This window comes from Xyrauchen texanus, chromosome 17 (genome assembly GCF_025860055.1).
Source record: "Xyrauchen texanus isolate HMW12.3.18 chromosome 17, RBS_HiC_50CHRs, whole genome shotgun sequence".
Lineage (NCBI taxonomy): Eukaryota > Metazoa > Chordata > Actinopteri > Cypriniformes > Catostomidae > Xyrauchen > Xyrauchen texanus.
Window position 1 is genome coordinate 30140502 of NC_068292.1, and position 134672 is coordinate 30275173.

Genomic DNA, 134672 nt, shown 5'->3' on the forward strand with positions numbered 1-134672 from the left:
GCCTTTGGCCCAATCGTTCCTTAACTACTTTTTCGGTCATACAGTCATTCAGAAAAGATGAAGAAAAAATTGGATGTAGTTGTTTTTGGTTTTCTGTTAGATGGCATCTAATTAGAACATTGAAAAAAGACATACTGTAAGTGTCCAAAATGAGCACATCCTTAAATGAACAGCACAGTTCACACAGTAGATTTTAATGACTGCTTTATACATGTGCTTCTTATGAAACAACCTTTCCCCAGCCTTAGCTGAGACTTGGCTGTTGGTACTGATGTGTCTGAAAAGTCTTTGTGGTGCCTTTGCTATTTTAGGAAAACATGGCCCTAAAAGTTACAGAAGCATTGTTTTATTGCATTTGATTTAAGAAATTGAAAGCAAAATCGATATATTTTTTTTTTTACAGATTAGTATTAATGGTATTAGTTTACACAATCTATTCAATGATATCCTTATTAAATATTTATATTTGAGTATTTGTGTAGTCATGTAAGTAAATGAATACGTAGTAAAAGGGAGGGGTAGATTCTCCAACAATTGCATCTCTGTCTAACATTGACAAACAAATGATAAATGATGAAGATGCTAGTCAATTCAATACATGAAATCAACAATTTTTTTTGTTAATATTCAACGGGATAATTAAAATGTTAGTTTACCAAAGGTTATTTTAACACCCTTGCCCTCCTTCCCACCTTTTCTTCTTCACAGATGACTCTTCTAAAACAAACGACCAAATCGAGGTACAAAATCAAGTATGGCACCTTTCCCTCTGACCCAGTAATCCTGCAAATACAAGAATCTTTTTCAATATTTCAATAATCCAGTCCCTTTCCTAAAATAGAACCCTCCCTCCAAGGGTGTAGATTTTGCTTGAATATTGGGGGGTTGCAGCGTGAAGCATCTACATGTTTCCATTGATCATGGTGTAAATATTGGAGGGGTTGTACTTGCTTGCTTTGATAATTGTGGGGGACACCCATCTCTCCCGGAAACTACGCCCTGCCTCCCTCAAACAAAACTCCAAATACCTTCCCTATTTCTTCAATAATAATAAGTACAAGAATGCCTTGTATGATGATTCTCTGGCTTCTCTCCTTTGCTTCCTTTAAACCTAAACTCTCAAACCCCTTCCTTAACCCAACCTTAAGGTGATCTTTTCTGATTTCCTCTGCTTTTCTCTGTATTTTCACCCTTTGTGCAATGAAAATTCTTCATTGGATTCCTGTACTATATTCTGAATGTAACTCTGCCCTTTTAAAATAGTATTCCTTTTAGAAATATATACTGGTTCCCTCTCTCTCTCTCTCTCAATCAGATCAATCTTTTGACTTGTCAGGATGGATATGTGATTGAAACTATCCACCAACTCTTCTTCTTTTTTTTTTTTCTCAGTCTCTCTATCCCGGGACGGCTCTCTCTCTCCTCCCCCTTATGTGATTATTCTCATCTCCTGCTCTGGACTGGTCTCTTTTGTTCTGTTGCTTCTCACCTGCCTTTGTTGCAAAAGAGGAGGTGTGGGATTCAATGTAAGTCTCTTTAAAGTGTGTGAGTATATGTATTCCAAAGCCCTGTCTTATTAGAAGCACTGCTGAGAAGCACTGCTGGGTTTGAATACATTTGCATTGTGAGAGTTACTGATTTAAAAATACGTTTTTTTTATTCTGAACAGAATTTCAATAATTATATTGTTAGCTAAAAATAACTCTTTGATATATTGCCGCCTTCCCACCTCCCCCACTTTCCTTCAGGAGTTTGATAATGCAGAAGGGGAAGAATGCTCTGGGGCTTCCAGTCCTCTTCCTGAAGACAGTTTGTCCTCCTGTTCATCACTACCAGAGGTCTACACTCTCCCTCTGCGGGAGAAGGCCTGCCCCACCCTACCTAATGGCACAGGTAAGCCCACTAACCACAGGCAAGATGTACACCTTGCTAGATCACCTCTTCCTAGTAAACTCAATATACAGACATTTCTGCAAACTCGCACAGGGGTGTCAGGAAACACCTAATGTCATATCTTGTACTATCCCACAGACGGATGCCAATATTTCCTAAGGCACACCCTCAACCACTTACAGGAGATTGGAAATGGCTGGTTTGGGAAGGTAATCCATTTAAATGATCAGATTTGTATCTCCTTTACAGCTTGAATTGTACAGAGACCAATGGTGGATGTTAAACATATACAGCAGAAACTGAAAAGTGGTGTGTTATGACTATGTGCAATCAAACCAAAACCAAAGGAAGTCACATCACTATATTGTCACTACACCATCTACCTAAGTATAACAAATAAGACAATATTTAAGATATAAACAAAATACCGGTACTCATTATTCACAATATACACGTAATACAAAATTATACCTACACAAATATTACAGAATATACAAGATATGGATGTACACAGTAGTGCTTCCAGCTTGTTTATTCCAGACAATTATGGGTTTTGGTCTTGTTTTCACCATCTTGAAAACCTCTCTCTAAAATCACACTGAGCTGAATTTCTACTCAGTTTGGTGTGTGTAGGTCTGTTTGTAGTCAGTATGTCCTCACTGCACACACAGGATGTAGAATTTTCTCTTCAATTTAATCCCAGACTGCCGACATTCTCTCTCTTTTAGTCTTTTTCCTTTAAGAACACTTAGTGTAGTGTAGTAACTGTTTGATCTCACCCATCTCTCTCTTTCTATCTGTTAGGTAATCCTGGCTGAGGTGCTTTGTGACTGCAGTTCCTATCAGGCTGTGGTGAAGGAGCTGAGAGTCAGTGCCAGTCCTTTAGAGCAGCGCAAGTTCTTGGCAGAAGCAGAGCCTTACAGGTCAGAAAAACTGGGCTGCTCTACCTGCCATTTTGTTATTCCCCACTTACCTAACATATAAAGACTTGTGATGGGCTTTGTCACAGTTCAAATAGAACATTGTGGGATCTTTAAACTTGCTGTCCCTGAACAAGTTGAAAATGAGTCCTGGAATGCTACAAAAGATTGGAACCAGGATTTTAGTTAATTACATTTGCCATCTCCCCCTCTCTTTTTCCCCTTTCTCTCTTTTCAAGTTTACAACAACATTGACAAAAACAACTATGCTTTACTGATTACTTTCTTACCTCACAGAAGCCTTCAGCATCCAAATATCCTCCAGTGTTTGGGCCAGTGCAGTGAGAGCATCCCTTTTCTCCTGGTTATGGAGTTCTGTCAACTGGTGAGAACCCAAAACAATATCAAGACAATAACTCATATACTGATTCTGATGCTTTGAAATAATTTTTTTAATATAAAAAAGCACAATTACTGTCTTGGATAGAGTGTTTGTCTCTTATCAGAAATTTAAGGAAATGCAGTCAATGGGTTCTTAAGGCAATTTCTTCAAAAGACAGAAATATAATTATTTATACCAATGCATTATGAGGTCATGAATTGTGTTACATTTTCTCATCACTTCTAAAAGGAATAAAACTATAAGGACGAAGCATTTGTGTAACACGGTTCTTAAAATGGGCAAGGAGGAGGCGGGAACTAGCTGAACAGTCAATGTAAAACTTTAATAACAAACTGAACTCAAACATAACATAAAATGCAAAACAAACAAAGACGCACACACACAGCTTCGAGCGTTTATCCATCGAACTGGTGTCTCCAGCCCCCCCTTATCTTTCACCCACTGATTACGGCCCGGCTACGCCCCCACTCCCTGTCACACTCCTCCACCACCAGATTCAGGCCAGGGAGATCTCTGGAGGAGAGGTGTTGCCCATTCAGCAATCCTTTCTCCTGCCGGCCTTCCCCGCCTCCTGGGAAACTGAGAGAGGGGAGGGGAGGGAGAGGGAAGAGAGAAATAGTGAGTGGGAGAGACAGAACGAGAAAGGAAGAGAGAGAGAGAGAGCGAGAGAGAAAAAGTGGGTTGCCGGTCCCCGGACACACTGTTGCCTGGTCTTCAGTCAGCTGGGCAGCGATTCTCTGTGACGCCGGGCAATGGCACTGGACCTTGCCTCCTGGTGGACTGCAGCATGCTCCCCTGGAGGACAGCAGTGGCTCCTCCATCCCCAGACGGATGACAGCGGCTCCTCTGACTCCTGGCGATCTCCTGGGCGTTGCGAAACTCCCACTGCGGCGAGGGCTCTCCGACAGCACATCCCTCCTCCCTTCTGAGTTTTGGCACCAATGTAACAAGGTTCTTAAGATGGGCAAGGAGGAGACGGGAACCAGCTGAACAGTCAATGTAAAACTTTAATATCAAACTGAACTCAAACATAACATAAACTGCAAAACAAACAAAGATGCACACACACAGCTTCGTGTACCCCCCCCATCTCCCTCCCGCTGATTATTCAACTCAGCACCAGGCATGCATCATCACGGCCCTGCTACGCCCCCAATTTTTTTATTTTTTTTCTGTTAATAATTTACAGGGTGACCTGAAGAGATATTTAAGAGCTCAGAGGAAGTCTGATGGGATGACCCCTGACCTTTTAAACCGAGACCTTTTGACCTTACAGCGAATGGCATATGAGATCACCTCAGGTCTCTTGCATCTCCATGAGAACAATTACATCCACAGGTCAGATTGATGAAATATCCTGTCAGCATGATGTTACTGTAGCAATATGCTGTTCACACAAAATCAGACTTTTAAAGCTATCAGGACAATGTGACTCACTTAGACATAAGGGCATTAGTCAAAATGAATTGTATATGATATATAGAAAAATTATGGTTCAGTCTTTCTCTTTTTCGCTAGTGATTTGGCACTGAGGAACTGCCTCCTAACCTCAGATCTTACTGTTCGGATCGGAGACTATGGCCTCTCGCACAACCAATATAAGGTACTTGTTTTAACACCTTGCTCTCCTAAACTTGAGACCCAAGAAACTTCATAGAAACTTCATAGAGTAAGCCTATTGTCCTCATTCAATCAGTGAAGAAGAATTTTTTTTATTATTGTTCACCCTATAAGACTCAAAAATACAGTAATTGATATATTGACATATTGCTTAATCAGCATTTAGCTGTGTAATGGTTTTGAGAAGCCTAACTTCCCAAGGAAACACTTTTATGCAATGTGTTTTTTAATATATATCACACACATAGGAGGATTACTATCTAACCCCAGACAAACTGTGGATTCCTCTCCGCTGGATCGCCCCTGAACTTCTGGAGGACTTTCATGGGAATCTGATTGTTACTGATCAAACCAAAACCAGCAATTTATGGTATGGACATATAATGGACAACAATACAATAAAAACCCATAAAAGACAATATTTTTGCATTCACTGAAACAAATAGCACTATTTTGTGACTAAAAACATAATACATCTAAGAAGGGAACATTATTCTATGTTTAATAATATTTTAGATCTTCTTTGTAATATGTGTGGATTTTAAGATGCATACTAATATCACAGTCAAATTTCATGATGTTATAACTACAGATGAGATTTAAAATGTTTATGACTAATAACACTGGGCAAAAATACAGTTGTATTATATTTAAACATTCTGAGGTGCCAGTGTTGTTAAATGGATGAATTAGATTTCAGTATAACGTCAGTGCTTTTCTTGGTTTTTCCTAAATTTCAAACTATGTCTCTTCCTGCAATTGATTTACAGGTCTCTGGGTGTGGTGATATGGGAGCTTTTTGAATTTGGAGCCCAGCCATACAGACACCTAAGTGATGAAGAGGTTTTCACTTTCGTTATCAGTGAACGACAGATAACTCTGGCTCAACCTCGCCTCAAACTCGCTCATGCAGACTATTGGTCAGTTTTGTTAATGGTTTTATCAGCTTCATTTACTTAGGAACACAAAATATATATTTTCACTTACAAGAATAATAAATAATGATAATAATTTTTATTTAATACAGCGCCTTTTTAGTTTACATTTATGCATTTGGCAGACGCTTTTATCCAAAGCGACTTACAGTGCACTTATTACAGGGACAATCCCCCCGGAGCAACCTGGAGTTAAGTGCCTAGCTCAAGGACGCAATGGTGGTGGCTGTGGGGATCGAATCAGCGACCTTCTGATTAACAGTTATGTGCTTTAGCCCACAAGCCACCACTCGAATACCACCACTGCCTTTAAAGAAACCTCTCAAAGCGCTTTAAATAGAAAGGAAAAATAAAAATAGAAAAATACAGAGCTTGATACAAATGGATAAAACATGCATCTCAAAACAACTATTGATAAAACACTGTAAATATTACACACAGTGATAGTATTAAATTAATTAAATACAATAGTATCAATTAAAAGCCTCTGAAAAAATAAGTATTAAGACATGACATACACACTAAAAGACTGAACTACTCTTAGTTCTGAGGGTAGAGAGTTCCATTGCTTCGCAGCATAAAAAGAGAATGCCCCGTCACACATAGAGCTTAAACGTGTCTGAGGAACAGTTTAAAAAACAGATATAGAGGAGCGGAGATTGCACTTTGGTGTGTGCGGGGTTAAAAGCTCAGACAAATATTGGGGAACAAAACCATGCAAAGCCTTGTAGGTCAGCATAAGAATTCTAAAAACAACACAAAACCTGACAGGGAGCCAGTGCAAGGATTCCAAGATAGGAGTGATGTGGTCACTTGCCCTGGCCCCTGTCAGGATTCTGGCAGCTGAGTTTTGCACATATTGCAAATTATTTAAAGTAGATTTTGAGACTCCAGCAGGGAGAGCATTGCAATAGTCAACGTGAGAGAAAACGTTTCTAAGATGATAAAATTATTTTTTAGCAGTATTGTTTACAGGTGGATCAAATTACAAATTTGGGTAAAATATAATACCCAGATTTTTGTTTGAAGCTCTAAAACTGAACCCTCAATGGGCTAAGGAGCAAGCCTTCCGAAGCTGGTGAGGAGATCCAATAAGCATAACCTCTGTCTTATTACTGTTAAGACAAAGAGCATTTTGTGCCATCCAAGTTTTTATTTCAGAAATGCAGTTTGAAAAAAGGTTTTCACCAGGTTTAGAATGAATATATATAACTGTGTGTCATCTGCATAAAAATTCTAATTATAAATTAGTGATCTTAAAAGCTGACCAAGAGGAAAAATATAAATACGGTACTAAAATGTAAAGGGCCCAAAATTGAACCTACACCAGAGTAGACTGAAACAATCTCAGACCTGTAACCACCTAGAGAGACAAACTGCCTTTGATCAGAGAGGTAGGACCTGAACCAGTTTAATGCAGTGCCGGAGACACCAAAAACAGATTCAAGACAGGTGAGTAAAACAGTGTGATCCACAGTGTCGAAAGCAGCACTGAGATCAAGAAAGATGAGAATAGAAAAAGAGCTTGAGTCTGAAGCCTTTAACAAGTCATTAGTGACATCGATTAGAGCCGTTTCTGTACAATGACATTTCCGAAAACCAGACTGAAATGGCTCCAAGGGATCATTGACAATGAGGTGATTGTATAATTGAGAGGCAACAGCTTGCTCTAAGATTTTTGCAAGGAAGGGAAGATTTGAAATGGGATGGAGGTTGCTCAAATTGTCCAAATCCATTTTAGGCTTTTTTGGAACTGGAGTTACAGCAGCAATTTTAAATGCTAACGGCACAACACCAGTACGCAAGGAGTCATTTATTATATCCAAAACAATGGGACACAGAGAGGAAAAACAGGATTTGAATAGATTAGTCCGTATGTTAGTGGTAGCTTTCATATGTCATACCTCATTACTTAGAGTAACATGGTCGAGTTGAGAGAAATTTGAGAGGTGTGCCAGAGAAACAGGACTGGCTGAGAAAAAAAACGAAAAGACAGATGTGGTAGCAAGAATATTTTTCCGAACAGTGTCTATCAGTGAAAGTGATGCAGGCAAGGTGGTAGAACAATTACATTTGAGCAATCTATTAATGGTATTGAATAGATGTCTCAGATTATTTTATTATTTCAGAAAAATAACAGGTTCTGGCTGATCTGATTTCTTCTTTATAATCATGCAAGTTGTCTTTCCATGCCTGGTAATATACATTCCCCTTCTGTCACTCACTCGACGTTTTGTCGATTGTAGTGAAACAAGGGGCTTCTTTCGGGAGCCTCGGATAACTCTGAATATGAAAAAGGCCAATGCCAAATTGGCAAACAGAAAGGTGGGATGTGCCTTTGTTCAGTCAGATTCAGAGCGGTTGTGTGTGTTCAGCGAGCTGAAACCTCACTCTGTTCCACTCACCTCTAAAAGAGAGCTTTCCTGTTGGATCTACGGTGCATTGCCAGCGCCATTCTCCCTCTTCTGCACACCAGTTCAGTCCACGCCCCTGGGCGCTTCGACAGTTGTCCTCTAAAAGAGCAAAACTCCTCTAAAAGAGATAAAAAATAAATAAAAGAGTTAACGCTTGGCGTCGAACGTCTTTTTAAAGACGCGTCTTTTTCAAGATGCCCTTCTGCCTTTGCGTTGTTCCTGAATGCGGCAGATGTCTCTCTGCTTCTGATGGCCATAGGCGCTGCCTTGTTTGTCTGGGTCGTGATCACACTGAGGCAGTGTTTGTGGATGGCTCATGTACTCATTGCGAGAACCTGACCATAGCATCGTTGCGGTCGCGGCTTTCCTTTCTCAACCGAAACGCCACTCCAAGTGGCAACCTGGACGTAGAAACTTCACGTCCACGTCCGTACAGCATTCACAACCCCTGCCGGCTGGTTCTGTCCAGAGAATGCCTCACTAGGACCTCCTCCTCAGTCGCTAAGCCGCCCCCCTGGAGCAAGGTAAGTCTCTCAGCACACATGCCTCAGGACGCAACCTTGCCTCCTGACGCAACACTATCTGCTCCCCACAGCTGCGAAGCCCAACGGGTATGTAAAATCATTGATCATCCCCTTAGTGCCCCTCGCACAGAGCTTGGACGCATGGCTTATGCTTTCCAACCCGTCGCGCTGGCTGGCCAGGACCATCCGACTGGGCTATGCGATTCAGTTTGCCAGGTGTCCGCCCCGTTTCAGCGACATCCGGTCCACCTCTTGCAAAAGGATCCTGGAGCCTGTCCCTCCAGCCGAGATGAAGGGTTTCTACAGCCCTTCAATGTACCCAAAAAAGGAGGTGGGTTGAGGCCAGTCTTGGACCTGCGAGTTCTCAACCGGGCTCTGCACAAACTCCTGTTCAAGATGCTCGCTCAAAAACGTCCGGCATCAAGATTGGTTCGCAGCATTAGAACAGGACGACTGACTGGGTGTTTTTACCCCCAGGTGAGTCCACAAAAGCATGCACTCCCTGGATGTTTTTCCTCCTTAGCCCTCTGGTCTCCAAATTCAGTGGAGCAATTCCCGACAAGACCCACTACGGGTACTAACTACTCTGTACTGGAACAGGTGCTCCACAGGGTTTGGCCATCATCATAATCATGGATTAATCCCTGTGTGTATTTTCCGTGGTATGGTTCACCCGCCGGCAGACCCACGTCTCACTTGGGCAGTTCCCTCTGCCCCCCGGTCACCGTGTTTGTAGCAACTCCTCTCTTGCTAGGTAGGATCTACCACTGTGCCTCTTCCACATGTGGCCTGAAAACCCATGTGACGTAACCCATTTTTTACCTCCCCCCCCAGACTGGGCAGGATGTGGTCTCTGCAGGGTCTTTTCCCCTTGAAAGAATAAGACTGGAAAAGAACGCATTCCCTGATGCGTATTATAGCTTGATGGCCCTAGCCGCATCTAACTCTCTGTGAGGAGAAATCTTGTCTTCAAGAAGATCAGAAGAAGGAAAACATCTTAAAGAAGATACAATAGCGTTCATAAAAGCTGACAAATCAATAGATTTCCATTTCTGATATTATACAGTGTGAGAAGAAGAAATAATGTTTGGCATTTCCAAATGAAAAATGATGGCTAAATGGTCAGAAAGACTTAAATCAACAGAAGAAACCTCAGACACAAGTGTGACCTTTGTTATGTGTAGAACAGTCAAAAAACTGGATCAAATCAAAATACTCCAATAAAGACAAAAAGTCCTTTGTCGATAGTCTTTTGAGTCAATGTGAATGTTAAAGTCCCCCAAAATAAGAATTATCTTGAAATTGAGGCACAGCAGAGACAACAAATCAGCAAACTCTGACAAAAAGGCTTCATTAGTCTTTGAAGGTCTGTACACTGTAGCAATGATGGTTGTATGAGGGGCAGAGAAGCTCAGAACGAGGCACTCAAAGGAAGTGAACTTTGGTACAGACACAGGAGGTTGTATTTTAGGTTGTGAAGCACCATAATACCCCCACCTCTGCCAGAGAGTTGTGGGAGATCAAACAACCCATAGCCCATGGGAGTAATTTGATTAAAGAGGAAACCATCACTCTGTTTATGCCATGTTTCTGTTAAGCATAAAAAGTCTAGTTTTTTTCTGTTGTAATGTCCGATAACAGCAGAGCATTGTTATTCACAGAGCTTGCATTAAATAATGCTGTTTTAACCAGACTCGAAGACAGGAAAGCCTCCAGACATGGAAGCGATGACAAATTGTTAAAGTCAGTGCCAGTATAAATCAGTCTTTTGGCTTTCCGGCAAAACAGTGGAATGGAGATGGCAGTCGAAGAAGGAGAGACAAAACTGCGTCTTGAACTGCGATGTCTGTAGCGCTTTGGACGCAATATTCCATTATTTTGACAAAGTTCACAAGTTTCTTTTGGCAAAAAATAGTTCTATTTTAAATTCAGAACCTGCCCTGCAGTGTACCTTAAAGCCATGATGGGACCCATACACATAGTAGCCTCAAAGTGATGTAAAACCTGGGCAAGGCGACAGCAGCGTTGACTCCACCATAGGACATTCACAGATAATAACAGCAGTCCAAAGTTTAAAAGGTAATCCCACATCGCAACGAAGAATAAATAAAATAGTGCTCTGATATAAAACTTTGAGGCTCTGAAAATCCATGCTACCAGTAAAATAAATAAATAAACATTTAAAAGTTGAGAGAAGCGGCAGCCAAACTTGACAGCGTTCCCTATCAACCCGAAATTCCGGAAAAAGAGAAGTATTTCCACCTAAAGAAATTGATGGTACTTTTGAATTTTGTTTTTGAAATTATGTTAATTAACATAAGATGAAGGCCCTAGCCATATAAGTGGTTCTGGAAAAAGCTATTTCATGATCTCAAATCCCCCCTGGTTGCGATCACATGACCAACCAAATACTTATTACTTTATCTCTAACCCCCTGTAATGACAAATATGCCTGTTAATAGAGTAGGCTATTTCTATGATGGCTATGATTCTATCAGTAATCGAAAACTTTTGCTTTCGTGTGATGCTGCATCCACGCTGGTAGTTCTCAGTAAAGTCCAAGACCTCAGTTATTCGGAAAGATGAATAAGCTCAGCTTAAAAAAGGAACTTTCCATTTATTTAATAACTAGTGCACAAGTGAGCAATGTAAACTAATAAAGTGAAATAGAACAGTGTAATTTTATTAAAGTATGTGATTCTTTTAATAATATCTTTATAAGTTATTATCTTTAACAAAATCTGTGACAGAATACAAATGTTATTAAGAAAATCTTTGAATATTTTCTTAGGTATGAGGTCATGCAGTCATGCTGGTTACCTCAATCCCAGCGGCCGACGGTCAGTGAAGTCTTCCTCCTCCTCTCCTCTCTTCTTGCCGCAGAACAAGGAAGTCAAAAAAGTACTAGAAGCGATGGTGATGAGGAGGATTATGAGGAAGACGATGGACAAGGAAGGAGAGGAGAGAGCGAAGAGTCATTTGAGAGGCGATGGGATGAACTTCGGCCCCCTGCTTTCCAGTCAGCAGCAAACAAACTATTGAGAGAGAGAGAGTATGGGAGGGAAGATGGCTGCCTCAGGGGCAACGGAAGCTCCTTTCCTCTTTTGGACCCTGTGGACAATATGATCACTCCTACATCTGAACTCGATGACATCCTTACAGTAACAGAGACAAGCAAAGGCTTAAACTTTGAATACTTCTGGGAAAAGGCTCATGGCAGGAGGGGTTACAAACCACTTCCTCCACCTCAACCAATTCCAACACCCAATTCTGCCCACAGGCAAACTTTGGACACACCCACTGTTGTCCCTGTGATCAGCGCCCGCAGCCCTTCATTGGCCAGTGAGTATTTCATCCGCCTAGAAGAGCATACTCCGCAGGATAAGTCTCCAAGTTTACATGGAAAATGTCACGCATTAAGAACAAATTCAATGTGCCCTGGAGACTTGGAGCTGGTTGAGCTTCAGACAGGGACTGCTGGAAAAGACAGACAAACCTTCAGTCAGCATGATGGCCTTGCAAGAGGAACCTATCATTCTGTCAGATCCAGCGAGGTACAGGGTTTGGTTCCAAAAACTGGTTTGGTTGAGTTTAGTAAGGAGAGCTGTAACAGAGAAACATATTTAGCTGTAAAAGACATTGGAGAACCAAACCAAAGTTTCTCTAGATCCCTTGGCTCCCAAGCACCCATCCTTCCACCTAAACCACGTTCAATGTCCACATCTTCTGGCAGCCATATACACTCACACCCCCTGCCTGCTCCTCCATTAGGATACTCAAGAACATATGGTTTAGATGTCTACCCTGGATCCTCATACCCAATGGGCAAAGTTGAGACCTCCGATTCTTTGTTAATAAGTAGCTCCTCACTGTCAAAAGCCAATTTTGACCATTTGGGCTTTAATCGCACTCACCTGAAACTGCCCCCATCTCCATCTCTCTCTCCTTCCATTCCACCTTCCTCTGGGGGTCATTCTGTATTCCCTCCACCCCAAAACTGTCCTCCACCTCTTCCACCCCACTACAGACTCCAAAAGGGTCACAATTACTCATCAGAGGCATGTACCAGATACAGTGTGTTGCACTTGCAAAGAGACCCACTGAGCTGTGACCACACTGTTGAGCAAAATGCTGACAGAGGCATTATGCGATCTCAGTCTTTGTACAATTCGAGGGATGGTCCAGATACATACACTCAAGACAATGAGTTGTCAACTGGCCTCCATTCATCTTTTTCCAAATTTACCCATTTCCAATCCACAATTCCAAAAATTGAGAGAACATCATCTTCTAGTCCATCAATCTCAAAGGATGATGATGATGATGATGATGATGATTTAGTTGATGACTCCCCGTTTATGTCACCAGACAGTTTCACCTGTGGCACAACCACTGATCACATCAGCCTGGTTGATGAGTCAGACCCTGCTACATCTGAGCTTTTCTTAAAGGGGATGAAGCGAACCCAGTCACGCCTTGCCACTATCCTCCCAGCCATATGGAGAGAAGATGCAGTCATGCAAAGGGAATGTGTTGCCACGGCTAGTAAATCCCCAAAACACCTGTTTCTGACTGAGATCTCTAATGACTCCATGGACATAAAAGAGGGCGAAAGTTTATCGGCAAAAGAAAGTAATGGAAGAAAAGACAAAGAAAGTGGATTCAAAGAAATGCCACGATCCCAGTCTCTTGTCACAGAACTTGACTCATCCTCACAGTCTTGGGGCCCAAACAAAGACTTCCTGACTGGATATGAAGGCTGTGCCAAAAAAAGAGATTTGTTCCTCACAGAGATTGAGATGTCAGTTTCAGATTGTGAGGATGCATATGATGGTGAAGGTGGAACCCCAGTTTCCAGATTTGGAACCACACCTCATCCATACGCACATCCTCCACACCTGCCTTCATATGCAGAGGCTGAAGAGGCTTTCTCACAGGGGATGAAGAAGTCTCATTCCTTGCTCTCTGAATTATCCAATGAGGGTGTACAACCTGAGCCTAAGAAAGGGGAAATGACTAAAGAGGAATTCTTTAAGGAGATTCAATCTGCTGAAACATTTTTAACTGAAACCATTACTAGGCAACATAAAAAGGAAGAGAGTGTGTCACCTATTCCATTGTCTCCTGAGTATGAGACAATATGCATTGACCCAGAATCGGCTCAGACAATACAGTTTGAATCAGACAGAGCAAGATTGGAAAAGTCAACAATTGACTCAAAAGAAGCAATTTATGCTCAAGTCACCAAGCGGGCAATAAGGAGTGAAATAAAGGTTGCCATGTGTCCAGAAATTCCAGTACTTCAAATAGCATCAGAGTTACAAAATATTGAGTTAGGCCCGAAAATAACTCCAGGCAGTTACTTTAAACCTGAAATACAGCCTGAGTCATTCCCAAAGAATTCCCCAAATAACATTGCCCCCTCAGAGGTAATGCCTAAAAATGGGCTTCTACTGGACCAGATATCTTCTGTTATTAAAAAGGCTCAAGATATTGAAACAAAGCACAACACTGATGTGCCACTCTGTGTTATAAAATATAAACAGAGAGAAGAGCTAAACAGGCAGCATCAGGATCAATATTTATCACATGACTATTTAAGTGAAGCTCCAATAAAAAGCAGGAATTTGTACAATGTTCACGGTTCCCACAAAGAGGATAAAATTCAAATCACTGCTGATACCCAGAGCAGAAGTGTAGCTGAAACGGATTTGATTGGCACACTTGCTCTGGCAAATCAGCAAAAACACAGCAAACATCACAGTGATTTACCTAGTGTAGAGGTGATGACATCAAATGCAACATTTAAAGAAGAATTTGAACATATAAACCAGAGCCCAAATGAATCATCCTCTCTAGATTGGTCAGAAAACAGAAATTCAGCAAGTGAAACAACATCTACAAAGGAGAGGGGAGACAGTTCAGACATGTCCCCTTCAGTTACTCAAAACAGCATGAGTCAAGACTCCTCCACCTTCAACGGACAGATCTCAAAAATAAAAACATCTTCTAAATCCTTTGATCAAACCATTCTAAATGACAGAGGGATCAATGGGACCATCTGCCAAGAAAAAGACGCAAAAATGACACAGGAGAAAATACTTCTGAGTGACTCATTACTATCTTTAAGTGAATCGAGCACAGATGTATTCCCATCACTGATGGTACATGAACCTGACTCAGATCAGTCAATCTCCACCATGACCCTCACAGATTCAGTCTTGTCCCCTTTAACCTCTTGTTCTCTAGACTGCCTCACACCTGCAGACTCCTGGGTGGGTGGAGAAAGCAGTGGATGGAGGGCCCTGGGAAGTGAAACTCCATTTCGGGACTCTGCTTACTTTTCTGACAGTGACTTGGATGGTGGAGAAGGTTTAGGCAGAAGAGGCACTGATGGGCTTGGCTCTTCCCATCCAGGTGCTGTTCGAGTGGTAGAACGAGGAATGTTGATGGGAATTGAGGAAAAGATGGAGATCGAGGATGATGGACCACTGGAGCTTGAAGATTTTGGAAAGGAGGGGAAAATTAAATTGGACATCCAGGAATTTTTGGTTTCAAATGAAGCAGCTGATGTTGGGACAGATGATATAAGAGTTTTAGAGAGTACTGTAGTAGAGAAGGGTCTCAAAAAAGGTGCTGTTAAAACAATTTTCTCAGGAGACTCTCAGAGTGATGGCAATGCTGAGTTTATTTCCAGGTTGTTCTCCAATGGAGAGGATGAGCCAATTAACGGATTTTCATTTAGTGACAGCTCCATTAACTTCCAAAACTCCTCACTTGTTAAAAATAATGAGCTGGTTATGTCCCACCCACTTTTAAAAGAGACAATGTTTCATGATTCAGATGCTACAGACCTTGAACTGCTTTCCCGAACAGCCTCAGAGCCCCCAAAAAGGGAAGCACTCATTGAACATTGTGCATATTTACAAACTACCAACTGTAAAGGGGCAGGTTGTACATCACCTGAATTCCCTAATACTGGAAGTGACCATGAACAGCCATCAGACAAAACAAAATCCAGGTTATCAAAGTTTTATAGCTTAAAGTCTGATTATTCTAAATGCACCAGCAGCATTGATATAAACACAGACCTCAGCAATGATGACACAAAATGCAGCCAAAGCTATAATGAAACAAAAGCTGAACAACTCAAGGGAGAGGATAAGAGCAAGCTTGATATCCAAGACTCTGATGCAAATGAACTTGGCTTGAGAAACCTCTCTTATTTAGAGGATGAGCAGACAAAAGAGAGGTCTGAAAGTCAGTTAACTGCAGGTGAACTCTGCTTTACTATCAAGCAAGCCTCTCAAAATGCTAAAGATGAGCAAGTCAGCTGCGTGGAGCCCTCAAAAGTTAAAAGTTCTGATGAGTTCAAAAGCGGTGCCTCTATGGGACTTGAACTTAAGGAAAAAGAGTTGTGGAGTGCCCTTGAGGAAGATTACGGTACAGAGGAGACTGATAGTAGTAAAATCAAGTGCCACAGATTTCAGCAGGGTGAGCAACACCTTTGGCCTGTGGAAAATGTTCAGTGGGCTGCAGCTGAAACCCGGGCACTAGAAGCAGGGCTCGGATCGGAGCTCTTCCCAAGTTTTGAGAAAAAAGCCTGGGCAGAGGAAGAACACTTATTGGTGAGCCATGAATTCTGGGAATCTGAAGCAAACAACGAACTATCATCATCTCAGACAATATGTGAAGATACTTTTAATGATGAGAGCCATGGACAGGTTAGCGATCCACCATCTGAACATTTTAAACTGATCCTTTCTGGAGGGTTTAAAGAAACTTGTACATCTCAGCAGACACCAGTAGATGTGTTGGACTTCCAGCAAGAGGAGAACATGGAAAATCCAGACATGGAAAATGGAGAACCAGAGCTGGATACTAACAATATTAAGATAGATGTTGAAATTTTTGAGAACTCAGAGGAGGAGATGCCTGTACAACACAGACCTGTTGAGATGATGATTCATGATAATTCTGAGGCATGTTTACAAAATTATGTGGGAGATGAATTCATTGGGGATGAAGATAATAAAGAATTCAGCAGGCAAGATGATGACGAAAACATGATAGTTGTTAGAGGTTGCATGACTCACTCTTCCTCACTTTCCACTTCAGACCATGCTCAAACTGATGAGTTGGAACCCGTAAGATACCTGAAAGAAACTCTTTTTAGTCACAGCAACAATGTGGACCAAATTGATGCCAAATGGGCACCCATAACTGAAGCAAGCAAAGTGCTGGTCACAGGTCTTGAGGAACATCAAACCTACATGGTAGATATGTCAAACTTAACCACTGCAACTAAACTGGTTGATAGTTCTCCCCTCATTCACTGTACCTACAATACTGAAACTAGTAGACAAGATGCTGAAATAAATCATTGTCCTACCACGAACAGTAAAGGACAAGATGATATTTCTCCTGAAAAAAAGAGTTCAGAATCTCTATCTTGCCCAAGTCTAACCAAAAGTACTGATCCAGAGCCATGTAAAATCCACAGTAGCAATGTTCAGTGTTCAGCACCAGCACTGATTTCAACGGAGCTGTCAGAATGTGTTGCCTCCCCACATGCAGAAGTGGGGAAATGCCAAAATCCAAGTAGTTTCCAAAATACTGTACACCACATAGAAATAAAGACCAGCACAAATATATTCTGTGCCACAGACCAAGCTTCTACTAAAGGATGTGAAGAGCATTCAGACTGTTCTGATAATACCAATTGCTTAATTCAGCCTCTTGAAGAAATTACCACCAGTACTATTACCCACAACAAAGGTATCACTGCAAATTTAGGTAAAAAAAATTACACATCTCTCATAAAAGAAATCTACATCCACCCGGAATCTAACAGTTTACGGGAGGATGACAGAAATAGCCTGTCCCAGAAAACACCCCATCCACCTCTCTCACAATGCTCTCTAAACACCATTCCGGAGTTGTTGGTCTCTGAGTGGAAGGATTTGGATGAGGAGCCTCTAGAGGATTTTGAAAAACTGGAGCAGCTGTGCTGCATTTCTGGGGATGAAGATACCTTTGGAGATCTGTTTTTAGGCAACTTAGATTTGCTTGAATCTTTGAAGAAACATCCAGAGCAAAGAATGGGTGGTGCTAGTGGCATAGAAAACCAAGATGAATCAGCTGTTTCAGAGGGGAAGACGAGAGTATATTTAAAAGAGGAAGTCGATGGGATATCGAAAAGTTCCACTGCTGTCTTGCAGAACTCAGAGCAATACGAAAACATGTCTCCAAATTTCCTAGGAGAAGCTAAGCTGTCACTGGAGAAGAGAACAGGGCAACATGGGCCAACAGCTCTCTCTCCGTGCCATTGTACAGATGGTTCCAAAGGGCAGAGGTCACTCTCCAAAATGCAGACAAAGAATGGACTGATGATGCAGGTGTGTAGAAACTACAACTATTTTGTAAGAACAATATATTTAGGTTGTCTGGTCTGCAGTTTCTGAAACCTTTTGCATTTGTATCCAAACATTTGTTTAGGTTTGTGAGGAGAGGCTTCAGTACTCTCTCAGTGAAAATGTTACAACCAATGTTCTGTGGGGGGCTACGGTTAGTGACAGTGTGATTTTACACCCTTGGGGAGCCACTACCCCTTTGTCCCCTGAAGAGAGTGTTGCAAGCAAAGAAGAAAAGGAGAGGTATAGTTATGGATCCTACAAAAAATATTTATAATGATGGAAAAAAACAGCATATAATTGCATTAATGGTCTGAATGTTAAAGGAATAGTGCACTCAAAAATTTAAATTCTATCACCTTCGTGTTGTTCCAGACCTGTATGAATTGCTTGGAAAACAATTTTTTATCTTCAAACAACTTTTTGCCAAATATTGCAAATGATTAGTGTCAAGCTCCAAAAAGGAAAAGAAAAAACATACCATAACACCACAGTAAAAGTAGTCGATGCCATAGTCTTCTGAAGCCATAAGATCAATCAACTTGAAAAGACCAAAGTCAATATTCACTCTCAAATCAAATCAAAGGAAATTAAATCATTGATCATGTCCAATATACAGTGCACAAGTCAAACATGGCACGTCAATAACATTTAGCCTCATTACGAGATTAGGGCGAGTATACAATGACAGAATTTTCATTTTTGAGTGAACTATTCCTTTTTATACCATTTGCATTTAATGTTTTGTAACACCAACATTTCCATGTAATCAACCCTTTACTAAATGATCCCCCATGGATCAGTAAAAAATGCCAGTCTATCTAAAGATGGCTTCATCACACTAAAGTGATCACTAATAAATTAGAGAGAATTGTTCTTTTTGAAATGGGATTTGAATTAATGCTGTTTTCATTGTCTGATGGAAAAACCCTGGTCAGATCTTTTTTTTTTCGGTTTGATGGTCATTTAGATACATATTAACTCCAGAGTATGTAATCTTAGCCTTTACAGTCTTAATTTGACATTCAATACAATCACAGGCTCTGATTTCAAACTATTATACATAATTGCATTTCATGATAAGGGAGGTAAAACCCTGACTTCTCAGTGTAAATGGTTTATCTTAGCAGTGAAGAGGCGACCTCTCCCATGTCTCTCTCTGTGTCTGTGAGTGAACCTGCTGAACCACAGACAGAAGCGCTGACTGTGCTTGAACAGCCTGAGGTTACTCCCACTCTGCCAGCTGCAAACCAAGCAATGAAAGGTACTATGAACCAAAAGACAATAGCGCTTAAACCAATTTAACAAACACTGTGGATTTGTGCTGATTTAATGTCAGTTGTGCATGTTTTTATGCTGTCTTGAAATGTTTTACATTTTGAAATATTACAGGAATATTCCAGATTCAACTCAAGTTAAGCTCAATCGACAGCATTTGTGGCGTAATGTTGATTCCCACAAAATATTATTTCAATTTGTCCCTCCTTTTAAAAAAAAAGCAACAATCGAGGTTACATTGAGGCACTTACAATAGAATTGAATGTGGCCAATTATTACTTTTATAATAACTTAAAATACAATGATTATTTCCCCAAAAGTGGGGTACACATGTCCCCCATGTTATAATGGTTGCTACACAACTGCAGAAACTACACCTTGAGAGCTTAACTACGGGAGCAGTTTCATTTGTAATATAATGACACAACTGAATTAAAGGTGCAAATATTATTATTTATGTTATAGTATATGTTATTTGGTACCTGATGCTCACAATTGTGTTTTGATATTACACTGTATTCATCACTCCCTCTCCACCATTACTTTCAGCTAAGCTGGCCCGTCTCTCCCTATCCCTCCCTCCACTTGCTCTCTCTCTTCCTCTTTCACCGAACCTTAAAGGAGGATTCTGGGAAGGGCAAGAGCACAGAGCAGGGAGGAGGAGGGGAGCATCAACAGACAGTGATCCAGATGAAGATGAAGAAGAGGAACAGGAGAATGAGTCTCCCAGACGTGTTATTGTTGTCACGGAAACAGATGTTGACAAGCGAGTGGGCTTGCGTAGCTTGTTGAAATCGCCAAAGGAGCCAGTGGATGAAGAGAACCGTGATCGTGGCAGGAATGTGTCATTTTTTGATGACGTCACAGTCTATCTTTTTGATCAGGTATGTCAGGGGAAAGGGCAACAAGTAACTTGAAGGGATAGTTCACCCTAAAATGAGAACTACATGTTAAACATTGTTTAATGAAAACATATAAACTTAAAAAAATAACTATATAAAGTACATTGTTACCATAAAGTAATCTAATGCATTTTCTTGTCATGTTACTTTTTCTTATCTGTCATGTTACTTTTTCTGATCCTAAAACTCTTTATGGCAGGAAACTCCAACCAATGAACTGAGTTCTGGATCTGGTAGTTCATCTCCCCACGAAAAGCCCCCGGACACTGATAGTTTTGGTAATTGTGTTAATCAGAAGATGTCATAACCTGGGTCTGATTTGCTAATCTTTTCATAAATGCCATGCTCCAATGATGTCACTGTCACAAAAATAGCATGTTTATAAAACATTATCTATCTGCCATATCACCCTGTAGCTCAAGACTGGTTAACCATTAAAGCCAAGCAAGGTTGAGCTTGGTCAGTCCTCCATGGGAGACCTGGGAAAACTAATGTTGCTGCTGGAAGAGGTGTTAGGGTGGCCAGCAGTCACGCTCACCCTGCGGTTTGAGTGGGTCCTAATGCCCCAGTATAGTGATGGGGACACTATACGAAAAAAGGCACCGTCTTTCAGATGAGACTTTAAACCGAGGTCCTGACTCTCTGTCATCATTAACAATCCCAGTGGTTTTCTCGTAAAGAGTAGGAGTATAACCCCATTGTCCTGGCCAAATTCCCCATTGGTCCTTATCAATCACGGCCTCCTAATAATCCCCATCCATTAATTGGCTCTATAACTCTATTCTCTCCTCTCCACCAATAGCTGGTGTGTGGTGAGCATACTGGTGGACTATAGCTGCCGTCGCATCATCCAGCACTTTGAGTGTGGTGTCAGGAAAAGCGCTATATAAATCTAACATTCATCTTTCTATCTGTCTGTCTTAGTTAGTACTGATATTAGGAAATAATGCAAGCATATCCTTATGCTGTAATTATAACAGGAGTGCATCATGAACATCTACAGTGTAGGCCAATACCCTGTCAGTCATCGGCACATCCCTGTATAAAGAGTTCACAAGCACTTATGATCATAAGATTGTTTCATTATAACACATTAAACAGTGCATAAACAGTTCAAATGAATGCACACACAGTATAAATAGAAAATCATATTTATAGCAGACTGCTAAATATTTTGCTCTGTGTATCATATCAAACATTCAGAAAACGTTTTCATTCAGTAACATTAACCCTTCCAGAAAATTAAAATTCTTACCTGCTCATCTGAAATTCCTGCCAGTCTACTTTCCTTACCCAGAAAACAACAAATTATCATTTCTATGGCATTAACATCTCTACTGACTCCACATATGAGTCATGTGATATATTTCATGTTTTCAAAATGTATATGATAGTTTTGTGTGAGGAACAGGCCTACAGACCGAAATTGCATGTTGTCAGCCACTGACTGTCTAATGAGACACAACGTTTTATTCCTGCATGGGCCACTTGACGCTCTGAAAGCAGAATCCTCCCTGCAAACGCATTTAAATCTCAGATTGTTTAATAACTCATAGCAGTCATTTTACACTGGATAGTTATTTTTAATAAAAACTGATCATTTCAAGGATTCATACCTGTGAATGGAAATCCACCTTAGCAGTATTTACAGAACTATTTAAAAAATCCTCATCCAGTAATAATAAACGACTGTGATTGGCCCATTCTAGCCAGCACTGAGAAAAGTAACAGGTATTGTACCATGTGTCAGCACTGTCAACGTGCTGTTTTGCATTTTAATCTCAGAATGTTTTATATCATATATAAGCCATTTTACACTGGATAGTACTTTTTTTTATAAAGAATGAGAATTGCAAGGATTCATACTCGTGAATGTATCATCCACTTCAGCATTATCTACATTACTATACTAATTTTTTTTCAGCATTGATAATAACATATAAACATATACACCAATGGTCAGAGTACATTTATTAGAGTTTTAAGATTAATCAGAATGTTTTTAAATCTTGCCAATCTCGCCATTTTATTTCCAGGAATGGGCAGCTACAAGGCAGCAAAGATTAAAGACCACGAAGTGAAGTCAAGATCCCCAACTGGAGTCACTTCTGGCTCATCATCAAGGTTTACAGTAAGCCCTGCCGATGACCCACATTTAGTGTGAGGTACTACTGTTCCCCAAACACCTGAACTAAATTTACTCCCCTTGGAACGAATGAGTGACCCCTGTTGTCATCGGTATCTATGATGACTCCTGGAGTTTTTTTTTATTGCTATTATTTCAAGAAAAGGAAGAACTCCTGTTTCTAAAGGCTGGAGGCAGTCCAGGTTTTACCTACTGCAGTAGCTGGATTGGTGAATCCATGTCACACATAGGAAGTACCTTTCAAACAGACAAAAACCTTGGAATTAAGTAACATCTGACATGTACTTTTCGGCTATGCAATGGGGGTCTAATTATGTACCAGCTTAACTGTTCTGTTTTCATGGCTTCTTGAAGTACATTTGTATTTTATTCCCCTTAAATGTAGGGGTGCACTTTCTCTGACCAGTACCTGTCTAATTGTGAGCTTAGAAATATTGACATTGTAAATTTGTTCTCATTGCAGTCATTATTGTAGTTTTGACTGAGGGGGAAATTATCTCTCAAAATCATAACAGTGCAGTTCTCATTTAGCATTTGTAAAAACTAAAAATTAAATTTCAACAGAATAAAAACTCATTTTAAAGCCATTTATTTTAAATGTATTCTTCAGAATGCTCAAAAATGGCTGTTTATATGCAGAAGTTTTATTGCAAGATGTTATTTATTTATTTATCTCATTTGTTTACTTATTCTGCATATGCTTTTATTATTTAAATATTTGTTTGTATGTTGGCCAAATTCACTTATTATATACTTATCACTTATATCACTTATTATATATTATATACATTTACTTTTTGCATCAAATTATTTTGGATTTATGGCATTTGCCAATTAATCATTTTAACAACAGCCTCAAACATAACCTTGCATAAAACACTTTGAAATGTTTTCTCTTATTTTGCTATTTAGATGTCAGTTGAGTGTATCTATAATGTGTCTTTTGCAGGTGTTATTTTTTAATAATGTATCTGACGTTAGCTTTTCTTTGCTCATGTATTAAGCAGTCATTGTTGCTTGGCATGAAAAAAAGAAAGAAAGAAGCATACATGACTATTAGTTTACTTATTTATTCATTTTTATTTGTTGACCTCATCATTCATGCAAATGTCTGAGGTACTCATGTTCAGCATCTGTTTCATTTTGAAGTTTCTTATTCTGTAAGAGGGAGTGAAAATAACATGGAAACTGTGAAACATTTATTGAACTGTTTGATGACAATAAATTGTTCTGTCTTATAATATATTTTTCTGTGATTTTTAATTTCTTGCAGTATTCATGATTTTGTTTTTCAACTTTTTAACGCGTTTTTCGATAAATAACGAGCGAGGTCAAATAAAAAAATGGAATTTGAACGCACTGCGACGTTCATAAAGACTACATTTCCCATAAGCCTTTAATGCAAAAGAAATGACGCGCTCAATCTGCAACTTCAGCGATATCAGTGAGTGGTCTGGTAGGCACATGATAGAACACCGTTGGTTCTATTTGTAATTTATTGACCATTTCTTTTGAGGTGTGAAGAAAAAGGACTCTTTTCTCTGAAAATGTAAGAATGCCGGATGGATTTTATTTTGCTCTGAAAAATAGTTTCAAGACATTTTATCCAAAAAAATAACAAAAATAGAACAAATGTGTCTTATCTCATCTATTTAGTGCATTGAAATAAATATAAATTGCATAATTTTGCACATACCTACATTTTCTTTTCGTTTTCTTAATCTTGTATTTGTGGCGTTAGTTGTTGTTTCATGCTGCGTTGCTATTACTCGTTCGTTTGTAAGCTTGTGTTTGTTTATAGCCGTGACGTCCTCTTGGTTCTAAAGAGTCACTCTAAATTCATAGATGTCTTTAGTAGACGAGCTGGAGATGAAGACGGGCTGTATGCCAGTGAGGAAGGCGATGAGAGTGATGGGGAACCCGGTGAGAGTCAAACAGACCGGGGACTGGAGGACATAACGGAGGAGATGGAGGTGGGTTACAGTGGGACGATAGCGTCACATCCATAGCGAAACTAAAACACAGCAAACCAGTTGCTGATGGCAGAGGCAGACTAAATACATACAAATTGTGTCATTGTGATTTAATGTGGTGAGTAACGTAATTTTACCCACCGTGTCCGATATTAAAATCAGTGTGACACACTTTGCAAAAGGCGTGGGCATTGTCGATATGGCTTCGAGATATGAAATGAAATTCTTCCATCCAGCTGTTGTTAAATTTACATGTATATATAGCTTTTTTTCGCCGGAGCACCAGCTGAGTCTTTTCCTCCCATCTACCAGTGATTCTTGATTTAACTTCCCGCGTCTACTGCCTGTGCAGATATCAACAGCGCAATGGGTTGTAGGTTGCCAGGTTGAGGTCACAAATGGGTTGATATGATGTGTCGATTGTGTGAGTAGGATGCATTTCATACAAGATCTGGCAACTGGACAACCTTGGAATAATATATTGATGTGATTATTCATATAACGAGGATTGAGCCATACAAATTACGGGAGTTTCCCGGGAGAAATAACAAAACGGGAGGAGATGGGTGTGAAATGCGGGAGACTCCCGGGAAAAACGGGAGTGTTGACACAACACATCAAAGCCTACTTTACCTTATCACTTCAGTAGGCCCACCCAGTAATGGTGAGCAGTGAGATAGCAAGGAGAGAGCAGGTCAGTCAACAGCAGAAAGCCAATCAGAACATTGGGCGTTAACGGTAAAACTTAAAGGAGAAGCGGCACCAAAACCCCCGTGTTTCTGACAAAGGGTCAGAATGAGGGTGGAAAATATGGAATGATTTTCCGGACATTATTCAAAAGGAATTGCAAATTGTATTTGCAATTGCGTTTTCAATTTGTGGACGCATAAAATGTGACATAATCCAAACGCAATTGCAAATCGCGCATTACCGTTTGCATTTTCGTTTAAGTGAACGCACAGTGACTGCCAGATTTCAAATGGAAAAGCAAAGTCCGTTTGCAACTGTGTTTCCCATATCTTACGAGTTTTGGCCCTGTCATATTTAAATAGCAATTTCAATTACCACGTCTGCTTTTTCACTTTCTTACTGTCGCGTATGTAGCCAGCCAAAACTCAAATGGAATACTAATTCCCTTAGTATTTCCATTGATGCCTTACACGGAAACCTGTCAATCAGGGTCAAGGGTGGGATTATGCTATGGGCGTGTTTGTCTTGGGAAGAGACGTCACTCACAGTCGACGGTCAAGATCAAATAAACCGGCGTCTGTTCAGGGCATCACCTCTTTATTTATTTTGTATTTATTTTAATGTTTATTTGACAGGGACAAATGCATAGAACATTGCTTTATAAAGAATACAAAGTAGATGCCACGCATACATGTTTCTAGCCATGACTAATTTGCAACCCCTGTCCCTGGTTAGGCTTATAAGTTTAAAACAAAAATTACAGAGTATTGAGTTTAAGATTTATAATTAATAAAATACATACAACAAATACATCCCTTATATGAAATAAGATATGGGCTTAAGTAGATGTGGAAGTCACTATAAAACAAAGTCTAGACACATTTATCAATACAAGAACACAAAAGTGTGCATATGTCTGTGCGTGCTCACATATGCAACATTATGTTTGTATGCATTGTGTTATGTCCTGTACAGTCAGTGTTCACAAAGTTGTTTCAGTTTCAGCCATTGCTTTAAATGTGTATTAAAAACCTTGAAGTCTGTCAATGTTTTAATTTCAGATGCATTCCACAAATGTATGCCTCTTACTGAAAATGATGTCTGACCAAATGTTGTTCTACGTTTTGCAGCTATAGTTTCCACTTATTGTGCCTCTAGTTCTTATTCCGCTCTTTTGTTTATGTACTAGTTGACAGAATATTTCTGGTGCAACGTTGTTCACACACTTAAATATTAGTTTTAAAAAAGAAAAATTTACAAAACTGTCAAAACTCAAGATATTATGCTTCCTTAGAATGATGCAGTGATGCCATCTTACAGATTTCTGGTCCATTACTTTTAATGCTTGTTTATATAATGACTCTTGACCGTCGACTGTGAGTGACGTCACTTCCCAAGACAAACACGCCCCATAGCATAATCCCACCCTTGACCCTGATTGACAGGTTTCCGTGTAAGGCATCAATGGAAATACTAAGGGAATTAGTATTCCATTTGAGTTTTGGCTGGCTACATACGCGACGCTGAGAAAGTGAAAAAGCAGACGTGGTAATTGAAATTGCTATTTATATATGACAGGGCCAAAACTCGTAAGATATGGGAAACACAGTTGCAAATGGACTTTGCTTTTCCATTTGAAATCTGGCAGTCACTGTGCGTTCACTTAAATGAAAATGCAAACGGTAATGCGCGATTTGCAATTGCGTTTGGATTATGTCACATTTTATGCGTCCACAAATTGAAAACGCAATTGCAAATACAATCTGCAATTCCTTTTGAATGATGTCCGGAAAATCATTCCATAGGAAAAGGATCATGTTTTGCAAATATGACTGTTTTTAGTGCATCAAAAACTTTACTAATATTATAAATTAACCTTAATGAACATATTAAAATAAAAAAGCATGTCATGGCCCCTTTAATGTTATATTGCAAGATTTCAGTGATTCCTTATCAAGCACTGGAACAATACTTCCTTTTTTATTTCCTCAGATATCATTCACAAATTTGTTTGTAACAAGTACTCCAAAAGGTTTCCAGAACTGGAGTCTCTGGTGCCAAATGCACTAGACTATATCAGAAGAGATACAGTATGTAGAAACTCATAGTAGCTACAGGTGTTGAACGATGAGTTCGGCTGAAACTTCGAGAGTGATCTGCTCTGAATGTATGAGAAAATTATAGTTTACAGAGGTTTAATGATATTGCCATATTAATCTACTATATATAATGCTATGGGGGAATATAATTCTAATGTGTAATGTCATGTCTGATTTTATCGGTAAATTATTATTATTTATATATAACTGGATAAGCATGCACTTCCATTAAATATGTAATTTTGAAAAGAATATTTAGATGTGAACGGAGACAATGTTATTTTAGAAAAATACAATTTTAGTTAAAATATTTTGAATGTGTATATAATCAGTGACAATCATCTCACATAATTTTGTATTTTCTGCAAAGCATAATTTTAGGTCACAGTTCATTTCTGATTAATCATTAAGCAATTTTAAAAACTGTACTTTTTGCTACATTTTAATGGAATCAAGCTGTTTTGCATTTGACTTTAAAGTAAATAAAAAAATAAAACTTAACTTTTCTTGATTCAGGCTTATTTTAAATAATTGTGAACCGAAACGTGAGTTCAGTATCATGAACTGAATCTTGAGATGAGTGAATCGTAACCTAGTAACTTGTTCTGCAAAATTCTCACAAGGTTCACATTTTCTGCTACTGAGGTTGAGGCATGAGTAGGGTTAAGAGTAGGGGTAGGGTTAGTGTTGGGGGTTGGTATTGTTTTTGGAGGTAGGGATAAGTTTAACAGTCTAAATTCACATGTAATTAAATGCAATAATTTAAAGGGATAGCTCACCCAAAAATATAAATCCCAGATGTGTATGACTTTCTTTTTTCTGAACACAAATTAAGATTTTTTTAGAAGAATATCTCGGCTCTGTAGGTCCATACAATGCAAGTGAATGGGTACCAAAACTTTGAAACTCCAAAATTCACATTCACATAAAGGTGGTTAAACCTCTATCTTCAGAAGTGATATTAAAGGTGTGGATGAGAAACAGATAAATATTTAAGCTTTTACTGTAAATTCTCCTTGCTGCCCAGTAGGTGGTGATATGCACAACGAATGCGAATTGCCAAAAACAAAAGAACAAAAAGAACATGAAAGTGGACATTGATAGTAAAAAAGGACTTGAATATTGATCTGCTGTTGACCCATTCAGATTACTGATGCAAAAGCAAATTGTTTGTCTATGCAAAATTCAATAAAAATATTTTGGGGAAAAAATATTTATCTGTTTCTCACCCACACATGCTTGAGAAGACATAGATTTAACTACTGGAGTCTTATGGATTACTTTTATGCTGCCTTGTGCTTTTGGAGCTTCACAATTTTGGTACCTATTCACTTGTATTGTATGGACCTACAGAGCTGAAATATTCTTCTAAAAATCTTCGTTTGTATTCAGCAGAATTCATACACATCTTGGATGGCATGAGGTTGAGTGAGTGATGAGAGAATTTGTATTTTTGGGTGAACTATAAGTGTAAGTACAAAACAAATACATGTATGACCGTAAATAAGTACATTGTATCAAATGCTTAAGTAAAAGGTAGTTAAAGACACTTAATATAAAGTGTGTCCCAGTGTCCTTATGCTTGATCAAATGCACTTATTTTCAGTACAGTAGTTTGCTTCATCTGTCTCAGTAAAATTATTGTCTATTTTTCACAACCACATTTAAACTTCCTCTCTCTGTCATTTTAGGTATTGCTGGTGGGTCCAAGATGTCCAAGATGCCTGCATGTAATCTGATGTTGCTGGGAGCTCTGGATTCAGCAGGTTTTCCCTGCTGTCCCACACCGGTTACATCTACCACTGTGACATAGTATAGTCTCTGCCTTAGTCTTTTTATTATTAACAGTTTTTATTGATTCCATTCAACAATTTAAATAAACATAACAGAAAATTTGGAATCAAATTATATCAAATTAAACCCTTCCCCACCCGAACACACCTATCCCCTATGTTAATGACCAGCTATCGTCTAAAATATTTTTTACAGTCTGGGGCAATATGAAATTTGAGTGCCCAATATGTAATGCATAAAACTCTGAACCCTCAACCAAAATTCTTAGATCTTAACACACCACTAAAAAAAACATGGGTTGTGTCCCCATTTTCTGATTGGCATTTCCAGCAGGTGGGTGTGTCTAAGGCCAAGTCTATACAATCTAGCCTGCCCACATCACTCAAAAACCTTTTATTGATGGATCAAATTTAACTCTAAATCACACATTTTCTGGGAATAAAATACCCAAATACTTAATGTCCTGTTTGGGCCACTGGAAGGCCCCCGGCTGAAAAGCTGTTACAGTATGCTGTCAGAGCCAAAGCTTCGGATTTACACCAATTAACTCTGTATCCTGAGAATTTCGAAAAGGAATTAATATATCTGTTGAGGCAAGGCATAGATCTAGTTGGGTCGAAGACAAATAATAAAATATCATCTGCGTAAAGCAAAAGCTTATGTCCCACCACCCCTGGAAAATGCTAATTGTTCCAGGACAAGACAGAACAATAAAGGGGAAAGAGGGCAACACTGCCGGGTAGGGCTGAAACGATTAGTCAACATTATCGACAACGTCGACTATAAAAAAAACTGTTGACAAAAATGTTCATTGTCAAATAGTCGTTTAATCTCATTTAAAGTAATATGAGATCACATTAAACTGTAATGATGACATGCGAGAGTAGCACTGCAGCTCGTGTCTGACTGAGTAGAGGAACAGCTCACATTCCAGATGCACTCTAAACTTTCCAAACAGCTTCAGCTTATGTAGATGGCATACTACAAGTATGAGGGAATTATTATCCAAAAATACCAAATGAGTAAATACAGAAGCACTCTCGTTGTGGAATAAGCAGAGCTGGAGCTCTTTAAAGGAAACACCCAGGGGTTACATCTTAAATGCAGTTTTAATGCCTTATAGCTTTATTAAAGTACAAATAATACGGAAGCAGGTCATGTAATTAACTACAAACTCCGAAACTGGCATTTTTCTGTGCGGTTAGCACAGGGGAGATTGAAACTGCACCCGGCCGATTCACACTATGACGCGGTGATGCTCATCCATCTCACGCATGCTTGCTGCAGCTAAATTATAATGTGATGACTCGCGACTTGTTGAATCATATATAATATATGTCACTGTGCATTTCTTAACATGAAGAAAATATGGATTAAAGTGAACAGAAAGGTGAGAGAGGGTAGTTTTCGCCCCATCATACACTGCAACAAAAAAAAAATTATGATTTGTTTTGGCTTGATTTCCAATAAAAATATCTAAAACTAATTTAAAACAATGTACATTTACTTTAGGAACTATACTGCAGAAGAAAACGTTGTTATCTGAGAATGTTGAATATAATTAAAAAAATATTTATTTTTTTATCAAATCTAAAAATCCTTTAAAAAAAGATGCTGTGGCAGCGGGGCGTGGTCAAGCGCCCGTCCAGGAGAGAAAAGCGGTAAGGGCGCTTACACCTGAGCTAAATTATGTCTAACACCTGTGTCTAATTTCAGTAAGCATGGGGAGAGCGGCATAAAAAGGCAGCAGCCACAGAGCCTCGAGAAAGAGTATCGTACACCAAGGCCAACAGAACAAGCCAACAAATCTTTGTATTGTTTACGATATAACTTATATCATATAAGTGTGAAAATTAAAAGTCTCACCTTGAACTTGAAGAGGCTGTTCACGTGTTATCCTTGGGCAGACTCTTACAGATGCATTCACCTGAGAAGCAGCATATAAGATATTTAGACTTGCTTTTAGAGAAAAGATCTTGAATATAAGTATATTTTGTTCTGCACTCGCATATATACTCGCACTAGTATAACCAAGTGAAAAAAATACACGTATATACAAAATACACTTACATTTAAGATACATCCTCTTAAAGCAAATCTAAATATCTTATATATTGCTTCTCAAGTAAATGTGTCTTGTTTTAAGGATTTTTGTGACCATTTTAAATGGAAAACCAGACAAAAACACTTGATAACAATAGGATGTTTTGCAATAATTTTTTTTACTGAATTAAAATTAGTTAACCAAAAAATGAAAATGATCCCATAATTTACTCACCCTCAAGCCAACCTAGGTGTATATGACTTTCTTCTTTCAGCCTAACACAGTCGGAGTTATATATAAAAAAATATCCTTCCATGCTTTCTAATGGGAGTGTATGGTACCTTAGATTTTGAAGCCCAAAATAGCCAAAAGTAATCCATACAGATCCAGGGTGTTAATAAAGGTCTTCTGAAGCAAAGCGATGCGTTTTTGAAAGAAAAATATCCATATATATAACTTTATAAACTATAATCACTGGCTTCCGGTAATGGCCGTCCTTGCGTTCATGAGAGAGTCGAGTTCGGGCGTATGACGTAGGCGTAGCGTAAACTCCAGTGAGAAGTGATGAACTAACCCTTTAATAAAAAGTATTTTTTCCTTTAATTCAGTGAATGTCATTTAGAGGTATTTTTAAAAGATGATTTTGTCCTCTTTATTGTTATAAGCACGTTTAATACAACCTTTTGATTGATTATCAAAATAATCGTTAGTTGCAGCCCTACTGCCCTTATCCAGAGTAAAATAATATTACATTAATCCATTCGTTGGAACCACTGCTACAGGGTGTCTATAAAGTAACTTAATCCACCCAATAAAAGTATTCACGAACCTGTACATTTCCAAATCTTAAGAAGATATTCCCATTCTACTAGGGCTGCACAATATGGGGAAAATGTCATATTGCGATTGCGATATAATAAAGAAATGGTATCATGAGTGAACTTGATTGGTTATCAAGGAAAATGCACACACAGATTACTGATAATGCTGAAATGTCTATTTCTCAACTCAAACATACAAACTAGCAACAACAACAACTAGAAATGCACAGTGTTTTTAAATTAAAATCATATTTTTTACAAAATTAAATAACAATAACATCTTTGCATTACTGCAAACTTGTTATTTTCTCAGTAGTACAGCCAAATAAAATAAATGGGAACATAAAAATGTTCATGAAAATATGATTGTCCAAACAAACAGGGACATTTAAGGAGGATGTAACATATACTTTGTATAAACTCTTTTGAAATAGAAACTGGAAATAAAAGTGTGGTTCACTCAAACCCCTAAAACTGTTGTTGTTGTTTTTTAAATGACCAGCTGGTACTTCCAAATCCTCTTTCGAAAGTTCAACTTCTCACTTGAGAGGTTCTTTGCCAAAAAAACAAGCATATCCACCATGTCTGGTTTCAGACAGGAGCGACGATTCAATACAAAATTACAACTTGTGCTAAAAGCTCTCTCTGATGCAGAGGTTGTTGCTTGTATGAACAGATATTTCTGTGCTAGTTTGCATATCCTAGGGAAGTTTATTTTGTGAAACTTCCACCATTTCAGTGGATCTTCTCCATGGTCTGAGTGGTGGTGGTGTAGTGGTCTAAGCATGTAACTGGTAATCTGGTAATCAGAAGGATGCTGGTTCGAGCCCCACAGTCACCACCATTGTGTCCTTGAGCAAGGCACTTAACTCCAGGTTGCTCCGGGGGGATTGTCCCTGTAATAAGGGCTCTGTAAGTCGCTTTGGATAAAAGCATCTGCCAAATGCATAAATGTAAATGCACACATGGCATGTAAATGTAAGCATTGAGTTCAGCAGCCACTGCTTCCCTAAACTGAACTATGGGATCAAATGTGGTTGACAGTGATGCCTTTGCCGTTGTGCGTGTGGTTTCCTTGAAGAAACTGGCCAGAGTTTTCTTTTTGGTTTTAGCAGCAGGTGGATTTTCCACATCCAGGCTATCCTTCTCCATCGATGCAGTGCTTTGGGCTACAGACTGCTGCTGGTGAATTTCCTGAAACAAATAAGAAATGCACATATTTTTGAAATCTGTTACATGGAATTCTTACCAGTTAAGTAAACACTGTGGTTTCACTCAATATCAACTCAGAGATGACTTGTTCCTTTAAGGTCTGGGTCTCAGAACCTTGGGTCTAGGAAAATGGACATATTTAGCAGGTACTGATATTTCTCGTTGAGGTAGTTCAGAATGTTTTAAGTGATTTGGTGAGGTCAGTATCCTCTTCAGCCAGCACTGAGGTGTTCAGAAGCTGCAGAGCAGGCTTCACGCAAGTTATGCTCACATAACGTTCACCTGACAGGGCATCTGTGAAGTCCTGGATTGGGCTGATTGCCTTGTTCACAGATTCCAGGACCTCCAGGTCCTGCCTTGAGGGCATTATGTGTCGCACTTTGCGGTCTGTAGAGAGAACCTTGGACAAAGCCATTTGCTGCTCCAGTACTCTTGCTATCATTTTCTGAGTGGAACCCCATCGTGTTGAGCAGTCTGTCACCATGGCATGCTCTAGGTGGTTGAGCTCCACCGCTTTGACAATGTTAGTGCCTTTGTCTGTTGTGATAGTGACCTGACGCTCCTCACAGAGCTCCCATGCAGCCAGTGCCTCTCTCAAGCCCAAGGCTATGTTCTCTCCCGTGTGGTTGTCGGGAAAATAGGATGTTTGCATGTAGCGGCTTTTCAGTTCAAACTCCTCATCCACAAAGTGCACAGTTAGGCTAATATATGGTTCAGACCTTCTGCTTGACCACAGGTCTGTGGTTGAAAAGTGGTTGAAAAGTACGTCACCATAGCCATTTCCAGTTGAACCTCGCCACGGCATTTGCTGTAAAGCTCAGGGATTGCAACTTGAGAGAAATAGTTTTGCGAGGGCAGCTGGTACCTCTTTTCCAATGTGTGGATAATTTTCTGAAATCCCACTTTGCAAACAGTGTATAGGGCATCATGTCTCTTGCCAACCAGTGCGTTATGGAGTCTGTGATTTCTTTATATCTCTGTGAAGACTTGTCATATGATGTGACACTCGCAAACACATCTGTAATTGTGCTTTGTTTTGTTCGACTTACAGGTTGTTCTTTGTTTTGTTCAGCTGTCTCTTTACTAATCTGGGCTTTCACCGTAATTCATTCATCATACTTTTCTCTGTGCTGTTTCAGGTGCTGATATAAATTTGTCATGTTGCCACATGTAGCAACTTTAATTTAGCAAATTTTGCACAGTACCTCTCTCTGCTCCGTGTCTGTTATCTTAAAGCCAAAATATCGCCATATAACAGAGGTTGCATTTTTTCTGGCCACATGGTTCAGTGTCAGTCTGCTCGGCATCCATCTTCACCTGATCTCCATGCTGCACACCGGAAAGTCACATGACATGACCATACGTGCCACTCCCTAAACTGTGACTGACTGGTCATCTTTTTATTAGTGGCGTAGAAAATGGGCAAACAGCTCTCAGAGAGAATGGGTTGTCACGTCCACACATGCACTTATTTATTTAATAAAATCGCAGAATTTTGCCATCATATAATCGCACAGACTGACATCGCGATTGCGATATGATTAATCATGCAGCACTACATTCTACCATATCAAACGCCTCTCTGGAGTCAAGTGAGATGGCAGGGACCAGAGACTGATCATTCTCCACTAATCACATGATATTGATGAAATGCCTAATGTTATCAGAAGATTTATGGCCCCGAATAAAACCCACCTGATCTATATGTATAAGAGATGTCATAAATGTACTTAGTCAGTTAGCCAAAATATTTGACAATATTTTAACATCTAGCTGGATCAGTGAAATTGGATGATAGCTCTTACACTCACTTGGATCTTTGTCCTTTTTAAGAATCAGACCGATCCGGGCTTGTGTCATGGTTGGCAGAAGATTTCAATTATTTAATGATTCCGTATAAACTTCTAGCAAAAGTGAAGTCAGGTTTGTAGCATAAGATCTAAAAAAACTCAGCAGGAAAGCCATCTGCCCACGGAGCCTAAGGTCTTAATTACTCCGCCAAGCTCCTCCAAGGTTATCTCAGAATAAAGATAATTTTTTGCTCAATTGTCAGTTTACAAATTTTCTAATATCCTCTTCAGTAGATGAAGACGTGGAACTATAGAGATCAAGATAAAATCCTTTAAAAGCATGATTAATATCAATGGCAAATATTTCACCACCAACAGATTTCACTGAGGAAAGGGTTGAAAAAGACAGAAAAACATCTGATTCCACACCAGAATGTGAAAGTGAAAGTATAGATTTACAGTTAAAACAGGACTTAAATGCTCCTCGGTAGACCTATGGATTACATTTATGCTGTGTTTGTCCTTTTTGGACCTGAGTTCTAGCCACAATTCACTTGCATTGTATGGACCTACAGATCTGAGATTTTCTTTTAAAAAGTTTCATGTGTTCAGCAGATGAAAGAAAGTCATACACATCTGGGAGAGTAAATGATGAGAGAATATTCATTTTTGGGTGAACTATTCTTTTGATTGTCATTCAAATAATGTCTTAATTTTCTTCGTGCACAATATAATGTTGAAATGCATGTTTAATGATATTCACCAGCATATGTGTTTGAGCGGTTTTGATTAAATCTTGCATTGATTGATCGTAAGATGGAGAGGCTAGGTCTGACAGAAATTAGGAAACATGCCAACAGAATGACATTTGCAGAGTTTAGAGTTGACATGAGTCAGTATTTTTGCTTTTGTATGCTTGCTTTGTTTGGAAACTTCATGGTTTTTTTCCTACATGATTATAAACTGCCTGTCTCCCTGCCTGTCTCCATCCTCGACTAAGATCGAGGATGATGCCTATCAGTAGGATCTGGGCTTTAGTCTCGTCAGCTGTGAAAGTCAGGCAGCGGCAGGGTGAGACAAGCTCAGGTCAAGGACTCCACCGAGGCCAAAATATCCAAGTCCCTCCAGGTATGGCTGTAGTGTGAATTTAGAATTCATTGGGGAGTAGTAAGAGAAATGTTTGGTGTAGTGAGAACAGAATGAAGGATTTTGCTGAAGGCTTAAATCCATTTCTTCATTGTTCAATGCAAAATTGTATAGAATATCTATTGAATTTAATGATAAATTTCTTTTGTTTAATGATCATTTCCATGCATGAAGATGTATGTTTTGTTACTGCAGTGGACATTGCAGAGGCAAAGTATGACGCATGGTGGAAGTCCACTGTCAGAGACTGATCATCTGGGACCAGTTCCAGTGTAGTGTTCACTCCATTACAGGTACAAAAAAAGCTAATCACAGACATATAAATACATTTATATAATTAAAAAAAAGTGTAATTTCTGTACCAGTAAATTACATAATTATATACTATAATAAATACTAGCATTTAAAAAATAAAATAATAAAAAATTTAAACTGATTTCCAGGCCTGAAAAAGTAATTGATATTAATAAAAAGTTGTGTAAAACATGCTTGTAAGCCATAGTGATGTCTGATTTGTGAGTTGTTCTATTGAATCAATAATAAAAAAAAATTTATGAATCTGTTGAACAAATCGGTCTGAATAAAAAATATATATTTTTTAAATCCTTATACAAAAATATGAAAAGAATGGAAAAAGTCATGACAGTTATGGAAATTAATTGTTCAAAAAGTATCGAAAGGTGTAGAAAACTTGTGCAATTCGGTTTGGTGGCACGGAAATTACACACTAACTTAAAAGGATTTTCACACAATCATGTAACCCAGCTGTGAGTTAGTTGATTTAGTGTTCTGTACTGCTCTCTTTCAGGGGCTGGAGATTGTGAACCCACTGGCTGCAGAGAAGGTGGCTGAATCCAATCAGAAATATTTCTCCAACATCGAGAGAAAGACGACAAGGTGTGAGGTGGTGTGTTAGATGCTGCCCGTACTGCCCGACAGCCTGAACAGATTCACACTTTAACTGCTAATTTATACTTTTGTCACACACCCACTCTGTGGGACATCAGTGGGGATGTTGACATCATGAGGACAGCACAAGGATAGATCCTCTTTCTGTGCAGAGGAATAGAAGAGGGAGAACAACATGTTCCATTGAACATCTTGTTTTTCATATATATGTATATTTTAAATGCATACAAAGAAATTGTGCACATTAAGCGTAGGTTGTTTTCATTTGTTGTAACCAATACTTTTTTATTTTTTACAACTATGTACAACTTCTTAAAATGCTTGAAATTATATGTTGATTGAAGTCGGTCATCTCGTTCAGTACCAGGATTGTATTCAATCCTTTTTCATTCAGTTTGGTGTGCCTTTTTCTGTTCATAAGGAAACTTACTTCATGTTGTAATTAAAATATGGATTGATATTGAATCCTAAGGGGATTTAGTTTTAAGTGTAGGTGTATATTGACACAATGTAATGCAAATCTTGGAATATAGGCATTTTAATCAGGTTCCTAGCAGAGATGTTAGGTGCTATTTGTTATGCTACTTTTTGAAATGCTGTCATCTAAAAAAATAGTTTATCTAAATCTAATAACTTTACAACAAGGTTCCATTAGTTAACATGAACGAACAATAAACAATTGTAATTTTATTAACAAAGATTAGTAAATGCTGTATTAGTTCATGATACCTAATGCATTAACTAATGTAACCTTATTTTAAATTGTTACCCTAGTAAGATCTAAAACTTTTCTAAGTATCTTACTAGGGATCTATTACATTCTCTTTTGTTTTTTTCTTTAGGGTGTTTTCTGCCCTTTATATAAAACATAAGCGTAAACATAATAAAAAGCAGCTCAAAACTATATAGCTGCAAGAAGGCATTTCAAAAGATAATCTGCTGTAATTTCCACTTAGTTTGCCTGCAAATCCTGCTATGCCAAATTTCCCTATTACATAATACTGTATATGAAACATAATTTAGTTTTTTGTTTAAAAACAAAACATTGAACCAAATGACACCTTTCATTTTACTTTTTTTGTATTTTTTAAGATATACTGTATTTTAGATTTTTTTTTAAATGTACACACTATCATTTGCATGTCCCTAACAGGGAGGAAATACCTCATAATTAATTTGACACATAGCTGATGCATCTCCTGATGCAATGTTTAAATCTGATCCAGAAAACTTTTTTCAGTTCAAGGCACTTTATACAAAGATTGACTATGTTTTTGTTGAGCTGTTGGTCAAACTAATCAACCCTATTCTTTTTTTAGCTATTGAAGTATAGTTCGATTAAGGCTGAAAGTAATAGATCAGGTTTCGCTTACATTTTTAAATGTTGGGGTACCACTCCATTTAATACAATTCCCAATTCTGAAACTGATGTAAAGCTTTGGGGTGAGCGCAGAACACACAGGCCCTAGCTGACTGGTTCAACAGGTGATCAACCTGCTCTTCAATCAATCACCAATCTGCCAGTCAGCATTTGCTTATCCCAAAATGATTCCTATTCTTATCAAAAGAACAAGGAGTACATCTGAAATGAAAGTCCAAGCTGAATTCCGTACAACACTGTTGATTGGATCTGGGGCTCTACTCATTTTTTTGCCCTAAATCTTGACCTTTAAGATACATAATTTTTGTCAATATGTGATCATTTTGTAGATTTTATATATATAAATAAATAAATATATATATATGTTCACACTGTTTGCGGAGACAACGAGTACACTGACACAGCATCACAAAAGTATTTTATTGAAATTTTACAACTGTTTTTTTTCTTCTTTTTCCTCTCAACCTACTAAGCGACATTTAGTAATCGCATGCTGTCCTGTCCAAGTCAAAAGACAAGGATGATGGGTTTTTTTTTTGTTGTTGAGAGAAATGCAATTACAAATGCAATCAGCTGCCCTTCTGTGCATAAAAAATATTCTTGTTTTCCATCTCATCATAATTATGACACTTTGTGCGTTGTTTGAGCACACCATTCTCCCCAAACAATAGAGGAATATGAAATGAATGGAAACTCACATTGGATCGGGTCACAATGTGGGGTTTTTCAAACAACTTTGCAACCCCGCCCCCCTCCCCCAAAAAATGAGTAACAGAACAATGACTCTTTTAGTAAGGGAAACTGTCCAGCAGAATAGGAGGATAGTTTTTGAAATGGAACTTAAAAAAATATTGATCAAAGTTTGGGGAAGGTTTTTTTTTTTTTTACATGCATACTTCCACACAACAAAAATATTCAGCCATGAAAAACCTAAAGGACACCTAGAGGAAAAAAAAGAAGGTTTTAACTTGTACTTATTTTAATCTTTGTCTTTTTATTAGATATTTTTGAAGTGAGATCACTCATGCCATGTTTAACAAATAAATCACAGGCCACTTTGCTGACTGACAACTTCAACCCACCTTGCTTGTGAACTTATGTAATATAGATGCTACAGAACATTACCCTATCAACGGCAACATGGTGGTCTAGTAAAACCACATTTCGGTAATGATAAAAGGTAGGGAGGTCGAGAGGAATTCAATTGCATAGCAATTTAATTGTCGACACATTATCTCGCAAGGCAAAGTCACAGTGCCTAAACACTCCCAGAGGGGCTCAATGAACTAAGAACAACCAATCAAATGCATTAGACTCGGGATCTCGCATAGTGCCTGTACATCATAGTCAGTATAATATGTCATCTAAGAGGATAAGACTTGCTAATGCAGCACTCCACCAAACACAAACTACAAGCAAAATATTTTGTCTGTGGCATCCTAAACCAAATCGTTCCTTTTATTTCAGCCGCTTGGCTAGGTGGGGGTTTCAGTTAGAACAGAAATGAAGGTGATAAATACTCTACATTAAAGGAGGTTCAAATGTTTGCATGTAAACAGGCACTCAACCCCCCTCCTCATCCTCCCCCTTTAAAGAAATAAGCCAACTTCACATCCAATTTTAACCACGACATGGAGTTCATCTCGGAATGTCAACAGCAGCATTTTCTCTGTCGTAGCAATCACTCTCTCGGTCTCTTCCTTTGTCAGTCACTGCAGATCTCTGTCCTCCAGGTATCTGTACTCAAACGTAAATCCTTCCTTTTTTCTCTGGCCCCACTTTTCGTAGTCAAAGTAAATGTACGTGCCCTACAGGCAGAAAAATCCCCCACATTAAATCATGTTCATCTTTATGTTCATATTCAGGGATGATGATGAGAACAGTGATGTGTTCTTACCTGTTCAAATTCATCAGTGATGGTCTTGGGTTCCTCATGTCGTTGGAACCACATCATGTACTTGGTGTGAAACCTCCATGATTGCTTCTTCAGTGCTTTAGCTGACAGGTATTGCGCTTTTGTGCCCTAAGACAAAAAGAAGAAAAAACCCAGAGAAAGAGTTGGAGGACTCAAGTCTGCTGAAATATCCAATAGACACTTCTCTCTTATAAAAATAACACACCTCCAGATAGTAGAATATGAAAAAGAGAGTTTCAGTGGACAATCTCTGGTAGAACTCAATAGAGTCCGAATGATGTGGGGGCATCTGATGGTGGAATGGCGGTGTAGGACAAGGGTTTCTCATCAGGTATTGCCTACAACAGATGGACAGTGCATCAGATTTATGCCATACATCTAAGGCTTGAGGAGAGTATAACAGTAAATATGCAGGAGCTGCTGCTTGCTTTTTAATGTCTTGACCTGGGTGCAAAATAGTATGCACTGGTTTGTATACCCTACATACAGTGGAATGTGTACCTGATTCTTTCCGAATCAGATGGGTGGGGCATATGTGTCCATGCTGATTCTTGCATGGCTTGCTGGTAGAGCTGCTCTTTTGTGAGGGGGGTGGGGCCTAGTGGACACGCCCCTAAAGAAGGTGGGAGGTTGACCTCTGAAACAGCAGGCTGGGGGGCTGTTGTGGGAGCAGTTGGGGCCGAGGATCCTGAGAACAGATCTACAGGAAATACATTTTTATTGTCTGTGATGACTATACTAGCTCTGTATTTTGAAATGAAAAGAACAAGAGGTGTGAACAGCCCAACAGGTCTAGGATACATCTAGTTGGCACAATATTCTGTTGCATGTGGTTGGGCTGTCAGACAGGGTGTGCTGTGTGTGGTTGAGGCATTTTGATCATGAACTGGTGCCATGTGGACACTGAGGTTTGGCAGTGAACTATGCATCTCAGTCATATAGATACCGAAATGAAATTAGCTTGAACTACAGGGCAAAATTTGGCATATTGGTTCTCAACTGGTGGTTTGCAACCCAAAAATGGGTCACAGGTTTTCAGGGATCACACAATGCTAAATGCGAATAATACTGTAAAATGGAAAGTTAGAATAGCAAAATAAATGTGAAAGAAAATATGGAAATATTGAATATATACATTCACTGACCACTTAATAAGGTACACATGTACACCTACATATTAATGTGATTATCTAATCAGCCAATCGTGTGGCAGCAGTGCAATGTATAAAATCAAGCAGATAAAGGTCAGGAACAACAGTTAATATTCATATCAAACATAGGATGGGAAAATTTTTTGATTTCAGTGATTTAGACTGTGGCATGATTGTTGGTACAATACAGGCTGGTTTGACTATTTCTGTAACTGATGATTCATATGTAACAGTCTCTAGAATTTACCCAGAATGGTGTGAAAAACAAAAAACATCCAGCAAGAGGCAGTTCTGTGGGCTTAAATGGCTTTTTAATGACAGAGGCTAGAGGAGAATGGCCAGACTGGTCCAATCTGACAGGAAGGTGACCCAAATAACCACACATAACAACAGTGCTATGCAGAAAAGCATTTGTGAACATACAACACATCGAGCATTAAGGTGGATGGGCTACAGCAGCAGAAAACCCCTCAGGGTACCACTACTGTCAGCTAAGAACAGGAAACTGAGGCTGCACATTAACTGGAGCTCCTGACCCGTATCTGCTTGCTTTTATGCACGTGCTGTCACACGATTGGCTGATTAGATAATCGCATGAATAAGTAGGTGTACTGTGCTGTTGTACACTATATATATATATATATATATATATATATATATATATATATATATATATATATGCACGCCGATCAGCCACAACAGTAAAATCACCTGCCTAATATTGTGTAGGTCCCCCTCGTGCCGCCAAAACAGCGTCAACCTGCATCTCAGAATAGCAATCTGAGATGCTATTCTTCTCACCACCATTGTACTGGGCGGTTATCTGAGTTACCATAGACTTTGTCAGTTCAAACCATTCTCTGTTGACCTCTCTCATCAACCAGGCCAGACTGGTTAGAATTGTCAAAAGTCTATGGAAACTCAGATAAATGATCTGTACAATTGTGGTGAGAAGAATAGCATCTCAGAATTATTTTACAGGTGGTTTTACTGTTGTGGCTGATCGGTGTGTATATATATATATATATATATATATATATATATATATATAGATTAGTATAAATTACATTACTGGATCTATGCTTTTTACTGTGATGGGTGGTTTGATGTCCAATGCAAATCTAGGTCATGAAGCAAAACAAGTTGAGAACCACTGGTTTAGAGTGCTGTGTTCAGTTGTTCCTTATGGTTAGTAAAGTGCAGCTCTGTATTGAACAGGCCAGTGTGTAATGTACCTCGATCTGTGAGGTGTAGTGATGGGATTTCTCCATCTAGAGCTAATCCAAGTGCAGCTCTCTCTGCCATTGCTTTCAAAGAGCTCGGTGGTTCAGGGGCCTGCAAGAGAACAACATAACATTACATAGAATAAAAAATATAAACATTAACCGAATTTGAGGAAGGTTATTTTTTTGAAAATCTTTGTGCTGAACTAAGGTGAACAAATCTCAATGTAATCTAATCAGAATGAAAAAAACCACACCTTGATGGCTTCTGTGTTGGGTGCATAGGAGTGTGGGCCATTTAGCAGACTCCCACCACCAGGTGTGCTGTCAGTGAAAGCAGGTGATGGAGAGGAGGGGGGTAGAGTGATTGAACTCAATAAACTGGGGCCATTATCTAGACTTTAATATAGAGGAAGTTGAAGAAAGACAGAGGCATCAGTCAATAATAACACTGTTGTATTAAAAACATGATAGTCAAGGGTGTGAATATAAATGCACACTCACGTTTGATTTGTCGATGAGCTTGAGGAAGAGGAATGGCTGTTTTGTGATTGGCTGGCACTGCTGAGGGAGGAGTCTGGTGCGTTGTCTGCAACCACAGCACTATAACCTGGAGAAAGGCATGAAGAAAATCAAATATAAAAATTCCAGCTAGCATAAATTTGACTGGCTGTTCTTTATCAATTAAAATAAATCTGAAAAGAGGTCAGATATTAAGCAAAACATTTCTAGTCACAAAATCTCAAGATTTGGTCTAAAGTGTGTTATAACCTAAATCGATTTCTTAAGACTATTATCTGTCCTGTGAGAGACGGGTTTGGCTCAACTATGCTCAGATCCAGAGAAAACAGAGTAAGACTAATTTATAATCCACAACAGATAAGACAACTTAAATACTTCAAAACCATTTTTCAAAGTTTCAGTGATAAGAGTAGTTACTGCATTTTGGCTTTGTAAGGCAAATAGACAATGGATGGACAGACTCAACAGCACTCACTGGTTGCCCCATTTAGTTTGAGGCCGCTGGGGGGTCTAGTAGGTAATCTGCTCATTCCCACACCTCCACTTCCCACTGCACTGCTCCCGTTGCCCCCCAATCCACCCTCGCCAGTTCCTCCACCAGGTGCTGTCCCCACAGGACTCACGGGTACCTGTACAGACCCCTGAAGAGCTGTCTGCACGGGTACCAGGTTCAGAATACCTCCGCTTAGAGTTCCATGACCCGGACTGGACCCTAGTAGACCCATACTTGCCCCTGTACCCGTACCGTTACTGGTTGCACTTGTGCCCACTCCCCCGGCACCTCCACCTGTTGCAGATATGATAGAACTACTGCTGCTACTCCCCACCGGACCACTAGAGGCACTACTTGTTGTTCCACCAGCAGCCGCCTGGGCATAAGGGGCAGGGGTAGAGCCTGAGAGAAGTCCTGCCATGGTATTGAGAGAACCAGATAACCCCGTCAGACCTAGACCTGGTATCTGACCCACAATACTGCTGCTAGTCACCGTCACACCTCCTTTCCCCAGGCCTAAACACAGTCCGTGGCTGGAGACCCCAGCACCAGGCCCCGTTGAAGCCTGGGACTGGGAATTGGAAGTAACCGGACCAGGTGCGCTGGAAATGGGCATAAAGGAAGAAGTGGAGGCAGGTAGTATGGGGTGGCTAGGTGGGCTCGGTGTGTTGTTGGAAGGTGCAGATGTGGAGGAGAGTTTGACTTGTGCTTGCTGTTGAGACTGAGGTGGATGCTGCTGTACTGCGCTGCTAAAGCTTCCCAGCAGATTGCTGCCCCCGGAGACAGCTGTGCAGCCTCCGACAACAGTAGCCATGGAGACCAGAGAAGAGGAGGAGGAGGAGGAAGAGGAGGAGGAGGAGCCTGACGAGGCGGATGAGGAGAAGGATGAGAGAGATGGGTTTCCATTCTTCACAGGAGACTAAGAGCAACAAAGCCACAAGGGGGTTTAGTTCATTAAGAGACACAAATAATGTATAATATTACAAATTTCAACACACATGTAGTTTAAGTGATAGTGAAGTCTCACCTGACTGACTTCACTGTCTGTTGATCGACCTCTTTTTTCGTCTGAATTCTCCTGAGTAAAACACATTCACACACAGTTGATAAAGAAATTAAAGCATTGGCTACTGGATTTGAGAGTTGATGTGTGATGGAAATACTAGGGGAAAAGAAAGATGATCAGAAAGATGATCTGTAGACTAGAAAGTGAGGGACGAAAGAGTGGAAGAACCAGGAAAAGACAGTAGCTTACCATGAGGCCTGTAGCAGGAGATGGAGGGATGGGGGAGGAGGAAGTGGTGGAGGTTGGGGTGCTGCTGGACTGAAGGAACATCTCATCTTCAGTATGGCCCTGAGGAGATGTTGCCATCAAGGCAGTTGCTAGAGAGTAAAAATGACAAGGAATTTGTTTAGTTTGTAACATATTTCAATGGGCAAATAACGAATAGCATTTCTGCACCCTTTTAGGGCACTACAGGAAGGTGACACTACTTGTAGGGTCTTTCCAAATGAAGTGAGCAACTGAACCTCTTCATGAAGGGTCCTTGCACATGACTGTAAGCAAAGTATCCATACATTGGTCACTTCAAGGAAGTAACTTTGGAATTCCTTTTCACGAATCCTTTTGAAACCTTAGGTAATGTAAGAGAACACTTGGGATTTCCTGCTCCCTTAAGGGGGACCATTCAGACTGAAAGCCATCTTGCTCTAAAAATAAAATCTAGATAATGTGCAATAAAAAGAACCAAACATGTTTTTAAACGTTATATTTAACATAAAACAGCATCTATAAATGCTACATGTGGGAAAAAAGTAAGATGTGGTGCGGTCAATGGCATTTGTTTAGCACATGTTTACGTGGAAAAACTCCCTTTAAGTACTCTGCCCTTTGGAGTTATTAGAGCAAAGTGATACTCACTTTCAAATGGAATTCGTCCAATAACATAGTTATAATACAGCATGTAAAGTTTCATGGCGAGAAACTTCGACCAGAAATGTATACATTTCTATGACAATCAATGACAAATGCATATTATTTAGCCTATATTCTAACCACTGTATATGAGAATGTGTCAAGCCATTTTATTTAACAAAACACATCACTTGCTTTTCACAAAAAAACACGAGCAGACTTACGTATGTCCTCCAAGTCCAGGTCATCATAGAGGAACTCATTCTCCTCAAAGTCTGGGTCTTGCGAAGAGTCAATGTAGTACTCCACATCATCTTTGATCTTATGGATAGAATCCACCTGGATTGAATCATTGTCCAGCATCCTCAAGATGGTCTCTAGCATACGAATATGGTACCGATGCCTCTCTATTAACCTTTTGAGCTCTTCAATCCGATCCTGCTTCTGTAGACCGAGACCGCATTTTATAGGTCAGAATAGTATGAGACAATGAGTTCAGAAACAGGAACATCAGGAGAGTAATGCAATCATTCCTGTTTTTCAATATTTACACCCAAAAAATATAGGGAAGAAGGAGAAGGTTTTTTTATCAATACAAAGTGAGTGAAAGCACAAAAAAGGAAAGCAATAAAAAGACTCAAGCTATAATAAAACGAGAGAGAGGAAGGGGAAGGGAAAAAGTGAAATGCAGACCTCCTTGTCTCCTTTTTTCTTTCGTGTTTGAACAGAGAGAGACTCAACTTCACTCTCAAACTGGTCCACCTGCATGTTCAAAGTGTCTATTGTATTCTGCAAGAGACAAGAGTCATCTAATTACTGCACTGCTTATATCCTGTCAATAGTTTTTGACCCCCCCCCCCATCTGTGCGCCATTGGTACCGTGAGCCACTGTTCTGTTTCCTCCTTCTCCTTCTGTGCTGGGTCCACCTTCTGAGCCAAGCCCAGCCCCTCTTTCGAGTAGGCCTTTGTCTTGGTCTCTCTTTCAACAACCTTAAAGCGTTCCATTTGCTAAGGAAAAAGAGATAGAGAAACAGGCAGGTTTGAGGGCTGCAATCTCTACGGATCTAAATACTTAACTCTTCCATGAGCATTTGAATCTCAACTATTAATGCACCGATTCTTAAAACACTGAAAAAAACATGGACTTTCCTTCAGTCTTGTTTTACTCTCTCAGTTATTTGGAACTTAGCATTGCGTCACCTTTCATGTTACAGTATGCATTGGATGAATTGCTCATTTTGTTAAAATCCTAATTTAAAATCCACATTCAAATCCTTGAGTCACTTTGCATTAAATCATCTGTTAAATTAATAAATGTAAAAGTAGACCTGGGCATTTCTTGTAAGAATTCATCAGGTATCGAAGTATGATGACATCATCTAAATGTAATGTCTGTTTTTGTCTTAAAATAAGAGAGCCATAAGAAATATGGGAACGCGCATCTACCGTTTCAATAAGCTTGCGGTTCTCCACTAGCTGCCGTTTGTCTTTGATCTCACTGGATGCCACCCATGTCTTAATCTGGTCTCGTAGCCGCTAAGGAGAAATAAGAGGATATATTTTTCCTTAAATCCTACAGAAAGTGTTAAAAAAAGATTGTGTTTGTTTTGCTTTAATGCCAGAATCACTCCCTACTTTAGTTTTAAGGAAGAATTATGCTGCCTTCATGTGCTCTCGGAATTATAGTAAATATGAGTTTCCCACTAGGAAGTTGCACATGGACGACCCCTCAAGTCATAATTACGACTGGGAAACTCAGAGATAATTTTGATTACCGAGTTTCCGAGTTGGGAGGAGACGTAAAACTTGTAGGAAGAGGGGACTGTTTCTGTAGAGAATGACAGGTTTTATTCATTTGTTAACACTTGCCATTTCAGACATACATATTTATATACATAAGCAAACATTAAATTCCATTTTCGTCAGCAAGCTAATGGAGTGATGTGTATTATGGTGTTAAAATAAAAGTTCCTCAAGAAATATGCATGACTGAACCTGCCGTTGTCCATGTTTCCTGTTCTTTCTGACAACAAAGCACTTGAACACAACGTACTCGTATTTACCACTTCAGAAGTGAGAAGTAGGATAATCCGACAGCACATGAAGGCAGCATTAACAGATGAATAGTTTAATGCAGCATTAAAGCCTACAATCACACTCTACTATAAAATAATGACGAGAACATGTCTACTTGTTAGACAGAATTGTGTAAAATGTATTGTCTCACCTGGAGCTTTTTAATCTCTTTCTTAAGATCTGCCTCATATTTCTCCTTCTGATTGGCATTTGCAGCATTGTGAAGCTGTGCATTAAATGAAATAGACTAATAAAATATTAATTACAGCAGATGCATGATCCTTATTTTTATAATCGCTTTTAGGTATTGGTTGTTGAGATCTCAAAAAAAATCTCACCTTTTTCCAAATGTCTTCAAATTGTTCCACGCCTTCAGCAACTTTTTTCAAACATCGATCTATTTCACCTGGTTGAGTAAAGCAGGAGATTAAGCATAAATAGAGATCATGGGATGATTGAGAGACACATCTAGACTGAAACTACTCTATACAAACAGTTATGGCAGTCAAGCTATCCATGTACATGTTAGCTCCTCCAACATAATGCAATCTTACCTTGAAGTTTTCTCTTATCAGCCATGGCTTCGCTATGATACTGTCTTCATACCTTCTGTCACTGCAAGGGTTGGAAAAACAACACATAATAGACTTAATCAATATGCACTGCATTCTGTGTGAGACAGATGATAGGTGGTTCTACTGCCTCTGACAGGTAGAGCTCATCTCAATACAAAAATCAGACATCAACGCATACGAATACCTACTTGACTGACGTTACACTTTTACCGTACAAATGTTCCTGAATCCAGATACCAATTAACAGCTACCAAGTTCTGTTTAACTAGCTTGCTTTCTTAGCCAACAAATAAACCGCAGGTATCAAATTTTCAACCTCATGAATATCAGAAACTGTATAGAATTGTATTTAACAGCACGCCATAAGCTTTTCCTAAAGTTCAAAATACATATAGCGTAACGCCAACACATCCTCACTGTTTACGCAGATTTACGCAGCCTCTGATCACTGTCCACTAGCGACCAATCTGCTAACGCGTTAGATCAGCAGCATATCATCTCCATCTCTCCGCTGCACGGATAAGATGTTATCCTGGCTGTTCATATAGACTTCATACTGTATATTTTTGCAGCTAACATGGATTAAACTGCTGCTGTTGTGATGTCGAGCATCGCTGACGGCTAACGCTCAGCTAGCAGACACACATAGTTTTTCCAACAGACGATGCGGGGGGATTTAGACTCTTTAATGTAATGCACTTTGGTCGTATACCTTTTTCAAACGTGTGTAATATTCGTCGGTATCTCTGTATGACAACCACGAGCAAAATCTCCAATAATTCCTTAATTCAAACTTGGTAATGTTTTCAGATCGTCAATCCCCCTTCTGTCCAGTACATTAAAGATGGACGGCAGGCTCCGCCCAACGCTCGCTTTCGAAGTTCCCGCCCCTGATATTTTTTCGTCTTTACGATTCATTAAAAATGCCTGTCGATCATTTCTCACATCGTGACGGCTTCCGCTGAAGCCGTTACCCCATTGGTTGAAATACTGGGTGAAAGGTTATATTTACGGAAAATCACCTACTTTTCACAAAATTAATGTCTCGCACCAAAAATAAAATCGCAATTGTTATATAGTAAACAAGATATCTAGCACTAAATAGAATATTTCGTAGTATGGAACAATGTGTTTCTTTTAATGTTACAAAGATATGGGCTGGTCAGACAACCATTCTTTTTAATGATTTGAAGTTTATCACGTCAATCATTTAGTTGCCTCCGCCTGCCGCGTGAACAGACTTCCTCAAAACGCTCGTGCCTCTCCTACAGCCCAGAAAGGCTGTAAAACTCGCCATGTAGTGGGTCAAAAAAGATGAGGGAAAAAGAGAAGGTAAGTTCATTGGTATTAGTGTCGCTTTGTCGTATTTTGTCATTCTTTTAGTCGTCACACCCCGCCACACAGACATTGCTGGTCGGCCCGTCTTAATAAATTGTTTAAATAGAAACAGATCCGTTAGTTAGGTTGCTCGCTCTGATCTCGCGTCAGCTTGATAATTTCAAATGATGTTAACACGTTTGCTGGTAACACGATTCTGTTCATGGTTAAACCCTCTTTTTCTTCTAACCTCCAAGGATTTAATTGTCAACGTTAACTAGTAAACCAACAAGTCCACTTATACATATAAAGTATACTAGTTTCTAATGTTAGCCTGTCATCGGCTAGCTGTGTTTATCTATGGGTTTCGCTCGGAGTTGTAAGGAACTGCAGTTGTACTGTTAATGTTTTTTGTCGTTCGTTTTTCTGATGTTTTAAAGTCAGGTTTTGCCAACCAATGACTGCTTTTAGTTTTACGGTTTCATTGGTAGGTTCACAAGATGGCAGTTTAAGCTGACAGTCCTGATCATGCTGTAGACTTCCCAAAAATAACAAAGCAGTGGGCTCATACAGAAAACCTTATCACACATTTACTACGATGGCAACGTTATTATAAAACCCAGTTCATGGCTTGTATGGATCACATACTACTAAAATGAACTTGTGACTTTGACAGCTGACTGACCACCTGCCACATTTAGAGATGCTTTGTAATTATATGTGGTCGCGCGTTCATGAGATCTACCCATCTTTAGTTGAATTTATTGGTAAAATTATAAATGAAATAAATATTTTGATATGAGTTTATTGATTTCATATCACTTCTGCGAGAGTGAGAGTGATCTGCGCAAAGGTCACCTCTGGTTTTATTTTATGATTTTTGAGATAACGCCTGACTAAATCTTTGTTTAATTGGAAGAGGAAAAAACTATTATGTCACTGATGCAATAAAAAATGTTTGTTATAAATTGGACACGGTGCACCTGTGCGATACTCCCAGATCATCAGTAGTGCTATTTTGCAGAGGAATGCCCTCTTGGGCTTTTGTTGGTGTTGTAAAAGAGTGACTTTCTTGACTGTGTCCCTGCCCAGCCTTTCAAAGATGCGTAGGGGAGAAGTGGCCTCCAAATTCGTTTTACTCTTTTAACTGTTATGGAAATCTGTCTTAACAAGTGGCTTAGAAGAAAATGTACATTCATGATAAGAGTTGCATATTTGTGCGTTCAGCATTTCTTACCGGCTGCCAGATCAAATTCCAACACAAAGTGTACAGATATTGAATTGTCTACTAAAGACAGATACTTAAACATCCCACTGTCGACTGTCTTGTCTCAGACGTTTCTAGTCTGTGAATATTTTATTAGTAAATCATCTTAATGGCCAGCCTATACTTGATAAACTTGTTCTAAGAGGATGTTTTGAATCCTGCTACACTACAAACTTAAATTTTCTTAAAGGAATTGTTGACCCAAGAATAGAAGTTTCTCTCATCATATTCTCACCCTCATGCCATCCCACATGTGTATGACTTACTTTTTTATGCAGATCACAAAGATTTTTAGAAGAATATCTCAGCTCTGTTTGTCCATTCAGTGCAAATGAATGGTGGCCTGAACTTTGAAGCTCCAAAAATCACAAAGGCATTATAAAAGTAATCCATATGACTCCAGTGGTTAGATCCATGACTTTAAAAGCTATATGATAGGTGTGTGTGTGTGAGAAACAGATAAATATTTAAGTCCTTTAGGTGAAATCATCACACATAGACCACGAGTCAAAATTCTTATAGAGATTACTTTTCAAGTCTAGTTTTCATCCACTGTACTGTATTCGTATGCGTTGAGTGTCAGACGAAATTGCGGAATTTCAAAATGTGGTGTCCTCCAAGATTTATGTCAGACAGGTGTGATTCAGCCACTCTAGACAAAATAATCTGCTTTGTTTGCATTAAAATACCAATGTTTTTGCGACATATTTGTGTTGGCTAATGCTGTCAAACCACAAGCACTTGGATGTTTTGAGCAATGAACTTTGTATCTACACTGTAAATCCATCCATGCACATTTCCCCAACTAATGGTTGCCACACTCCCTTAGTTGAGAAACAGAGTACTATTGTTCATAATATTCCACCGTTTTGCTGATGTTAGACCTTTGAAGATATTGCATCTGCATCTTGCGTGATAAAATAAGTATGTTAAGGTTTGGTGTAGATCAAAGACCATTTTAACTTTGCGTTGCTTTAGATTGGCATTAAAGATGATGGTGAACTTTAATAAATATTACATGAATAATAAATGTGATATCTTTTATGACAGTAGATTTTGAAGTTCTAAGAATAAAATGTGATTTTCTGGGCTTTCATTTGCTTTCCAGGATATTTAACATTGTGTTTATTGTACGAAAGTTGATCTCTGTCTCTCCCACTCTCCCAACTCTCCAACTCTCTCCTTTTCTCTATGTGCAGGGCACCTATAACAGCATGCATACAAGAGTGCTCAAAAGAGAATAACATTGACGTGACACACTGCTCCAGCACTTCTCCTCATGTGTTCTGTGGCGTTTTATTTATTTCCCATTTTGAAAACTATCCTGCAAGGATTGAAGAATAGGATTCAAGGTTAATGGATATCAAATACTGATTTTTCTGGCATTTGTTATTGGATGTGCTAGAGTACAAGTGTTCATGTCACCACTACAATCTCTGACACTATTTTGGACCAAGATTAGAAGTGACATCTCTTTGTTGTTTTCATGCTCATCCTATTTTTTTTTATTATTATTTTATTGGAGAGAAATTGTATTTGTAGTCTGCCTTGACAGAGTTTAAATGTACTTTTCTTGGCTGGACCATTACCTCTGTTATTTGAGCTTGTTTGTACTGGAATATTTTTTTTTAAAAAAAATGTGTTTATTATAATCATACTTTTGTGCTTATTTTGATTAAGTTGTACATTTTATGGTCTCTGACATGAAGGCAGTGCAAATTGTCATTTAAATTGTGCTTATATTTTTATTTATTTAAAAACCTGAAAATTGTTGATCAAGTTATTTATGAAATTTCTTTAGATGAACATTTATGTAGATGCACACAGAATTCAGTTTTGTCTGACTCTGACAAGAGACATTTGCTAATTCTCATTGTGTTTTCTTAGCCACTGCATTCAGGCACAGTTGAGAAAAAAGCTAATTATCTAATTAAATCCACATAGGCAAAAATATAAAAATGCTATATTTTTGTTGACACATTAGCAGTGCTTAACTGGAAGTCTGTCTCTTAGATGATAGAATCACAAGTTAATGTGGTTTCATTATATTCTGCTTTTATCATATGTTAGTATCGTGATTGGGCATTGTTTCACACAAAAAGCACTGATGTGAGGGAGATGTAACACTATCAGGGATAGAAAAGCCTGCTGAAGTTTCTTTCTAAATTTGAATATACACCTATTGAAACACTGTCATCATTTAAGATTGACACATTGAAAAGCCCATGATTTGGGTTTAAAGCTGACATATAAATAAATAAACTCAATCACTATCTTCATCAACTATTTTAAACATCTAGTTCTTCCATCCAGAACAAGTAATTGCACTACAGTGTAAAAAAAAAAAAAAGTGTTTGAAAGGTCAAGAACAGAACTCCGCATGAAGTGCTCGAGCAGTCCACTCCAAACACACCCTCCATTACCCTGAGGTGACTCCACTGAGCCTTGGCACTGAACATGCGCTCACCAGGTCCCCAGAGTCCATCCATAACTGGGGAGGCCCTCCTTCACGGACAGTTTGGCAGTTGGAGCAGTGGAGGGGGAAGTGGAAGTAACAATAATAGCTGCCCCAACAGCCCTGGGGGTGTCTCTTTACCTTCTAGCCCTACTTCCACCAGCTATGCCCTGACCTTAACCCACACACACATCCATGTCCAGCGGCTGTCTTCTCACACAGGAAAGCAGTCCAGGCTAATACTGCCACTGGCTGAGCTGACTGGATGCAGCTGTCCACGGTCACCAGCCCCTCCTTTGCTGGTGCTTTACTGGTACCCTCCGGGTAAACGGCGGAAGGGTGTCTCCAGACACAGGCAGGTGAGGGCGTACTTGGCGGAGAGCAGAGCTGAGGCGGAGAAATGGAATGCCGCCATACATTGCTTGCTGAGGGGGATGGATGTCTGCTCCACCACAGGTGTGTGTATTTTGGACTTCTCTGTTGCAGTTAGTGTTTATTTTATCGATAATTTAATTGTGACCGTGAAGATGATGTACTGACAGCCAGTTTTTTACATGGCAAAATAAACTTCAACAGGTTTGATCAGTAGGGTTGCCACCTTGACTATGGAATTGGTCACCTGATCAATAACTGAAAAACATATTGCTGGCAATCATACCATATTTATAGAAATAAAACCATATTTATGATTGTTTACTCCTTGTTTGATATAAAAATGATAGCATACATGTCAAATAATTAAATCAAACAATAGCATTAATACACAATATTTTAGCCTATTTTAAAGTGCATTTTTACAACAAAATTCCACCAAAGTGAAATATGTAATTAATATTAACTCAATTTAATTTGATGTAATTTTGTTATGAATTTGAAGTGTGTAAAACATAAATATATTTTTTATTGTGCGTACAGGTTGAACATGTTATTGACTTATTCTGGCCCCAAGAAGTTTTCTTAAGTTTAAATGTTTTAAAATGTATAAATATATATCTTAAAAAAAAATGTATGTACAGTTTTAAAAAAGCATTTTTACATTTATATCTAAGGAAATCAAATAAATATACATAAACATTCACTCAAAGATTAACATGTTTCAATTTCATAAAATAAATCCATCAAATTGAATTGAGTAATCTTGAACAAAATTCAGTAAAAAAGAAAAAACTGATCACACAATTTATTTTAAAATTTGTTATGAAATTGAAACATGTAAATATTAAAAATGAAAGCATGCTCATTGTATACAAGTGCCTTGAATTGTTTCTGTCAGGCTTAACATCTCGAGGCACCTTTCTCGCATCACGTGAATATGGTATTCAAATTCTGGGAGATTTTTCTAGGATGGACGGCAAAAAACTGGGATGATCCTGGGAAATACTGGGCAGGTGGCAACCCTAATGATCAGGACTTGCATCACCATGAAGGGGTTTATTTCGCAATAATGACTGGCTAGCTATACATTATTCAGCTTATTACACTGTTACGGAGTTGAAATTATGCTGTTATGTGAGAAGACAAAATCTGCTTCGGGGTCAGAAGATGGAGAGGTGCTAGTTTTGGGTCTCTCGTCAGCTTTATATGGGAAATGAGTTGCCTGGCGCAGCAATTTTACAAAAATGTAACAATCCAAAATATTAAAACAGAATGCTGAAACTGACCAGTCAGAATCAAGTTTCACTATTGAATGTTTCATAAGTTGTAACGCTGTCTTATTGTGACTATAACATAATAGATGCTTCTTCAAGTAAGCTGGCATGTGTTGGCATGTTTTTTTGTGTGGATGAAGTAGCCTCTTGAGTTGCTTTTATTGGAAACTGTCTTCAGTATTTGGAAAAACATGAATCCTCTAGAATAAATTCTACAAGACATCAATATGTCTTGTAAAAAGCCACTTTAATTGATTTTTTTCTGTTCAAAATGTGTGTGCGAGTGTTCATCGTCTGTGTTTCATACTGTTTATTTGTGTAAGAATTTGTTTAAATTTGTCCATCTGTCTCTGAAATGCCACCATGAACTTCCAGACGATTATAATATGGTGATGTAGAGTTTGCATTAAGTAACCTGTTAGGAGTTCAGATTACTCTCCTTTTACACACCAGTGGTGTAAAGTATTCAACTTTAAAAGTTATAATGTTTACTTGGTTTATTTAAAAAAAAAAAAAAAAAAAGTATTTAAGATTTTTGGATTAAGAAAAAATGGTAAATTGATTTTAGATAAACATTCCATTAGTCTTACCTAGTTTTAAAGTGCATGAGTCAACTGTTAGAAAGATGCTAAACTACATTGCCCTAAATTGTTAGTTGATTATGAAGAGGCATTTGATAAAAATAAAAAAAACTATATACAGGTGAAACTCGAAAAATTAGAATATCGTGCAAAAGTTCATTAATTTCAGTAATTCAACTTAAAAGGTGAAACTAATATATTATATAGACTCATTACAAGCAAAGATATTTCAAGCCTTTATTTGATATAATTTTGATGGTTATGGCTTACAGCTTATGAAAACCCCAAATTCAGAATCTCAGAAAATAAGAATATTATATGAAATCAATAAAAAAAAAGGATTTTAAATACAGAAATGTCGGCCCTCTGAAAAGTATAATCATGCATATGTACTCAGTACTTGGTTTGGGCCCCTTTTGCATTAATTACTGCCTCAATGCGGCGTGGCATGGATGCTATCAGCCTGTGGCACTGCTGAGGTTTTATGGAAGACCAAGATGCTTCAGTAGCGGCCTTCAGCTCTTCTGCATTGTTTGGTCTCATGTCTCTCATCTTTCTCTTGGCAATGCCCCATAGATTCTCTATGGGGTTCAGGTCAGGCGAGTTTGCTGGCCAATCAAGCACAGTAATACCATGGTCATTGAACCAGGTTTTGGTACTTTTGGCAGTGTGGGCAGGTGCCAAGTCCTGCTGGAAAATGAAGTCAGCATCTCCATAAAGCTTGTCTGCTGAAGGAAGCATGAAGTGCTCTAAAATGTCCCGGTAGACGGCTGCGTTGACTCTGGACTTAATAAAGCACAGTGGACCAACACCAGCCGATGACATGGTTCCCCAAACCAACACACTGTGGAAACTTCACACTGGACTTCAAGCATCTTGGATTGTGTGCCTCTCCATTCTTCCTCCAGACTCTGGGACCTTGGTTTCCAAATGAGATGCAAAATTTGCTCTCATCAGAAAAGAGGACTTTGGACCACTGAGCAACAGACCAGTTCTTTTTTCTTTAGCCCAGGTAAGACGCTTCTGACGTTGTTTGTTGTTCAGGAGCGTCTTGACAAGAGGAATACGACATTTGAAGCCCATGTCCAGGACCAGTCTGTGTGTGGTGGCTCTTGATGCAGTAACTCCAGCCTCAGTCCACTCCTTGTGAAGCTCCCCCACACATTTGAATGGCCTTTTCCTGACAATCCTCTCCAGGCTACGGTCATCCCTGCTGCTTGTGCACCTTTTTCTTCCACACTTTTCCCTTCCACTTAACTTTCTATTAATGTGCTTTGATACAGCACTTTGAGAACATCCAACTTCTTTTGCAACTAACTTTTGAGGCTTTCCCTCCTTGTGGAGGGTGTCAATGATGGTTTTCTGCACAACTGTCAGGTCAGCAGTCTTCCCCATTATTGTGAATTCAACTGAACCAGACTGAGAGACCATTTAAAGGCTCAGGAACCCTTTGCAGGTGTTTAGCTGATTAGAGTGGGACACTTTGAGCCTACAATACTGAACCTTTTCACAATATTCTAATTTTCTGAGATTCTGAATTTGGGGTTTTCATAAGCTGTAAGCCATAATCATAAAAATTATATCAAATAAAGGCTTGAAATATCTTACTTTGCTTGTAATGAGTCTATATAATATATTAGTTTCACCTTTTAAGTTGAATTACTGAAATTAATGAACTTTTGCACGATATTCTAATTTTTCGAGTTTCACCTGTAATTTCTTGACTGAAGTTTGCCAGACAACATCTAGGTGAGGATCAGGACTGTGGAGGAAGTGTTGTCTGGATGGATGAGACAGATGGACATTGCTTGACCTCAATGGCTAAATTTTATATGGCCATTATATATAAGTATTTGACCAAAATGACGTCATACCAACTATAAAGTATACTTGTGGAAGGATTATTGTATAGGGCCTGTTTTTCTGCTTTCGGTATTGGCCAGCTTGCCATCATAGTCTGCCATTTATTACCTTTTTAATCAGTGTTTTTGAAACAAAGGTCAAATAATACAGTATGTGATCTTGTCATGAGGTGTACATATTTGCACAGCATTGTTTACTAATTACTTCCGCAAAACGGATCCCTGATTGGCAAGGCTTCTTTCAGATGGTTTGTTAGTTTAAGAACTAAAGTATGGAAAAATTCACAAGTTAGCCTCCGAGTCAATGTCTTATCGTTGATTGCTGATTCCTTTTTCTTTGTTTCTTATTGATAAGAATTTAGCAAAAGCATGTTGCCTCGTCCCCGTCGACTGTTGCTGCTGGTAAATCCATTCAGTGGACGCGGGCAAGCAATGCAGTGGTGTCAAATGCACATACTTCCAATGATAAGAGAAGCCAACGTCAGCTACAACCTTATACAGACAGGTACGATCAACACACACACATGGTATTGGTTTGCAAACTTGGCAGTAGTGATTCAGGCTCACTCATAGTAAAGTTCTAAATCAGTTCTAAAACTCCCACACAAAAACTACATTTTCCATTGAATGGATGCGTTGCATGTTCTTTTTTTTTTTTCTTTTCTTTTTTTTGTGCAGAGCGTCAGAATCATGCACGTGAGGTGATCAGAGAGATCTCTCTACTAGAATGGGATGGAATCATCATTGTATCTGGAGATGGACTCTTGCATGAGGTGATTATCTTAATCATATTACTAAAATTATTACTGTGTTAAAATATGTGTATTACAACATTATATATTTTTTACTGTACGTTTCAGGCAATTGTTGAATGAGGGAAGCCACATTGACATTTTGCATATGGTGTCACTTTTATTAGAGGGCTTTGTCAGCATATTTTAACTGTCAAAGTATGATTTTTTTTTTTAAAGATTATTTTTACAAAATAGAGCTTTGTGGTTTCAAACACTACCTGACTTCCTCAATTATTGCATGTACAGTCAAAGATTTGAGAGAAAATCAATTATGTTTATATTATTTGCGTACATAAACAAGATATATGTGTCCTGACTCTGCAGGTGATAAATGGCCTTATGGAAAGGCCAGACTGGGAACAAGCAATAAAAACCCCTGTGGGAATTCTGCCGTGTGGCTCTGGGAATGCACTTGCTGGTTCAATCAACCACTATGCAGGGTGAGAAAGGCACATTAGCTCACCTGGTATATACTTACCTGATGCTCTCCAGTTCTTCAGAGAGGCTCGTTAATTTTTTAAATCTTAGTCCTCATGCATGTTAAAAAACCCCTGATGGAAACCTGCATTAAATGGCCTTTATAGCCTTTACATATTGTTCATACTAACTGTTATCTTTTAGTTCTGAAGAACTAAAATATATTTTATTCATTATATGATTATTTATTTGAAATCTAATATAAAATATTCATAGGTCTTGACAAGAGGCTTTCTGATGTTTGGTGTTTTTGTTTTTTTTGAATCTCTAAGATATGACATGTGCCTTCGGGAGTTTCTCCTCCTCAACTGCTGTTTTCTGCTTTGCCGGGGTGGGGTTAAACCGATGGACCTAGTCTCTATTACAACCAGCCCGATTGCTTCATCCTCCTCATCCAATCTGAACGGGCACCCACCTGCTCCCAGGAGGCTTTTCTCTTTCCTCTCTGTGGCATGGGGTTTTGTGTCTGATGTGGACATTGAAAGTGAGCGCTACAGAGGGCTGGGCTCTGCACGGTTTACACTAGGAACACTGGTTAGATTGGCTTCTCTGCGCTCTTATAAAGGGCGTCTTTCCTACTTGCCACCTGCTATGTTCAATCTGTCCCCAGATACCACACCTCAGCCTCCCCGCCGGCCTCTTTCACGCAGCATTACGGAGGGTCTGGAGGGGTTTTGTCGCACACCCATCCACCGTACCTGCTCCGACATGGGCCTGAGTGAACAGAGAAGCCTCCGAAAGGGAGAAGGGGAGAGAGAGAGGGAGCGAGAGAGGGAGAGGCAGGAGAGAGAGAGAGAGAGGGAAAGGAGGAGACAGAGGGCAAGGGGCATAGGAGTAGTGAGAGCTAGCAGTCTAGCAGAGGACAGAGAGAGGGAGATGGAAGCAGAAGAAAAAATGGAAGAGACATCAGGTACCAGCTCGGAATATAACAAAAGGGACGAGTGTGAAAACATAGCCAGTAATGATGAAGGAAATAAAAGGGAAACAAGAGAACTTGGAGAGAATGAGTTGGGGGAGAAAAATGGGGTGAATGAAGGAAAGGAGTTTAACGAGTGTGAAGGGAGTTATGAGACCATGCCACCTGAACTGCAACACGCAATACATAAAAACTCTACCCCCTCGAGCCAGATAATTAATGCATTTTTTAGCCAGCCAATTAGTGCAGATACTGACCAAGACTTGGAGCTGGCAGCCCATGGGAAGGAGGATGAAGATCTAAATGGCTCCTACTTTCAGAGAGAGGCGAATCCACTGGACAAGTCTCGGGAGCGAGCCCTCACCATCTCTTCCTCTCCGTTCCGTCGGTCTCCTTTCAAACCTAAATTTTTGGACCAGAACCAGAACCCCTCACGGCCACGTCCCCTTTCCCTTCACCAACAATCTCATTCAAACTCTCTTCCACCAAAATTCCCATCCCTTTCTCTTTCCCTTTCTCCGACACCTCCTTCATCTCCATCTAGTTCTTCTCCCTGTTCTTCTTATCACGCCCCTCGTCTCAACACCCCCAGCTCCTCTTCCCCATCACCTTCCTTTTACTCACCAACTCCATCCTTCAACTTTGACCTCGCTGAGCCTGCAGGGCCCTTGAAGAACTGCCCCAACACAACCTCCTCCATCCACCTGCCAGAGGATGACCTGCTACCTCCTCTGGACCAGCCTCTACCTACACGAGACTGGGTCACCATTGAGGGTGACTTTGTCCTGGTTCTTGCCATCTACCAGTCTCACCTGGGAGCAGATCTTTTTGCTGCTCCTCAGTCCCGATTTGACGACGGGTTGATCCATCTAACATTTGTGCGGGCTGGTATCTCCCGGGCAACCCTGTTAAGACTATTCCTAGCAATGGAGCGAGGAGCCCATTTGTCTCTTAGCTCTCCCTATGTTAGTCATGTTTCTGCTCGGGCTTTCCGTCTTCAGCCACTTTCGCATCGAGGAACCCTCACTGTGGATGGGGAGCTGGTGCCCTATGGACCTCTGCAGGCACAGGTAACATTAAGAGACCATTACTGGAAAAATTGTTTAACCAAAGATTTAACCAGTCTGCTAGTTCTGCAACTGTTGATCCTACTGCTTCACAATAGTTAGACACACAGGAAAATTGTCTAAACAGTTGCGTCTTTTTTGCACATGGTATTTCAGTACAAAAACCTGCATCTTATTCACTAACCATCAGCAATCTAGTTTAAGCAGACACAATTGCGTCTTGATTATTAACATTGTCATATTTTTCCGCACAAACATGCCTCCTTCCTATGTAAATTGGTTTCATTATAGATTGAGCTTTATTCACACACCTCTGTGCTGTTTGCTAGGTGCCATAAAAATGGCATTATTGCCACCTGAGTAAAGCAGGCAGATACAGAAACATATTTAAAAGAGATGCTTGTGTATGGGGTCAGAAATTAAGGGAGGTTTGGTAAAAAAAAAGAAAAAAAAAAAAGCCACCAATGCTCCTGAAATTCAAAATATGGTGGCAAAAATGCTCTCGTAATAAATTCTTCTGTTATTTTATTTGTAACATTAAGAATAGTTCTTAATATTAATAAAGTGCTAGTTATACTGTACATTTTATGGCATAAATATGGGTTGATGTTGATTTGAATTCTTAGGGTAAGAGGAAGTAAATTCTCAATTTTGAAGCAAATATCGCTCCCTAATGTAAAACCTAATTTCTGTCACTGCTTGTGTATGGCCTACTTTTTGTATTGATCATGGCCGTAGGAATTCATAAAATAATGATCAAATGATGGAGAAGAGCATCATGACCTGGCAGATGTGTGGTATAGTCAAGCACACTTTTGCCATGTTGAAGTAATATTTCAGGTGTCTGGATCTCAGTAGTGGAGTGTTGCTGTACAGTTCCGGCCAGATGTTGGTGGTCTGCTGCATTCCTGTGCAAATTGTGAGCGGCATAGCTCTGTTGCCTGATCTGCATAATTCCTTTAGTGAATCAGGTGCTAAACCAGCGCAGACCGGGATCCTAACTAAACAACAATTTTAATGGTTACAGTTCACAGTATAGAGTCAGGCCCATAAATATTGGGACATCGAAACAATTCTAATCTTTTTGGCTCTATACACAATGGATTTGAAATGAAACGAACAAGATGTGCTTTAACTGCAGACTTTCAGCTTTAATTTGAGGGTATTTACATCCAAATCAGGTGAACGGTGTAGGAATTACAACAGTTTGTATATGTGCCTCCCACTTTTTAAGGGACCAAAAGTAATGGGACAGATTAACAATCATAAATCAAACTTTCACTTTTCAATACTTGGTTGCAAATCCTTTCCAGTCAATTACAGCCTGAAGTCTGGAACGCATAGACATCACCAGACGCTGGTTTTCATCCCTGGTGATGCTCTGCCAGGCCTCTACTGCAACAGTCTTCAGTTCCTGCTTGTTCTTGGGGCATTTTCCCTTCAGTTTTGTCTTCAGCAAGTGAAATGCATACTCAATCGGATTCAGGTCAGGTGATTGACTTGGCCATTCCATAACATTCCACTTCTTTCCCTTAAAAAACTCTTTGGTTGCCTTCGTAATATACTTCGGGTCATTGCCATCTGTACTGTGAAGCGCCATCCAATGAGTTCTGAAGCATTTGGCTGAATATGAGCAGATAATATTGCCGAAACACTTCATCCAGAATTCATCCTGCTGCTTGTGTCAGCAGTCACATCATCAATAAATACAAGAGAACCAGTACCATTGGCAGCCATACATGCCCACGCCATGATACTACCACCACCATGCTTCACTGATGAGGTGGTATGCTTTGGATCATGAGCAGTTCCTTTCCTTCTCCATACTCTTCTCTTCCCATCACTCTGGTACAAGTTGATCTTTGTCTCATCTGTCCATAGGATGTTGTTCCAGAACTGTGAAGGCTTTTTTAGATGTTGTTTGGTAAACTCTAATCTGGCCTTCCTGTTTTTGAGGCTCACCAATTATTTACATCTTGTGGTGAACCCTCTGTGTTCACTCTGGTGAAGTCTTCTCTTGATTGTTGACTTTGACACACATACACCTACCTCCTGGAGAGTGTTCTTGATCTGGTCAACTGTTGTGAAGGGTGTTTTCTTCACCAGGGAAAGAATTCTTCGGTCATCCACCACAGTTGTTTTTCGTGGTCTTCCGGGTCTTTTGGTGTTGCTAAACTCACCGGTGCGTTCTTTCTTTTTAAGAATGTTCCAAACAGTTGATTTGGCCACACCTAATGTTTTTGCTATTCTCTGATGGGTTTGTTTTGATTTTTCTGCCTATTGATGGCTTGCTTCACTGATGGGGACAGCTCTTTGGATCTCATATTGAGAGTTGACAGCAACAGATTCCAAATGTAAATAGCACACCTGAAATGAACTCTGGACCTTTTATCTGCTCCTTGTAAATGGGATAATGAGGGAATAACACACACCTGGCCATGGAACAGCTGAGCAGCCAATTGTCCCATTACTTTTGGTCCCTTAAAAAGTGGGAGGCACATATACAAACCTTTGTGATTCCTACACCGTTCACCTGATTTGGATGTAAATACCCTTTTATTTGACACCAAAAAGTATGAATTTAAGAAAGCTCTTCACATTTGAGATTTCTGTACCTTCTTTTTTTCTCAGGTTCATCCCTCCATGGCCCGTTTGATTGTTGGGGACACTGGAGTAAAGATTACAAGATTCTGACCTGTTTGGATTTGCCCAGGCAGGGATTAACCTCACGCTCTGGGTGATATAACATTTTTCCATCCACATATTGGGGGAGAGACAAACGGCAAGCCAGTTTTTGCAATCACTGCTTTTACTAGGATTAACCAAGGGATTGGTTTTTCAAGCTGCATATGCAAGGAGTTTTATTTAAATGTATGACCTATTGCATGACTGTAGGATTACCACTTGGATTTCCCTCAATTTAGCCTTAGGGAGAGAAAGCAGCAATGTCTGGATAAACATGGACATGTTTAAACTGAATGTGTAAAACTGGGGTATACATTTTAGTATTCATTTTTCATGGATTGTCAACATTACTCCTGCCTTATTTCAGTGAGAGATTAAAACGTCACAGACAGAACACTAAAATAATGCAGCCTTTTGGGTTGCCACGCATTGATCCAAATATGACATCAACCATGTCACGTAATCGGTACCCTTGGAATGCCTTATCCATCTCTGAAATTAAAGTGTAATCCCCTTTAATTTACCAACCCACTTAGTATCACAATTAATCCTGAGACCTCATTTATAGTGGTCGACCGATATGGGATTTTTAATGGCCGATGCCGATATTGAGAAATCAATCTGGCCGATTGGCCGATATGAGGCCGATACAATACATGTGAATACAGTAAATGAGAGACAAAGAATACCAATCTAAACAATATTCAAATTAATGACAAAATAGTATGTGCAATTCCAATTCCATCTCATAAATGTACATTTATTTACACTATTAAGTTTAAACAGGTTGTTTACTTTTAAGTATATTTAAATGCTGCTGTTCCGAGAATCTTTAGTTTCAGTTTCTGTGTTAGCACCCCCCCCACCTACACAATGGTTGTCTATGTGCACTGGAACAATCATTCATAAAACGCATTAAACTTTAGTTTACAAAGACGTGAAACTCACCGAGTGGTCTGGGGTGTTCACTGATATGCTCACACAAAAATCGCTGCAAAAGATGCTTTCCAACAGGTTTTAACGTAGTTTTTGTACCAAGTCAAGTCAATGGAGTCGGACAAAAACTACGATAAAACCTGTTGGAAAGCATCTTTTGCAGCGATTTTTGTGTGAGCATATCAGTGAACACCCCAGACCACTCGGTGAGTTTCACGTCTTTGTAAACTAAAGTACTAACACAGAAACTGCAAATTCTCGGAACAGCAGTATTTGTCCAAATTTCAATCTTAACCGTTCTATTTCATCAGAAACGATCTTAAAACAGGGCTTTAAGTGTAAAATACCGAACTAACCCTTTAAATAATAATGATTTATGTCTGTTTAGTTTTGCTTGTTTGTTTCTTTGAAACTTTGTAAGCGTCACATGTATTTGCATGCTCGATTAGCATCAAATCCGACCGGAACATATGAAAAGGTATACTACACACAATATTACGCCAATCATGGATAATACAGCAGACGGAGATAGTGAATAACTTAATTCAGATTAAGGAATATTTTTTTTCTCAAACGTATTATTACTTACCAGACAGTGTTCTCTTCTCATCCACCTCACGCGATCACTGATCCGTAGTGCACGCGACCCAGCTTTTCAGTCCGTGGGAAAACAGCGTCTAGTTTAAACGTAATCGAGAACAGCGCGCGCGCATCTGAGGAACAGCCAATCACGGGATTTTTGACTGTTTGTGAGGTTAAATGTTTTCTGTTTTGTTTAAATTTATTTGTCACATCTGTGACCCCCACTGGAGCTACCGCTGGGCTGCGGATCTGACATATCACAGTACTGTTTGAATAGACTTCGCTGCACACCGGAGTGTTTTTGTGTGTAACACAATGTAGCGTCAAGTTAGAAAGCGAATGCTGATTGGTCATTTACTGTGTCTGTCAGATGTCTGCTTCACTTCTGAGTGGCTTGTCTTACGGTGCTGTGCGGAGCAGAGCGAGCATATTCAGTTCATTCATGCTCGCTCTGCTCGCGCCAGTGGAAAAAAGCGCTAATGCACTATCACAGACAGTTTTGAAATATATCGGCCAAACGGAAATATTTATCGGCCGATGCCGATATCTAAAACATTCCCAATATCGGTCGATATATCGGCCTCGGCGATATATCGTTTGACCACTACTCATTTAGCAAAGATTTATCTACATTCTCTGTCCGGCTCTATGGAAACCGTCCATTGTTTCATGGAACTAATCAGAAATGCAATCAGTTCTGCCTTGGGTCCTTGCAAACCTTCTTGCTTTGAGCAGAATTATGTCAACAATGGCATGTTTGTGGGTATTTTTAGGACACAATCATTGTGTAGATTGAGTGGAGCAGTTAAATGTGGAGTTATATGGTGTACTGTACATTGCATTACTAGTTTGTGTAAGAAAAGCATATGATATTGTTAGGTTACTAGCTATATGCATTGCAATGAACACTGAAAGAAAACTTTTAGTTCAGGGTTTTTAGTTTTTCACAATTTGCATTAAATTTGCTCTCAGAAATCTGTCTTTAGAACCCTCACATACATGTTTTGGTGGTGCTTTGAGAAATCTGTCAATTTCTAATTGCTTAACAGTCAATCATGGTTTAAATACAAGTTAGGGGGCCTGGTAGTGGGTTTCAGTCTCTTGGTAATGTGATTTGCATAGGCAAATCTGCTTAAAGTTTACTAAATTTCATGCAGATGTAAGTAAAAAAACTTTAATGTTTTAGGACTGGCGATTGCTTCTATATACAGTGTAACGCTCAGTTTTCTCACAGTCAACTGGTAAAGCACCTTCTAAAACCTGTCCTCTTAAAAAGTATATAAAATATTAGGCAAGGAGTATTTCATAATAATCAGTAACTTAAAATATTTATCCTATTTCTTTCCAACCATATTTTAAGAGTCACTAGAGACTTTTGAAAGTACAGCTGTGGAGCTGACCATGATTGTAAAGGAGCTCTTGCTTGGTGGCCTTTCCTGCACTCTTGAATTTTATCTACATTTACTGGAGAAATGCCCTATTTACTACTATCATTTTCCTGTGGACCATATTTTGTCAGTTGCAGACTTTTGCTTTAATTTCAGAATTTGAAATTATTATTATTAAATTACTCCAATGTCTCGGCTTGAATTACCGAACAACTGTTTATTTCTGTCTCGTGCAATAATTTCTACTTCTGTTGATCATTGCTGTACTTGTTTTTTTGTGTTCACTCAAAATAATTAAACATTCTGTTAATAAAAGTTATACAGATTTTTACAGTAAATGATAACAAAACTTACATTTTTTGTGAAACTATCTCTTTAAGCATGTATGTATGTGTAATGCTAGTTGTTTTGTTACTAGTCTTCATGCTCAACTGATTTGAGCTGCAGTCAAAGGCCATTTCTTTGTTTTTGGTTTAACCCCCCTGAAAATACTGAAAATATCAGTTTAAGATGTCTCCTCATTCTATGATGCTTGTAATAAGATTGCAATTACTATTAATATAATATTGTATTAAACATATATATTGAAAATGTTGCGCTTTTCACTTTCTATAGAAGCATCTAAATGAGAAAAAAAATTGTATGAGGTATTCCTGCCAATAAGGCTCAGGATTGAGAATAGTGGTGGCTCAGTGGTTGAGGATCAGGGTTACTGACCAGAAGGTTGGGGGTTCAAGTCCCAGCACCACCAAGATGCCACTGTTGTGTCCTTGAGCAAGGCACTTAACTCCAGGTTGCTCCGGGGGGGATTGTCCCTGTAATAAGTGCACTGTAAGTCGCTTTGGATAAAAGCGTCTGCCAAATGCATAAATGTAAATGTCTGCTTCTGGTTTGATGTAGTAAATGCCAGCTCAGGAATGATTTCTTCTTCAGTTTTCATATCTCCCCATCCTCAAGGGGAGATATGAAAAAAATGAGCCTCTGAACAATGAAAAACGTGACATAATTACTAAAGCGATTGTGTGCAAATAATACAAAACTGATTCATAGGTGGAAAACAAAGCTTGTTCTCTTTGGACAAGATGAGGAAGGCACCAGTGGTCAGGTAGTACAGTATGTTTCACATTTCTCTGTCTCATGTTTGTTATCTGGTTTGCACAAAATGGTAAACAGGAAGCCGTCGTCTCGGACTCTCATCTCTCACTTCCTTTTTATAATCTCTGTGAACCATTGCACTGTTCAGCCACTTTCTTGCTTTCTTGTTGTGTCTGCACCTTCCTATCAGTTTCTTGAGCAGTTTATTTCCCCCTTGCTTTCCCCATTAGCAAGCAGTGATGGATTCTTTAATCCATTAAAGAACCAACGACCATGGCGGACAGATTACGAATCGTTCACCGTGGCTCTGCGTGATGCCGTCACACTGTTCTCTCCCTTTTGTTCTCTCGCTCTCTCTCTCTCTCTCTCTCTCTCTCTCTCTCTCTCTCTCTCGTCGTTTTCATTGAAAAAGTGAAGGGATTACTCAAGTTTTCAACAATTTAATTACCATTACTTCTGATGTAATTGTGTTAAATACTGAATAGACTCTAGAACAATTCCATATAAAACAATAGTGAATTTAAAATTGAAATGTAATGTCTATTGTTGAAATGTATTTATTGCAGCCCCCTTAAATTCTTTGGCCAGTTCATAAATAATTAATTTAATTTTAGAGTGATTTGTTTGAAAGAATTTAAAGAACCGTTTCATGTCTATCCTTGTATGTTTCATCTGGTCGAGGTTGATAAGGGTTTTAGAAAGTAATAAGTAATGCAATTACTTTTCAGACAGAGTAATTAGTACAGTAATCTCATTACACTATAGAAGATGTAATTAATCACTTTTTTAGAGTAACTTTCCAACACTGGAAGCAAGCCAATTAGATATATTATAACCTACTTTTGTATGATTATTCATGATTCATTTTTAAGGTGGCAGCAGTTCAGCAAGCTTGTTGCAGAGAGAGAGAGAGAGAGCGAGAGAGAGAGAGAGAGAGAGAGCGCAATTGCATCACAACGTAAAGATTGTTTAATGTTGAGATGCTGGTCAAACTGTCTGCACTGTTAAGTTGGGTTACACTAGGACAATGCCTTCAAATTGAAGACATTTCAGATGCCTTGTAACTGTGAAACTGCATTTAATATGATGTATATTTATCAACTAGATGTTTAAATGATGTGTAATGATTTCATTGATAAATGACATAACATGAATTTTGTTTTGTATTCAAAAGCTCCAGAATGAGTTCCACATCATAGATGCATCATCTCTGATAACTATGTGCAAATGCTGTCCAACATCCACAATTTCCATTCTAAAAACAAACCTTATGAAACCTATCTTGTTTTGGAGGATCCAGCACTGTCAAGAGAAGTGCTGCTAGTAACCTCTGCCTGATCAATCTAAACTGATTACGCTGAAAGCAGCTCATAAATTAGATCAGCCAGCCAGAAGAGCTGCTATCTTGTAGGTTCCTACCATTGCTACCAATGTGATCTGTTCTCAACCTCCACCTTAACCTTCTGACCATCGTATGTTGATTCTGTACTGACCGGAATGATAGAATTCAACAAACATGATGCCAAGGAACACTATTAATCCGTAATATCTTAAGATCCAGCATCATGGCGTGAAGCCTTCTTGTCTTGACACTTTGATAGTATTTGCATTGATCACAACAGAACCTAGCACATGCTGTGACCACAAGAGGGCATGCACAATCCAATTTTAATAAATGCTTTAACCAATACAGCCACCCACAAGCTGTTACAGGAATGAGATATGTTCTAGCTTACTACTATGAAAAAAGTTGTTTAAATACTATGGAAGCTATAAATTAGGCCCTTCAGTACATGGGGAAAAAAGTGCTACACATTCTAGATGTCACACAAACACCCCCAAAAATGTATGTTTACAAATTTTAATAGAGATTTTCTAATAGAATGAACCATTATCAACAATATTCTCTTATAGATTTTAGCTACATTTTCCTTGCTCTATTTTTCTCAGCTTTCAGTGTGATTTTGAGTGCCCATATCATCTTGAATTTAACTGTAGTAAAAGATTGGTAAATTGGACCAGCTTTAGTCGTACAGTAATTCTTCATTCAGAGTTCCACAGTTGTATTGCAATAAACTGCTGTTCTAATGCACTAAAATTACAGATTCTTTAGCTTTGAATAAATTCATATGGACAGGAATAGCGCTATGAAGACCATGATGCACCTGTTGTTCTTTATACATACTTTGACCTCAAAATTTCTGCTATATTGGAAACAATCTAGACCATAAGATAGCAACAATTTATTGTCAGACATTGATTAAATATAAATTAGTATGAACATTTGACAATAATTCTTCACTGGCAAATCATTGGTTGCATATAAAGATTAATGTTAATCAAGGGCGAATCTAGCCCCTTTTTAGGGGTGCTTCAGCACCCCTAAGAAGGAGCTCAGCACCCCTAAATGTTGTAAGAAATGTTGTTATTCTAAAAATTTTGTTCGTCTTTGACAAGGTTAAATAATGTCCAAAACATACTCCGTAGTTTGTGGTTTAAAATGTATGTGTTAAGGATGAAAATGAAAACACCCCCGCTTAGCAAATGGTATCATCCTCTTCGCTTCTTCTACTTTTTTTTTTTATTATTTATTTATTTTTTTTATTATTATTTATTTTTTTTTTATTGAGAAAACGTTAAAGGGAAATACAGAGACATTTGAATCCGTGAAACAAAAAAAAAAAAAAAAAAAATCACAATTCTGCATCTTATTTCACATATCAATCATCTTTCTAATACATTAAGTATCCTTTTCAACAGTTTTGATGTCTTTAGAGCTTTGCGGTTGTTTTGTATTGAAGTTAGAGAGTTATAAAACATCTTCAAATCAGTGGAAAATAGTCTAACATTTGGTACAGTGGACATACATTTTGCTTTATGTATATGATATTTTCCAAATAAAATGAGAAGTTTCGTTATATTATTCATTTCCAATAAATCAGAGTTACAATCCATAAACAAGACCATTACCTCAGTTATTGTGACAAATTTATAAAATAACTCAAAAAGAAACCAAGAAACTTGGGACCAAAATAAATTAGTATAATTACAACTAAAAAATAAGTGTATTATTGTTTCATTTTCTTCATTACAGAAACTGCATAGTGGTGAAAACGTATCGGTTACCTAACGTAACCTCGGTTCTCTCTAGATGAGGGAACGAGTATTGCGTAAGCTAGCTTACGCTACGGGAAAGATTCATCTTTTCTGAGATATTGAAGCCAAAAAATTATCCTTAATTTTTGTATCCATTGTCAACGCAGTGTGGCAGCTGCAGACCTTGAGCGGGCTAGCTAGCGAGCTCATAGGTTGCTCTGTGGCAACTGCTGCAGCCTATAGACGAGCTTGGGCTTAACTCACGATCCAATGAGAGGCGCCCCAGCCACTGCATCAAAGCCCGCCAAAATGGGCGTGACTAGAGTGCATATAAGCGTAGTTCGTGAGGCTGGAACCCTGGTTTTCATTGACTGAAGCTTAAAAGTCGCCGTGGGCGCTGAAAGCACGCCGGTTACGCAATACTGCTCCTCATCTAGAGAGAACCGAGGTTACGCTAGGTAACCGACACGCTCTCTTACGAGAGGTTCTCTCAGATATGTAAGCTAGCTTACGCTACGGAACCCATTGTCAACGCCGCAGCGCCAAGCATCCACTGTATGAGCCCCAGGGAATTAAGGGGGACCCGGGGAGCCCTTATGAGTGGGGAAATAATATTTGGCCGGCAAGAATGCGGTCATTGATTGTGTAATACATAAGCACATAGTGGGAAGGAATCGACAGAGCGGCGGTGCCGGTCTGTGTGGAATGTGTCCCATCAGTGCAGCTCACCAGGGGAGCTGTAGCGTATTAAACCGCTAGTAGTTTTGCCTGCAGAGCGGGCACTTCCATATTGTAAAATCTGACAAAGGTGGAGGGGAAGTCCATCCCGCTGCCACACATATGTCGTGAATGGAAATCCCGCTGGACCATGCCCACGAGGATGCCATGCCTCTAGTGGAGTGAGCCCTAATGCCCAACGGGCATGGCAGGTCTTTTGACGCCGTATGCAGCAGCAATAGCGCCCACTATCCATCTAGATAGTGTCTGTTTCGAGGCGGCGAGACCTTTGGTGCGCCCCGAATCTAAACGAAAAGCTGCTCAGAGCGCCTGAAAGCAGCGGAGCGCTGCAGTATACAATCTCAGTGCTCTGACCGGGCAAAGGAGATTGGCGCCGCTCAGCTATCGGATGCTGGCAGCGCCGATAGGGAAATGACCTGTGCTCTGAAAGGAGTACCGATCACCTTGGGAACATAGCCGTGTCTAGGCTTTAAAATGACCTTGGAGTCACTTGGTCCAAACTCAAGACACGCAGCCTGACAGACAGCTGCGGAAGGTCTCCCACACGCTTGACTGATGACAGGGCAGTCAGAAAAACGGTTTTGAGTGAAAGGTATTTCAAATCCACGGATTGAAGTGGTTCGAAGGGGGGCTTTCATAGTTTCGAGAACTATAGAAAGATCCCAGATAGGAACCGATGGGGGCGCTGGGGTTCATCCTTCTAGCTCCCCTGAGGAAGCCGGATGACCAGCTCGCTTTTACCCCATGACTGGCCGCGCAGGGGTTCAGCTAACGCCAACGGCCGCCACATACACTTTGAGCGTGGATGGGGATCTGCCCTTATCCAGCAGCTCTTGTAGAAATACGAGCAGCTTACCTACACCCCACATGTCCGCGGGTCCAGGTCTCTGTCGGTGCACCATTTTGAGAACACAGACCATTTTGACGATAGAGTCTTCTCGTGGAAGGGGCTCTAGCGCGTATGATGGTGTTTATTACTCCTTCTGGCAGAGCGACGGTAGTCGCTGATCACCCACGCATGCAGCTCCAGCTCTGGGTGGGGATGCCAGATTGTGCCGCGAGCTTGAGAGAGGAGATCTGCTCTCACTGGGATGGGCCACGGCGCTGTCAGTGACAGCTGCGTAAGCTCCGGAACCATGTCTGATTCTCCCAACGCTGGGCTATGAGGAGCACCGAGTGACGCTGCTTCCTGATCCTCTGCATTACCTGTGGCAATAGCGCAGACGGAGGGAAGGCGTAAGCGGGCGCCTGGGCCAGTCCTGGGCCAGCTGGCCCTCGCTGAGAAAAATATTGGGCAGTGAGAGTTGTCTTTGGACGCAAAGAGGTCTATCTCTGCTCTGCCGAATAGGTGCCATAACGCCTGGACTGTTTGAGCGCGCAGGACCATTCCCTGGGGGAATATTGTCTCTGGACAGTCTGTCCGGCCGCCGCTCAGGTGGCCTGGCACGCGCGCCGCCTCAGCGAAGCGCAGGTGGCACTGGGACCAACTCAGTATGCTTTGCCAGATGGAAGAGGTTCCTGGATCTGACACCGCCCTGACGGTTTAGGTAGGATACCACAGATCTGTTGTCCCGAACGACCAGGACGCGGTGACCCTGAATGACCGGGAGAAAGCGCACGCAGCGCGCATCGACCGCTATCATTTCCAGACAATTTATGTGAAGGAGCTTTTCCTGAACTGACCATAGGCCTAAAACCGAGAGCTCTCGCGAGACCGCGCTCCAACCCGTGTTGGACGCTGCCTGTCGAGATGACTTTTCGGCGCAGATACAGCTCCCATTGTCACTCCCCGCTGATACCATTCGCCACTGTCCAGGGCTGCAGAGCTGATATACAGGTCTGAGTCACCTTGATGGGCTGGCGCCTGTGGCCCAAGCCCGGCGAGACGCGCTGGTGTTTAGCCAATGCTGAAGCGGGCGATGTGCAGTAAACCCAGCTGAAGTACTGCTGCGGCTGAGGCCATGTAACCTAGCACTCTCTGGAATTTCTTCAGAGGCGGAGGCTGTTCATCTGAAAAGATGCGGCTAGTCGCTGAACACGGCGCGCGCGCTGTGTAGATAAGCGCAGCCGCCATTGCCACGGAGTCTAGTTCTATTCCCAGGAAGGAAATGGTCTGACTGGGCTGTAGTGAGCTCTTGGTCCAATTGACTGCAAGACCCAAACTGTTCAGATGGCTGAGGAGAACTGATTCTGTGAGACAGAAGCTCCATATGTGACTGAGCCATAATCAGCCAGTCGCCCAAATAGTTCAGAATTCGCGAAACCCTGACTCACGAGGGGTGCGAAGCCGCGATCCATGCACTTCGTGAAAGTACGGGTGCTAAGGACAGGCCGAACGGAAGGACGGTGTATTGATAAACCTGGCCGCCAGGCTTAATCTCAAGAATGGCCTGTGACGGGATTTATCTGAATCTGAAAGTATGCATCTTTCAGATCGAGAGAAATAAACCAGTCCCCTGGCGCATTACGCGCCAGGAGTTTCCTGATTGTAAGCATTTTGAACGGTCTTTTGCAAGCACCTTGTTCAAAACCCTGAGATCTAATATGGGTCTGAGGTCCGCCTTTCTTGGGAACAAGAAAATAACGGCTGTAAAGCCCCGACTCGCTCAGAGAGGGTGGCACTTTTTCTATGGCCCTTTGCACAGAAGGCTTGTTATTTCTGAACGAAGCATGCACGCTAAGCTTCCGTGTTCACAGTGGTTTCGAGCCAGCTCTGAAGCGAGGAGGGCGGCGATCGAACTGTAGCAAATAGCCCTGTTGTATTGTGCTTAACACCCACTTGATATCCCTGGAATAGCTTCCCACGCTTTGAAGCTGTAACGCTAGAGGGTGAATGGCCAATTCGCTCTGATTGCCGCGACACAGAGCTGAACAAAATGTGTGAGCGCTGCTTAGTGTGTTCATGCATGATTGCTCGCAGACAGCATGAACAGGCTGTTTTGTGAGTGACTTCCGATTGGAATGAATGGGGAAAGAGTCACATCTGTTACGCGGATGCGCAAGCATAGTCATGGGCACGGACTTACACACAGAGGAATGTTTGCTGGCCGTGTAACAGAGCCGGCAGAGAATGGGCGCCACGACGCATTTGTGGGCTTTTCATTGATTCTGACGCCGAGCTGTTCGTGAATCGCTTTATGTGAGCGTGCTCTGGTGGGGACACGAGACATGCAGTGCTTGTGTGCAGAAGTGAACACTGGATTGTGGGCACATTTTCTACACATAGGGCTGGTCGTGGTGACAGAGCCGGCAGAGAATGGGCGCACAAGACGCATTTGTGGGCGCTTTCATTGACTCTGACGCCGAGCGTTCGTAGAATCGCTTATGAGAGCGCGCTCTGATAGGGGCACGGATGTGTTATGCTTGTGTGTAGGGGCTAACACTGGGTTGTGGGCACTTTTTCTACACATAAGACATGTTTGCTCTTTACAAGATTTATTTGGGTCGCCGTGAAAACGGCGCTTGAGTGCAGGCAAGCGGGCAGTGTCACCGCTTGTTGGCTGCTAAATTCACCACTGTAGTAGCCTGAGAGAAGGGGACTGACAGGGGGCAAAGCTTTGACGGTGGTCCGCCACGGGCGGACTGAGCCGCCGCTTGTTCAACAAAGTTAGGAAGACTTCGTTGCTCTGGTTTCAGCGCTACCTTAAATCGAGGCCCGCTGGGGCGGCGGTCTGCGGCGGCTGTCTGAACGCTGATCGAGGGCGGCCGCCCTGTCGACGCTGAGAAGTCTGGAGTTTGTTGAACTGGGCGCTGTGAAGAGGCTCGTGCAGGAGGCTGATCACGCGAGCGCCTGCAGAGGAGCTTAGCGACGCGGCAGGAAGAGGTTCATGGCTTGGGTGGCTTTCTGGACTTCTGAGAAGCGGTCAACAATGCCACTCACCGCGGAGCCGAAGAGACCGGTCGGAGAGAGCGGTGCGTTGAGGAACGTGGAGCTTCTGCTTCTCCCATGTCGGCTAGTGTTAGCCATAAGTGTCTCTCGGTCACAGTCAGCGAGGCCATGCACTTCCCTAGAGCTTGGGCTGCAGCTTTGGTAGCGCGAGGGCGCAGGTCTGTCGCGCCAGAGATCAGTAACAGCCTCTGGGTGCCTGCCTTTCTCATCCCACTCCGGAAGAAGGTCTGCTTGTAGGATCTGTAAAACGCCATTGAGTGCAGAGCAGATGCGCTTGGCCGGGCGGCGGAATAGGCGCGCCAACATAGGCGGAAGTCGCTCTGCAGGCCTTAGACGGAGCACAGGCTTGGAACGCCATCTCGCGGAGGGCGGACAAAGGTGTGCTGCTACCGAAGTCCTCGACCGGGAATGGATGAGTAGCTCTCTCAGTGGCGCCGCCCACCGACGCGAGAGAGGTGGAGACGGGGAACGGGTCCTGGCTGAAAAGGAGCATTCCACCGACTTTGCAAGCTCTGTATGTAATTCCGCAGGAAGGGAGCGCCCGGCCGCTGGGTGTAGAGCGGCGATGGCTTTGAAGAAAGCAGCCGCCGAGTCTGTTGGGTGCCTGCTCAGGGGCGGTGACCACTGAGCCCGAGGCGGTCGACGGCCTGTGTGAGGAGGCGCAGTTAACTCCCCTTCGACCGGCGCTGGTCCTGCTGGATTCCTGGGCCGAGGAGGAGGCTTGGGAGCCTGACCACTCGCTGTCCGAGCCATGATGGAACAGCTGCCCTTATCCTCCACCTCGCCATCCGAGATGGCAGCAGTGCGGCCGCCGGCGGCAACTGCGCGTCCCGGGGCGGGAGGGTGAAAGCGATGCTCGAGGGAGAGGCTCCGGCGAGGCAGTCGCCTCAACCACAGTTTCCGCAGCCTTTGTGAGCGGCGCTTCTTCCTGCGCTGCTGAAGGTAAGGCGGCGGGCGGTTTCTGCTTTGAGCGCTTCGAAGTCGAGCCCGCAGGGTCGACATCGGTAGCTCCTCACAGAATCGCGATCCGCCTCAGTGAGGGCGTAGCTCTGCGTGCCCCAGTCCCAGGCAGAGAGCGCAGATGATGTGGCGGTCTCCTGTGCTGAGAAGGGCGCGACATGAGGCGCAAGTGGAGCGAGGCATCTTGAAAAAGACGCCAGACTTTTTGTGAATAGTTCGTGAGAACTAGCTTGCTGAATAAAAGGATACGCCGCCGGATGGCGAGCTCGCAGGATGGCTGAAGGTGGCTGAGACGGCCGGCTTCTTCTAGCGCTGTCCACGCTTGCTTGATGCCCCTCGAACGGCGACGCTGCTTCCAGGTCAGCGATGCGAAGAGCTTCGCTGAAGAGATGAAAATCAGGGTTCCAGCCTACTAACTACGCTTATATGCACTCTAGTCACGCCCATTTTGGCGGGCTTTGATGCAGTGAGCGCCGGACGCTTCCTCATTGGATGCGAAGTTCGCCAAGCTCGTCTATAGGCTGCAGCAGTTGCCGCAGAGCAACCTATGAGCTCGCTAGCTAGCCCGCCAAGGTCTGCAGCTGCCGCGACTGCGCTGATAATGGATACAAAAATTAAGGATAATTTTTTGGCTTCAATATCTCAGAAAAGATTAATCTTTCCGTGAAGCGTAAGCTAGCTTACGCAATACGAGAGAACCTCTCGTAAGAGAACCCTTCTTTAAATTTACTAATAAAGTCATTACAAGGATAGTATCTGTTTATTATTTTAAAGTGAGTTTCTTTAACTTTATTAGGGAGTACATATTTATTTATATCAGACCACAAATTTTTAAAAACCAGAAAGTGGTAATCCTGTTTCCACTTTCTTCTACTTCTCCTCTGTACCTGCACCGCTCAGCACGACCGTCATCCAGCGCGAAACACATGCAGCGTGAGAACCCGTTATGTAGTGTTGTGAATCAACTAAGTTGCTCCAAAGCTGTGTCTCACACTTCTTTCCTTTTACCTAGAGTTGTTCCGATTCCGAAACCATATCGGTGAGTACTGGAGTCAGTATCCTGAATCACCATGGTACACCTATAATAAGTGTTTATTTTCGGACTATTTTAGTCCAGCGGGTCGCCGCCGCTGTGGAGTAGCACAGGACCTGGGTGACTCGTCCATAGTCATAAACGGAGAGAAGTAGCGCCGGTTACAATGTTCTTCCGCAAGACGCATGCAGTTCTGTTTATTAACTGCTAGAGCGTGAAACAAAAACAGCAGCGCGACAAATAAACTGCGTACCTGTGTAGTGCGTACGTGTGTCTCTGTTGGTAAAGTTTATCGTTAATTTGATACTCATTTTAACAATCGGGAGTCATGTAAACATGACATCACGTGCGTCTTTTCTGGTCAGTCGTCATGGAAACATGAAGCCCTGGCGTTTGGACCAGAGTAAAACAAACATATCACTGTATACCACCAGTATGTGTGAAAACACTCACTGTGGCTTTTTAAATGAATTGTTATTCATTCCTAGATTTATATCTGTTATTTTTCAGTTGTGGCTGACTATCAAACTAGACAATAAAAGACAGTTTAATGTTTTTCTTTTGCTGTATTTATTCATTCCTCTCACACAGAGGATTTAACCTGAACCAGGCTTAACTCCTGAACTCCTAGCATTACTCTCTCTTTCTCTGTGTGTGTGTGTGTGTGTGTGTGGCCTGCCAGTGAGCAATGGACATACAACAGTTCTTTAAAAGAAAAAAGACAGATTCAGGTGAGAGACTAGTCCATAATGACCTCTGTCTTGTTTTTTTTGTTTGTTTTTTTTGTTCTTCTGAAAAGTGTTAAGCTAAAGTAACAGATAATGCAAACCAGCTATCTGTTGTTGTATCAAATTACTTATCTAGGCAATGGTCCCCTGCTTTTATTTTTTTTTATTTATTTCAAACCCTCAATGGAGAATACAGCTTCTCTTGTGAAAGGAATTTGTGATTTAAAAAAGTTTCTAAGCCCAATAATAATAATAGTAAAGACATTGAAAATGGCAGGCCTCTGTGTGCCTTTTGATCATATCCTTAGAATCTGTAAATGGTCTCCATGACATTTTTGTGACATGACAAACTGACCTCATCTCTCCTGCCTACAATATATTTGTGTATGATTGCCAGTGCCAAGTCAGGGAGATGGAGAAGGAGAAAGGGAAAGGGAGAGCATGCAGGAAGAACCAGGTGAGGAAACAACAACAATAAATTGACATATAGTGAATAGTGGCAAGCAAAAGAGTAACTACTCATACTCCTATACTAACTTATTGGCATTAAGTAACAATAAACAATCATTTCTGCACCACTGATTTATATTGGTTAATGTCATTTGCAGCATATACTAATACTTTTGTTTTTTTAATATGTTATATTTGCTAACATTAGTTAATACATTATGAAATAACACAAAACAATTATGGTTTTAAGATTTAACATTAAGTAAAGTGTTACCATATTGTTAGATTATAGCTTGCAACATTTTCTATGGTATTTTTCATATTTGTTATGCCTAAGATTTTTCTATTTAGACCAGAATTGATTCAGTACAATGGAACACCATTGAAGTTAGTTCTGATTACTTTGCTTTCCTTGAGGAAACAATCACCATAACACCATTTGTTAAGATGATTGTTGTCATTGGTTTTATTTCACCTGGATTTACAACCTCATTTACATCCCTAGTCAGGGGGGTGAGGGAAGGGACTTGGGGAAGTTGCAGGAGGTGTGGATGTGTGCATTAACATTCCTGAAGTCATGCAAGAAGGAAGCAATGTTTGCATTATAAATGAAGATGTGCGAGAGAACCTGTCAGTGTGTCAGGTGAACTCTAGTACAAACAGCCTAAAGCAGTGATGCCTCATTGGGTTTTGAGAAGCCTCATCCTCTTGTTTTCCAGGTTGGAAGAAATGACAGAAGCATCGTTGATATGATATAGTCCTCCAGGAGCCTTGAATGTGTTCATGTAGTGGATTCAAGTTCATGAAGACAAAAGGAAATTGTACTGAACTGTGTTTGTTCAATGTTTATTTTTTCTGATTAGAAGTGTTCTAGGCTTCTTGCGGCATTAGATATTTTATTATTATAAGTTGAAGAATCCAGGCAGAGTCACATCTGCGAGTTTGAGGTATGACTTTACAATAAGGTTGTTAACATTAATTATGAACTACAATGCACAATACTTTTACAGTTGGTTCATTTTCATTTCAACAGACACTCACATTTGTTTTACATTAAAAGTGGTATGCATTAACATTAATGCTTTGTGCACTGCAAAAATAAATGCATTCAGTATTTTTGTCTTGTTTTCCAGTAAAATAGCTAAACATTATTTAAATAAGATACATTTACTTAGGAAGCACATTTGCATTAGATATCAAGTCTGGTTTTCAGAGAAATCTAACTAAATGTATTGAGGTTTATGCTTAAAACAAGGAAAAAAACTATAGTAGATAACTATAGTAGTAACATATAGTACTTTATTGTCAAGTGTTACCGATTTTATTCCTGTTTTACACAAGAGATCTAAGTCAGGCTAAATATTTAAAGATGTTCTTAAAGATGAACTAATCTCAGATATTGGTAATAGACTGGGCTTCACCTTCAAGGGTGGGAATGTTTCGTCGTTCCATCAATACCTCAATGATCTACAGTTTGGAAGTGATGCTGAGAAGAAAAACTAATTCCTCAAGGAATTTTTTACAGCAGCCTGATATAGGAAATACTGGAAAAGCCATACAGGAACTGATAAAAAAAACATGACTTCGGACATGCATGGTCTTCAGCATTCAGATGGCTGTCAGTGCTATTGCTGAACCTGTGGCTGAGCTATGTGTAAAACAAAACTATAAAAGCCCTACAGCTCTCCAGCCCTGGGTGGTACAACACCACACTATCTGTCATCTGCTGCCAAATTCACATCTGCAGATTTTTTGTGTTAACAGCTGACAAAATGGCTGAACATCCATCCAAAAACAATTTCAGTTTCAATTATAGCAAGAATCAAAGTGTTATTGAGGTAATGCATGCTCTTTAATAGTCGTATTATGTGATTGAATAGAATAATATCTTACTAAATAAAGAGTTTGTACAAAGAATTGTCTATACTGTATTACCACCCCCTTATTAATCAATCATTTATTCATCACCACCTCAGAATGTGGTATCAAAGTGCTCCAACAGCTGTCAGGAGAGTTTAAAAAGACAGCAGAGGGTTAGCACACATGCTGTTATGAGTGCATTAGCTGCCCTGAAACCACTACTCCATCCACACAGGCAAGTGTCTTGCCTACACACATCTCTCCACCCAAGAGAATCCATGTTATGATCTTAATTCCATGTTTATGGAATACTTCACCCAAAAATTAAATCTGTCATCATTTACCCTCATGTTGTTCCAAAACCATATGGCTTCCTTTCTTCTGCAGAACACAAAAGGAGGAATTTTAAAGGATGCTGATTTCAAAATAAAGGCAGTTGAAAGTGACCAGTTTTGGGTGTAGTCTGATATATCCTTATAATCAGATTGAAGTTTCTGGCTTTTAGTTCATTTAATTACTTTTAAGTACATTACTTGGGTTTAACATATTTCTAAAATAATATTATTTAGAATACATTTAAACATAATTTATGCATGTCTGTTTTGCATTTCTGGGACAGTTGAATGGCTTGCGTCCTCTTACAAGCCATTGTATTGTAGAAATGCATGGTACTGAGTGTATGACAACAGAGGAAATGTAGGCATTATTTTTAATTCATTAAGTGGAAAAAAAACTTCCTGTGAAAAGTGTTGTAGAAAGTAACTTAAAAGAAAAGTAATTTGTAATATGATTACATTTTAGATGAAGTAATCAGCAAGGTAATCATTTGTAGTGGATTACTTTTTAATTAACATACCCAACACTGATAGTAATGTGTTCTTCAATTGGAGTAGGAAATATTATAATTATGAGTTTCGAGCTCATGAATAACCCAGGGAAGTCGTATTTACATGGGAAACTCTGAATTCTAGATGATTCCCATCTTCCGTATTTTGTTTCCAACTTAAATGTGTGACATGTCATTGTAATGAATGCCCAACTCGGAAGTAGAAGCTTCCCAGGTCCACGTGAAGGCTTCATGAATTAAAAGCTTTAAGAAAAAAGGACCCAAAACTATCATAACAATAGTCTGTGATTCATGCTTTATATTTCAAGTCTTCTGAAGGTGTACGATGAGAAACAAGCCAAATTTAAGTTATTTTGCCATGAAAACTAGACTTCCACCATAGCTGTCTTTTTGCCCTTTCTTGTGTGGAACTCAAGATTTCACAGTAAAATAACTTACATCATATGACTTCAAAAGACTTGGTATATAATGCATGGACTTCTTTGATGATACATTTGAGTCCTTTTACTACCTGCTTCCGCCGTTGCTGTCAAAGAAGCTCAACTGGCAGCCCAACAGCTCCCAGTCGCCAACCTCCTGGGGTATCCGGATTTGAAAAGAGCCATCTTGAAACGAGTCGACAGGAGTCCTGAATAACATCGCCAACATTTCCGCTCACTGACACTTGACGAGCATGGCCGCCCGTTCGCATTTGCCCAACAGCTCCGTGACGCCTGCTGGCTGAAGAACGCAATGCCAAGGAGGTGCTCGATCTGGTGGTACTGGAAAAGATCATTGCCAGGCTACCGAAAGGAACAGCAGAGTTGGTCCAGTGCCACTGAAGGGCGTCACTGGATGAGGCAGTCCAGCTGGCTGAGTACCATATGGCAGCATTTCCGGGGGCCAGTGAACCCTCTCCTTCTGTCTCTCTCTCTCTCTCTCTCTCTCTCTCTCTCCCCCTCTACTTTCTCCCCCTGTCCTGTTCCTATTCCCCGTAATCGGGGAATTATGACCCCAAAGCCGATTCCCACATCTCTCTCTACTGTCACCCACAGGCTGGTTAATCTGCTTCCGTGGGTGTGGGCATGAACTGGTCGGGCCATTGTAATGGACGACACATGGGCATTGGTTTGTGACTGTTAATGGAACAGGGGAAAGGTCTTCTCGGGTGTCCTGACAAAAATAACCCCCGAAGTAACGTCATCTATTTTTATGTTATTTACACACGCATTTGCAACAACACCAACGGAGGATGCCGGGATCGGAGCTACACTTTGGTTTGTTTAGGGCTGTTTTATTCTAACTGTGGCTGTGTTGGAAAACGTAGGCAGCTGCCTTATGGAGGCAACTTTACATTTTGTATATCTCCCTTTTCTGACATACCCAATTCAGGTCTTGGAGTCTCCACTAACGAGCTGATGAGTTGAATCAGGTGTTTGATTAGGGAGATATCCAAAATGTGTAGTGTTGGGGGACCTCCAGGAACAGGGTTGGGAACCACCAAGTTAATCGTTTAAACAACAGTGTTTTTGGAAGAATGGAACTATCTGAACAGTTTAAAAAGGTGCTCGGTGCTGCAGCCGGATAGTGATTGGAAGATCTGATCATTTTACTGACTTGAATCTTTGAGTCTCCTTCAACAAAATTAAGACTCTTTCTTCAAGTAATTTGTTCATTTGAGCAGAATTAAATTAAAATGTTACATTTTCAATAGCCAAATCCCCCAACACGTCTAATTACGCAAACTTTGATTATAGTCCCAATAAGAAAAAATGTATAATGCAGTCAAGGACAAATTATGAGAAGGAGAAATGATTAGTTCAACTCTGGAATCTTCTTGTCCGAGTCGTTCTTTTGTCACGTGACTGAACAGCGTATACAGCGCGTGATGAAAGAACGATTATTCAAGAGGTGAAATATAGGCGCATCACTAGACCCCTTTTACTGGGGCACGTGCCCCAGTATAAATTTGCTGTGCCCCAGTAAAAGCTCAAGTTTGATTTTTAACAATTTACTTTATTTGTCAGTGCATTCATTTAGATTGATAATCCCGGAAAAAAGAAATGGATCTATCTAAATGCAACGCAGTAACCCACCCAATCAATGCTTGTAAAAGCAACGCAGTTTAACCGAAAACACAAATATGATGCATGCTCGCAGAAATCCATGTCGTATAAACTAAATATTTATGGAAGCCTCCGACCAGGAGTAATGGTTGGAATAAAAAAGCAGACTCATTTAATGACATCAATGTGCTCATGTTTTGCTTTATTTTCATTAATAATTTCGACATATATAATGATGTTGGCATTTACACTCGTTTACATTTACAAGAGAGAGAGAAAAAAACTTTCTTTTAAGTGGCTCTTCAGCATGAACCCGTTCAAACGGTGCAGTGTGTGTCGTCCGGTGTCAAGTGTCATATACAAAATATATAAGATATTAAAATTAATAAATGTCTATTTTTCCAGCCTGTTGTATTAGCATTTATTTATCACCCCTTATTTATTTTAGATACAGTTCCTATATATTGTTATTTACACAGGGCAAATAGTTATTAAATCTACTTTTATTACATCATATTTTAATGGGGATATAATTTATTACAGCTGACAATTACATGAGCAGACAAGGTTTGAACATTAACCGTAGCAAGATAACTTCAATTCACGGCTTTTTAACACTTCTGTGTATAAATTTGATGGCTTTTTATTGGATCAATACAGGTAAACGTCATATTATGCAACTATGCATTACTTTATGGAGAGTTTACGACCTACTAGTTAATTCTTGCCTTAAGAAGAGGTGGTGCAACCAAATTAAGCACTGATTTAGTTACAAACTATCTAGTAAGCCCTTAATGTGAACTTTACCTCCTAACTTACGTGAGAACTTATGCACAGCTGGCGCAACCCTGACCAGGTGTCGGCACACATGTCAGAATTGAGGTAGGCAATGAAAACATAATGAAACTAAGTTTCTAAATAATACTGATGGTCTTATTTTGACATATATTATTTGCTCCTGTATACAGATGGACATCAGAAAATTATTTGGATGAAGCAGGGATAGGAAACAGAAAGGAGAGATGAGTTTGTGGGAGGTAAACAAACTAGGGCCTACATGATAAACAAACTACACCCTCAGCCATCAGGTTTCAGACATCAGATGAAAAAGCATCAAGTCTCAGGAAAACCTCTGTCAAGTCTGTGGAATTGCAGAGAAAATAAACAAAATGTCTTTGATTATGAAAACATTGAATAAATCTTTTGGATATTAAATTAATCATATAATTCACTAGCGCTAGTTTAGGACACTACATAAGCAGTTGTCAGTAACTATGGCTGCTGTGTGCTAAAAAGGACTAGGCCTATAGTTTGGCTTGTTTTGAGTTGTTGTTGCAAGTAAAATTAATGAGTTTCAAACACCTGTTTAAACTTACACTAATTATGTTAGCTAGCTAGTTATTAATTTATAGAAACGACACTTCTGCATTTATAAAGTTAGAGATATCTCAGCTAGTTTCACAAGCTAGCAACTAAACTCAGCCAGTTTAGCTACCAACTCTGCCTAGCGACCAACTCTCTGCTCATTCTGATACCTTTTTGTCTAAAGCTGTTTCGCCTGAGGCCGTTTTGCCAGACATTGGATAATGCAATTTCATATACTTACTTGACAGAGGTTTTCCAGATGTGTAATGTAAAAGCAAGTTTTGTTATCTGCATATACAGTGTATGCATTTTATGCCATACAACATGTTGAGAATGTTCATGTACAGTATGTTGAAGATACTTAAATATTTTCATAAAGTTTAATATCTCTACATGTTTACCTTTCCCAGTACTTGTTGCAGTTTAGGAATAGTGGGTTCAGTCTTCTTGCACGCAGCAGGCTTTCAAGAAAGAAAAAAATAAAGTGATATGAGTATGGCGGGGAGGGGGGGAGGGGCTGTGCCCCTGTAGACTTTTATGTCTAGCAACGCCCCTGTAGATCAGTGTTAACTAATAATTGATTTTTCCTGTATGAGCAATGCATAGTGTCAAAGACAAAATAACGAACGACTCCGACCAGAAGACTGGAGAGGTGAACTAACCATTTCTGTTTCCTGTACAGCGCCTATGGCTGTCTCGTTTGGAAGGCTGCGTGCTAGGTAGGTCACGTCCTAAGAAGGCTGCAGTATACCGAGTGTCTTCCTTTTAAACACGTCTCTTTTAAACGATTCTGCCTTCCTAGGACAAACAGAAACGGAACGAAACATGACAGCACGCCACGCTTTAACAAGTGCGATCGCTTTGAGTGAGGTGAGAAGGGAATGCATGAGGTACATTTTCAATGTGCGAGTTATAATGATGTAAAGACAACATATATTTTACAGGTGTACATTTAGCCTAATTCTTTATTTGAATTATATTAATATATAATTAAAATATACATAATATATGCTCTGCACCAGTCTACTGAGGTACTTCTACTTGGGAATTGACATTCCTTGCGTTTGAACATCATATTCAAGGGCAAATTGGCATCTTTTGTTCAGACATTTCCGTTGAAGCAAAGAATTGTGGGTTGTGAGTGCCCACGAAGGTTACACCTCATGCGTCCTCCGAATTCCCGTGAAAGAAGGTCGCATTAGTAGGCTGCGGACAACTCAATCACCACAGCCGGAGGGAGAGGACAGACAGAGGACAGGTGAAAGTGCTGTTTAAGCACGGAAAACACGCTGAACTCAGCGCAGCGAACAACATGTTGGAAAAACACTATTAACCTATTTATCAACATGATCTTTTACAATAAATGCTTTTCTTACTCAACATAAAATATTTTACTTAAATACTCACTCATTGACTGAAAAATGACATCTTGGTCCCCAGGCAGTAACAGGCATGCACACACGAAATACTTACTCGTGTAAACTAGATTTAAAGGTTTAGTGTATAATAATTTGTTCAATTACCCACTCTGACCTGATTATTTATATCAGTCATTCCAGGAAAAGTTGTAGTAATCCAGAAATCACCACATTTCCTGTAGACACACAATACAGATGCATGTCTCCTGTTGAAGTCTCACACACACACAAGCGCATATGAGACGGGTTATTCTCTTTGGATACTTTGTTATTTCTGTTAAGAGAATTCTAAAATGAGCACATCCTCCGAATAACCGATTAGCAGCAACATTGTCATGCTGGCCTTTCTGAAACTGTCACAAAGTTGGAAGCACACAATTCTTTAGAATGTCCGCATGGAAATAAGATTCATATTCACTTGAATAGTCAAACCTGTTAATTTTAACAGGTGTCCTAAGACTTTTTACCATGTAGTGTACCTGAGAATTTGTCAAAGGGAAATTTTATTCTTTGAACCAAAGTGCTTTTAAATCACAGGGCACTTGTTATTTTAATGTGAAACACAACATTTTATTTGTTTGACTGTCTACATTTCACAATAGCATTAAATTTTTCTTTGAGGAAAGCAATGATCTCCTCTATACTTTAGGTTTGTACCAATGTTATCTAAAAGCACTTTTTTCTAATGCAGAGAAAACATTGTACAAACAAGAGATATATTACAAAAATATACACAACTGAATGTGCTTGATAAAGTTTCATTGTACAATCTCCAAGTTTTTGTAAAGATACTGACTTCCCATTAATGTTTTTATTTGGATCAAACTTGTTTTAAAAGAAAACAATTGGTGCAAGTCATTGGACAGAACGTAATGAGGTGGTAAATAATCACACTAAAAATGGAGAACCAAGAGACACTTCCTGCCAAACAAGCCTTTTGAATGTAATTTCAATTCAGGAATAATAATAATAAAAAAGTAAATAGAGCTGCAAGAACTAGATAAGTTCCTTAAAAGGAAATTTGAGCACTAGAAGGGGCCACATGAGGAAAAAGCTCCAACATTTGACAGAAGGTAACGTTTCCCACCATTTAATTTATTTCACTGCATACCAATCTCTGCAATATCATTTCATTGAGAAACTGTTCCTTGAATCCTCAATGTGAAAATATATATATATATATATAATATATATATATATATATATATATATATATATATATATATATAATATATATTATATATAATATATATATATATATATATATATATATATATATATATATATATATATATATATATATATATATATATATATATATATATATATATATATATATATATATATATATATATAAAATATATATATATATATAAATATATATATATATATATATATATATATATACACACACACACACACACACACATTTATTTTTAACATGTGAAAATTAACAAATCAAAGCCAGTCAGCGGCAAAAATGTTAGGTGAGGAACAGCCCATTGAAAAGAATCTATGGCAACAAACTGCATCTTGGTGATCACGAGACCACACTTAAATAATTGCATACAACAGTTTCCAGAATGCTTGAACAGCATTAACAAAGTGGGTGCCGAGGTGGCGCTGTGCCTTAGTCTCCGAACAACCGGAACCTTTACACCAGTTCCTCCAAACAGCACAATAAATACGGCTCTGAATCTCTCAGGCTCTGTGCATCACCACAATTCTAGTTAACATAACATTAAAATAAATAGTGTACTAGGCTAGACATACCCTCAGGATATACGCATGTTTGTGAACAAACATGGCATGACATAAACGGTGAGTGTGGTGCCACACAAAGTAAGGGAATTTGTCCAATGCAAACCTATCAACGCAAATACATTAGTTTCACTGTCTGGCCAAACACTACATTACACATTGTGAATTTTGACACACCAAAAATACATATCCATTTGCATAGAAGCATTTACTTCACAAGAGAAGAGAACTGCCAGAGCTAAAGGCTGGGTGTTTTTCACACACTTCGTTTATCTGATTGAAGAGGTAGTTTCACATTTCTGAAGGGACATGGAGTAAAGCTGAATTTACAGGACACCGGTGCCAATGTCTAACAATCATAAGAAGCTCTAAATGCTTCTTGGAAGTCTGTATATAAACTACAGACTCTGAGATTTGCCCTCCTCAGTCTCTCTCACAGATCCTTTCTTCGACAAAGCTTGGAAGATGGGCAGGATGGAAATGGAAGAATTTGTGGATAGTGGGGGGGCAGTTGTAGGAGCCTGCAAGGCTAGAGCTGAGGTCCTGCCCTACAGAGAGGGAGAGGAGACTCCAGGCAGGATAGAGGAATTGAGGCCTGACGCTTGTCCAGTAGCTCAGGATAAGGGTCAGAGCTGGAAGCCCTCCATTGGTCCTTCAGACTGCTGGAAAATAAACTGCCCCTGATTTTGATCCACCTGTGGCGCAATGCTGGCATCCTCCTCCTCCACTCCAAAGTAGTGCTCAATCAGGTCAAAGGCCTTCTGGTAAATCTCCTGGTTTTCATGGCTCTGCAGGAACTCGATCTTGTCCAAGCCTGAAAATGGATATCAATGATCAGTCCAACATACACAAATTAACAAACAGACCAGTGGTACAAGTGAATGTATGACAGCTTGTATTGATTGCATCCTGAGTTCTTCTTTTTTGTGTATCGGTCATACTTTATTGTTTTTAGATCTTCAAATAAGATATAACATAAAACAAAGGCAACCTGAGTCAAAAGTGTTATCCAACACCTATATCACCCATGTGAAAAACAAACTGCCTCTTTAAACTTAAATAGCAACAACTGTAACCAAAAGCTTTTGATAACTGGAGATCAGTTTTTCACAATGCTGTGGTGGAATTTTGGCTCACTCTTCTTTGCAGAAATGCTTTAGTTCAGCCACATTGGAGGGTTTAAGCATTAACTGCCCGTTTAAGGTCCTGCCACATCATTTCAATCCGGTGCAAGTCAGGACTTTGTCTAGGCCACTCTAAAACTTTAATTTAGCTTCTTTTGAGAAATTCAGAGGTGGACATAGTCTTATACTTTTGTGGTGAACATCAGCTAAGATGGCATTCCAGGGACCCTCTCTAACTGACTGTGTGGAAGATGATGTGCCACATTTTGATTGAATCCTTGGTGAATAAACAAACAAAAGTTTAGCAATGCCAGATAAGATGCTGGGACACCTACCAGGCCCCTCTTACAGGGCAGGGAGGGGGACCTTCTGCCCCTACCAAACTCATTCCTAAGGTTTATGCAAGAACTGCCATAAATTCCTTCAGGACCTCCCGGATGCAGCAGCAATGGATGGCCACAGAGATCTATTCATACCTTAAGTTTGGAGGCCTTAAATTAATATAAATTACAAAACATCCACTCAATTTCATGCAAAGCACAGTTTATGTTAATTGTTTTTGACTTTTAACACAACAGTTCATGGGGCAGACCTATTAACAGATAAACGAATGCATGGACTATGACTTAACCATTTCTTATCGTTTTTGGTCTCTATATGTTCAAGACAATGCCTTTAATAATTTGAAAGAGGTTTGGTAAATAAATAATTAATGGGTAAAACGTTAAAGACACTGTTTTATCAATGTACTTTATGCTATGCAAATGAGTGCCTCACTAGGTTGGGCAGCACCATGGCTACTTCGGGCACCAGTGGCCAATCACACTCCAGGATCGGAAAGGCACCAGATTTCAATCTCCTCATCAGAAAGGGATAAATATGTCCCCCAGGTAGACACACCCTTGTCCTGCATTTCCAACTCGACAGGGAAGGAGACATTAGCAGACACACCACATCCTGAGTTTCTGACCTGACAAGGAAAGAGGCTACAAGATAGTTGAGGTTAAGCTTTTGCGAGAAAAACCTTTTATATTGCTTTATTGCTGCACTCTAGCTGAAAAAGGGCCCCAGCATTGAGGGACCTTAGCTGACCCTTATGGCCCCTCCAGCAGTGCAGTCCACAAATGATCTCTGCATCGGCAGACATTGCCTGTCCCACACGGCTCCTCAGTTATGCAGCCAGCCTGCAAAGGACCCTGTGAAGATTCAACTGACCCAGCTGCCCAGTCCACTCTTCAAGGACCCTCTTGACGCAACCAAAGTTCAGCATCCTCCAGCCCAGCATGGCAACGACTACTGGATTGCAACTCTATGCCCTTCCCACATCGCCAGTGGAAAACCTCTCTACTGATCACCCCACTGTGTAGAACGTAAATATAAACTTACCAAAGCTCTTTCTAGAGACCTTGGCATTAGGTTATACCTGCAGCATATGTTTTCTAACTTGCTTAGATAAGTTACCTGGGGCTTGCTACAAATAATAGGTATATTATTTGTTTAATGATAAATAGGCATTAATTTACTCACAAATCCTTCAGATAAATCATCTGACCAACTTCCTCTAGTTTATATTAATTCTAAATGTTTGAACAGCTCTTAAATTGAGTGTTCTTAAATTGTTAAATAAGTATTCTTAACTGGCACCCCGTATTGCAAAGGGGGAGGGGTCTCATAACCACAACATTAGTGACACGTGATCAAAACTCACTATGTCATCAGTGAATTGATCACTGTCTTGCTGCATAATCCAGTTGCGCTTGAGCTTCAACTCACGGACTGATGACCGGACATTCTCCTTTAAGATTTTCTGGTAGAAAGCAGAATTCATGTTTCCATCAATTATTTCAAGTGGCCCTGGAGCAGCAAAGCATCCCCACACCATCACACTACCACCACCATGCTTGACCGCAAGTTTGATGTTCTTTTTGTGGAATTCTATGTTTGATTTTTGCCAGATGTAACGTTGGCGACTCACCAGTCCACAGAACATTCTCCCAAAAGGTTTGAGGATCATCAAGGTGTGTTTTGGCCAAATTCAGATGAGCCTTAATGTTCTTCTGGGTTAGCAGTGGTTTTCACCTCGCCACACTTCCATGAATGGCACTTTTTCCCCAGTGTCTTTCAGATAGCGGAGTCTTGAACAGAGACCTTTATTGATGTGAGAGAGGCCTGCAGTTCCTTGGATGTTGTCCTTGGCTTTTTTGTGAATTCCTGGATGAGTTGTCGCTGTGCTCTTAGAGGGATTTGGGAAGGTTGTCCACTTCTGGGAAAGTTCACTACTGTGCCAAATTTTCTCCATTTGGAGATAATGACTCTTGCTATGGTTCTTTGGAGTCCCAGTGCCCTTGAAATAACTTTGTAACCCTTCCCACCTCTTACCTCATTTTTAGAATTTCTTTCGACCTTGGCATAGTGTGCTACTGGGGGAGACCTTTTAGACAAAAAAAATCAGGCCTGGGTGTGTCTAGTCCAGCTGAACCCCATTTTGAATGCGGTTTCATAGATTTGGGGATTTAGTCACTAAGGGGGCAAATACTTTTTCACACATGCCCAGTATTGGACATTTTGCTTCAACAAATAACATTATCATTTAAAATCTGTATTTTGTGTTTACTCAGATGTTAGATTTTCTTTGAATTTTTTTAACCATTTGGTATACGATATACACAAAACCAGAAGAAATATGGATGGGGCAAATAATTTTTCACAGCACTGTAAATGTATGCAAAACTGGAAATGCCCATTAGTCACACATGTCCAAACCCTAATGTTTTTTTTCTTTTAAGGTTTTAACTAATCTGATTTTGCTCTCAGATTAATTGAACATATTTTGCCATATTAAAACCCATTCACAGAACATCCCAGATTTTTCCTCAAAATCAGCAAAGAAAATGCCTAAGAAAGTGTGCAGATTTGGTTCAGATCTGGCTATATGCAATGAAATTGAAAAGGGAGGAGATTGACCACTTGTATATCAATGGGAGAAATTGTAACAGTAAAAACCTTACTGTTAGAAAAGCCAATCACATTTGTGATAGCGGAATCGCAATGCTCAATATGGCGCCTGCAGGAATGGAAGTCCTGACCTTACAGTTAAGAGCTAATTGCTTGTTTGTAAAACCAGACTAAACATTTTTTTTTTATGAGTGTGTTATAAGCTAAAAAAAAAAAAAAAAAAGCACAATATAATGTAATTGTAGTCAAAGTGTATTCCTGATTGGAAATATGTTTTAGGATCTTAATCTTGACCAACAATTTAAAATGTCTGTCATTCTCCATTCAAATACATAGGAGATGTACTTGCATGGAGGCATTATCTAATAAGGTAAACTGACTTGCCTTGAAAAGGCCATTTGTTTTAAGGCATGTCGTATCTTTTTTTTATAGCCACAGGCAGCATCAGAAAGTAAATCAACAAGGTTTGTTCATATTTACCATAAGCCTCTTCAATGAGGGCGCAGTAGGGGTTGATTCCTGTTCCATTCTGTTTGGACTCCTGTTCTCCCAGTCTGAGGATATTCTCCAGGCCATTCAGAGCCACTTGTACTATCTTGGAGTCCATTACCGTCAGCAGGTCACACATGGGCTTTATTGTTTTAAGAGATACCAGGTACCTGTGTGTACAGTACGTTTACATCAATTGAAGAAAAAAAAAAAGAAAAAAAGTGTGTCCAAGGAAAATTGACTGACATCATTTGTCTATCTTAAATACAACTACACTCTTCATGTCGGTTAAAAACCTAATAACTTAAGGCAACATGTATGTAGTTTTGCATACACTACATAACAAGCAAACTAATATTAACATTCTGAGATTGGTATTTAATATATCATTACAATGGATGGTGACACAATCAGCCTCTCTCATCCAGAAATATTTAAATAATTTTTAAAGGGTTTTATGCACCTGATCTGCTCTGGTGTGCCCCCAGAGGTGGCATTGGTTATTCCCCAAGCTGCCTCCTTTCTGGTGCGGAACTCAGCCTTCTGCAAAATCTCGATTAGAACTGGGAATATGTTGGCATCAATCACCGCCTACAACATAGAGCAATAAGACATCATTGCCACTCAGGGACATGAACAATTTAACCACCAGATAATATGGGAAATAATTTGTTTTATGTAGAGATGCACTGATTGCAATTTTCTTGGCCGATTTCGATTTCCGATTTGTGACCTGCCGATACCGATTTTTTCCGATTTTCTTTCTAACAACTATTATTGACCACATATACAAACAAAATCTACCTTTCTTCAATGCTAAATTTTATTTTCATAATAAAATAAATTATTAAACATTACAATTTCCCCCAAACTGCACTAAGTTACAGGATCTTCTCTCACTTAAACAACTCTCAAAATAAAGTGCTCTGTGACTAGAAAGAGGTAGAAATAACAATTAACTGCAAACGAGTTGATTTATATAACAGATGTCATTTTCCACTATTTTTATAAATGGACCTTTTTCTCTTTATTATTCGTCTAACAAAACAATTCCAAAGATCTGAAAAACTGAAGTGTCCAATACGCTCAACTTACGTTAGATGTCCAAATATCAGTTGTAAACTCCCAAAAAAACTCCCGTAATTTGTATGGCCCAAACCACGTTATATGAATAATCACATCAATATATTATTCCAAGGTGGTCCAGTTGCCAGATCTTGAAACGCATCCTACTCACACAATCGACACATCATACAAATTACAAATCATTTATGACCACAATCTGGCAACCTACAACCCATTTGCGCTGTTGATATCTGCGAAGGTAGTAGACGCAGGATGATAAATCAAGCATCACTGGTAGATGGGAGAGGACGACTCAGCTGGTGCTCCGGCAAAAAAAACTAAATATACATGTACATTTAACAACAGCTGGATGGAAGAATTGAATTTTATATACCGAAGCCATATCGACAATGCCCACGCCTTTTGCAATGTGTGTCGCACTGATTTTAATATCGGACACGGTGGGAAAAATTACGTTACTCAGCACATTAAATCACAACGGCACAATTTCTATAGTATTTAGCCTGCCTCTGCAATCCAGCACCCCACTTCCCCTCTCCCGGATTTGTGTACCCAAATGTTGACAGATAACAGGCTGCGTGTGTGGCATGACACGAGATTAAACAACTCGGGCAACGCGACGTCGGAAAGTACCTCATACTCTGTATCGAGGGAATGTATCAGATTTCTGAAGCCTCTGTCCTCAACTATGGAGAACAGCTGGTCATCCAGGGCCATGAATTCCATAATTTTCCTTGTAATTGCTTTGGTATTTTCGTTGCTCATACCAAGGAATGATAGGAGACGCTGCTGACTTGTGACTGGCTCTGAGCTCTGGCTAGCTTTAGCCGCTTTCACTTTTTAGCTTCTTTTTTAAAATGGGCATTTTCAGCTGGGTGATGGTGTTTTAAATGTCTAATTAGGTTTGTTGTTTCGAAAGTTATTGTGGTGGTTCCCCCACGGTTTACTTTGGCCTTACAATTATTACACATTTCAAATTTTATATATAATTTCACTCACCTTGAAGATCTTCCACGCCAATGACATGTTTACATGCGGCTGTGACTTTATTGCCTGCGCCGCTGGCAACAAAATGGACCGGCTTGGAATCGTAAAAGAGGTGAGGCTGACCGGCCGGTCACCGATCCGGCAAAGCATGCGGAAAACCGGCTAATTCCGGTCCCTGGCCGGTCGATCGGTGCATCTCTAGTTTTATGTCATACATGTGTAGGCTGCAGTACCTGAATTTGTGCTCGGTTTCCCGCTGTGATGTTGGAGACAGTCCAGCAGGCCTCTTTCTTGATGGACTCCTTTGGACTGCTGAGTAAATGGAGCAGGCAGGGCAGAGCAGAGCAGTTCAGAATCACCTAATGTAAGATAGAGCAAAAACTATTTTCACACAACTACTCCTTTAATTTTAAAGGAATATTGACTTAATTTTTGGTCTTCCTCTCACAGAAAACTATAGTATGACTTGAAAATAATATAGTGATAGAGTCAAATGGGCAACTTGTATGGTGCTTTTTTGTCATTTGAGCTTGACTGCCCCAAAATAAAAAAATAACTTCCATAGTATGGAAGAGCAATCAGGATATTCTATGAAAATGTATCTTTTGTGCTTCATGGAAAAAAACAAAAAACACAGGGTTTGGAACGACATGAGGGCAAGTAGACAATGACAATTTTCGTTTGAGGGTGAACAATCTCTTTAAGACAATGTACAGATGCCTCAGTATGAAAGAGAGGAGCTACAGTACCTGGGTCTGGATATCGTCTCCTGTTACAATATTCCCGACAGCTCTCAGTGCAGGGGACACCACCTTGTAATCACTGTGCCTGTGGATCGACAACCCACAACGGACGTCACACTAAACCTTTTGTTATGCGACAGAGTGACTTAAGAAGACCAACAGAAGCTGGTTAAATGGAAACCACAACATCTGGCTTTTTATTCTTTCATTACAAGACTCATAACTCAACTCTCCTCTTTACATATTATGGAAATTAGCAAGTTCTCTCAAACTAAATACATTATGTGAATAAAATGAAGCAAATTAAAAAGTGCATTTAAAATGAATTACAAATAGCTTGAATAAAAATCAGCTACCATCTACAGCCCTAAAAAATGATAATGTTCTTTGATCCCACTCTATAGGCTATTGTTTGTGTTAATACATCTGAATCTTACATGAGCAGCTCCACTAGTCTGCGGCACACGCCTGAGTCAATGACTGTCTGGATTTTGTCATTGGGTCCGTCTGAGAGATATGAAAGTGCCCAGCAGGCATCTGCGAGAACATCAGGATCACTGTTGAAGAGCAATCTAGACAGCACGCTCAGACAGGGCGACACCTGTGAAAAGAAACAGAACCTGGTTAAGTATGTGCATCATATAGAAAATAAAAAACTCATACAATGAGAGTGAGTCTATCTTTGAAATCAGATGACTAGTTATTTCTAAAGTTTGGAATGCAGCTTATCTGGAACAAGTTTCACACACCTTTATGAAGTCTGGAGGGGGATTTTTCCCTCTGCACAGATTGGACAGTGCCCACACAGCGTTCCGTGTGGTAGTGAGTCGATTTGATTTTGCAAGCAACCTGTCGAGATGAAAGTAACATTTTAGCTCTGTGCAATCACACCAATAGGTGGTATTTAACTGTTCTGCTATATAGTGTAATGTAATCCATTCCACACTCCAGCTCATCCAGCATAAAAGCACTGGACTCCAATCATACAACACGAAACAGAAGTTAATTTGCATCTCATGTGCAAGTTCTAGAGGGGATGATCTGACCAAAATGCTTGGCAAAGTCACAGTAGAAGCATTCTGCAATAAGAACACGCTGTCTCTAATCACAAAGTAAACACCAGCATGTGAAAAAGTCCTTGTGATATCAAGTGGGAAACAAAGTGTTTGTGACACTTTTTTTCATGTCAGCTGTTCTTAGAAGAATAAGGCTCCCGATCAGAAGACTTTAACCCCCAAGATTAAAATTCCTAGAGCACACAGAGATTTCATACTGTACATTTTGAACTTCTGCAAAAATCATATTATTAGAACAATTTCTAGAAATAGGAAGTAAAAATTTTCTTTAACTACGAGAGCTTTAAGGTAATGTAACAAATAGGACTGGGTCACAATGGCCGACTAGTCGTCCAACAACTGACAAGGCGATTAGTGGTTGAATAGTTATAGATTTGTCTTATTTTCTTCAGTTTCATATTTTTAATGCTGCTTCTTTTGTTTGCATGGTAAAATCATATGTGTCTTTAAACACATCCCCTTTAAAACACTACCACTACAGCCATTAACAATGCAGATGGTCATCTATGGCCATTGTGTCATGCTTTGCACCATGAGCATTACATCTTTAAGACAGCATGTCCAGTTAAAAATAGTTCAACTTATAAAAACCCATCTTTAGACCATATTTTGTTCCATTCTGTTGAACTCTGTCTAGCTGTTTTAATGCAAAAACTGGTCTTCTGTAAGCCTGTTAAGAAATCTGGTCTGCGCATCTGCTGAACTGGGGTGAGATGTGTAATTTTGCACATCCCTTGCAAAATCACAGTACTAGAATCAGAATGGAATACTCACTGCTGAAGAGAAGGTAAGATCCCACAGTTGAGTACGTAGTCTCTGCATTCAGCATTATCTCCAGCAATATTCCCTAACGCCCACACTGCCTGCAACCACAGTTAAACACCAAAAAACTTTCATGGTGCTGTGTAGTTCAGTAACTCTTGGATTAAAGCTCTGCTTGCAAAAGCATGCACCAGCTCTTACGCTTTCTGTAATTTCACCTGCTCTTGCACATCCTCATACTCAGAGTTGAGCAGCTCTATGAAGATAGGCACGGCCCCCGTCTCAATGACCACCTTGGTGTGGAAGAAGGTCCCTGAAGCAATGTTGGTCAGGGCCCAGGCTGCTTCAAACTGGTCAAAACAAGCAACAAGATCAATTCAAAGCTTTGCATTAATGTCATTTTTGCTTTTACAGTCAGAGTTTACAACATACAGTAAGACTTGTACTGTGACTGAACTTACCTGCAGGGTGCAGTTATCATGTCTTTTTAAGAATTCAACAAATCTGTTGATGACACCAGGTGTCTGGATGACCTCATCAATGGGAGGATTGGGCTCTGATGGAAATTAATAAGCATCAGTTGTCTTACTCTTTCAAAGGCATGAGTCTACATGCATAGGACACCAACCTTTAGAAAGTAACTTCCTGAACTTCTGAGTGGCTATTAGTTGCTGGTCTGAGTCCTCAGAGAAAATCATCTGAATCATATCTTGGGTTATAACTCCTTCCTGCACAGATTGATAAACAATAATGTAAAAACTAGAAAAAAAAACATTGACCAACATTATGTGCCAATATCATTCTTTTAAACATTTTAATGTTAAGTAATATTTTTTGTATAGCGCCTTTTCTTGGCCATTTAAAAGCATAGTAGCAAATCATTACAGAATTTATATTACATAATCCTATTACATGCTACCTCACTGCACAACAGAAAGTATTATACAGGACTAAAATCAGGACCATGGAGCACAAACTGGCAAATCTAACTTTTGTCTGTGAATTCTACATCACAATTATCTGTTTAAGAACTAATTTGCATAAAAAGTGCACAAACTGGCAAGTTGTTTAGCTAGTGCTAAACAGTGAAAACAATGACAGATGGTCTGTGGTCTGCTGACTGGAATACTTACACCTGATACAGGTACAGTGGAGCTGATGTCACGGTCCTGACAAGGGCCTTCAAGCATGGATTCGTCACCAGGTGGTATAGACACATTCCTCCTCTTGAACATCTGAAGAGAGGGGAGTACAATTAACCTTCATAATCACACAGCATTGATAAGTTATCTGATAACACTCAATCAAGTACAATCATTCACAAATATGCACACTTATTCCTTCTATGTACAAAAAGGATATCACTCAGTGGGCTTGGACATACAAACTTCAAAAGGAATATCACCCAAAAAAGAAAATTCTCTCATAATTTACTCACACACATGCCATCCCAGATGTGTATGACTCTCTGTCTTCAGCTGAACACAAACAAAGATTTTTAGAAGAATATTTCAGCCCTGTAGGGCCATACAATGCAAGTGAATGGTAGCCAGAACTTTGAAGCTCCAAAAAGCAGAAGGCGGCAGCATAATAGTAATCCATATGACTGCAGTGTTTTAATCCATGTATTCAGCAGGTATATGATAGGTGTGGGTGAGAAACAGATCAATATTTAAGTCCTTTTTAATATACATTCTGTTCCCTGCCCAGTAGGTGGCGATATGCATGAAGAATGTGAATCACCAAAAACAAAAGAAGAATATGAAAGTGGACATTTATATTAAAAAGGACTTAAATAATGATATGTTTCTCAACCACACCTATCATATCACTTCTGAAGATATGGATTTAACCACTGGAGTCACATTGATTTTATGCAGCCTTTATGTGCTTATTGGAGCTTCAAAGTTCTGGCCACCATTCACTTGCATTGAATGGACCAGCAGAGCTAATTTTAGAAAATGAAAAATCTTAATTTGTGTTCAGTAGAAGAAAGTCACTTCTGGGATGGCATGAGGGTGAGTAAATGCTGAGAGAATTTCCATTTTTGGGTAAACTATCCCTTTACCAAGGGTTTGAGATAAAATTTAAGTTAAGGGAGGAACAAAGGTAGCAAACCTGCTCCTCTCTCTTCTGTTTGCGTAACTGTGTTCCCTCCTCCTCTCTCCGTCTCCGCATTTCCTGAGGGTTCAGAGCTTTATTCTTGTAGCTCTTCATTCGATAGTTGTCTTTGCCCGGGCTTGCCATTGCATCTTAAGATTAAAGAAGAACATTTAGCCAAATTTGCATTCTGATGCTTGCTTTGTGTTGTCTGTCCTGCATTTAAACAGTGACTCAAATATAGGCAAGAAATGCCATTATCCTCATAATTTGGGGCAAATAGCATAGGGTGACATATGGAATGGTTTATCTGAAAGCAATAATGGATGTCACTGCTAGTATTTCCTGTGCAACCTCTCATAGCACTAGCTTACACTGTGCTGAACTTCATTATCAGGTACATGTTCTAGTTGCTAAAAAGCATAGTTTTGTCTCAATTATCACCAGTGGATATGGCAATAAGACATTTACAGTCTCTTGAAACACCATAGCTGTCTTTTACAGGAAGATGGTGAATCAGCAACATAGTATTGCCCCTTACAGAAAGCAAAGAAGAAAAAAAAGAAAAGAAAAAAAGGCCATATACTAAAGGACAAAAATCAAAAGAACAATACGTCTTTTCTAGCTAATAAATACTCTACATGCACAAATGCAGCACTTGTAATCACGGTTTTTTAATCCGATTAGCACAAAAAGTTATGTGTGGAATGGTGGGAGAGGACTGGAATAATGTTACTCTGAATATTTACAAATAGTTTGCACAAGTATACACAGCTCTAAATAAATCACAGTATAAAAGTCAGAACTACAAGATTACACCAGCCACATACACTTGGTTTAACAGAGCACTAAATGTTCTTGATGTCCAACATTGGAACATAAGCACAAATTTTGTTTCCAACGTTTATAGCCAACCCATACAAATCAGTGCGTTTATCACACAGTCGAATTAGGTCAAGAAGACCCTACATATACGCTAGGTTTATAATAACCATTCAAATAAAGTAATTTTTTCACTTTCACACTGATCTGAGATCAGCACATGTGTGCTAACCGTGTTATGTTAGCTCGGACAAAACGTCAAAGCGGTTTATTAAACTCTCTAAACGTCTTGTTGGCTCATTCGCAGTCGTAAGGAGGTTACATTTTAAATAATACACAACTCTCACCCATACGTCGTAGGTCGGAGAGGGATATGCTGTCCGTATGTTTTTTTTTTATTTCTCTCAAGAACCCTCCCGAGTTCCTCCAGCTGAGGGCAATATGGCGTCAACTGACGAAAAACGTCACGTCCGGTGCCGTATCCGGTTAACACGAGCGGCTCGATTCAATAACAATAAACGGAAAGTGAAACAGGGGATTGTTTAGTCGTTTTAAATGTGTTGTAGCGAAATTGGTGAGCTAGAGAAATCTGTGACTAGAGGTCGCTATTCATCAAACGTTGGCGCGAGAACGCGCTTGGCTCACGTGCACGTTATCGTGAGCGCGCCTGGAGGGACTATTAGCAATACTGGCGGAGAAATATGGAACGCCAGGCAGTTCAAATATACGCGACTTTTAACACGTAGACAACACATTGTTTGCAAGTTCTTAACGTGTTGTCTACGTGTTAATTTTCCACGTGTTGACAACATGTTGATTTCACCTGATTCTGAGCCATTTGGCCACTTGTCTAGTTTGACGGGGTGAGTGTACTTTTCCATTGGCTGCTGAGTAGTAGGGTTAAACCATTTCTGTAAACCTGGGGGGTTTGCCTGCCACTATTTAACATAATAAGGAGCCTCTTATTTCTTGGTCCTTTTCTTTTTCTTTTGTAGCCTATAAAAATGTAACTCGAAACAGTGAGCGATGCTGTAAAAACGGGTTCATTTACTTAAAGAAATGTCCTTGGACAAGAATGGACAAGCTGTCCATTCTCTATTCTCATGATTGTATTATTTCTGTTTGTGTTTTGCCATTGCGAATGTTATTTATGCATCAAATACATTAATAAAACGATGTGTAGTAGTCCAGTGTTAATAGTCCATTTTATTTTGTGTGTTTACCATTATGATGGTTAAATTTAAAGTATATTTCTAAAAGAAAAATCATCATTATTAGTAGTATTATTACTATTATTAATAATAATAAATGTTTTATTATTTTCCCAAAATTGTTGTCTAAACTTTATCTCTAAAAAGCATTTTAATGGCGAGTCACGTGACACCCTTTAAGGATCGGACGTGTGAATGGCAAGCTCTGCACACTTTGCTAGTTTTAACACTTTTAATGAAATAAACTGGTGAGATTCGATACACTCTTTCCATAACTGGTCTAGGAGGACAATATGCCAAAGAATTCAAAATCCTCGGGCTCTGGAGACATTAAAAGACATATACATGCTCAAGTTGAGGCCCCCGAGCAGGCCACAAGCCTGGGAGTCGATTTAGTTGGAGAGGTGTGGGAAATGCAGTGAGAAATGATGAATATGTCGGCAAACCTGACGAAGGTCGTTGCTGACTTGGAGGATCTTGCTGTGATACATCATTCGATCACTGTCATGGAGGTGAAGTTCTCTGATGAAATTCACTGATATAGTTAAAAGAGTGGCAGAGGTTGAGAAACAGATATTCCAGAGTAATTGGAGAGGGAATTAGCTGCTAATGTGCTAGCGACCAAGGTGGATTTGGAGCACCTCTGGGAAAAATTGGAAGACTTAGAGAATCATAGCCGGCGAAATAACTTCAGAATTGTTGAAGACGAAGAAGGTCGAGATATGTGACATTTTTGGATGGGTTCTTTCCGAGTCTGCTCGACATACCAGGCCATAAGCTGGAAATCGAGTGAGCTCACAGGGTCCCGGCTCTGTAATCTACTGAGGGAGACAGGCCCCGATCAATACTGGCCAAATTTCTGAGATCATCCGATAAAGATCTCGTGTTACGTGAGGAGTAAAGGAAGGTTTTCTTGGAAGAACCACAGAATTTTCTTGTTCCCAGACTTTGTAAATTCGACAAGAGAGAAATGTGCTAATTTCTAGGAATGCAAGAAAATCTTACATCAACGTAAGGTCACTTTTGCACTGATGTTCCCGGCCAAATTGAGAATAGATACAAAGGATTGTCGCAAAATATTTACATGCCCACAGCAAGCAATGTACATAAAGTCAATGACTGGGTAAGCTCTTTTTGGTTCTAATTTTGCAGCCAAGTTGGCCTGACTCACTGAACATTCAATTGAGTGTTCGACGAACGAAGCGCCTTTTTCTTCTTTTTGTGCTTGTTTCGCCTTGTGGATGGAGTTTGTTTGGTGGAATAACACTCCTTTGGAACACTTTGTGGATGAATCTGAATGTTCTTTGTGATTATGCTCCTGTGACAGGTCGGAGGTTGGGTCGGGTCGTGATTATACACACCCGGTCCCTTATCAGGCTAATTAAAGGCATATGCGTGCGACGGGAGAGAGATCGTTTATGGGCATGTCCGTCATGTGTGTGTTTGTGTCTTTTGTTTAAGTTAATCATTATAATATTGTTTATACCGCCAGGCAGGTTCTCGCCTCCTCCTTTAGATTGAACTGCTTTACAGCCTCCTTTTGGCCGGAGTATGTTTTGTGGAATATTCCTTGCAGGACATTGGAGTGATTAGGTCAGTTGTTGCACTCATGTATCAGCCAAGAGGGTCTGACTCACTGAAAATTCACTTGACTGTCCGAGGAAGCGGAGTGCCTTTTTTGTTTCTTTTTGTGTTGATTCTGCCTAGCGGCTGGAGTTTGTTTTGTGGAATAACACACGTTCAAGACAGTGTTGTGGATGAACCTGGACATTCTTTGTGCTTATGCCTCCTATTGGCTGGAGTTTGTTTTATAGATAATTTTTGTTATATATCTTTGTTATTTGTTATAATTTATAGATTATAATTCTGTCTCACAAATCTTTTAATTTTGTGAATTTTAAGAAGATATTGTGTTTCTTCAAGAATCACATCTTTCCCCACAGAAAGCTGAAACATTTGGGAAGATATGGGGTGAACATATTTTCTTTAGTGCTGGCTTGAGTAAGAGCAGGGGAATCATTACATTGATAAGTAAGCATCTACAATTCAAATGTCTCAAACAGATTAAGAATAAATTAAGAAGAGTCATTATTGTTTTAGCAGAAATTATGGGGCAAAGGTTGATTTTGGCTAAAATGTATGCACTTAATGCTGATGATCAGGGCTTTTTTATAAAATAAAAAATTCAGCCAAGACCTCAGAAAAAAAAAAATTGTGGACCTCCACAAGTCTGGTTTATACTTGGGAGCAATATCCAAATGCATGAAAGTACCATGCTCATCTGTACAAACAATATTTCACAAGTATAAACATCATGAGACCACGCAACCATTATACCACTCAGGAAGGAGACGCATTCTGTCTCCTAGAGATGAGCATAGTTTGGTGCGAAAAGGGCAAATCAATCCCAGAACAACAGCAAAGGACCTTGTGAAGATGCTGGAGGAAACAGGTAAACTAGTATCTATATCCACAGTAAAACGGGTCCTATATCAACATAATCTGAAAGGCTGCTCAGCAAGGAAGAAGCCAATGCTCCAAAACTGCCATAAAGCCAGACTACAGTTTGCAAGTGCACTTGGGCACAAAGATCTTACTTTTTGCAGAAATGTCCTCTGGTCTGATTAAACAAAATGGCCATAATGACCATTGTTATGTTTGGAGGAAAAAGGGTGAGGCTTGCAGGCCAAAGAACACCATCCCAACCGTGAAGCATGGGGGTGGTAGCATCATGTTGTGAGGGTGCATTGCTGCAGGAGGGACTGGTGCACTTCAGAAAATTGATAGCATCATGAGGAAGGAAAATAATGTGGATATATTGAAGCAAAATCTCAAGATATCAGCCAGGAAGTTCAAGTTAAATCTCAGTCGCAAATGGGTCGTCCAAATGGACAATGACCCCAACAAAGTCAAGGTATTGGAGTGGCCATCACAAAGCCCTGACCTCAATCTGATAGAAAATGTGTGGGAAGAACTGAAAAAGCATGTGCAAGCAAGGAGGCCTACAAACCTGACACCGTTACACCAGTTCTGCCTGGAAGAATGGGCCAAAATTCCAGCACCTTATTGGGAGAAGCTTGTGGAAGGCTTTCCAAAATATTTTAGCCAAGTTAAACAATTCAAAGGCAATGCTACCAAAAACAAACAAAGTGTAGATAAACATCTGACGCACTGGGAACATGATGAAAGAAATACAATCTGAAATAAATAATTCTCTGTACTATTATTATGACATTTTACATTCTTAATATATGTGTCAGGAATTGTGGGAAAATAGAATTTAAATGTATTTGGCTAAGGTGTATGTAAACATCTGACTTCAACTGTGTGTATGTACAGCCATGGCCAAAAGTATTGGCAATGACATACATTTTCTGTTTTGCAAAGTTTGCCGCTTCAGTATTTGTAGATTATTTTTTCACATGTTTCTATGGTATACTGGAAAGCAATTATAAGCATTTCATGAGTTTTAAAAAGGGGTTTATTGGCAAAAACATTCAATATGTGCATAAGAGTCAATATTCGCATTGTTGACCCTTGTTCTTCATAACCTCTGCAATTCACTCTGGCATGCTGAATATCAGATTCTGGGCCAAATCCTGACTGATGACAATCCATTCCTGCCTTATTAGTGCTCGGAGTTGAGCACAATTTGTGGGCTTCTGCTTGTTCACTCACCTTTTAAGGATTGACCACAGGTTCTCTATGGGATTAAGATCCGGGGAGTTGCTTCGCCATGTATCCAAAATTTCAATGCAATGATCTCCGAGCCACTTCATTATCACTCTTGCCTTGTGACATGGCGCTCCATTATGCTGGAAAATGCACGGATCATCACCAAATGGCTCCTGTATCTTTGGGAGAAGTTGCTCTTGCAGGATGTTTTGATACCATTCTTTATTCATGGCAGTATTTGTGGGCAGAATTGCAACCCCACACATGGATGGTCTCCGGATGCTTCACTGTTGGCACGACACAGGACTCATGGCAGCGTTCACCTTTTCTTCTCCAGACTATCGATTTTAGATGTCAAAGTCGGAAGGGGCTTCAGAGAAAATAAATTTGCACCAGTATTCTGCTGTCCAATCCTTGTACTTACTGCAGAATTTCAGTCTGTCCTTGATGTTTTTGGAGAGAAGTGGCTTCTTGCTGTCCTTCTTGACACCAGGCCATTGTCCAAAATCTCCGCCTCAGTGTGCGTGTAGATGCAGTCACACCAACCTGCTGCCAATATTGAGCAAGCTCTGCACTGGTGGTGACACGATTCTGTATCGGACTATTCAGGAGGAGACGGTCCTGGGCATTCTAGGATGTCCCGAAGCCTTCTTCACTGCAGTTGAAGTTCTCCTTGAAGTTCTTGATGATCTGGTAAATGGTTCTTTCAGGTTCAATATTTTTTGCAGCAATTTCCTTGCATGTGAGGCCATTTTGATGCAAAGCAATGATGGCTACATGTCTTTTCTAAGGTAACCATTGCTAACAAGAACACAATGATTGGAAGTACTTCTTCCCTCCTTTTATACCAATCAGTCTGCTCTTATAATCCAATCAGAATGATTTCACCTGACTAGTACTCATTCACACTTTCCCAGGTGCTGCTGATATGATTAGTGAAATTATGTTAGCTGGTCATTTTGTGCCAGGGCCAAAAAAAAAAAAAAAAAAAACATAACAGTGAAATTTGGTTTTTGTTATGAAGTTCATTTTTTTGGCCAATGAAGCATTTTGCAATTATTTAAAATGTATCTGAACACTATGGACAATAATCTAGAAACAATGTGAATCAACACCACAACTGAAGCAGAAAATTTGCGAAACACAAAATGTATGTTACGTATATATATATATATATATATATATATATATATATATATATATATATATAAAAAACAATTATTGTGATGTTTCTTATGCCCCAGCACCATGCTGACATTAAATAAAACTTATTTATTTTTTTGCTGGTGTCATTAGGATATATACATATATATAAATTCTGATCATATAATTGATGCGAAACAGGTTTGAGAATTATTGTACAAGAATCTTTTCCAATGAGTTTGAATGTATTTAAACATTTTAAGTAAAACAGTTTCATCCCATTACTTAACTACGCACAGGAAACTTTGGTGACTGGAAGAACTACTTTACTGTTGCACAGAATGAGAGCATTGACTGAGTTTACCTGGAAATGAAAGACGTTCCTCTTTTTTTCATCTGAGACATGAATGATCTCATCACGACTTGTTTTTATTCACTTTCATCTTGTGTACCCAGCAGAGGACAAGTATCCTCTAAACATCTGATATCTAAAACAAATCTTTAGCCCATGGTTTATATTCAGAAAAGGCATACCCATACGAATAAATTAAACTTTTTATTATAGAAAAAATAAAAAATTAAAATACTGGAGTATTTGGTACAAATGAAGTAGGGTTTGCAAGTACGTTGTCATGGCCACAAGTTGAGTATATTTACCATGGCAAGTTTAAGGCTGTTCAGATGTAATTGTGAAAGGACTCACTCCTGCCCTCTTCTGGAATAGTGTGTTTTGCGATTAATATTGATAGGAAAAGAAAATATTATATTCAAACTCTGTATATGTGAAATACAAAATAATGTAAAAGCAGCTGTTTAGGTGAAATGCATTCTACACTTAATGTATCCTCAAACAAGGGGCCTGGGTAGCTCAGCAAGTAAAGACGCCTACTAACACACCTGGAGTCACAAGTTTGAATTCAGGGCGTGCTTAGTGACTGCAGTCAGGATTCCCAAGCAACCAATTGGCCTGGTTGCTAGGGTGGGTAGGGTCACGATGGGTTAACCTCCTTGTGGTCGCTATGTGACTCTCGTTCTCGGTGGGGCACGTGGTGAGTTGTGCGTGGATGCCGCGGAGAATAGTGTGCGCCTCCATACACGCTAGGCCTCCGCGGTAATGTAATCAACAAGCCACATGATAAGATGCGTTGATTGACGGTCTCAGAAATGGAGGCAACTGAGATTTGTCCTCCGCCACCCGGATTGAAGCGAGCCACTACGCCACCTCGAATACCTAGAGTGCATTGGGAATTCCAAATTGGGGAGAAAAAGTTATTATACTCCATTTCCACTGTTTTTTGTTAACTGTTATTAAATATGCTTGAAAATAAACCTGTGTCTAAATGTTATACATACAGTATACAGTCAGAGAGGAGGAAATAATAGGGAGAAAAGCAGTGGATAGGATCTGGAAATGACAAACCAGAATGGATAAGTGCCACTACACAATTTGCTGTAGCATGTGCACTTCCTGCCAGGGCACGTCACAGATGAACTTCAACCTTTCTGTTTTTTCGGATGTAACTGAAGCCATTCAGGAAAGCAGAACATGACGATGTATTTTAATGGCAATAACTGTATGAATTATGATACAATATTCTAAAATACAGCATCATAGATGGTAGTTACTGAAAGGTTTGTGTTAAGAATGGTTGAGCTGAAGTCCTGCTCCACATGGCAGAGGATGTTGGCATGTATAATATTCATGTCTGGTTGTGCGTTAGCACACTTCAGTCTTCATCACTAGCTAGGTCCAGAGGGTTGAAATCAGGGTCATCTTCATCCAGGTCCAAATCATCAATGTCTTGGAATAGTGACTCGTCCACTTCCACACTGTTCCCACCTACAGGGAGAGCAAAGAAGACAAACTTTTAAGAACAATTGGCTAGTTTTGTTGCAGAGATCATTGCAGATGTACGTATAATAAAAACATGCTTTAAGTGCAATATTCACATCTATTCCTTACCCATCCCTAGAACTGTACTCTTTCATTTGCAACCCAACTATGCACTGTCCTATGGAGCCTATAGAATAGACTATTTTGGACATTGCTTACCATCCTCCAAAAACTGGATATCTGATGTGTCAAGATTATGGTCAGTCTCAAAAAGCTGTTTTCCTGTAACAGAGAACAAGTAAATGAGAAGGTGGTTCAGATTTTAGTGTCTACACTTTGTTCCATTTCAAATTATATTAAAGACTCACCTGTGGGTTTTCCCTTTGCAGACTGCTCCTCTTCTTTCTGCTTTTTCCTCTTTAGTTCTGTCATTTCTTGTTCAAATTTAGCTTTCCATGATAAGAAGTTCTCAATGGTAACCACTGTGCCTTGGAATGCACACTGTATAGAAAAGATCAGAACAAAAGAAGATTACTTTCCATTTTAATACAAATGATACCCATTAAAGTGCAATGCAACTACCAACAAAGATAACATTCAGGACCATATCATTCTTTAAAGCTATATATATGCTTTGCTTGTTGAAAGATGCTGTGACAAAGAGGAGGGAGTGACCAGGCTGTGATGGAGCACGGCCGGTGCTGAATCAGCTGATCAGTGGGAGAGCGAGATAAAGGGCAGCCGGAGATGCCTGTTCAAGAGAGAAACGCAGGCGGCCATGCTGCAGGTTTATTTATGTTGGTTTTAAGTTAATTTATATCATTAAACTTTACGTTGACTGTTCAGCCGGATCCCACCTCCTCTTTGCCCATTCTTATACTGTTACAGATGCTTATGGTCTTCATAAGTCCAATGTAAAGGTGCATTCAGACAGCACATACTGAGAACAAACCTTTTCGGCTTCCTCAGCCTCGCTTTCTTTTCTTTGTTTCTCCTCTTCTCTTCTGCTCTTAATCTGGTCAACTATTTCATTAAGTTTCTCTTGCACAGCTGTCACTAACGTGAATATCATAACCATTCCCAGGTTTTCTTCAGCCTACAAAAGAAAGGATGTATTATAATAGGACAGCAAAACAAGTTTAATACTGCATTCCATTCAACTCGGAAAGCCAGAATTTCCAACTTCCTACTGGGAAAAGTGCAATTCAAGTCACTTGAAATCGGACTTCCAACTTGACAACTCAGAACAACAAATCTTCAACTCCGATTTCGCCGAGATGCAGGTGCATGACATCACTGCAAACATGGAGGTACCCAAGGAGATATAATGATAAACATGAACTTATATTAAATAATATCCATCAATGATTGAAAGTTTCTACATAATGGCTCTGTTCCAAGACCTAGTGAGTGTCCTCTGGAGGGAGCATTTTAAGGCATCATAGGTGCGCTCCCGAAGTGAAGGCTGTTCCAAAATGTAGGTATCTTATTTATGCTGCCTCTTAAGATGTCTTGTTTTGGCCAAATTTTAGAGAAGGCTATAGCTACAGGCACTGCTCCAAAAGGAGGCGGGAGCACCAAACTGCCCCTTACTTGAGTGGAAGTGACACTTCCTTTTGGAGTAACCTCACCCTCTTTTAGAGATTCCGCCTCCATTTGGAGGTCTCTTGGCTTGCAGCTATCCACCTTTTTCCTGAACCCGGAAGTGTTCCAAGATTTTTGCTCGCATTGGTGTATAGTCTTAGCGGGTAATGTGATGTTTAAAGTATTACATATTCCTTCACAGAGTCGAGATGACTGTTTTTTGACAGTGCCTGTAAAGCTGGTCCGAGGTTAGTTATGTTGATAACATGAACTACTGAGTTATGACATCTAACAACTGCACAAGTTGATCCTGAAATGTATTTTTCCTCCAAATAACACAAATGGTTATTGTTCTCCATCTGAATCACTTGTTTCTGTAGTTTTACATTGTGTCTTGAAACCAGAAACACAAAAGAGATAATCAGAATCATCATGGCACCAGCCAGTGGTTGCTCAGGAAAACCTCCTTGAAATTTTAATGTAGCATCGTATGTATCCTTTGGGTAGGCGATCCCATAATGCACCGTTTGGCAGAAAAATAAAGCCAAAATGGCAGACAATGCAAGAGAAATATACTTATAATCCATTCAATACTGAAAAGTGTCGATAACAGTTTAATATGATACCAAACTGACTATTTTACCCAAAATGTGCATGTGTCGTGCACATTTAGGCTCATTAGAGGATTGTTTCATTTCTTTTGTGTCACCTGTATTGAAAAAGAGACTATTTATTTATTTGAGATGAGTCACTTCTATTAAAATGAATAAGAGAAATTGAAACACCCAACCAAGGAACTCTAGTACCCAATGGATGTAGAAGGTCCTGCTGATGACCAAAACTTTAAAGATCCAAAAAAGCACATGAAGGCAGCTTAAAAGTAATCCATATGGCTCTGGTAGTTAAATCCATAAGCTATACGATAGGTGTGGGTGAGAAACAGATCAAAATTTAAGTCCTTTTTTTTAATTTATTTTATTTTGGCAATTAGCATTCTTCATGCGAGGGAATGTATGTCAGAAGAGGTAGTGTATGTTGGATAAATATAAATAGATTAAGCTGTGTATTGCACATATTTATTGCTCAATGGGGCATATTGAACTATTCATGAGATGGATAGCCTGAGGGAAAAAAAATGTTCCTGTGACTGATGGTTCTGATGCTCAGCGCTCTGTAGCACCTGCCAGAAGGCAACAGTTCAGAAAGGTAGTGGGCTGGGTGAGTGGGGTCCAGAGTGATTTTTCCAGACCTTTTCCTCACTCTGGAAGTGTACAGTTCTTGAAGGGAGGGCAGGGAGCAACCAGTAATCACCTTTTAGATACAGACATTGCCTGTCAATCAACTCAAGAATGTGATTTCCTGTTTTGTATAACTAATGCGCAAATTTAGTTTTTTGAATAATATGAAGTAAAGAAGCCCAATTTATGATTTTAAATATATCATTTAAATGTAAGCTTGGCAAGCAGTTTTCAGATTTCGGTGTTCCTTCATTCAAATACATAGGAGCTGCAAAATCATGACTGGGAATAGCCTCCCGAAAGCATTCCAAAGATGGCCGAGAGTGGACTGACATGCTAGAAAGATTTTGATTGAAATCAGTTAGAAGTTGTGTGTCCTGAACGCTGTGCGTGAGCGCTATTAGAATGATGCACAGAGCTGCCTCCTATGTAGAGCGTTCCAAATAGCTCTCTTATGAGGGATAATTTCAGTAAAGATGCCACAGAAGACAGCTGCCTATGTAGGCAGGAGACCTCGAGGCAGCTCACTAAGTTTTGGAGCAGACCCTATAGACTTATTTAATTTTTTTGATAATAGTGCTGGTACTCATTTACCATGTTTTTTTTTCTTCTAAGGTTTGTTTCAATACTTAAATCCACCGTTCATATTTATTTAAAATTGAGAATGAAATAACTTATTCTGGATAAACATTTCTCCCTATTAGTAGGCTTATTGTTTAAGATATGTTGAAATTTGACCACATTACATGATCATTAAACCCATTTAGTAAACCTTTGTTGAGAGAGTTGTTTAAAACACGGTAAATTATCCTCAATATTGCCAATCATACACATGTACAACAATAGCAAGAATTGCAGACTCATGTATCATTCTGGTTGCTAGGAGACATCTCACTTGACAGCCAAACATATGACGGGCTAACACTGCAGTTTGGCTTCCTAATATGACATCTTACTTGATTGGCAATGGGGAATGGCTTTATGGTAAGGGATTGGAGATATCAAGTCAGAATCTCCCACATTCGACTTTGAATGGAATGCAGCATTACCCATCAGTACGTGTACCTTGTCAATAACCAATTTTTCATTAATGAGTAAAATGTTGGGAATATAGACCTGTTCCTTCAAATGAGTAAGAATATCTTCTGCATCTGAATCTTCCAGGTTCACCTGTGAGTGGATCTCCCAGAGAGGAGGCTCATCTGGATATTTCTCCACATATGTAAATTTCAGGGTCACCTCCACCGCTAACATAGACAGAAAACAGGTTGGCACATAATTTTTTTTTATACATGTATGTGGTGCTTTAAAAGAATTACAACACCTTTTAACTGATTAATTAACATGACTTTTCACGTCCAGTCCTTTGAGATTATTTGATAAGGATGTTATAAATTAATTGGACTCATAAAAAGCCAAGCATAACTAGAAGAAATATATATATATTCCAATTAATTAATAACATCCTTACATACATAATATATATATATATATATAGATAGATATTCACTATACAACATTCTTAGACTTTCTAGGATTTAGTTACTTTCCATGACTTTTTCCAGGCCTGGAAATAACAATTTTTACAGATTTTCTGTGATCATGGGGATCCTGTTTGAACTCCACTTTTATGATGATGATAGAAACAGGCTTTAAAGGAATAGTTCACCCAAAAATTTAAATTCTCTTATAATGTGTATGACCTTTTTCTTTCTTCCGTAGAACACAAACAAAGATTTTTAGAAGAATGTTCTGTAGGTCCATACAATGCAAATGAATGCTGACCAAAACTTTGAAGCTCCAAAAAACACATAAAGGTAGCATACAAGTAATCCATACGACTCCAGTGGTTTAATCCATGTCTTCCGAATCTGTTTTGGGTGAAAACATACCAAAACGTAACTTCTTTTTCACTGTACACCTTGCCATTGCAGCCTCTTGGCACAATTAAAATTTCAAGCTCGATTACACTTCCTAGTGCTTCACATAGGTGTAGAGCCAGAGACTATTTACATTTACACATTTGGCAGACGCTTTTATCCAAAGCGACTTACAGTGCACTTGTTACAGGGACAATCCCCCCGGAGCAACCTGGAGTTAAGTGCCTTGCTCAAGGGCCCAACAGTGGCATCTTGGTGGTGCTGGGGCTTGAAACCCCAACCCATTTTGCAGAGATGGGTCACTTCTATTAAAATGAATGAGAAATTGGAACTCCCAGCGGCCAAATAATGTAAAAAAGGAAGTCCCGCCTTACAGGTAAAAGAGCCAATAACCTTTTAGATACAGACATCGCCTGTCAATTAAGCTGACAAACACGCATGCTCATTAGCTATACAAACTGGAAAAATTGCAGATTTTTTTAAATGTGATATGAGCTAAAGCACAATTTATGATACCACATTTGTAAGATTTTACTGCTGCTTTGAAATATGTTCTTTGATCGTAATCTTGACCAACCCTTTTGGAGATTTCAGTGTTTTCTCATGCAATTAGACAGGTGCTGCACATGTATGTGCTTGTTTACATAGATAAATGGCTGCCCAGCCTGCCCAAAAGCATTCCAAAGATGGCCACAGAGCAGAACTTGCTAAAAAGACTTTAGAGCACTAGATAGCGTAGAAATAATGATCGACAAGGAGACTGCTGATGTCATGATTTGTAGTAAAAAAGGAGTTTTGGTCTTTCTCACCCAATACTGATTGGATCGCAGGAAAACATGGATTAAACCTCTGGAGTCTTTTGGATTACCTTTATGCTACCTTCATAAGCTTTTAGTAGCTTCAACGTTCTTGTCAACAATAACTTGCATTGTATGGACCTACAGAGCTAAGATATTCTTCTAAAAATCTTTGTGTTCTACAGAAGAAAGTCATACACATCTGGAATGGCATGAGGGTGAGAAAATGATTAAAATTAATGACAATTAAAATTGGTTGATGAACTATCCCTTTAAGTCACATTATTTCCAACACAGGTGGACATGTTAATTCAATAAAAAGATTTAAAATAACCAGTCACTTACTCTCCTCCTTTTCTCCAGCATCAGAAGTAACTGTGATGGTGAAGCTTGGGGGCTCTTCGGAAAGCACTGCATGAATGGAGAAAGATTTCCTAAGGAACTATAAACAGTAACTAAAGAATTCAGTTATCAGAACCTCCTCAATGGTAGGATACAGGTTTGGGCCAACACAGAGTCTGAGCAACAGAGACTAATAACTTTTTGAACCAACATTTCAGTAGTGGCTACACTCAATGAGTACTAATAGCTATGTCTGATGTTTAATTTACTATTTTCAGAAAACTTTCACTTGACATCTTATTGCTGGTCATAGGTAATAATCTCCATCTTAATCTGCAACTTAATGTGATTTTACAAAGCATGTTATCAAAAAGATGACTGAGTCGCTTGTATGTTTTACTAACTTTGTTTCATGAAAAGTTAGGAGCTAACTGACAGCGGCGAACACATCCGCATTCAAATATATAATTTTTAGTCAGTAGCCTATCACCTGTAAATGAGTCTGGATAAATTGACTCTATTGCTTCTATTTCATTCCACTGCTCCTCGCCGTAGTCTGTCATTTTATGTCATAAATATCCATAAATTAGAGCCTGCATGGAAGAAACGTGTGCTAAGGCCCAGCTTACATCGATGTCATCTGCGATCATCTATAATGTCTGAAATTTTAGAAATTTTAAATTATGCCACAATAGCTGACACCAAATATTCTGACACCATTGAAAAAATAAATGTTTTATTATTATCCATGAATGTATCGCGGATGGGGTTTACCTAAATAAACAATGAATGAAAAACATCCATGTATTACAGTTCGAATCTGGCATGGATTATGTTGCCTGGCAGGCAATTCACTTTCCCCAAACTACTAATTCTCCATCAAAGCAAGAATATGTTTATACTATAGCACATATTTATATGTGCATTAATATATGCAATTGTAATCATGTTTAAATAATAAAGTTTAAAGGAATACTTCTCTCATCATTTACTCACTCTCATGACATCCCAAATGTGACTTTCTTTCTTCTGCAGAACACAAAGATTTTTAGAAGAATATCTAATCTCTTAAGGTCCATTCAATGCAGGTAAATGGTGACCAAAACTTTAAAGATCCAAAAAAGCACATGAAGGCAGCTTAAAAGTAATCCACATGTCATACATGAGGGAATGTATGTCAGAAAAGGTAGTGTATGTTGGATAAATATAAATAGATTAAGCTGTGTATTGCACATATTTATTGCTCAATGGGGCATATTGAACTATTCATGAGATGGATAGCCTGAGGGAAAAAACTGTTCCTGTGACTGATGGTTCTGATGCTCAGCGCTCTGTAGCACCTGCCAGAAGGCAACAGTTCAGAAAGGTAGTGGGCTGGGTGAGTGGGGTCCAGAGTGATTTTTCCAGACCTTTTCCTCACTCTGGAAGTGTACAGTTCTTGAAAAGAGGGCAGGGAGCAACAAGAAATCCTCTTAGCAGTCCGAACTGTCCTTTGCAGCCGAACCAAACCAGACAGTTATTGAAGTGCAGAGGACACCAGAGCTGATTGTACATGTGTTGGAAGTGAATTTCTCACTAGCTGCTGCCTGTCCGTTAGAAAGCTGGTGATCCACTGACAGATAGACGTGGGAACATAGAGTTGGTGTAATTTAGTCTGGAGGATAGGTGGGATGATGGTGTTGAAAGCCGAACTGAAGTCCACAAAAAGGATCCTTGCATATGTTATGGTCTGTCCAGATGTTGCAGGATATGATGCAATCTTATTTTGACTGCATCATACACAGACCTGTTTGTTCGATAAGCAAATTGAAGGGGATCTATAAAGGGTCCAGTGATGTCCTTCAGGTGGGCCAACACCAGTCTCTCAAATGACATCATGACCACAGACGTCAGATAGATGTTCTGTATTCATTAAGTCCTGTGATTTTGGGTTTATTTGGGAGAGGACTGATGGTGGAGCATTTGAAGCAGCAGGGAACTACACACTGCTCCAGTGATCTGTTGGAAGATCTGTGTGAAGATGGGGCCAGCTGGTCAGCACAGGATTTTGTACCATTTGGGTCCTGTGCTTTCCTTGTCTTTTGTTTCCGGAAGTCAAGGCACACCTCCTCTTCACAGAAGTCTTTACATTTATAAATATTTACATTGACAACCATGTTAAAAGCTTCCATCAAAAAAACAAGGCACAGTTATTGTCTCTACTGTGAAATCATAATAAATTCTTATGGGCTGCCCTTCAAACACTGTTAGGAGCTTTCAGAATGTATTTATTATTTTGTCTTATTAATGTATTTTATTAGATTTGTTTTTATTATTATAGTGTTGGTACTCATTTACCACAGTTTTTAGTTGATTTTATATGGTTTGGTTCAATTACAAATTATGATTGTAGAGGCAAACATTCCAGGTTTTGAAGGCTTTTCATCATTCAGAACTTGGCTTTGTGTACCTTGACAATCTTGCCAAAAAAGCTTAGACCAGTTTGGGCAAGCTTTAATTCAAAGTTGGCTTAACTTTTGGTGGTTTGTAGAAATAAGCTGGTTCTTGTTGCTGGTGGAGCAGCTTGACCAGTATTGTCATGTTGAAAACAGTATGATCAATAAGGCTGTTTATCTTGGCCACTTAATCTGGTCACTAGGCTGTCTATTTCTGTAGGTGAAGGTGACATTACAATTCTTCAGTTTCTTTTTTAATTAAAGCATAGAAATACAGTACATACAAATGCTTTAAATAAATAATATACATACAAACAAGCAATCCAAAAATCCATCTTACAATATAACAAATATAATAGGGCAAAGCAAGAAACAAATAAAAAACATTTGTTCAAAATTGAAAATAAATATTTTTGTATTTTTAACCTTTTGCACAGATAGTATTTAAACAGCCTGATGTTGAACAACAAAGCAAGTTAATTTGTTCTTATTGCCATATTGCTTTAGTAAATCATTGTCCATGAGTTTTTACCTTCGTATAATAAATCTGAACATTCACCTTCACAAACAATTCAGGAAATAGAAACCACAAACAGGCCTGTAACCACCACCTCACCAACATGTTTTAATATTGTTAATATAATTGTTTATGTATTTAAAGACTATTGTTAGAGCATCTTGTTTTAGAATTATACAGGAATTACTGATATTATGGGCTAGGGTACTGAAAAAATGGGTAGAACATTTTCACAAATTTGTGGTCAGAATGTGGGTTTTCCTGTATGTCACATCTTCTACTTGAAACCAGCTAAGGAAACAAGCATGTGGTTTACACATTATACATTTTGTTGAAGGGCATAGGCTCAATGTGATGGTATTGTAGATTTTAATCAATATTTGGAATTCATTATGCTATTTTGTATAGCGCTAAGAAGATTATTAGGTATCATTAGGTATTTTTACAAGGCATTTATCAAGTATAGTGCCAAACTAAATATACAATAGTCTTTTGAAGTTATTATGAATTAAAGTGTACAGAAAACACTGCCTGGTTTACAGGGAAAGGATGGAAAAGATTTTGATATGTAAAGAGCCAATAGTGGTAGAAAGCTCTCTGGCAAATTGCCTGAGAATCATTTTTATTCCCCTTTTTTGACATTGTAAAACCTGCAACATTCAAACCAAACAACCCTTAGGTTGGTTGAAAGTTTGCCCCACTGCATTACTGTAGATGTTCATTAAAAATCTTGCATCAGAGAAACACCTATTAAAGAAAGCCCAATGTCCAGTCTGCATCTCTTTTGTAACCTGAGAGCTGTTGCTTAATTGATAACATGATGTCAGTGAATGTGACTTGTATAAACGGTTGGCAGTTTGAATAGTCCAGTGTTCACTTCCTCAGTGAACAAAAACACAATTTCACAAGCCTTCAAATGGGTGTTTTAATCACAGCTAGTAAATATCAAATTCTGCCAAACTTTACAGCGGCTGTTAATCTGCAAATTCGTATTCTGGAATATATGTATTGTTTTTTACACTAGTTATTCAAATATATATACAGTGACATGTTTACATCATTGGTAATCTTGTTTCAATTAATTTACCATGTCACAGCTTTGTCTCTTTATACCATCTCTATACCATCTTCCATCTTTAAAACAGGATGCATCTCAGGGCTGTAATCCCGATCGTTACGCTCCACATATCTCTGCAGGGTGCTGTAGTACTGTTCACTTTGTGTAAATGTGTATACAGCAGAGATCTCCTCCCAGGCTTTGTGATTTGGAAAGGGAAATGGTTCGGGATTCTTGTTGTCAAAGAAGCTCTTGAGGTTCCTTTCTGCCAGTTTGGTGGCGTAGTCTTCAGAAAAAGCCTCAAACTTTTCTTTCTCCTTCTCCATGTAGATTTTCCAGAAAGTTAACTGAAGGTAGCTTACTTGAGAGCGACAGTTCTTAAAGCATGTGCCAATCAGTGCTGCTATTGCCGAAATGATAACGATGGACCAACCAAGGATCTGCAAACACAGACAATTAGTTGAAGCTTATGAAAAAATTGATTTGCAAGCGATTGGTTCTTAATATATAAAATATATTTGAATTCTTTGCTGTTGCTGGAAGTGTTTGATGCAATAACACAGTTGTGCTTACCTGTGACTGAGCTTGAAGCATCAGTAGGAGTTCCTTATTCTCATCTGGAGACAGCCGAGTCTTGCCGCAGGGCACTCGGGCTAGCTCTTCCCGGCACACATGTGTCTTGTTTTTGCAGAAAAGATCCACCACCAAGTTTTCATCCAAGCCACTGACAGCACACTCGTAAAACTTTCCATTGAGCAGTGCTACACAAAGCCACATAATGGGTGCAATGCAAGCTCCAGACAAAACTTTAATAAACACTGTGAAGCAACTCACACAGTTACCCTTGGGGCAGAGTTTGAATGGGTTGAGACAACACCCAGTACACAAACGCCAAAGACGTGTACTAACAAAGAGACCGATGGCCAGCAAGACAATCGCTGGGCCAAGCAGAAATGTTATTCCATAGGCAAAATTCTGTCCACGGTTGCACGGACATTGGAAAGACACCATGGAGAAAAGTCTTTCACTACCTATTGTCAAAATGGCCATGAAGCTATAGCCAATAGTACTCTTCTGATTGGTGAGGAACCGTAAGATGGTCTTAAAATTATCCATAGCTGGAACAGACATATCCAAATAAGTTGTTGATGGTCAATGCACAGAAGCTGGTGTAATTTGAAAGAGATGATATCTGCTGTGGTTGCAAATGTGGACACACTGTGGCACACCCTTTTCTCTCTCTGTGATTTTCACTTTTCTTTTCTACACCCTCTCTTATCTCCTCCTTTTCTTACTCTGGCTTTGACTGCAACTCATCAAACCACTCCCCTGTTCATCCTTTTTTCCCTTTTTCCCTCCCAGACACTCAAGGGCTAAAACCAGCTCATCGGGTTCTGCTGGTATTCGAATCAGTACATCTGTGCACAGACACTTTTACCCATCATGCAACAGCAGTCAAAAAAATTATATAACACCAATGGATTGTGGAGAAAATTGGTAGAAAATTGAGTTATGCAAGCATAGCTGTGGAAGTGACAATGCACTTAAATTTCTGGAATCTGGAGGTTGATAGCATTGGAATATGGGAAACTACAAGCTGGTAGAATTTACCCAATGTATTCATTAGACAGTGGATTGGTTGTGATCTCAACAAAGAGGTTCACTATGACATATTATTTCAGATTAGAAAAAAGAGAAGTGAGTTGTGCAATGTATGAGAAGACAGTTTCTGTTCTGCTGTCTTGATCGTGTTATGATCGGCACTCCTCCCATAAGCACTAAGCTTTCACGCTAACCTCTAATGGTAGAATACTGATTTCTTTTTAAAAGTGAGCTTTTAGCAATGCGATTTTCACAAATTTACATGATTATTTAATAGAATTCCATGACAAGCTGACAATGATGAAATATGAGATGACATAAATCCTACCATCATCTTTCTAAACAAAAATTATATTGCATAAAGTATTATGATTTATTATGTTCATGGCACACATTAACAAAGCCCAAAGTCAAATGTTACATTGTACATTGTTTTCAGTCTTCTTAAGAAGTGGAGAGGGCACAGGTATAAACTTGTTTGTTTATTGAGGAAAATACCTATCTTTCTTCCTCATGATCAGCTGCATTATATGAAAAATATGCAAAGCTAATTAATGTAAACAATCTACTTGCCACAAACACAAAGCGCAATTCAGAAATGTTTTTCACATGAAAACACAAATCAAAAGCCCAGCAAAAATTGTAATAATACAAATGTTATTAATCAAAAGAAAAGCTAAAATAAAAGAATTAAAAGAACATTACAAAAAAGTTATTTTATATGATAGGCTGACTGTACACAGGAAAGAGAGAGAAACAAGTGATCTTTGCAGTTCTTATGCTTTTTCCCTTAATGTCATAGTAAACAAGAAAAGCTGTCAATTAGAGGGGCACTACTAAAAAACAAATGCTTTTCAGAAAGCATATGCACATATCTATATGCCCAGTTTGCCCTTGTCCACAAAGGCCTGTGCAGCTGGGTTTGGAAACCCATTTTCAGACTTCACATTTTCAGAAGGCAATCCCTCAATCCTGGAAGTCCTCACAAGTGCACATATATTTGTGCAGGGTGCTACAGTAGATGCAAAGCATCCATGCTTCGAATATTGTTGAAGGAGAAATCTTCTCCCAGGCATTTTGTTTTGGGAGGAGTCTTCATAGGAGTGGGTTTGGTTAAATCGAAGAAATGTATGTTTATCTTTGCCAGCTTTTCAGCATGCTGATCTGTGCAGCTGTCCAAAAACTTCAGCTGCATGTTACTGAATGGAGAATGGCATCTGGCCACGCATGTAAGCAGAAAGGTGAACACTTATCCATACTAGTAGTAATCAAAAACATAAAATGCCCTAATGCATGATTTGTCACAATGCAGCAAAAGAGTGAGAATTAAACAAATAGGGATTGTGTCATTTTGACATTTGTCATTTGCATTTTGAGTCCACTTTGTGCTTATCGTAAAGCCAAAAATGAAAATTCTCTCATCATTTACTCACCCTTATACCATCCCAGATGTGTGTGTCTTTCTTTCTTCAGCAGAACACAAATTAAGATTTTTAGAAAAAAAAATTAATCACTTTTGGTCCATACAATGCAAGTGAAAGGGTGCCAAAATGTAGATTCTTCAAAAATCACACAAGACAGCAAACTGCAATCCATATGACTCCAGTGGTTAATCTATGTCTCTAGAAGCGATTTGATATGTTTGGGTGAGAAACAGATCAATATTTATTATTTAAGTCATTTTTACCATCAATTCTCCTCCCTGCTCAGGCATGCTGCACTTTAACTTTCACACTCTTCTTCTTGTGGTTTTGATTATTCACATTTGTCATGCATATTGCCCCCTACTGGGCAGGAAGAAGAATTTCAAGTAAACTTTTTATTTTCTTTTTTTTTTTTAGCTGTTTGTAAGATTCAGAAACCCTTGTTATTAATGACACTTTTGGCCATTAAATGACCTGTTGCTAGTGCTTGCGCTCATGCACACACTCCATAGGGATGTATTTGAGCGAGCATCCAAAACAATGACGTAATTTACAAAGAGACAACGTGATTCACCGGCTGACAGATGAGGTAGCATAAAAAAACTTCACTACACTTTACTACAAACTTTGAGACAGTATATTATATTCGACTCTCCAGTGCTGGAACAGGGCTAAAACAAAGTGTGGATATTGGTCTGGTTATGCAAGACTGCAGTTTGAAGTAATCACTTTTCTTTGCATGATACATTAACTGCATTCATACTAGCTAACACCTATGTCAGCGTTAGCTAGCTAGCCAGCTTTATCAATAGCTTTTAGCTAAATTTGGTGGATGATAACAGTAGCTGTTTATAAAATAGTCAGTACTTTATAAACATGTTGACACAATTCAGTATTAATGTGATTCCTTCACAACTGTCATTTTGATATATCGATGTGCTATTGTTTTATAATATTTTCTGTATAACAAAGTTACGTTACACTAATGAATGGGTCTTTTTGCATGATCTTGAACATTGTCTAGCATTCATTTAATGTGTTATTGTAGCCTATACCTTACTGAATAATTACAGATTAACATTGATTATGACAGTTAAAGTGCAGGCAAGATCAAGTTAGCTAAAATTAAACAGATCAATCCTTATGGCACTATATTTCACATGCTTTGCAGTTATGTAAGCTTACCTTTCCAATGAGAAGAATGCCAATTCAAGGTTGGTTTTGATCCCCAAAACCGAACGAATGTCCCTCCAGGAATAAAATGCCCCTCCGATGTTCACTCTAGTTTTCGCTCGACCACGATCATGGGATTCAGTAGATAAATGTTTCGTTTTATTTTGTATTATTTTTATTTTTTTTTGGCTAACTCTGCGTTTGTGTAGGAGCCGGTGTTTGTGCTGGGAGCCGGACTTTTGCTGGATTTCATCTCTAAGATAATGTTATGTTGCAATTAGTTGTCGCTGTTGAATAGCGGAAGAGAAGCACTGATGCAAGGCTCTTTGATTTTCCTGGCAAAAGCGACCCTCTCCCTTCACATAAAAATCCGTATACAGGCTTTAATAGGCAACCTAGGAAGTCCGGGAAGGGCTTTAATTTTTAAAGTTGCATTACAAGCCATTCACCCATTGGCAAAAAAATATAATATTGATTTGATTCTTACCCACACCTATAATATCACTTTAAATATATGGATTTAACCACTGGAGTCTTTTATGATGCCTTTATATTAGATTCGATTTTTGGAGTGTTAAAATGTTGACACCCATTCATATGCATTGTGTGAACCTACAGAGCTGAAATATTCTTCTAAAGTCTTAATTTGTGTTCTGTGGAAGAAAAAAAGGTCATACACATCTGGGATGGCATAAATGTTGAGAATTTTAATTTTGGAGTGAACTTCCTTTAATTACTGTAATGTCTCTGAGTGGAGTCCCAACTTATCTTTTGTCATATTTACCTAAATTTCTCTGCAAAATATAAATAATATACATTATAAATTATAATTCATATAATAAAGCCTGATGACCATGAAACCATAAAGATATGCGTGTTGGCTATCTGTTGGCAATTCCTCCTAAATTAAGATAAATTTCATAGGTTACTTATTTAATACATGTTATTAAGTATTAAAATGGCTCATTATTTGACCGATATGGCATATATTTCCCCCTTCATATGCATATGCATATGCATATAAACTCATATCAATGATTTAATTCAATGATTTATTAATCATTAATGACCCCCTTTATAAACCCCAACCATGGGAACATTATATGTGTTACCTATCATTCAATGTGATACAAGCACAATATAAAAGAGTAACTGTTGTGTCTTTGCTCCTATGAGCTAAAGATGCAGATCTGAATCAAACACGAGACAGATTGCCCATGAACTCTGTGTTGTTTACTGAACTGAACTTTCTAACAAAAGGAAGTCCCGCCCACTACACCAGATACACAACATTCTCCCCTTTGCTTAGAATTAAACTCACACTTTGGTTACACAATTAACATTATGACCTGGCACGACTGCTTAACCATAACATTTAAAGTGTAACTGACAGACAAACGGTATCCCAGAATACATTTTTACATTGTTAAATCAATAAACATATAACTCTCCCAGGTTCTCCTTCAACCTGATGAAATGCTCACTGTGTGCACAATGTGTGTTATCCTATATACCAAGAACTGATTGAAATACATTCTCATGACATATAGGGGTGTTTGACTCCCCTAATCAGACTCAACAATAGTCTTTGGCTCTCTCTGGTTGTCTAATTTATCTTTGTGGTATCTTTTGTAGTGCAACACCACCATCTTGTGGTTCACTTTGATGTAGCATTTATTCAAGAGCTGGTTGCTCAGTGATGTGTCTTCTTGTTTCTACTGTCTCTGACTGTTTTTGGTGTTCAGCTGGTGTGCAGTGTTCTTTCTGAAGAAATTTTTCACAAATGTGGTGGTCCTCTTATACTGTGTTTTACCTTCTACGGTCACCGAATTCCCATTTTTGGCCATAATGCTGAGCTGAACTTGTTTGAATGGCATTGTCAGCTTGTCCTTCTTTTCTTGTCTTACCAGGACCTGGTCCCCCACCTCCAGCTGTGAATCTTTTGCTCTGCGATGGTGGTCTGCATAGAGTTTTGATTTGCCTTTTTGTTCAGCATCATTATCCCTTGTCTCCTGATCATTGCATGGCATGGCTAATTCTGTAAGCTTTCCTGCACATTTTCCTGTTGAAAAGCAACTCAACTGGGCTTTTTCCAGGTGTACAATGGTCAATGGATCTGTATGTATGTACAGATGAACGTGGTACCTTCAGGCATTTGTAAATTGCTCCCAAGGATTTGGGAGTCTTGTGGAGGTCCACAATTTTTTGTTCTCAGAAACTAATACAAATTTGGATGCAGCACAACTAATAGAACAGCACGCAGGTGGCTCGAGACACCTATTTTTAGCAGTTGAAGTTCTTTTTAACTTCTTGACATGTTTACATTGAAAAAACTATTGAAAAACATCTCAGATGTACACAAAATAAATTGTGTGTGAATGGCCCCTTAAACTTTCAAAATGCGTTTCTAAACACTTACGTTCTGTTCTATTCGTTGTGCTGTGTCAAGCTAGCTTTTTGATTTTGTCGTTGTTGTTTTTTACCACAAGCAGGGGCACTTTAATGCATAGGCTTACATGGGCTGATCAAGTGGTCAAGCAAATAATTGTCCAGTAGGGGCTCTTATACTGTCTACACTGCTTGACCACGTGATTCCAAACGCACAGGGTGCAGTGTGTAAAACACGCCCCTTACCCTTCACTCTCTCATGTTGGTTAAAGGTGCACTCACACATTTTTTATGCATGTCCTCTTGGATTTACACTGAAACCTATAGGTGTGGATTCAGCATCATTCAAAAGCAATAGTTTTCAGTTACTGATGCCATTAGAAATTCACTATTCAATCAGCCATGATTACTTTAATTCACGAGCCAAAACAGGGCGGTATTAATTTAGGAATGTCAATAAAACAAACACATACATGATACAAAATAATGTTATTTTCACTTGCCTCACTTTAATGTAACAAGAAAATGTAATCTGAACAACGCAATAGTGTGTAAACCTCATTTGCGCTTCATATTCGGGCGCCCCATTGAAACACATGACGCAGCGCATGTGACCACAAGAGGCGGGGATTGAATAAGAATCTAGCGTCTACAGCAGCGGGCATAGTCATTACGAGTTACGCTAACCTCTGAACTCCTCGGATTGTTGCTGATATTCTCTTTGGATCAGTCAAAGTTGATAAATGACCCGATGTCGGATGAAATCAGAACGACGAGAGAGGAGGACACTGGACGCAAAGGTAAATAAACTGTGTAAGTTTTACTGGATATTTAGAATATAGTGTCGCATACACAAACATTTTAAACAGCTGGATGCTGAAGGGATGCATTTTTAACAGCTGAATGTCATGATGAGGCTGGAGCTGGGCGGGTCTTTATGGAGGATTCGATTTATCGTTGTCCATACATTCTTGGTTCTGCCTTGTTGCTAGGAGACCTTTGACAGCTGAGATTTAAAAGTGATTGTGGAGGGACTCGCAAGTCCAATCACTTTTAAATATTTACATCTGTATTTAGTGACAGCTTGTCTTAATGTATATGAGCTTTGTGCGTGTGCAATTTAGAACACAGAGAAAGAGATTAACAGCCTATATAACAAGGAGCAATGTGACAATCGCCTAAAAGCTACATCATTTTTTAAACAGAGGCTACCTCAAATTCTTAGTGTAGCCTAATGTAACATACAATTTGATTTAAGCAAAGGCAGTGTGCATTGGTTGTACAAGCTTAATTGTGTCATTCGGTCACCTATGGTTTGATGGAAACATGTCTGAGTCACATTTTACCTCAAAATTAAAAGGAAGAATAAGGGGTTGTATATTAGCAATACAAGAATTAAAGGGATAATTCACCCAAAAATGAAAATCTTCACCTCATTTACTCACCCTCATGCCATCCCAGATGTGTGACTTATTTTCTTATGCTGAACACAAACAAAGATTTTTAGAAGAATATTTAAGCTCTGTAGGTCCTCACAATGCAAATGAATGGGTACCAAATGTTTTAAGCTCTAAAATGCACGCAAAGACAGCATAGAAGTTATAGGTGTGGGTGTGAAATGGATCAATATTTAAGTCCTTTTTTTTTTTTTTTTTTTTTTTACTATAAATTCTCCTCCCTGCCCAATAGGTGGTAATATGCACAAAGAATGCAAATTGCAAATAGTGAAAGTGGAGATTGACTGAAATGTTTCTCACCCAGACTTATATTGCTTGTGAAGAAATAGATTTAGAGAGTCGTACTGGAGTCTTTTTGATTACTTTTATGCTGCCTTTTTTAAAGGTTAAATATTTTGCTACCCATTAACTTGCATTGTGATGAGCTGAAATATTCTTCTAAAAATCTTCATTTTTGTTCAGCAGAAGAAAGTGATATATGTCTGGGATGGCATGAGGGTGAGAATGATTAGAGAATTTTTAATTTCAAGACTATTTTAGAAGCATTAAATGTTTTTACTTTGTGATATTATATGACAATTAAGCACAGTTCTCTTCCCCCTCAGTTTTCAATACCGTAATGCATCAAGATGTTTTACTTTTGATATTGTTTGCAGTTGTATTATTCCTAATTGTGATTCTCAGCACTGGTGTAATACAGTAATGAAGTTCTTCTTGTCTGAACTCAGTTATGTTAATTATATTATATATATATATATATATATATATATATATAACAGGGTTAGGAGGGTTACTTTTTAAATGTAGTGGAATACATTTAAAAAGTAACCCTCCCAACCCTGTATATCCAACATGAATTTCCTTGATAAAAAAAATAAATATGATCGTGCCAGGTAACATGTGCATGTAAAATGGCTAGAAATAGCATTTTAGCTTAGCATAAAGCTGACAATTTACACAAGGTTTATTTCTACGAGCACTAATGGTTGACACAAACAGCACTACGACACTTCACTGTGTGTATCACTCCGCTTGTGTTCATGCCATTCTAAACTAAAGTGTAAGAGCAGTGCAGATGTGTTAAGAGCTACTGTTTGTCTTACATTTTATTTACATTATATATGTTAGCCAGCAGGTGCTGGGAAAATATACATTTTGTGTGTATTATGAGACAGTTAGTTGACATGAAGTGAATCCATGTCAGCCAGTGTTTACATACAACACTCCATGATCATTCGTATTACCACTACACTTCTAAAGCTAGGAAATCGCTGGAAATGAACAACTTCAGCATTACAGCTCATCACAGCTGAGAGATACTACAGACTTAATAATTACACAAACTGAAGGTGCTTAGCTCTTATCAGACTTTCCACATTGGAGTGGACACACTGTTTAAAATGGAGGAGGACATTGCAGTTTCTATAGTAAAAGACTCTTGCACACCGGCTACCGTGAAATGGGGAGAAATACCCCCACTTGGACGGCAACAGGTGATCGCACACACTCTCTCTCTCTCTCTCTCTCTCTCTCTCTCTCTCTCTCTCTCTCTCACACACACACACAAACCCACCCATCCATCCATCCATCCATCCATCCATCCATCTCTCTCACACACACACACACACACATCCATCCATCCATCCATCCATCCATCCATCCATCCATCCATCCTCGTTTATCCAATAACTTGTAAGAAACAGCACAAGCCGTGATACTATTTCTAAAGTGACATTTTTGAATTACTAACGAATGCTTGGACGTGTCATTTGTTTTGAAAAAAGTAGTTCCATGCACAAATGCATTTTTATGAACGTACTCAGTTTTTCCTAATATTTTTAAATGTACTTGTTCATTGAACTGTTGTATGTAAGCAATATCACACTTGCAATCATGCTATATGGCCATAAATCAGCACTGCTATGATTACCTATGGCATTCGTCCTGTGGCCTCATGTCTGCGGCTGAATCACAGCAGTGCTTGATGTAGGGCCATATCGCACTCTTGCTCGTGTGAAATTGCTTAAAAAACTGTATTCACTGTTACTCTCTTACCCCCTTATCTTTTGAAACTACATTTATTTATTTGCTGCTCATATATTGCTGTTTTTTATTTGTATTTATCAGTGTTTACCTCTCTTTTTGAGGTATTTACTTATTTATTTACGTATTCTCTTTTGTTTGGTTTTACCTCAATACGTTTGTAATTTTCTTCACTGTAGTAAATGTCTTGTTTTTTCTCTCTGTAGGCTATGTATAATGGCAATAAAAATAAATAAAAAGCCAACTGTTGACAGCAATCAGTTTTGCATTGAGTTTGTCAACGTGTGCATTTCTCACAATACGCGTTCTTGCTTTCCTTCTGCAGTATTTTTATTTGTCGTTCTATACACATGTGCGTGCGTACCTCAGACGGATATGTTTGGAACGTCTCATTATTCAGCATCATGTATTCCACATTTTGAGGGTGCTGTGTCAAGTTGAAAGTAGTGGAGAGAATGCAGCCTATTTTAAGAACAATTAAGATTTTTGTTCATGACAATTAAGCAGATTTCTCCTTAATTCTCATTACTGTAATGCAAATAAGAATCACAATGATATATTAAGTCAATGGTAATACAATGAAAAAGTACTTTGTTACAGTAACGAGAATCTAATAAGAATCACCTTTGAGAATAATGACAATTAAAAAAAGGAGTAAAACGTTTAGATAAATTACAGTAATAAGACTTTGGGCTTAGTTAACGTATTAAATTGGCAGCCCTACTTAATTGTGATGAATATAATGCAAAAAAATCCCTAATGGTCTGAAAATGGGTTCATATTCTTTATGCACAATATAACAATAATAATAATAATAAATGTTTTTGGGGTAAATGTAATCTGGACCGGTTTTCTTGAGATTCACCTGAAAGCATTGTTCTTATAAAGCTGTTTCAGGTCCATGAAAGCAGAGAATTAATAACAGCTCACTTACTGAATAGATGTATTGATAGACCTAATGGACAACAGGCAGACAAAACACATACACGCATGTACAGTCCATTATTTCTGGGCACAGACTTCCATGATGAGATGATCCCAATGTCCAAGGGTAAGCTTGTCCCTCTGTGTTGTTCTTGTGTCTCAGCTCTAAGGACATGCTGACAGGACAGAGGCTGTGTCAATCCAAATCCCACCAGGACTCTGTCCTCTTTGCCCTTAATCAGCAGCGCAAAGATGGACTGCTCTGCGATGTCGCCCTGGTCGCCAGGGAACAGAAGTTTCATGCTCATAAGGCAGTCTTGGCAGCCTGCAGTGATTACTTCCGGGTAAGACTTTACAGTGTGGAGGTTTAGATTTTCTGTGTTCTTTTCTAATGCCACTATGTTCTCTTTACCTGGTAGGCTGGTACACTTGACTACTTCTTGGGTTTGTTAAAGGAATAGTTCCTCCAAAAAAGAAAATTCTGTTATCATGACGTTCCATCCAAACCTGAATTACAATTTTTTTCTTGTTTTCAGATTATAAATAATATTTACACTACTCTTTTCCATACATTGAAAGTGAATGTGGAGTAATGTGTCAAGCTCAAAGTAACCATATATCATAAAAATGAGTCCATATGACATGTGCACTGTATTCCAGGCTTTATGAAACCATTAAAAAATGTGTCTGAGAAATAGATGGAAATGTAAGTCATTATACACAAAAAATCTCAATAAAAAATGTCATTAACGTTTGCTTTACATTCAAATTTTGTGCATCAATATATGCCGCAACGTGTTTAATTTCAGTAATGCCAAGTGGTACTTGCATGTGTCAGAACTGATTGTAATGAAATGTCTCTCCATTCACTTTCATTGTATGTAAAAGAAAACCGTAAGCATTCTCCATTTGTGCTCTACAAATGTAAGAAATGAATACAGGTTTGGAAAACATGGGGGTGAATAAATGATGAGAGAATTTTCATTTTTGTGTGCACTATTACTGAATATGTACAGTTCACACAGGAGACAGGAGAGCAGCAGACGGGAAATGAAAAGTCGGCAATGGCCTGGAAATCCTATCAGTAAGATTTGGTTTGTCCAGAAGATTACAAAGAAGAAATATGTCTAGCCCTGCAACAGGAAAATATTATGTGCACAGTCCAAAGAAGAGAATGAAATAGGGCACATATATTTATTTCTGTCTCCTGGGAAGCTCCTCACCTTTGGTCGGCTGGAATGATAAGATTTTATCCCTGTTTTATTTCGGTTGAGGATGCTTCCTCCCTCTGTTATCAAATGGCTAGTTGTAGCTTATGTAAAACAAGGACTTATCCAAAGCTTCCTTTAATATAGTCTCTATAAACAAATCAAAGCAAGCTGTTGGCTCTGTTTGACAGCTACCCTCTGACTGAGTTTGCCTGCAAGGTTTGTATGATTCCTGATTTCCATTATGGCAAAACGAGTAGTGTATGTGCTGTCTATATGTTGAATACCAAATGACTCATTAATTGTCTGTGAGAATTGCTTGGACAAAGAAGTTGGGATTTAGGTTAGTAATTATTACACTTACTTTTGCTCATACTGTATATATTTTTGTTGCTACTTGTTATGTCACAATTTATTTATTTTTTATTTAACCTTTATTTATCCAGGTAAACTGTTTGAGAACCACTTCTCATTTACAAACATGACCTGCTAGCTATTGGCAGAGAGATGGTAGATTGATGTAGCCAATTCAGGGATGGAGATTATTAGGAGGCCATGATATATAGGGGCCAATGGGGGGGAATTTGGCTAGGACACCAGGGTTACACCCCTACTCTTTACGAGAAGTGCCCTAGGATTTCTAATGACCACAGAGAGTCAGGACCTCGGTTTAACATCTCATCCAAAAGACGGGGCTTTTTACAGTATAGTGTCCCCATCACTATACTGGGGCATTAGGACCCACACAGGCCACAGGGTGAGCACCCCCTGCTGGCCTCCCTAATACCACTTCCAACAGCAACCTTGGTTTTCCCCCAGGAGGTCTCCCATCCAGGTACTGGCCAGGCTCAACCCTGCTTAGCTACAGTGGGCAACCAGGCAAGAGCTGCAGGGTGATATGGCTGATGCTTTTGTGCTATGGACATGTATAGTATTTCCTCAAATCATGTGATGAATTGTTGATGAGATGTGTCCTATTACTTGTGATAAGATTTTTACAATACAATACAATGGTGAGAAAATCTCATAGATCATCATTAAAAGTGAGACTAAAGCTATAGGGACAAGAATTAGAGGTCAACCGATAGTGGATTTTACAGATACCGATAACTAAGTTTGGCAGTACAAGCCGATAACCTATTAATCAACTGATCGTTTTTAAAATTGATAATGAATGAAAAAATAACACTCAAAGTAAAATAGTGTTGAACTTTAATACAAAAATAAACAGTACTGACTGAACCATGAAAATGTTTTGTACTTTTTTTAATGAAATAAATATATCAATATGTATAGATATTAACTAATATTCAAATTTTAAAGTCAGCTGATTGATGTTGTTTCCTTGGTCCACAAGAGGGCGCAATAAATACATAAACCATTCTGCGCTATTATATTATTGCATAGGACATTCCTATCCTGGCTGTTAAAAATGACATTTCATTTTCAACTAATGTGCATAAAATAAATAAATAAAAAGTTTTAGTTGGTCCATATTCTCAAATGTTATATCAAAAGTAAAATGAGGGGGGGAAATGCTTTAATAGACAGTTCAGTTTCCTACTAGTCAAGACTCTAGCTTCATAATAACAATGAAATACCACATTGTTTTTATTCAGTATTATTCAGTTGTATGTAGAGTAGCAGTATTCACAGATAGCAGTGGTATTCGGCTGAACTCTGTGGTGAAGCGGCTCAGACTATGAGGTGGTACACAACAGACTGGAACCAAACGTGAGAAGAACACATATCTCCAAGTTGAACATCTTTCCTGACAAAGCATTTAAACAACTCATTGCTTAATCTGAGAAACGCTTATAAGAGAGCAAGACGCAGCAGCCAAAGACCTCCACCAACAGTAAGGGACTGTTCACACCGAATGCAAAAGCAACCATTCATTTGTTTTTCTAAGTAAACGCATGCAAGACGAACGTCTTTGTTTCTCTTTGGTTTTTTTATTCAGCGTCTTGTGCAGGAATGCTGTTATTTAGATGATGTTTCTAATCAAAAATAACTTTAAAAGCATATTGATACACCTGCTTTCTGTTAAACTGTATTTGTTGCACTGTGTCTAGCCTTTTTTATCACAAGAATGTGATCGATCTGAAGTCATTGTATTACAGTGAGGATAAATAATTTTTTTATTGAAATCAGATGTGTTTCTCTCGGCTGCATGAAGTTATTAAATTGCTTTCTTATGACACTAGCTATAAATATGCAACTTAGCTGGCTAACGAATGCATAAACGTGACCAGCTGGATGTAAACTAATGCAAATAGATGGTAATAGATGGTAACAATCGTGAAATGTGAAATTTGCGTAGGACTTGCGTATGTTTTTGCCACATTGTTCTAACCGCTTGAGGTTAGCTTTAATGTTATTGTCCTCTCAGCCTGGTCAGCAAACATACTGCTGTTCTCTACGAACGCAGCATCTAGTCAACAAATTAATTACTTTATAATGATATGACAACGTGTACTGTATACATACCTTTTTGTTGTTGATGTTTTAAATCTGCATCTGAAGTGTTCCGCCCCGTGCAGAGTGAAGTCTCACGTGCCAAAACAAACACCACAAGGCATCAGTGAAGTGATAGTTTTTATTTCTCCTCTAGAGGCCGCTCTCATACTGTATAACAACAGCAGACTCTTCCCAGCCGCTCCAGCATCAGATGCAATAGGGAAAACTATCGGTGTGGATAGTATCGGTGTGGTTGCCGATAACAGTTCCAGAAATCTGTTATCGGTGCAGATTAATCTGAAAAACCGATATATCGGTTGACCTCTAACCAGAATATCATATAGACTTTGGTGGGATCTTTTGACTTGGACCAGTAAGTAACCACCTAGCAACCACTCAGAACACCCTAGCAACTGGATAATAACACCCTGGCAACTGCCCAGAACACTCTATTTTCATGGTGATGAGCTTTGCACAGGATATTACACCACTTGTATTTTATTTGTGAAAATCTTGTTATATATTACGTTTTGAGACGTGAGCAAATGTTGTTCAAATTTTAACAGGAAAGGACAGGATTTATTTTTATCTGAGCTTTAACACCTGATTGCAACTAATGAATGAATGCAAATGATGTAATCTCACTTGCGGCACTGCGTAAACATAGTAATAATTACTTTTTATCTAGTGGAGCTTGTTCTGCAAATCTTTTTATGTTGTAAACTCAAATGCTGTCACTAGTACAAACAGCGTAGGGTTTTAGGACATTTGCTGTGTTATATGTCAATATGAGTGGCATTAAAGGACAGTTCCCTCAAAAAAAAAAAAAAAAAAAAATTGTTCCAAACCTGTATGATTTTCTATCTTCAGTTAAAATAATAAACTAAGGTACTAAGCAGAATGCTAGCCTCATTCACCATTAATTTCCACTGCATATTTTGTACCATTCAATGAATGTGATTAGTGACGAAGGCTTACAGTTCCACAGAAGAAAGTCAACAGTTTAGAATGACATCAGTGTAAGAATTCTACATTTAGAGTGAACTATCCCTTTAATATTACCCAAATTATTTTAATTTAGCAGTGTGTTGTAAATGAATTAGTGCACCAAAGCCAGCCTTGCTTTTCCAAGGTCAGAAGCCATCCAGCCATTGATGTGACTCAGGATTGGTCATACTTTTTACCCACAATGCCCTGCTAAAAACCCTTTAGTTTTGCTTATGGCCAGCGGTGACCCAATAAGGAGTTCTCTAAGTAGCCATCAACAAACCAACAACTCTAAGCTCTAATGAGGCTCTTAGCCCTTTCCAAATTATGAATGTAAGCCCCATTAAAAATGTGCCGCTCTTAAAATAGACACAGACAATAGACTTGCACCATCCACTTGAAAAAAATTTCAGGGTGAGGTGAAATGCAACAGATAAAAGATGATAGACACTTGCCATCGATTTTTAGCACACAGAGACTTTAAAATGAGCCAAGACCTGGATTCAATTTCTATTGATTCTTTCATAAAGGACAATTCTCTCAATGGAAATTTGCCACATGCTACAAATTATAATCCTGAAACAGATTAAGCTGTGCCCAAGAGACATTTCCCCTTTGATGTTTGTGTATATATATATATATATACTGGCAGCCAAAAGTTTGGAATAATGTACAGATTTAGCGGTTTCGGAAGGAAATTGGTACTTTATTTCACCAAAGTGGCATTCAACTGATCACAGAATATAGCCAGAACATAAATGATGTAAAAGAAACCGCACCATCACTATTTGAAAAAAAGTAATTCTTGATCAAATCTAGACAGGCCCAATTTCCAGCAGTCATCCCTCCAACACCTTATCCTTGAGTAATCATGATAAATTGCTAATCTGGTACTAGAAAATCACTTGCCATTATATCAAACACAGTTGAAAGCTAATTGGTTCGTTAAATGAATCTTAACATTGTCTTTGTGTTTGTTTTTAAGCTGCCACAGTATGCAATAGACTGGCATGTCTTAAGGTCAATATTAGGTAAAAAAAAATGGCAAAAAAGAAACCACTTTCTCTAGAAACTCATCAGTCAATCATTGTTTTGAGGAATGAAGGCTATACAATGCTTGAAATGGTCAAAAAACTGAAGATAAAACAAAGGTGTACACTACAGTCTTCAAAGACAAAGGACAACTGGCTCTAACAAGTACAGAAAGAGATGCGGAAGGCCCATATGTACAACTAAACAAGAGAATAAGTACTTCAGAGTCTGTAGTTTGAGAAATAGATGCCTCACATATCCTATACTTATATATATATAGACTGGAGGTCCTTTGATTTCATGCTGGCAGTTCATTATAAGGAGCAGTTAGGTTAGTACCTCTGTGTCAGTAGGTATGATGATGATGATGATCCAACTTCCATTTCTGTGCAGGCTCCTCCGATCAATGGCTTAATGGCATCAATGCCAATCTTCCACACCTGTGTTCTGTGTCAGCAATACATTTTGTATTACTTATGGCTTTTGTTTAGTGTACTCCTGCCAGAGAACACAACAGTATGAAGTTGGCCTATTGTTCTCTTTATTCAGTATGTGTGTGAAAGTATAGTATCTACTGATGTACATGGACTCACTTTTGCACTCAATATAGCTATGCTATCTACATGTGGATATCTTGTTAACTTGCTACTTTGTACCTCAAGTAAAACTCTGAATATTT

At 39.3% G+C, this 134672-nt stretch overlaps 6 protein-coding genes and 1 long non-coding RNA gene across 9 annotated transcripts in view; 3 read left to right on the forward strand and 4 right to left on the reverse strand.

Moving 5' to 3' along the window:
- LOC127657672 (uncharacterized) overlaps nucleotides 1–23664 on the forward strand; it is a 25069-nt gene extending 1405 nt beyond the window's left edge. Inside the window, exons 2-16 of the mRNA XM_052146523.1 lie at nucleotides 1393–1526; nucleotides 1749–1893; nucleotides 2032–2102; nucleotides 2698–2816; nucleotides 3111–3198; nucleotides 4406–4554; nucleotides 4735–4819; nucleotides 5085–5206; nucleotides 5607–5756; nucleotides 11501–18107; nucleotides 18208–18365; nucleotides 19250–19386; nucleotides 19950–20284; nucleotides 20502–20580; nucleotides 22339–23664. Of these exons, the coding sequence (XP_052002483.1) occupies nucleotides 1393–1526; nucleotides 1749–1893; nucleotides 2032–2102; nucleotides 2698–2816; nucleotides 3111–3198; nucleotides 4406–4554; nucleotides 4735–4819; nucleotides 5085–5206; nucleotides 5607–5756; nucleotides 11501–18107; nucleotides 18208–18365; nucleotides 19250–19386; nucleotides 19950–20284; nucleotides 20502–20580; nucleotides 22339–22466 (8507 nt within the window). The 3' untranslated portion in view covers nucleotides 22467–23664. The remainder of the gene's footprint in view (nucleotides 1–1392; nucleotides 1527–1748; nucleotides 1894–2031; nucleotides 2103–2697; nucleotides 2817–3110; nucleotides 3199–4405; nucleotides 4555–4734; nucleotides 4820–5084; nucleotides 5207–5606; nucleotides 5757–11500; nucleotides 18108–18207; nucleotides 18366–19249; nucleotides 19387–19949; nucleotides 20285–20501; nucleotides 20581–22338) is intronic.
- Nucleotides 23665–23892: 228 nt separating this feature from the next.
- Nucleotides 23893–31019, forward strand: LOC127657775 (uncharacterized). Its single transcript, XR_007972320.1, has 3 exons — nucleotides 23893–23997; nucleotides 24294–24421; nucleotides 28902–31019. It is a non-coding gene; the product is annotated as an uncharacterized LOC127657775 (long non-coding RNA).
- Nucleotides 31020–39895: 8876 nt separating this feature from the next.
- Nucleotides 39896–49032, reverse strand: LOC127657776 (CCR4-NOT transcription complex subunit 3-like). 2 transcript variants are annotated; one of them, XM_052146676.1, is made up of 18 exons: nucleotides 48890–49032; nucleotides 48157–48217; nucleotides 47941–48008; nucleotides 47754–47828; nucleotides 46973–47062; nucleotides 46406–46534; nucleotides 46220–46315; nucleotides 45751–45970; nucleotides 44867–44994; nucleotides 44639–44689; nucleotides 43594–44530; nucleotides 43101–43206; nucleotides 42854–42995; nucleotides 42609–42708; nucleotides 40724–40922; nucleotides 40428–40560; nucleotides 40205–40330; nucleotides 39896–40115 (listed from the first exon to the last, which is right to left on the reverse strand). In XM_052146676.1, exons 2-18 carry the CDS (start codon nucleotides 48179–48181, stop codon nucleotides 40017–40019), a joined length of 2724 nt encoding a protein of 907 aa, XP_052002636.1. In that variant the 5' UTR covers nucleotides 48182–48217; nucleotides 48890–49032; the 3' UTR covers nucleotides 39896–40016. The 2 variants fall into 2 exon arrangements, with proteins under 2 accessions (XP_052002636.1, XP_052002635.1); XM_052146675.1 differs by having other exon boundaries at nucleotides 47754–47849.
- A 389-nt stretch (nucleotides 49033–49421) lies between these two features.
- LOC127658010 (sphingosine kinase 2-like) lies at nucleotides 49422–64203 on the forward strand. Its single transcript, XM_052147071.1, has 7 exons — nucleotides 49422–49509; nucleotides 51961–53672; nucleotides 57664–57813; nucleotides 57987–58081; nucleotides 58427–58542; nucleotides 58852–60565; nucleotides 63194–64203. The coding sequence occupies exons 2-7, from the start codon at nucleotides 53219–53221 to the stop codon at nucleotides 63254–63256; spliced, it is 2592 nt and encodes an 863-aa protein (XP_052003031.1). The 5' UTR covers nucleotides 49422–49509; nucleotides 51961–53218; the 3' UTR covers nucleotides 63257–64203.
- A 22886-nt stretch (nucleotides 64204–87089) lies between these two features.
- On the reverse strand, nucleotides 87090–100156 carry LOC127657454 (importin subunit alpha-6-like). The gene is made up of 14 exons (XM_052146216.1): nucleotides 99930–100156; nucleotides 98779–98912; nucleotides 97794–97895; nucleotides 97289–97388; nucleotides 97122–97216; nucleotides 96879–97010; nucleotides 96673–96761; nucleotides 95572–95671; nucleotides 95260–95423; nucleotides 94829–94907; nucleotides 94313–94438; nucleotides 92470–92597; nucleotides 91998–92176; nucleotides 87090–88252 (listed from the first exon to the last, which is right to left on the reverse strand). Exons 1-14 carry the CDS (start codon nucleotides 99931–99933, stop codon nucleotides 88065–88067), a joined length of 1620 nt encoding a protein of 539 aa, XP_052002176.1. The 5' UTR covers nucleotides 99934–100156; the 3' UTR covers nucleotides 87090–88064.
- Nucleotides 100157–107338: 7182 nt separating this feature from the next.
- LOC127657458 (RWD domain-containing protein 1-like) lies at nucleotides 107339–113849 on the reverse strand. 2 transcript variants are annotated; one of them, XM_052146221.1, is made up of 7 exons: nucleotides 113777–113849; nucleotides 113290–113355; nucleotides 111384–111514; nucleotides 108398–108541; nucleotides 107814–107946; nucleotides 107665–107727; nucleotides 107339–107451 (listed from the first exon to the last, which is right to left on the reverse strand). In XM_052146221.1, exons 1-7 carry the CDS (start codon nucleotides 113847–113849, stop codon nucleotides 107339–107341), a joined length of 723 nt encoding a protein of 240 aa, XP_052002181.1. The 2 variants fall into 2 exon arrangements, with proteins under 2 accessions (XP_052002181.1, XP_052002180.1); XM_052146220.1 differs by having other exon boundaries at nucleotides 113729–113849.
- Nucleotides 113850–115813: 1964 nt separating this feature from the next.
- Nucleotides 115814–118542, reverse strand: LOC127657457 (calcium homeostasis modulator protein 5-like). Its single transcript, XM_052146219.1, has 2 exons — nucleotides 117869–118542; nucleotides 115814–117735 (listed from the first exon to the last, which is right to left on the reverse strand). The coding sequence occupies exons 1-2, from the start codon at nucleotides 118424–118426 to the stop codon at nucleotides 117346–117348; spliced, it is 948 nt and encodes a 315-aa protein (XP_052002179.1). The 5' UTR covers nucleotides 118427–118542; the 3' UTR covers nucleotides 115814–117345.
- Nucleotides 118543–134672: the final 16130 nt, after the last annotated feature.

What these genes read in the sequence shown, in the direction of transcription:
- LOC127657458 (XM_052146220.1), bottom strand. Translation starts at nt 113,849, where the DNA reads ATGACAGACTACGGCGAGGAGCAGTGGAATGAAATAGAAGCAATAGAG. An exon ending in TGCTGGAGAAAAGGAGGAGA is followed by an intron (nt 111,515 to 113,289) that starts GTAAGTGACTGG and finishes TGTCTATGTTAG; the next exon opens with CGGTGGAGGTGACCCTGAAA. An exon ending in TTACTCATTTGAAGGAACAG is followed by an intron (nt 108,542 to 111,383) that starts GTCTATATTCCC and finishes TTTCTTTTGTAG; the next exon opens with GCTGAAGAAAACCTGGGAAT.
- LOC127658010 (XM_052147071.1), top strand. Translation starts at nt 53,219, where the DNA reads ATGCGCTCACCAGGTCCCCAGAGTCCATCCATAACTGGGGAGGCCCTC. An exon ending in CTACAACCTTATACAGACAG is followed by an intron (nt 57,814 to 57,986) that starts GTACGATCAACA and finishes TTTTTTGTGCAG; the next exon opens with AGCGTCAGAATCATGCACGT. An exon ending in ATGGACCTCTGCAGGCACAG is followed by an intron (nt 60,566 to 63,193) that starts GTAACATTAAGA and finishes TTTTTTTCTCAG; the next exon opens with GTTCATCCCTCCATGGCCCG.
- LOC127657776 (XM_052146675.1), bottom strand. Translation starts at nt 48,181, where the DNA reads ATGGCTGATAAGAGAAAACTTCAAG. An exon ending in AAACAGAACAGTGGCTCACG is followed by an intron (nt 46,316 to 46,405) that starts GTACCAATGGCG and finishes TGTCTCTTGCAG; the next exon opens with AATACAATAGACACTTTGAA. An exon ending in CAAACTAAATGGGGCAACCA is followed by an intron (nt 43,207 to 43,593) that starts GTGAGTGCTGTT and finishes GCCTTTCTCCAG; the next exon opens with GTTATAGTGCTGTGGTTGCA.
- LOC127657454 (XM_052146216.1), bottom strand. An exon ending in ATGAGGATGTGCAAGAGCAG is followed by an intron (nt 96,762 to 96,878) that starts GTGAAATTACAG and finishes CTGTGGTTGCAG; the next exon opens with GCAGTGTGGGCGTTAGGGAA. An exon ending in CCTCATTGAAGAGGCTTATG is followed by an intron (nt 88,253 to 91,997) that starts GTAAATATGAAC and finishes ATCCATTTTCAG; the next exon opens with GCTTGGACAAGATCGAGTTC.
- LOC127657457 (XM_052146219.1), bottom strand. Translation starts at nt 118,426, where the DNA reads ATGTCTGTTCCAGCTATGGATAATTTTAAGACCATCTTACGGTTCCTC. An exon ending in TGCTTCAAGCTCAGTCACAG is followed by an intron (nt 117,736 to 117,868) that starts GTAAGCACAACT and finishes CTGTGTTTGCAG; the next exon opens with ATCCTTGGTTGGTCCATCGT.